At 36.8% G+C, this 144,179-nt stretch overlaps 3 protein-coding genes across 7 annotated transcripts; 2 read left to right on the top strand and 1 right to left on the bottom strand.

The window, feature by feature from the left end:
• The first annotated feature begins 25,838 nt into the window (after window positions 1–25,838).
• On the top strand, window positions 25,839–26,323 carry LOC129243151 (uncharacterized). The gene is made up of 3 exons (XM_054880319.1): window positions 25,839–25,872; window positions 25,934–26,149; window positions 26,217–26,323. The coding sequence occupies exons 1-3, from the start codon at window positions 25,839–25,841 to the stop codon at window positions 26,288–26,290; spliced, it is 324 nt and encodes a 107-aa protein (XP_054736294.1). The 3' UTR covers window positions 26,291–26,323.
• A 50,642-nt stretch (window positions 26,324–76,965) lies between these two features.
• On the top strand, window positions 76,966–141,968 carry LOC129243150 (uncharacterized). 5 transcript variants are annotated; one of them, XM_054880313.1, is made up of 3 exons: window positions 76,966–77,133; window positions 93,960–94,537; window positions 141,178–141,968. In XM_054880313.1, exons 2-3 carry the CDS (start codon window positions 94,153–94,155, stop codon window positions 141,786–141,788), a joined length of 996 nt encoding a protein of 331 aa, XP_054736288.1. In that variant the 5' UTR covers window positions 76,966–77,133; window positions 93,960–94,152; the 3' UTR covers window positions 141,789–141,968. The 5 variants fall into 5 exon arrangements, with proteins under 5 accessions (XP_054736288.1, XP_054736290.1, XP_054736291.1 ...); XM_054880315.1 differs by having other exon boundaries at window positions 76,966–77,192; XM_054880316.1 differs by having other exon boundaries at window positions 77,132–77,188.
• On the bottom strand, window positions 120,114–125,507 carry LOC129243149 (zinc finger protein 37 homolog). Its single transcript, XM_054880311.1, has 3 exons — window positions 123,410–125,507; window positions 122,013–123,144; window positions 120,114–121,942 (listed from the first exon to the last, which is right to left on the bottom strand). The coding sequence occupies exons 1-3, from the start codon at window positions 125,120–125,122 to the stop codon at window positions 121,353–121,355; spliced, it is 3,435 nt and encodes a 1,144-aa protein (XP_054736286.1). The 5' UTR covers window positions 125,123–125,507; the 3' UTR covers window positions 120,114–121,352.
• Window positions 141,969–144,179: the final 2,211 nt, after the last annotated feature.

Below are 144,179 nucleotides of genomic sequence, written 5' to 3'. Positions count from 1 at the left end.
AAATTTATCAAGGTGAATACCGAGATATTTGACTCTCTCAGTGGTTTGAATAGGAATTCCGGTTTCGTTCGATATTATATTTAGAAATTTCCAGTTCTTTCTGATATTTGAGTTGCATTTTTTATGGGTGGGCGAAACAATATGCTTTGGCATTTCTTAGCATTTATTTTGAGATGCCAGTTTGCTGCAAAATCTTCTACAATATTGTATTTCAGTTGCAGATTTCTGTTAATGTACCCTATTGTTCTGTCTGGATAGTAAATGACAATATATTGTCTATTTTTTGAAGTAAGTCAAGTATAAAGAGATTCCCTTTACAAATTCGTGGTGCAATAATTCCAAAACTTAAATTCTCAAGGAGCTATAAGGCCGTATACTTACATTGCTGTTTGTGCCCTGGGCAAAACTAAAAATCTAAAAATCAATTCCTAAAATATTGATACCACTGAGAAGCGAACCTAAACCCTCTACCTTCAGGGAATACAAAATTTCAGTAGAGATTGCCTTCGAAGAAGAATATCTTTTAAGTAAGCTGCCAGCCAGGCAGCTTTTAAGTTAGAACTCCATATTTAGCGTCTTATTCGTTATGATATTCAGCGTTTTATTTATGCAGTGAAGCCATGCCTGAAATATCCTTGACTTTAAAACAGGTACGAGGCAATGCTAAAAGACGTATTCTCTCCCAGTGCGTGTTTTTTTTTTTTAGCCACATTACTGAGTTATCACTTTAGGGCTTTTTACGACGCGAAGCGATTCGCGTATCACAGCTCGTCGGTGCTTCAATCGGAAGCAGGAGACAATACATTAAAAATATTTATTTGCCTTTATCAGCAGAGTCTAATGCACTGCTCCTGGTCTTGCTCAAGTTTTCCCGGATTTACCTTTACTGCCCTGTATAATGACAAACAATTTTCAAAGCAATAAAGCGCTATCTAAATACTCGTACATCATTCAAGTCGCAATATGGCGTATTAATGTTATGTTTTTATTTTTGTGAAATAAAGCAATTGACTAGCAAAAAAAATTATTCGGGCTTCTGACTACCCCTAACCACTTAAGGAAAATTAGAATAACTCAGGCAAATTTTGAGCGATTTAGACTTCTAAGATATAATTGGAATTGTATTTCCAATTTGTTAGTAATTTTTTTTAATAACTTTTAATTAACTCATTTATGTAAACATTATGCAAATCTTTTAAGTATAAACTCTTCCATCATCTGAGTTGATTTTTTAGAAAAAATATTTATAAAACTTCTTTTACTTATAAAACAAACAGCTCACGTAAATCTTAATATTTCGTCGAAATATTTTGTCGAAAGTAAAATAAATTTTATAATTTCGATTGAAAAACAGTTCAATTTTTTATTTGAATTTGTTTTGAACGGAAAATGATGCACCCTACTAAAAGTAAATATAAATAGTACGTATATCCCAGGCTTCTTATCATTTGAATTGAAAATTTTTTTTTCGCAGCTTTTTAGCAATTTTTTTTTAACATAATTTTTCAAATGCAGCAAGAACAAGCTTGGCCGGAATCGACAGTTTATCGCTTCTATAAAATTATACAGTTCATGCAATATTCCCTTCGGTTTGCACAGAAATTGCGAGCTGTTGAATTCAGCTGATCTCAGCTGTAATGAAATTTTGCTTGAAAGGCATTAGATTGCAAAGCACAATAGATTTTGACAGTGAGCAGTTAAGCGAAATGCGACTTAAAATGTTTCGAATGCAATTTAAAAAACAAAAACATTTTAAGTCACAAAATATCGCAACCGTTAAATTAGTTTATTCAAAAGTTTTGAGTGGCACGCATAAATTTCTATCAAAATTTTGAAGCGATATTTTCAGGATAGCTCATAAGAGCGTTCGAAATGGAAAATTGGAAAATGGCATCAAGGGAAGGAGTGGCGGTTTAGCAAAGCAGACGCATAGCAGAAGTCCATTTCAGCAGATGGAGTGATGAAAAGTGCACTTAATCCTCCAAATGTTGCCAAACTTCAGTCTCTAGTTAAACACCCTTAACTGCCAAAACGTAGGTAGGCAGTTCAGCCTCACCAAAATCATAAACAATCGTTTCATTGTCGCTGTCCAATCATCAGGTGGGGGTGGCATAATGAAATAATGGATGACACCCCAAAAACTCGCAATAACCTTGAAAACTATTCACCAAAGGGACCGCAACCGAATGGCCTTCGAGCAAATGTTGGTGATGTGCCTGAAAGCAGAAAAATTATTGAAGAAAACTCACAAAAAAACGAAAGAGACAAACGTGCAACCGGCAAAGTGATGTACTTGTCTGTACAATGTCTTATACTTGCGCAAGTAGGCAATGAATTTTTATTTTACAACTAAAACTTTTTGTAATTCCTTAAACGGTTTTCTTTGACTGGGGAAAAATAAGAAACATTTTGGTATTCCTCTGGGGATTACGCGCAGCTTATGCATTTGTTCCTGATGGCGCTCATACCTCTCACACTACTCATACTGTGTCGTGCAACCCTCGGCTGAATTGCCTCAATTTATGCAACGCTTTCGCAGTTCACTGGCACTTACATACAACACAAGCGCAAAACGTCGCAGCAGCTGCATGCATTGGCGGCACGTACGGACTGTTGAAAAGCTAAAGCACACAAGTGAACAGTAACAGTGGCGGCATCAGTGCCGGCTTTGTGGGAATTTTGCATGGACATTTTTTACTTGCACTCGCATACCGGCGTCATACAGACAAATACACAGTCGTAAGCTTTTTTTTTTTGCATTTCTGCATGTTAAGGGCTGATTTCACTGTCAGCCCTCCCACACTGCTTAGCTGATGCTCGCCTGTAAAGGGTCGCAATCAGAATTTTGACTCCCTTTGGGTTTTCCCAAAAATGAAATTGCGCCCATAACGCCACATGTTCGCCTTCGACGGCCAATGCAAATGCACTCCCCCCACAAAGGAACAGCTTTCCGCATTTTCATTCACTTGGGGTTAGTTGTGTTAGAATCTCGACACGCGGTGTTCCCCCATCAAGACGTCCTCACTACTCATAGTCAAGGCATTCACTTCCACATAGATTTTTATCTATTCTATTGTACGGATGTATTAATCTCGTTTGATGAGGCGCAAAGTTGTGGAATTTATTGCGTTGCTTTTCGAAAAAGTTAAGTGGATTTGAACAAAATTAATGACTTCAAATGATTGCATTACATTTTGACTGCTGAAGGTGGGTAGTTTGTAATTATTGTAAACCTACTATGAGCTTTTTGAAAATGAAAAAAATTACATTATCTATAAAGATGGGATGTTGCAAAGGGCAACCAACAGCCATATAGTCATACTTTTAAGCTATTCAAGTTCTTAGCTACCGAAGCGAAGGGGTCTGACGATGAACGAGGATGAGGCGAGCGCATTTTCTCTTGAATGATGAGGCTCCGGCATAAATACGCAAAAGTTGGCCCGGAAAAGAAGATTTAGAAGGAAAAAAGAGTGTAAAGAGAGTAAAATTCTTATGGGTTCAATTTAGCAAATCCAAACAAAATTTAAAACAGAGCAGGCTCAGTGACCGTGAATTATGCGTTGGATATTGAGGTAGTAAAGAGCCAAAATACGACTTCTGTAGGCCGTATGTAATATCCTTGGACTAGCCAATCTTTTGTATATTTACATATATTATTTTTTACAAAATTATAATCTTCCTACATTCCGTTTTTTTGACCATTTAAGGTTTAAGACGAATCCAATAACAGAGCTGAAATTTAAATTTGAAAAAGTCAAGCCAAGAAGCACCGAGAGATCGAGTCCTCAACGATTCCAATGGGGGTCATATACTGACGGACGTTTGCTGTTCTCTACCGAGAGGTGATAGATTTTAGATAAAGCATTAGTTTCATAAGGCGTGAATTATCGTGCGAATCTTCCATCGCTCAAAAGAGACTTCTTCTGTCCGCTGCTTCAGACCGCTTGCCGCTTTTTTCTTGTATGTTCAACTGTATACGGAAGCAATGGCTCGATTTCTATTCAAACGTTCTTATACTAAATAAAAGGCATAAAAGTTGAAAGTTGCACTTTCGAACAAATTTCGGCGTAACCAAAGAAAGTTAAAACAACAAACACCTCGCTGGGCATAGTGTTTTGTATTTTAGAGATACAGAAAAACCATTTAGTGCCGATCACAGTTCATTAACGATCTGGCAAAATATTATCATCTCATTGATATCTTCCCATTATATGGACTGACTCACTTGACGATTCAGTGAAATGGAAATAGCATGAATACCATGATTCTTGGTCATTCCAAATTTTAACTGGGTCAAATAAAAATTTGGTCGAGACTGGCAGGAAAACGATCGGAAAGAATCAAAAATGAAATCATTGGGTGCCAAATCACTTCTGTGAGATGGATAACCCATTAGTTCAATCTTTTGAGTACTCAAAAACTCTCTTATGTGCGCAGATATGTGATATTGGTGAAGGATGGTTCGTCTTTGGTGTTTGGTTTTCCTTAATTCTTCGAACACTTCTGGCAAGCCAATGGTTGTGTACCTCCTCAAAATTGACTGTTTCAAGTTTCTCTAGTGGCACAATTGCAACAGGAACAGGTTTTCCGAAAAAACAGACGAACATATATTTTGAGATGTTTCTTCTGCGAACAACTTTTAGTAGATTAGGCACGTTTTGGAACACTCACACTGTCGATTGCTGTTTTGCTTCTGACTTATATGCATGAATCCAAGATTCATCAGCTATTTCAATGTCATATTTAATGTCATAGATGTGGTTTGAACCACCGCGGCTGAATTTCTTCAACATTTCTTTACATCAAACGTCACGTATCCTTTTTTGGGCAATTGTGAAATTATGCTATATCCAATAACAACAAATCTTCTTCTTCGACTAAAAGTTCATGCAACATTGAATGTATGCTAGTCGCACTAACGGCCTCGGATACCTCTATCTTGCGATATGTCACATGATGGTCTTGTCTTGTCAACCTACGCACAGCATCGATTGTTTCTGACACAACAATTGTTTTTTATCTTGTTCTTTCGTTCATCGTGCAAGGAACGACAGCCACGTTGAGACTCCTTGTTGTACCAGCATTTCACAGTGGCTCAGAGTGGTGCTTCAGCGCCAAAACTCGATGTTAGTTGATCAATGCACTCCTATCTCGATAATCCATCTCGAGAATCGTAATAATTCATCGTACGAAAATCTTCACGAGCTAATTCCCTTTTTTGGACGCGATAAATTTTTCAAATCACTGAAAAAAGAGCAAATAAAAATCGTTAATAAAAACGTTAAATGTAAGTTTATGCTAAAACATACCAAACTGTTCGATAAAAATTTCGAGTTACAGCTCATCATGCGGAGGCAACCTTCATAGGCACAGACTTCTTCTACTTCCAATGCCTTTGCATTGCAATTTGCACGTCCGCAATTCAATAATAAAAATACTACTTTGGTTCGCAATGGACTGAAGTCCTCATATATTTTAAATTTCTTTATCGTGAATTCTGCCACTGCTGCTTCTGAGCACAAATGATAAACACAACAAATCGTCTATCTGCAATTAATCAGCGCGCCTTCAACAACTTTTATGCCAGGAATGCGCCTATGAATGCCATAAATTAAGCCGACCAGACTAATTACGACAAATACTAGGCAGAGCACAAAAATGTGAATAGCTGCAAATTGCCACAGCCAACCTCCCACCGAGGGTAAGTAAACAGCACTAATTTGATAGTAGTCTGCAAAACATATTCGGCAAATTTGTCTATGCACTCAAGTAGGTAGGCACATTAATCATAGGGAATTTGCAGGTGAAAGTGACTATGAGACGATATTTGTTGGCAGGCCGACACTTGAAGACGACTGTCTGGCGCTGACTGCGCTGACTACGTCTGTGCATGTAGGTGCTGCCATTAGATAAGGCAAGGCAGGCTACTGGAAAGGTAAATTCATTAAGTTTTCTAGGCTATTTTTTTTTTCAGGCTAGACTTTGACTATGAAGGCATGACTCAGTGACAGATTTCACTGATGGAAAGTGTCATGCCGTTTTCAGCAATTCTACACTTTCTGTGTGCCACTCACTCAACGAACTGGTAAAAATTTTTATCAACATGTCTGAAATGCGCTTTTCTTCGGCCAATCAATCATATCATATATATGAGCTCAAATGCGTTGCACGTCCGCTTGACTGCAGATAAAATCATATTTTTCCAACCAACCATAACACCTTCCCGCATTTGATTACCTTCACTAATAAGCGAAAAAAATACCAACTCAAAAGTATGCAACAACATTGTTTCGAATTGACAAGCCAGCTGCTGCAATTTACTCGATTAACGTCACTCAGAAAGGCGCAGACACAAGCGCGGCCAAGTGTAAGCTGATCCTTTAGCCATCACTGATCCAAAATCGAGAACCAACAACGTTTGCCGCACATTGCCCAACCTGTCGTCATCAATTTTCGAATTTACAATTCAAAAACCCACCAAAAAAAAAACAAAAACAACTCGCCCGCCCATGAAAAGAAATGCAAAGAATAATAAAAGTAACAAAAATACTCAAAGAACGCACTGATCTTGTTGTGCGTGGCAGATGCGCCAATAATGAAGGCACACAAAAACGTTGGTAAAAAGTCAGCTGTCCCCTGCTGAGCTCAATTGCCGATTTCGAAGGCAGTTGAAGAGGAGTAAAAAATCACCAAAGAAATACTTAAAACATATTTGCCTAAATTCTGTACAATTTCTTTTATTTTTTATTATTTTTTTATTTTTTGTTTTTGTATGTAAAGCACACTGTGGGCGTAAGCCGGCGATTTATTTCGAAGCAAAAAACGTTGAAATAAAAGAAGGATCGCTTGAACGAAACAAAAGAAGGAAATGTGGCAGACAATGCACGACGTGCGCACGCGTAGCAACTGCTTCGCAGGTAGTTGGCGCAACCACCATTTGGATAACCACTTGAGGCTGTGTGATTGGGGCATTGGCAGCTTACTTGGCGATTGTTTCAGCCACTTTTACGATTTCAGCTGGGAGGACAGGTGATTTTTGTGGCTTTACTGCTTGGCTGTTTGTTTGTTTCTTTTTCTTTTTTAAATTATTTGCTCCTCTCTTGTGCTTTAACATAGCCAAAGGCCGTTTGAATGAGATCGAATTGCTCGTTTATCTGCTGTTGCAAGTGCAGCCTCCACTCATAATAATAATTATATTTATTGTTATGATTGTTGCGCTGCGTCGTGCGTCCGTGGTTCATAAAAGTCACTGCGTCCTTTACGATTTGCGGTTATTTATTATGCTCACAAACCTATGCCTGTACTCTTCCGTCCTTGACCACAGCGTATTTGTGTATTTGTGCCCTCAAGGGTTATGAACGTGTCAGCCGTACAAGATCTTTATCAGCTACTTAGTAACAAAACCACGCATAGACTGGTTCGCTTATTTTGTTCACTCATGTAAAATATGTATATTAATTAGATTGGAGGATCGTTATCGCGCGCTGCCTTCATTTAAAATATTCGATTTCCATCGATGTGTATGGATGCACCGATTTTTGGTTTTCACCAGAAATCCTTAGAAATTCCTTTATTTAATTTCGTTTAAACTCAGCATCTGTTGCCTTCTAACCGACTTCTATTCTGAGAAAGTAGCGCTGCTCCAAACTTCAAATGAACTTCATCGATAGGGAAGCCCGGCTTTGGCATCTTAACAAGCTGCTATTTAACTTTGAAATTTATTAGCTGTCATTTGGCGGTGTGCGGTGAGGAATGCAGTGGAGCGCTGGGTTATGTCAGTATCGATTTTTTTAGTTATCGTGTTTGTTATTGTATTCTGTATGTATGTATTCATGTAGTTTGTGGTGGCAATGTTAGCCATGCTTGATTAAATTACTGCTGCTGGAATTTGAAAAATATTTTAGTTTAATAGCTGTCGGAAATTTTACGATTTTGGAAACTACTTTAATTGTATTGTAGTCCCAAAATTGTTAATATTTCTTCTTCACAGATGCAGATGTACCTGAAATTAGAATTTACTCATTTTTTGTTTTAGACTAATACGCACATGGATATGTACAAGGTGTGTTCAAAAAGTATCGCGAATTTTGAATTTTCGCAGGTTACGTATATTCGAATTTCGATTTTTTTGCGGCGATGTATTGGTACTCATGTCTCTCACTCATGCCGACGAGTTCGACCATTTTGAATGTTCAGTTAATTGTTGACAACTGCTTTGCTCGATTTTTACCTATTCAAAAAGATGGATCAAAGAACCTGTATCAAATTTTGTGAGAAAAGCGAAATTAAGTGCGCGCATGCATTCCGAATGTTGTCTGTGTCATACGGAGAAGCTACTTTGGACCAAAGCAACGTCTATCGGTGGTAATATATAAAATGTTCTCAGAAGGCCGAGAAGATGTGAACGACGAAAAGAGTGCCGGACGCCCGAGCACTTCAACAACAGACGAAAAAATTGATGAAGTGAAGAAAATGGTATTGGCCAATCGTTGAATCAGCGTTAGAGAAGTTGCTGAGGACGTAGACATATCGATTGGCTCGTGCCATTCGATTTTTATCAATGATTTGGGCATCGCATGAACATTGCTAATGAGATGTTGGACTCTGTCCGCGACGACCCAAATTTGCTCCAGAGGGTCATAACTGGTGACGAATCGCAGGTTTATGGTTATGACGTGGAAACCAGAGCCCAATCATCTCAATGGAAGCTGCCGCACGAATCAAGACTGAAAAAAGCGCGCCAAGTTCGGTCGAATGTAATAGTTTTGCTTACCGTTTTCTTCGATTGCAGGGGCGTTGTGCATCATAAGTTCTTGCCACAGGGTAAAAGGGTCAATAAGGAATATTACCTGCAAGTTACATATGCGCAATTTGCGCGAAGCAATCCGCGAGGAACGCCCAGATTTGTGGAAGAACAAAAATTGGCTCTTGCATCACGATAACGCCCCTACTCACACATCGTTGCTTGTGCGCGACTTTTTGGCCAAAAACAACACCAACACCCTAATGATGCCACAGCCACCGTATTCCCCAGATCTGGCCCCCTATGAATTTTTCTTGTTCCTGAAACTGAGGAGCCCCATGAAAGGACGACGCTACGATTGACGAGATAAAGACGGCATTGAAGGAATAGCTGAACAGGATAAAAAAAATTATGTTTTGAAGTGCTTCGAAGATTGAAAAAAGCGTTGGCACAAGTCCATAATATCTCATGGAGATTCCTTTGAAGAGGACAAAATAGATATTAATGAATAAATAAATAATTTTTGAAAAAACACAAAATTCCCGATACTTTTTGAACACACCTCGTATATATGTGCTTCTTCGACAAAAAAAATTAAGTTTAAATTAGAATAAATATCCAAGTGTGGTCGCTATAAAGTGACTATAATTACTTTAAATATTTTTTACAAGGCAATTAATACTTACAGTGGACCACCGAAGGGGCTAGGTTGGGCTGTGGTGGTAGTCGGTATGTACGGCAAACTCACATAGACCTTATAGGTCTATTGTAATACCACAGCGCGACACGGGAATCGCATTTATTTTTCTTCGTGGTACCATTTTATGGCTCTTATGAAGCGCATGATTGGTTCTATCCCCACGCCAGACAGTTCCATAAGAGAATAGAAAAAGTATCTCACTAGAAAACCTGCGCTGATTTTAGCTAAGACTGGACAATTGCCAAGGAAGTGCTCAACTGTGTCTTCCTCATCCTCATCTCTACAACTTCTACTACAATTTTCATGGAAGAAAACTCGTAGTCTCAAGGAATGCCTGCCAAATAGCCAGTGACCGATTATAAAAGCCACGACCTCCGAGATATCCTCTCTTGAAAGACTAAGCAGTTCCTTTGTCTTTTCATTATTTATTTGCGGCCATAGTAGCCCACTGTTACGCATGTGCCTTCATCTCTCCATGTCCTAATGACCTGTGGGATAATGTTGCTTTTAATTATTAGTTTACTCGTGGCGATAGGTGTCTTAGTTGTACTTCTATGACCGAGCAATTGAAGAGTAGTACCTTTCCTGGCTAGCTCAGTGGCTTTACATTTTCCCTTAATACCTCTGTGTCCCATATCCCAAAAACGGCTGACTTTGAAATCGAAACTAATATCATTTAGGGCTGCCCGACATTCCTGAGCAACATTTGATCTTGAAAATAAGCTTCTGAAGAGACAGAAGGTGCTGATTGTTGTTTTGGATGACTTTAATTATAATTCTATTCACTTTAACCTAAAATGCCGAGGGGTTCACAAGAGGAGCGGGGAAAAATTTTGACCTACAAGGGTTCAGGCTTGGCAATCAAATTAATTGCAAAAAAAAAAACAGGCAGAAATCGTTGTGCTACCCGGAATTTTTTACGGAGTCCTGAGAATTAAAACATTTGGAAGCTCGTTGGTAGAAAATTATCACTATCAAGTAGAGAACACCGAGCAATCATAAGAAAAGCTTCTAACTCGACTAAGTCTTGCTCCAACTTGGCCGATGTTGTTCAAAATAAAGTTTCAAAAACAACAGTTTGGCGCATATTCCAGAGATGCAATCATTTAAAATGATCAAAAATAAGAAAAGGACCCCATCTTTTGCCACGGCACAAGCTGGCGCGTCTTCAGTTTGCAGAAAAACTCCTAGACAATGTTGCCCAATTTCATATTATTTTTTAAAAAGGTTATATTTTCGGGCGAAAAAAATGGAACCCTGATGGACCCGATAGTTTTTTAAATTATTTAAGAGATTAGCGCAAGAGTGGAGGTTCTGTTATGGTTTGAAGTGCATTTACATCGAAAGCAACAATGAATAGTATGGATTACAAAAACGTTTTGAAAAATAGTATCCTTCCTTTTATTCAGAATAATCGAGAAGTGCCCTTCGTTTTTCAGCAAGACAACGCCCGAATCCACGTAAGCAGGGAAACAAGGCCGATGACCGATTGTTCCATAAAAACTATGGACTGGCCGGCGTGTTCACCGGATCTAAACCCAATAGAAAATATTTGGGGTATATTAGTCAGAAGAGTTTACACCAACCATCGCCAATTTCACAACACCAACGAGCAGTTAAGGCAGAATGGGCTTCTCTAGATGTAAATTTACTTAAAAAGTTACCAGAATCGATGAAAAAAGGTTATTTTGTGTCGCTAAAGCAAATGCTGCTTCCATAGAATACTAAAATATTCTAGACGACAGAAAAAAAAATTAGAAAAAAGTATACTTTTGTTAAACGATAACTTTAATTAAACAGTGTCTTATCATTTTAAAACGCCCTCGAATACGTTTTTGCGAAAAATTTTCTTTATGTATTAAAAGAAGTTCTAAATTCTGTAATGAAACAAATAACTTTTTTCACTTTCATCGAAGTACAATATAAAATTATTATTTTCCTCTGAAATCTATAAATTAAAATGCTTTGAAAAATTAGGGGTGTCTTATGATTATGAAATGCTCCTTATAATATATTTATAATATTTTTTGTTGCGCGTACGGCATGCCACTTTACGATTCTGACACTTTAGATAGATAGATAGGCGCTACAGTAGTCTGGCGGTCGAACGGATAGTTCCCGTCTTAATTCTTTCGAAAATACTTCATCGCCAACTTGGAACCATCTGCGTAGAAATTTAATTTGTTTGTGACTATTCAGAGCTTTCATAATAGAGGCGCAGCCAAACCACCGGTCTTTCCATAGCGCCATTCTGTTAAGTCTAAGCGCCGAGGCGGGGCCACGTGCTTCCCTACAAGATATACTGCAGGCAAATTGTTTAGCACTTCTGGCGCTTTGTTTGAAGTAGTCCATAAAGCACCAGAGATGCATAAAAAAGCCATTTTTTAGACCTTACTCATGATTTTGGCGTAACTGGTCTTTTGAGCAAATGGCCACCATATAAATATTTCATATATTCAGATTGGCTAACTATAGAAGTATAGCGCTAATATGTAACCCCCATTTGATACCGACTGCTTTTTTTGCTTTTTCAATATTTCCTCAATATTAGGTTTCCACGTGAGTTTCCTATGAGTACCAAGTATCATACTTGACATTCTCTCTCAAGAGAATTTTCCACACCCTTAGAGGAAGCCTATATTTCTTTGTAAAGAGAATTATATTAGTTTATGCGTGGCTTATACTGAGTCCACTACTCTTAGTCCAACTTTTAAGTATGTCCATGTTGGAGCGCAAAATATCCACAAGGGTGTTAGGATATTTGCCTTCGCTACTTCTCTTCGATACACCACTTCGAAACTTGTTTGGGGAAGCAGGTTTGCCAAAGATTCCAGATCGAATCGAAGACAGCACTCATAAACTTTTACCAAAAATACTTTTCGCCCGCAATGTCAATCTTATTAAAAATTTCAGAAACGCATCTTCAAGAAAAAGGGAACCTAAAATTATGTCCGTTCTAGCCAAATGTCTGAACTTGCAAAGAAGACTTTAACTGCCGGGTACCATTCCCCACCGCACAGCTGAAATGCCATGGACGATACGTAATATTCCATTTGCTATCAACACGCTGCAGCGACCAAACGAACATACAGCGAAGGAGATTTACAAAGCACTGTTTAGATCCGAAAAAGAAAAGTACTCCAAACAGGGATGGAAGTTTATATTTACAGATGGATCGAAAACCCAAATCTCAACATATTTTGCTGTTACGGGGACACGATCAAACATGGTTTTTTGCACCCAATATGCTCTGCTTTTACAGCAGAAACAGTGGCATTGTTGGAATCCTCCATTTATACCAAACCAATTAAAGGCAAAATAATTATATGCACAGACAGTCACATGAATCAATGCCATCGGCTGTCCAACATACGATCAAACTCATATAAATACAATAAGAAATACACTCATAAGCTATCCAAACAAAATTAAGCTTGTGTGGGTTCCAGGACATTCTGGGATTACCGGCAATTACCGGCTGATGCCGCGGCAAGAAGCGTTTCTACTCTACCATCAATGCTTCATAAATGCTACTCTAAAAGTGACATCCTCCTAGAAATTACAAAACACCGGCGCATTTATCTGTTAGATAACTGGAAAAACTACCACCACCACTACGCTTTCTTAAATTCATCTAGATCAAAAATATCACTTCCTTTCGACCGTCCATTAAAAGTTCTCAAACCATACTCGCGCCTACGTCTGGGCCACACTATTCCCATACATGCACACCTCCTCCAACGTACGCTGCTAGCCAATTGCCCCTTTTATAGCGAAACCACAACCTTAGATCACATTCTACAATATTGTTGAAGTCTACACACCTCCAGACAACTATTCTTTGGATCCTCTCACGCACTTGATTTTCTTAAAGAGCCATCTGCAAGTAATATGCTGACTGTCTAAAAATGTCTAAAAGCCAACGACTTGTTAGGACGGATCTAAAATTTTAGCTTATATTTACCTCTGCTTATTTTAGTTATAAGCATTTAAATAATTACTTAACGTTAGATCTTACTTAAAGTACATTTACATTTTTTGTTATCAGACAGCCATGCTGCTAGTGTTGCCACCTACTTATATTTGTATAACTTGTTATTATACAAATTTAATAATAATAATAATAAATTGTTGCATAAAATTTCCAGGTATGTTACTCGTACTCACTCAAAGCTCAGCATCCCTTCCATACCTGCAATAGCAAATGAAAATAATAAAAATACAGAAAATCTAAATTTAAGGCATAAAAAATGTAAATTCAAGGCATACAATTTAAATTTTAAAAAGGCATATCTAATAGCACAAAACTCACGGATGGTATTACACACATTTGTACAAAAACAAAAAGGCATCAAGTGACCAAAAGTCTTTCCATGTGACCGCAAAATTAATGTTGTTAAGGCCGTAGCCGCCTACATTCCTATGTGCACTGCGCTTCTTAGGCGGAAAGGAGACAAGTGCAGAAGATCAACAGGTTCTTGTAGCGAATATTCTCAGAATCCCTATTCGCTGTGCGCACATGGACATGATGAGAAAAGTAAAAAAGGATCAGTTTAACATAGACGAGAAATTACTTACACGCAGCAGGATGCCATGCGACGGTACGCTTCAAGGATTGTAACATAAGCTGAGCCAACTTCACAAATACGAAATCACACACACACAGCCATCTAAATATGCGGCGGTACACCTTATCTTCAAAGAAACTGAAAATTGACATCGTTTGAGCGGGCAACAAAGAAAAACGATTGCTTGGAATCTATTTATGTATCATCGGTTTCACAGGAATTATCAAAAGAGGTGAGCAAAATGTTGCCGGACATGTGATAGGCGGAGGTGTTGCTGTTGGAAGGGCACTATCTGAAAAAAGGCGGCGAAGAATGAAAATATCAAGATTAGGTATTTGATGGTTACTGCCAAATTAACTACCTAAATGATAATTTGGTACACAAACAAAATATTAATGGCATTGTGGCTGCAGATAAGCTGAGTTGAGCGATAATGCAATCCAGCTACAAATATAATTAGAGTTTGACGATTGTGTGGGATTTCATCCCTATACGCGTACAATTTGCAAAGCAGTTTTATTTCTATTCATTTTCTGTTTAGATGGTTCCACAAACATTTGCAGGTTTTAGCCAACAACAAGAAAATTCACTAGTTGATTTTCTGCCCTGTGAAGTTGCGCCTGGTTGGTCAGTCTTTCGGAAGTTGGTCTCGTGGACTATCTCGCTATCTTTTTCCACACATGGATCGAAGAATCTTTCCAGAGCATCAACTTGTATAAGAAAAATAATTATTTATTTGCATTGCTATTTGCTTACAACTCGTTCAATTCTTCACTACATTTTCTATGTTAACTCTAAAGAAAATTCCTTGGATCTTCTATGGAATAGTTGATTCGAATGCTTAAATAATTGCTTTGAAAGTGGAGCATTAATCTTCTCAACATCATGACTTGCAGAGAGTTCTTTTTTCAACTATCTTGCACGCTATAAAGAAGTTGTCAAGTATTATATATCGCCAAATCTCGCCTCAATGAATGTCTCTAACTCTAACTCTAACTTAAGGACTAATCACCTCGCTGACTATTGTCCGCAATATTTTACATTACTACCAATAAAACCTTCTACACCAATACTAATAAGACTTATCACATGGAAATTGATCGACTTTGAACAGCTGGCCTAGCAGATTAGCGGCTCCTAGTGGTTTATTATTTTTAAGCCACATTATTGATGTTCACACTGCGTCTTAATGGGCTGGTGGAGCGAGAGCTTCATCACTCAAATGGCAAAGATAGAATTGAATATTTACTCAAGCAAATATTATTTCGGTCGGAGGATGGTTCTGTGTGGCCTGGGCGATCGGTTTGAGAGCGAGCTAATGTGATAAGGCGAAGCATCCCAGGATATCTGGTTGTACGCTGGGTTTGGGACCCGCCACGTAAAAATGCTTTCCCAATGAAAACGGCAACAAAGCCTTGGGTGAGAACTGCTTATTCTGATGACGGCCCATACAAACCAACTAAGAACTATGATTTGAGGGCATGCACGTGGAATGTCCGGTCCCTTAATGGGAAAACTGCCTCTGCCCGGCTGGTTGATGTCCTCGTGAGAGTAAAGGATGGCATCACTGCCAAAACGGCGCAAAATCTTAATGAACTGGTGGCTGCATATAACTTCTAATACGGGCCTATTGGAATTCGACCAAATGAATGCCGACGATTTAGTTGGATAGGCCATGCACTGCACAAAGATAACGGCGAAGTCTGCAGAGCTGTCGTTTCTTGTAATTCGCAAGGAGCAAGAAACTGTGGTAGAACAAAGGCCTCCTGGTGACGTATGACTCCAATACACACTGGAGTAATCTCAGACAACCTGTTAACAACATTAGCGACTTCAATAACGTTGTTTTGGCCCTACGCTCCAACCGGAGCTTAAGGATATTAACTTATTAAGTAGCTTCAAAAGCTTCAAAAGCTACAAAAGCTCAAGTTTACGATTTCAAATGAAATTAAATCTGAAAAAAATTATATCTACAAATATTTTACATGCAAATGAATACAAATTTCTTTTGTCCCAAATCATCTCAATCCTTTTCATTTTAATTCCCCAAGCTAATTTCATAAATTTCCACTTCAACGCTTCCCCTTCACATAAAAATGTTGTGTTACAAATTACTTTATTTGTCAGTTGATCGAAAATATGGTATCGGGCTCAAACCCTTTATGGACCACAAACAAAGCAGAGCGTTTTCTGCACTGCGTTTGTTGTTGGCAAGCAGTTTTTCATTTATTTCGACCCCAAAATAATAGCAACCTAAGCGAGCGCATGCAGAAACCAAGAGAAAATATTGTGGCAAGCAGGCACTTACAAAATTAAAAACAACTGCTACAGCCGTCGACACCGCACACTCACCACAAACTTCCAAATACATTCATATTGGCATAAGAGACTTGAAGCCGTCTCCCCATCCATAGACCCACTCAACCCACCGCCCTTCACTCGTGAGCAATACAAGAAATAAAATCTAATAATTCTACACAACTTGGCCACAGCTAAACCGGGAAAAATGCGTCAAATTTAATTCAAAGATATATTGCAACATTGCAACAAAATAAATGCAGAATAGCAACAAAAACAACAGCAACTCCTCTATTAATTCATTGTAACAGACTTCTCAGGCATCAGCGATTGGCAACACTTACGCTCGACATCCTTGCGCCAACCAACCACCCCCACAAACCGAGGATGGCATGTAAGTCACTGTGAGTTGGCGCGATTGTGTGTTCGTGCAACACTAGGAAGTAATTGCAATCAAAGGGAAATTATACGGAAGTTTCTCCCTCCCCCAAATATTGTTCCAGCTGCAAGTGCAAGTGTTAGATTTTTGGGGGTTAAAAGTGTTTTTAGTAACCTTATGAAGTGTGGCGAATGCCCACGTCGCTAGTAACAGCCCGAACGGGTGCGGCACAATATGCAACACTTCGCTTATGTGGGGCGCCATCGCACACATTGTGACTCGGCCGGCTTTAGGGCGTTCGAATGCATTGATATATGAGGCGTAATTAAACCCAAATAATCTGCGGCTTTAGTTATGGGGGAGGATACGACTGGCTAACCGCGTAACATTCTTCTTCATATTTTGCTTGATTTGATGTACCCTGACGTTGAAGTGTGTGCGTGTGTATGTGCCGGAGATCTACTTACATGTATTTGTATGCAGACATTGAAGAAGTGCTGGTATTTTTAATATAAATGTAAATTTTATATGCAGCTCATTATTAAACCAATAACCTGGCATTGCGTCTGTGGAACAATGCTATAAATTGCTAGATGAAAAACTACAGTGGTGGACGATGTGTATGTATGAGTATGTAACATACATACATGCACATTGCAAACAGTTGCTCTAAAGGCAAAATATTATTCTTTTCGGCTATCGATAAGAAGTAAATGAATAGAAGAATACGTAAATGGTGATAGATTACCAGGTTCAGCCTGTAACTTCGAGTAACTTTTTTATGAACCCGTTCTTGACGCTCACTGGCTATTTGTGGATTTTAAAAAAGCTTTTGTTAGCATCGATAGGAACAAACTGCCTTTAATACTTCACCGGCAAAGAGTGCCGAAGAAACACGCGTCTTTGGTATCAATGATCCTGCCGGGAACAATATCTAAGCTGGTGATACAAGGAAAAGCTTCAGACGCATTTGATGTTATCATAGGCGTGACTCTCTCTGTTATATTTAACCTAGTTTTAAATTTTGTAATCAGCGATATCGACCCTAGAGCTGCCTTTTTCACGAAAAGCATACAAATCTGCGGCTATGCTGACGGCCTCGCTATCGTTGCGAATAACCAATGCACACTTACTGACTGTACGCCAGAGCTGATAACTAAAGCAAAGCTAGTGGGATTCAAGTCGACCCTCCGTTGGACACCTAGCCTTTTTTCGTCCTGTTCGATTATCCTTTTTAAAAGGATATATTCATAAATCGATAAAAAATACAATTTTAGGAAGCTACCTGCAAGCTCAAGTCGTTAGTTATAACAGAAACGTGTTAAATTCAGGTTCAAAGTCGAAAAACCTGGAGGTCGGTTCATACATTTTTCACAAAAGTCAGCACTGCAGACCGCCTAATCGGCGTGAATCATAGACTACAAGCTGCTAATAGAAGTTACTAAATTACTATCGAGGTCGTGTAAGTTACAAATCTACAGGACGCTAATAAGACCAGTAGCAGCGTATGGCTTCTGAGCATGGGTACGCACATCTAAGATAAGGGACTACCTTCTCAGCCTTGAGCATAAAATGCTAAGACGTATATTTGGCCCAGTAAGGGAAGCTGTGGTATCTAATTAACAGAAGCAGATCCCATCAGAATCAGAATGAGGAGACCGAACAGCTGATGTCAGTTCAAAACATTGTGCGTTTCGCTAAAGCTCAGTGGCTGAGATGGTTTGGACACCTACTCAGGATGGACGACTCAACTCTCTTATTATGCGCTTTAAAAAGAAGACCGCCAAGAAGACACGCAGATGATGTTGTTGCAGATTGGAGATAAACGCTAGGAGAAGCGACGCAATCAACCGAGTCGTATGGAGCGCGATTTTGAAGGAAGCACTGGCGCACCCCGAGCTATAACTGCTATGAGATGATGATGATGAACTTCGGCTGAATTCTGCGCGCTCATTATTGTTTTTTTTTTTTTTTGCTTATATTCTCAATGAAATCTTGAAATTCAAAAAAAAATTGCAAAAACAAGATACTGTATCCAATCGTACAGCATGGCCTACCCCGGGAGGCCACTAGATCTTTACTCGCTGCATTATCCCTATGTAGCTACACTAAGTCGATGCCTTTTATCGTCGAAAAAGCTCAAATTTCAAGAAATCTTCTTTTCTCGAATACTCCAAGGGTGGCTAGAACGAAGCCAGGTTCACTTTCTTTCTCCTGATGGGTTTTTTGCTTACTCCGCTTCATAAATTCTTTGTTGGAGATCCAATTTTCCGGCCACCAGATTCCCAAGATTTTACGCAGGCATATGCTGACAAATGTCTGCAGTGTCCGATGTTTCTCGGGACGCTAACCATGTTTCACAGCCGTAGAGCAGCCTGCAGCAGAGTTGACATTGGAATTGAAGAATCATAATTTGGTTTTTGTACTCAATTGTTTCGAATACCAAATGCATTTTGGGCGGCCACAAAATGTACCCATTGCTTTCTGAATTCTTACGTTGATGTCATTCCTTGCTCCTCCATCTGGGGCTGTCAGGCTAACCAAATATGTACGTGAACTAGTGTAGTTTGTCGTAGACCTTGAAAGATGCAGAGGAAGTGTTTATGCTTAGAGCTCTATAAAATTGTAATTGTCAATTATAAATTCGAATTTTATCATTAAGAAAAATAATGCCATTTTAAAAATAAATTAATAATTGGCACGTACACTTTTGTTAGATGTTTGGCTGAGCTTCTTCTCCTATTTGTGGCGTACCATTTTAAAGCCGTAGCCGAATGGGTTGGTGCGTGATTACCATTCGGAATTCACAGAGAGGTCGTTGGTTCGAATCTCGGTGAAAGCAAAATTAATAAAAACATTTTTCTAATAACGGTCGCCCCTCGGCAGGCAATGGCAAACCTCTGAGTGTATTTCTGCCATGAAAAAGCTCCTCATAAAAATATCTGCCGTTCGGAGTCGGCTTGAAACTGTAGGTCCCTCCATTTGTGGAACAACATCAAGACGCACACCACAAAAAGGAGGAGGAGCTCGGCCAAACACCTACAGAAGTGTACGCGCCAATTATTTATTTTTTTTTTATTTTAAAGCTGGAAAAATTCAACTCCAATCACATGTATGAGAAAACATAAAAACCGAGCACTCACACCACAGTACGAGTACTCATAAATCAATCGATACATGAGGCACAATTTGCGTCAAAATTCGAAAAGCTATCAAAAGCATAGAGGAGTAGGTAAAATTTAATATTAAAAGCGTTACCACTTACTAAACTTACCAACAAACATCCCGATATACAAAAAAATTTCGTGGATTTGTTATATGGAGAAAATGCAAAACAGGGGAAACATTCAGGGAAAAAAATCAGCGAGATTTTTTAGCAGCTTCAAACTTGCATTTTATTGTACCAAAATTAATGCGCTAAAAAACTGCGTGCGAACAACTTTTCTAAGAATCTGATTAAAAGGTTGGAAATTTGGAAGAAATTCTTTCTAATTTGTTTATAAAGTTTGAAACTCAAATAATTTTGTTGAAAAATGAGCTATACTTTCATAAAACAGTGAACAGTAGAAAGCAAGAAAACTATAGGTCTATGAATAAGTTCGTGCGGTTTTTTTTTCGAAATTTGAATTTCGGATCATTCCCATGGCTTTTAAACGTTTGGAAATGGTTGATTGATCAACTCCCAAAGTTTTTGCAACCTCTTCTTGCGTTTGAGCCGGATCTTGATCGAGCAATTCCTCCAATTCGGTATCCATGAACTTTGGCGGCGCGGCCAAAATCACCACTTTTAAAGCGTGCAAACCACTTCTGGCACGTTCGCTCAGCTAGAGCATGCTCACCATAAACTTCCACCAAGATACGATGACTTTCGGCTGCTTTTTTCTTCATATTAAAGAATTCCCCGCAAAAACACATTATTTGGCACGAAATTCGACATTTTCAAGTGTGGTAAAAATATTGTTGTTTACGCTTCAAATAAAAAACTTATACTGACGTTTGTGCCTTACGACAGTAGCTCTCCAATGAATGTTTGGAAATGTGGATCGATGGAATAATAATCAAGTTACGCCATCTGTTGTAAAACCGCACGAACTTATCCATAGACCATTAGTTAAACGGGTCAAAATGTTGTGCTACTACATTTTTGCGCGGCTGTTTGCATATTTAAACGACCTCTAAACTTTTAGCTTTCAATCATCTTCGGATAATAAATAATTAATTTTATTTTCGATGATGACGTCAAAATCAGATAAACCGAAATAGTTAGTAGAAAGGTAGTAAATATCTTTCCCAAACAATCATAACCCAAGGCATCAAACCGCACTTCCACATTTCTCGCTCTTCGTGCAATAATAAGACACGTGCCAACAGGATAATAGAATTCTCCACCTCCACTTTTTGAAAGAGCGCACTCCTCATTGCCAACCGGAAGAGAATGGATTTCGGTAAAATTTTATATTCCCCAAAATGCATCCACTCTCATTACTTATGGCACTTGCTACTAACAGCTTTCGCTTCCGTTCTTGAATGATGGAATGATGATGGCAATGCCAGAGGCAACGTTGGGGTCGTTGAGAAACTGTGAGGATATGGAAACACGCGCACAAATCAACAACATTGACACATGTCAAAGATCTTGATAACCAAATAAACACATGACCGCAAGTACAATACAGGGAAAAAGAAGAATATCTTCTAGACAGAGGCAACCCTTATAGCAGCGAAACTGTCAAAAGTCAAACTGTCTTCTTTTGCAATATAAAACTTTAAATATGTGCTTAATAATGTGATGTTAATAAAGTTGCCGCTTCCTTTGCTTTTGCAATGCGCCTTTGACATATGAAAATGTCAACAGTTTTTGATTAGTTGCTTGGCAGTTTGTATTTGACAACAAAATGGGGGGTATCGCTCACCTTTTCCACAGCTTTGTTTGTATACCTTCACTCGAAAATGTTAAAGTGGCGTTAAGAAGAGAAAGAGGCATAAAACGACAGATAGTGTGACCTTTATCAATCAACTATTACGACGCAAAGTGGCAGAGTAGCAAATCTAAATGTGTGAAAAAGTAAAGCATAAAATGGCGTCAAAGTTTACCCTTTGCAATGGTATACAAATACAGAGAAAACTTTCACAGGTGTGAACGTGGGGAAGAAGGAGCAATTTTCATTTGACAGAGCTGTGTTTGCATAAAATGAACGCAAAAGACAAAATTGGAAGACAGGTTGCCAAAATAAATAAGGATGTGTGCAAAATAATTTAGAGAAAAGCTAAATTAACTACAGAGGTGCTTGGAAATTGAAAAGGTAAGGAAGATGTACTTGACATATGCAGGTAATGACAGAGGACTGACGGAAATGGTAAGTCACTCTTATTTCATGAAAAAAAATCTGCAGAGCTGGTAGAGCTCACATTAGAGGCAATTTAATATGCGGGCCTGATCTTAGCTTTTCAGATTATGCAATGTCTGTCGCAAAAGTTTCGGAATTTCGTCAACCGCTGTCTAAGGATTATATTCCGAGTTTTCTGGCCAAAAATAATGTCAAGCAAGGAATTGCTCGAAAAAGCAAGCATGGAGGCGCTAGGCATTAGGATTTGAAGACACATATTGAAGTGAATTGGTTGCTGTTGTTTTTGTTGTTGTTGTCGTTGTAGCAGCATAAACATTCCCCATACATATACGTGGAATACTGCTGAAGTGACAGTCCTTGGCCGGATATAAATTCAGGTCTTTTCGGTTACGTAGAACCGACTGTCGTGGGAACGGAATTGGATTGGTGACACTTTACGCAAGGAAGACAGTAACATAGCGCAGAAGACAATAGCTTGGAGCCCACTCGCAGAGAGAAAAAGAACGCCTGGCAGGCCAAGGGAAATCTGGAAAAAAAACTGTAGATCGCGAGACGGTTTAACTCGGAATAAGCTGGAAGCAAGTGAAGGCGGTATCTAGTAATCGGACGAGATGGTGCGTAGGTGTTGTTGGTGCCCTTTGTTTCGCTAGAGATTGAAGGAAACAATGCTGATGATGATGACACCGAAAGCACAGGAAGAACCGTGACAAGGACTTCTGCTGATTAATCGAAACCACAGAAGAAAAAGGTGGCTTTGAAGATCATGCTTAGGTGACATACATTCCGAAATATGTCCGAAACAAATCAGGATAAACTATTTTCTATTATATTTTTTAAAGGAAAAAAACACTTACATAATTCCTGCGTTTGAGTATTGGCGTGCCACTTAGTACAAACAACGAAATTTCAAATATTATGCACATAAAATACTTCAAGATTTGTTTAAAAGACAGCACGGAATCTCAAATAACAGAAATTTACAAAACAAATATTTTCAAATATTTTTTAAACCTAATTAATTATTTTCAGATATTAATAATTTTTTTTTTGTGTAAGCCAGAATAATGATAAGTAATAGCATGTGCTTCGCCTCTATCCACAACAATTTCAAAAATGCAGAAACCCCTATGTTTTATATTCAAAAAATATGTTCGCCCAATCTTAAATTTTGCTACCCTCAAAATCTTTAAAATTTACACAACGAATTCCAATAATTTCAAAGAACACAAAACAAACAACACCAGCGATTCAAAAATTCCATTTGAAAATTCGTTCCGAAATTTCACGCCACCGTCTGTGACAAAATTCTTAGTTTTCATAAAACCTCGAAATGAAATGAAAAATTCCCCAAACAACCCTTACCTTAGAGCAAAATTACTTTTATAAACATGAGCAATGAGCAGCATGAGGGGAAAGTATTTTGAGCGAGGAAGCTTGTGTGTGCACAATACGTGACAACAAAGCACAATACTAACAACAAAAATACGTGAACGACAAGTGTTGCAATTCACCAGCCAAACGCAGCCACCCACACGCCGGCACATTCATAGTCAATCGCTCTGCCGGGGCATTGTATTTACCAAAGCAATGGCAATTCTCATTGTTCTCCTGATTGGATAGCATTGCCATGCCCAGCTACTTTAAAATGCATACGCACATACTTATTTATTTATACATACATATGTATGTATGAGTACATTGGTATTTCGCTTTTGAAAAAATTTCATTAAAAGCAACGAAATTTCCACCACCAAGGGAACACTGCGTGACATAGTGGAAGTGCATTTTGTATTAAAATTCGAATTTTACATGAAACTTGGGAATGGTGAACTCCAAAAAAATGTACACTCTTTTTCGCTGACACTGAACTATGCGCCGCTGAGTCCACCAAAGCTGTGCGACGGTTGATGCAAGTAAAGCGCCGAGGGCATTTTTATGGATTTTTCGCACATTACACGCGGATTAGCATATTTGATAGATGACAAGTGGGTACGGAACAATAATGATGCTTAAGGGGTAGAGTGACATTCAGGGGTTAGTTGTAACGATGATTTTCTAGGTTGTTACCTCAGAGGGTAGTAATATTGTGAACGTGTTTCTTTTGCCAAAAACTTGAGGTGAAATATGTTCTTCAACTAATACATGCATATGTTGCAAAGTAAACTGTAATACTCGTAAGCATATGAATCCACGTGTGTATGTGCAAAATTCGTATATTTATGATATCCTTCTAAACTAGTACTCAGCAAGAATTCTAGTTCCTGACCTGATATTTGGTGGAACAAGTGATACTAGTTCGAAAGTGACTGGAATTGCACCAGTTTGAATGTGGCTAATGAGTATCAATAGTACCAAGACAAATATTCTGCTATTACATAAAAATGCTTCCAACATTAAGATTGAAGGTTAGAGGAATGTAAATGTTGATGGAGTCTAAGATAACAGAATAAATAAATAAAAGACAAAGTGTAATTGAACACCAAAATTTAGAATTCTATTTCATGAAATATGAATTTGAAATTAAATGAATCGTATTAAATGAAATAAAAATGTTAAAAATTGCAAAAAATTTAGTGTAATATTTTGTGCTATACTCTTAAAATATTTTGTCAATTTTTTGATTTTTTTTAACTTGTCAAAAACTGATCATTTTCACAACAAAGTGCGCTAGAATTGTTTGTGTCTATAACGAACTACTGAATTAACGTTTCTCCTCCAATTTTGGGAGACTAGTGTAGATACCTACAGTGTGACGCCACCTCCGAACGGCAGATGGTTTATTATGAGAGGCTTTTTCATAGCAATTTGAGGAAATAAAAAATCAGTTAATTTGGCGCGTTAACGCTCACTGTTGACTACAAGCCAAAATGATCTAATGATGCCGCCCCATCAAATTTTCCTGTAAGCATTTATTCGGAGTGGTTGCATAGGTTTTCCTTGATAAGATATAAACTTTCCGATTCCTCAAATGCGTTAATTATGTGTGCTACTGCAGCTGTTGAGGTAAAAATGAGTTCGTCTTCTCTTTTGAAAATATTAATTGTTTGTTTGAACTGAAATAGTCAAGTTAGGGAAGCTCTAACCAAGGAAAACTGTAAATGAGCTTTGTGGGTTTATTTTTAAATGTCGAATTTGAGTTTATTACTCTCTTCTAAAGCAAAATACTTCCTTAATTCTGTTCCTTATTTTCAGGAAAATCTGAGAAAAACTTACGGATATTCTTTGAAAATCGTTTCATCTTTCGCAACATTTGCTCTTTTTTGTATTCGGTCGCCGTTGCCGAATGGGTTGGTGCGTGACTACCATTCGGAATTCAGAGAGAGAACGTAGATTCGAATCTCGGTGAAACATCAAAATTAAGAAAAATATATTTCTAATAGCGATCGCCCCTCGGCAGGCAATGGCAAAAAGCTCCTTATAAAAATATCTGCCGTTCGGAGTCGGCTTGAAACTGTAAGTTCCTCCATTTGTGGCACAACATCAAGACGCACGCCACAAATAGGAGGAGCAGCTCGGCCAAACACCCTTATTAAATTGTTTCCGTTGTACAATTAACCTTTTGTAAACACCATTATAATTGTACTGTGCTGATATATTTATGTAATTTTGAATAACATTTTAATACAAAAGAAAAACTTCATTTCATTTCATTTAGTTGAAGAAACATCTGTGACCCTATTTCATTGAAACATATGTATGTATGTATGTGTGCTTGTATTTTGAAGTTCTACAAAGGTGAAATAATTTCTTCATAAATACGAACGCAATCAATATTCGAATCATTGTAAAAGCAAAAGTCAAAATGAAGATACAGTTTTTAATTTTCTCTTTCTCCGGTAATTTTCTCCTTCTCAAGGGATATTTTAGACACCAATTCTTATCGTAATTTCCTTCCAGTATTGTTTGCCCTCTGCAACGCAGCGAGCGAGTGCAGAACTCCGCTGGATATACAAATTTGTGTGCAACTCAGTCGACGCTGTCGCGAAACTGCGCCCAAAAGGACTCCCGCTCTACCCACAGACAGCTTGGGAGTTTTCAACCAGGATTGCCGCAGGCGCGTCGAGGGCTGGCGCAATGTGGCGCTTTGTGATATGTTGTGGGCGGTCTGTGAACGTAAGTAGCCACATAAGATACGACCTGTGTACTCTCAAATCATTTAATTGTTTTACTTCCACTTTAGTTACAATCATAAAATGCGAAAAAATCTCTTGTTCCACTGTCGCAGGGGCGGTAAAGAGACTTAATTTAAATTAAATGCTTAGCTCAAATATCAAAATGCGGTTTACGAATATTGTATACGCATCTTGAATGTTGTCTCTTTTAATTTCATGTAATAAATGCATTCTTTTCTTCAATTTAAAATTGTTTTGTTGCCGTCTCCTTATTTGTATCTTAAGCAGAAAACAGCGCACTTTTCCACGTAATGTTTGCGTGTTGAATTTTAAAGAAATTACGAGCACTTTAAAGCCACAACGAAATGTACATAAAACAACAAACGAAACATAAGAAAATACAGAGAAGGTCAAACGTGATGTAATAAAATTTTATTTTACGATATTATTATTACAACATAACAATAATGGACACACGAACATAAATACACTTACAGCAAAAGGGCAACGTTCAAACTCTTGCACCAGCGCTTCGCCTATAGGTTATGGACATACATACATAAATATGGACCAGCGTGCGGGTCAAGTGGATGTTTCGCTGAAAGAGCGCACACATACATACATGTATACATATGCACTTGTAGGTATGTAATGACTTGTTGGTAAAACGCAAGAAGTGTTTGTTTGCTTGTGACTCGCTCGAAAGATTCTTAGAAACTCATCGTGCACCGATCGAGTTTGTTTTTTCGTAATGGGAAATAAATATACAATAATAATCTGCTACGTATGAACTTGAATTTTTTTTCGTCAATCTTCCCAAATCATTTAAAATCATGCACGCTGCGAAATATTTAGAAAGACAATCGGATTTTTCCTTGGAAATTGAAGTCTGCGGCTTTGAGAAATTTGTGTATTTGTGTATGAATTCGCTTATAGGCTGAATTTTCAATACGCCAAACTATAAGCAGTGTATTGCTATGCAAGATGACATTGCTCAACACCAGCAGCGCCGTCAGAATTGAGAAGGACCTCTCCGAGCCGTTCGATACCAAACGAGGTTTCAGACAGGGTGACTCGCTGTCGTGTGACTTCTGTAACCTGATGTTGGAGAGCACCGTACGAGCCGCAGAACTTAATCACTCAGGCACAATATTTTATAAGAGCGTACAGTTGTTGGCGTGTGCCGATGATATTGACATTATCGGCCTTAACAACCGCGCTGTTAGTTCTGCCTTCTCTAAACTGGATAACGAGGCAAAGCGAATGTGTCTGGTGGTGAACGAGGACAAAACGAAGTACCTACTGTCTTCAAACAAACAGTCGGCGCACTCGCGTATCGGCACCCACGTCACTGTTGACAGTTACAATTTCGAGGTTGTAAAAGACTTCGTTTATTTAGAAACCAGCATTAACACCGATAATAATGTCAGCCTTGAAATCCAACGTAGAATCTCTCTTGCCAACAAGTGCCACTTTGGACTAAGTAAGCAACTGAGCAGTAAAGTCCTCTCTCGACAAACAAAACTAACACTCTATAAGGCTCTCATCATGCCCGTCCTAACGTATGGCGCAGAAGCTTGGACGATGTAAGCGACGCATGGAGTGTTTGAGAGAAAGATTCAGTTCAGTTCAGTTTATTTGTTTATCTAAATAGTACACCACCAGTTCATTTACGAATCAATCCAATATATTTAACTTAACTACAATAATAAGAAGAAAAGAAGCAATAGGAAAAGAAAAGAAGGATTTAGAAAAGAAAGAACAAAAGAAGTAATTAGAGAATGTAGAGAGAAATTTAATGCCCTAATTTAATGCAATCAACCTGAAAAATAATCTAGATGATGGTAGGTAATTAAATTTTGGAACGATGAATTTGTTGTGCCTGCGAGACCTTACTGGTATCAACTTCTCTGTCAGATAGGGAGGAGACTTGAATAATGTAAGTTTGCACAAAAATATGCAAGTTCTAGCAGACAAATAACTATTAAGGCAACAGCCAAGTAACCTTGATCGCCATGCAGAGATATGGTCATATCTGCCAATCCCATATACATACCGCGTGGCGTTATTAAATGACACATTAAGTTTATGGCAAGATGTGGAGTCGAGTTTGCTGTATACCACCTCAGAGTACGTAATGAGAGGCATAATTAGCTGGAGAACTAGTTTACGCCTCGTTGCAGAGACTCTCAGCTTACGCAATGTAGCATAAATGTTCCCCACAACCCTATTTATATGGTCAGCACAGGTAAGTTTTGTGTTGAGAATAAACCCCAAATTTTGTACCTTATCCATAAAGGTAAGAGAACTTGTACCTATCCTCAATTTAGGGATTTTGTCAACATGACTTTGACGCGTTCAGACATAAAGAGTTTTCATTAGCCCATACAGAAATAGCAGACAAATCACTGTTTATTTTGAAACATAAATCTTCTGCGGAAGATTTTTGGACCTTTGCACGTTGGCAATGGCGAATATCGCAGACAATGGAACGATGAGCTCACACGACGACATAGCGCAGCGAATAAAGATCCAGCGGCTACGTTGCCTGGGTCTTGTCGTCCGAATGGATACAAACGCTCCGGCTTTGAAAGTATTCGATGCATTACCAGCTGGTGGTAGCAGAGGAAGAGGAAGGCCTCCTCTGCGTTGGAAAGATCAGGTGGAGAAGGACTTGGCTTCACTTGGTGTTTCCACCTGGCGCCGGTTAGCTTGAGATAGAATCGACTGGCGCGCTTTGTTAAATACGGCCAAAATCGCGTAAGCGGTTATCGCGTCAATTAAGAAGAAGAGAACATACATGTGTGGCGCAAAATTAATCACCCAATGAGAATATTTATAATTTTTGCAAATGGCATCGTACGTCAATCATTTCTTTGAGACTTGTGAACTGGACAGCTGCAGTATACGAGTATAAACAGGCAAGCAATGGAGCGTGTAAAAATCGAAATAAAAATTTCCATCCCTCAAGATTTGTTTTTTTTTTTTTCTTTCTATTTAATAATTTCTTCGAAGGCACATCACTGCAAAACTTCAGCTCCGTTGGTAACGTTTCTTACATACATACATCGTTGAAAAGCCTGTGCCTGGTCGTTGATGGCTTGAGTAACTCGCATTTTAGCTGGATGTTGCCACCGGTTATATTGAAAAAAGGTAATATATCAATTAACATAAGTACTACAACATGAGCATCATGGGCAACAATATTCATCACAATTTTTTTTTTTTCTGATAGCGTTGCCACCTCAATTTTATTGCAAAAATAGCAAGTCATCATAAATTTCACTACATATAAAAATAGTAAAATACAGATATCAAATGAAAGACACTTCAACAAGCTTTAATAAAAAAATATTTTTAGCTGGTGCTGCCGCCTGCTTGTTTTTTTGTACATTAAGAAATTGAATACAAAAATATAATAACTAAAGAAAATATATATGTATATACTTGGCTGTGAAATTGAGAACAGCTTTAATAAGAAATATGTTTAGCTGGTGTTGCCACCTGCTTGTTTTATGTAAATTAAGAAATTGATTATAAAATTAATATATAAAAGCTAAAAAAATATATATATGTACATAATTGGCTATAAAACTGAGAATAGCTTTAATACAAAATATTTTTAGCTAGTGCTGCCACCTGCTTGTTTTTTATAAATTAAGAATTTGATTAAAAATATATAATAACTAAAAAAATATGTATGTACATACTTGGCTGTAAAACTGAGGATAGCTTCAATCAAAAATATTTTTAGCTGCTGTTGCCACCTGCTTGCTTTTTGTAAATTAAAAAAGTATTACAAAAATATAATAACCAAAAAAATTTTTTTGTACATACTTGGCTGTAAAACTGAGGTCAGCTTTAATAAATAATGTTTTATATATTTAGCTGCTGTTGCCACCTGCTTGTTTTCTGTAAATTAAGAAATTGATTACAGAAATATAAATGAAGTCAAACAATTTTATAATATTCAGATTTTGCTTTTCAATATTTTTTAAATTTTTGTTTACTTAAAATTTTTTTTTGCTATTTTTTATTTGAGAAAAAAACAATTAAAATGTTTTGTTCAACATGTTTCGGAAAACTCTTTTTCTTGTCAGTTTTGAAAAACTAGACCCCTGCCAGATCTCATAATAGGAACTCATTAACTTTTCTAGTTATATTCAAACCCTGCTTTCCAGTTAAACCCAGTTTAAAAATCCAACATTTCAGGATTAAATTTAGTTTAAAATTCCACCACAATTAAACATTCAGGTCTTTGTGCTCGAAAGAATTCGTTATTAGATAAATTTGTACACACAAATGAGTCATGGATTTGTCATCTATAGGCCATGCATGAAATCTAATCATTACAATAAACTCTGCAAATAAATAGAAAATTCCATTACGAGTGCAATGGACGAATTCACTAAAACGTATAATTAAAATAGCCGCCAACACATACGCACACGCGCACATTAGCAAGTACATGATCATACGTCTAAGCAGCTAGAAGAAAAAGCTCGGAAGTTGTGCTGCTCTAGCCCACTGCCTTGCTCATTTACTTACATATATGTACTTCAGTTATCTCCCGCTCTCTTGACAAGCTATCGTCTCGGGTGTCAACAAATGTCAAAATATCAGTTTAAACACTTGATCGTAAAGATAGTCAGATGAAATAATAAGATCTCAGTGATCGCGTAAGCTAGAGGCCAAGACAATTGCTAGTGGCCAAATAGAAAAACTCGAGACAAATCCAAAGTGCAATTTCAATTTGTCAGGAATTTCATTGCACGCGTTTTCATTCACTTTTGGTTTGAAAGCCGTTGTGTGCTTGGCTTGTGTCGTTTGTTTACAACATTTTTTAGCGTTGTGAGTGTGACGATGAGCCACAGTTGTGAAAGTCAGAATGGCCAACAACACTAAACACATTTACGTGAGGTTTGCGCAGCTGCATCCGCTGTTTACTACAGCTTTGGCGAGCGCTTCAGCATTTGCTAATGCAAGGCATGGAAATGGCGAACGAAATATATCAACGTCCGTAACGCAACTAAGCAACGACACCGACAACGTTCTTTTGCTAATTAACGATGAGAACTACCTTAACTCGTATGGCCACCGGCCGAATTCCATGATCATTACTTGTATGATTTGTGCCTGGGTTTCATTAATAGTGAGCGTGACCATTTGTTGTTTTGCGCAATGTGACATTGTGAAGCGAATACAGCAAATTCTCCACGGCAGAAGGAGTGGTAGTGAGCACCAAAGGGGTGAGTACAGCAATAACGAAATCTGAGTATTTAAATGTTGCATTTATAATTTTTGGCGAGTGATCAGCAACTTGTACTTATGAGTGCTATTTGCATAGTTGCCAACTTACTTAAAGCGGCAGTAGATTTAGAGCTCTTTTTGAAAATTAAAACAACACAGCAAATGGTTTAGTGCCTAGTGCTCTTTTTAGTGTTTCTTTTCTTTTTTTTGTGTTTCAAATGCGATCTACATCTCACAAATAGTTCAAAGCATGAGATAATTTGAAATATTTAAAGCTGAAGAATCAGGAATCAGAATTTTAAAGATGAAGAATCTACAAATTTAAATGTACTATAATTATTGAGATTAAAACTTATAAACACCCGCTAGTCTCGATGCATTTGGAAATGTGGCAAATTTGACAATTCGGCTCTTATCAAAGCCAAACTCAAATGCAAAAGTTGGGCGAGCTTTCACAACTGTCCTCTATAGTGTCGCAGAGTCTGAGCGTGATCTGTCAATTAGCTTGTTTTTGGCATTTAATTATATCAGTCAACCACAGGTGTGCCCTACGATTTTCACTATGGGTAAAAATATCAAACAAACAATTTGTCTTTAATTTTGTGTTTTGAACGAGATTTCGTGTGCCGAATCGTTGAAAATGTTTCAGAATGCCTATGGCTAGTGCGCTTTATCAAAAACAGGCGTCTTCGAGTGGTACAAGGCTTTTGTAGAGGGCCGAGAAGTGGTGGGAGATTTGCCTCGATCTGGTCGCCCATCAACGTCTTCAATGGATGAAAACGTCGACAAAGTCAAGAAAATGGTGCTGGAAAACCATCATTTAAGTTTGAGGGAGGTAGCTCGTGACCTTAGCGTGTTTGACGAATCAATTAGCAACATTTTACACCATCAATTGGGTATGAAACTCGTGACTGCTCGACTCGTTTCAAGAGAGTTGGATTTATTTAAAAAAATTCATCGGAAGACGGTGGTTGAAAATATCGTCGACAAAGTCAAGAAAATGGTGCTGGAAAACCATCATTTAAGTTTGAGGGAGGTAGCTCGTGACCTTAGCGTGTCTGACGAATCAATTAGTAACATTTTACACCATCAATTGGGTATGAAACTCGTGACTGCTCGACTCGTTTCAAGAGAGTTGGATTTCTTTAAAAAAATTCATCGGAAGACGGTGGTTGAAAATATGCTTGAGCAAGTGAATTCGGACCCAACGTTTTTTCAGCGCATCATAACAGGTAATGAGACGAGGGTATATGAGTTTCGCATGCAAACCAGTCAACAGGCGGCTGATGTGGCTGAATGGCGCTATCAACATGAGCCGAAACCCAAAAAAACTACACCAAAGTCGGTCAAAAGTGAAAGTCATGCTACTCGTTTTCTTTGATTATCATGTTGTTCTGCACTCGGAATTCGTTCCGAATGGCTCTACGGTAAATAAAGAATATTATTTGGAAGATATGCGACGTTTGAAAGAGAATGTGCGTAGGAAACGGCCCAATTTATGGAAAGAAAACTCATGGATCTTGCACCATGATAACGCACCGTCTCACAGGGTGAGACATATTCTAAACACTTTTTTGACCAAAAACTCGACAAATATCATCGAACAACCACCGGATTCACCGGATTTAGCCCCTTTGACTTTTGCCTCTTCCCAAAACTTAAATTGCCATTCCGCGAACGCCGCCTTGAATCGATAGGGGTCATTAACGAAAATTCGCTGAAGAAGCTGAAGATGATCTCTTCAAATGCGTTTAAAAGGTGCTTTGATGACTGGACTATTTTGAAGGCGACAAAATAAACTTTGATGATTAAACAATTATTTTGCGTTTTATAGAACAATTCCCGGTAATTTTTGACAGAATGTATAATATACCAGTTGATGTAAATTGTGATACCGCTAGAAAACACGTTTATTAAAATTCAAAATATGAAGTCAATTTTATAAAAGTTGAAAATGATGATGAAATAGATTTTGAAAATAATTTGTGATATGACTTTTTATAAAATTTATATGTATGTGAACCTTTAACTTCTATTTAGAGCTGAGGGCGTCCGTTTATTAGTGTCAGCATCTCTTAAGATTTTTATGTTCCAGAATGCTATCTTAGTCCTAACACGATAGCCACAAGTCGTCAACGCTGGGTTTGATTTTGTTATCTGAGCCAGTGAATTTGATGCTCCGTTAGCGTGAGAATTTCATACAAAACAATATAAATAATAGAAATATATTTTAAAAAGGAGATTCCTTTCCATTTAAACAAAAAATTAGTGCTTTTAGTATGTTAAACCGCTCTTTTTCAAGTTTTGTTCTTTTTTGAAATTCAAAAGTTGGCAACTCTAATATTTTGTATGGTTATGTATGCGGTATGTAGAGCATTAAGCGCAAAACAAAAACAAGCTTTTGTGGAAATGAGTGTAAAGGATGTAAATCATTGCATAATTTGAGGCGCAATTAAAACCCGTGAAGCTATTTATATATTTTTAAAATTATGAATGCTTGCATATCCATATTTATCTGCATATTATCTATGTACTACGCAAGGAAAGCAACCCAAGGGTGATAGAATGCAAGATTGCATCGTTTGATGCGGGGGAAAATGGCACGACTTTGGCATAACGTAATTGTGGACGAGGCGGATAAGAGAACTAAAAGAAAAGTGTGAAAATAATTAACAAAAGTCAATAAAATTGTCATCACTTCACTCTTATAGTAATGCTCTTATGACTACAAGGTGGCGCAAAATTAATCACCTTCTCGGAAGGTTTGAAATTTTTGGAAATGGAAATTTTCTTTATTTGGCACTTGTGAACTAAAAAAGCTGCAGTATACAGACAGACAAGCAATGGGGCGCATAAAGGTGAAAATAAAGATTTTCAGCACTCGAAATTATTATTTTTTAATTTGGTAAAGTTATTTAAATAAAAAATTGGATGATTAATTTTACGCCACTGTGTATTATGTGCCTTAATTTTCGCGAGAGATGTACGTTGAGGGGCTCGCTTACGTTTTCATCATCTTCTATTCGTTTACCTCGCTATTTAGAGGTTCAATTCAGTTTTAGTGATTTTTGGGTCAAACCCATATCTTAAAGCCTTCCTTAGAATGACCTGCCCATGTCCACTTTTTATTACGGTGGAGTTTACTTGTCAGGCAAATTAGTACGCGCTTTGATATCGCTTCTCTATCTGCCTTTTTTAGCAGCTGGTAAATGGAAAATGGCGATTTAAAAAAATTTGATTTTCAGATTAGGCGCATTTCGATCTCGGCTGTTACCGTAGCAACCAAAATTGCCACATTTGGTGCTTGGGAAACAGAATTTTTTTCCCTTTGGCTTTTCCTCATATCTTTTGTTTAATTCTAAATAAATTTTGATTTTTACAATTTGCTATATTTTTCAATAATTTATACTCTCTAAAGAAGTTTTTAAGAGAACGAAATATGAAGTCTTAGACCCTAAGTGACGCTTTCAGGTCCTTTGAAATAGTTTTGAGATGCTAGTGAACAAATAAAAATATAAACTCAATGCAATTGAGCTCCAGTATCGCTCGAATATGAATTTTGTCACAGCTGAGAAGTGGTGTCGAAGAGTATGGCATCAGCTGCTGCTGTTGTTGTTGTTGTAGCAGTAATACAAGCCCTGTCAGTAATACAAGCCCACTGCGTGTCACTAGTAACGGGCGACCAGACAAGCGCTGCATAGTTTAGAACCGGCCCGCCAATTGCCTTAAATGTCGATAGCAAGGCAAGCAAATACTTTTGCCCCAAGTGCGATTTGAGGACCTTGTTGCGGTTTTGGACTTCAGTGGCAATTTCGATTGTGTGCGTAGAGAAGGAGAGAAGGAGAGCAAACTGTCAAAGGTTACACCCACAACTTTGGGATTGTTTACAGTCGGAATTGGTATATCGTCGACTTTTACCTTGAGTTGCAGTTTGACCTCCTTTGTCCAGTTGGTGAAGAGGGTCGCCGTGGTCTTTGTGGGGGGAAGTTGGAGATTCCTCGCAGTAAAAAAGCGAGGCCATCAACATCATTGCCCGACGCCATTATCGTGCAGTCATCAGCGTATGAGGCCGGCAAGCAGCTGCTAATCAATTTCAAAAATTTCAAACTTTTCGCTGAGATGTGGCAACAGAGAATAAATGACAACTCGCATTTTAAGCACTCAAGCGTTTTACACAAATCCCAGCAAATATCTGTAACATGCAAAGAATCACTGCTCACTGGATTTTCCACTCTTCCGCGGTAATATGAACTCTTAAACGCTTTCTAAGTATTTATTACATTTTTTACACACGGCAGATACTCGCCGCATCATTTCCTTACTCTATTCAAATTGTATTGAAAGTCCTTTCAAACTCTACTACTGCATAAAAGCGAACTTGTTTACATAAACATTCGAGCCACACAAGCGCTGGTACGCAAAGCTGCATCCTGCAAATAATGCCCAAAAAAATGCATTTAACGCAGTAATAATTCACCGCCAGACGCCATTCATCATAGTATCATGCCGTTCCGCTCCACTCAAGCCACCTCCCCTGTGGTCATAACCATATCATTGTTAGCCATCTGGTCTATCCATTTACACAGGCTGCAGATGTACTGCTCGTACACAAAGCCAGCTTAAACTCTCAGCTTAGATAAATTGAATGGCGCAACTTCAATGCGTTCGCCATTTTGTGGGAAATCAACTACAAGCAATACTGCAGTAAAATACGTACAGAGGGAAAGACATTGCAGGCAGGCAAAAGTTGAAAATCACGAAGAGCGAACATACAGCAACATCCAGCACCAACAGCAACAGCCAGTGTTAAGAAATTAATCTAATTTTCGAATAACCAGAATACTCGCATTTGACATGAAAGTAGGTCAGGCGGTTGCTATAGTAATAAGGATATTTGAACAAGACGTGGTGTATGTATTGATTTTTCCCCCTTATTCAAGCACGGAGTCCGCCTGGTATGTTACACTTTTCCTTGACTTCATATAACCAACTGAGAGTCAACTATGTAGAATTTTCTACAATTCTGATGTCAGGTATCGAGCCAGCGACTTGCTGATTAATAGTCAATTTGCTGCGCTGTTGGATTCAGTTGTTTAAACACTGAGTAATAAATTTCTGAGTATTGGTTGCTTGTTGAATATATATAGAAGTTTGAAGGTAATTTGAATTACATGTACGCGTCCTAGCTTCGACTGAGCTGAGTGCTTTTATGCATGGCTATTATTAAAGTTTTTGAAGTAAAAACTTCTTTAAGCGCTTTTCAAATTTTTGCAGGTGTAAATTTTTAGTGTTCGTTAACAGCATGTCGAGAGAATGAGAATGTTACAGTACCAGTAGGAGTAGCTGTAAAAGTAGGAGTAGCTGTAAGAGTAGCTTCTCTGTTCCGTAGTAACGAACAGAACTGACAAGTATTATATACATAGACAAAGAACTGTTAAAAATGTCAACCTATATAATTTGCCGAAGCATCGAGTGCTGAACGAAATCAAATATGTGATTAGCTAGCGGTTCCGTAAGAGAGGGAAGCTTGAGTATTTTTTTTTTTTTGTAATCTTGGTACACTCTTCATATGAACCATTCTGAAGTTTCATTTCAGCCTATCAATTCATTCTTTGCTTACAAGCCATTTAGTATTGACGTGTCACAGTATTTTCTACAATGGAAAACATCAAGTGATTGAGGTTTTATTTTTGGAAGGTTTAAACCCAAACGTAATTTATGAACGAATGTTGAAAGTGCATTCCGACTTTTCGCCATCAATTCATACTGTAGAAAGATGGGTTACTGAACTTAAACGTGGTCGTACAAGCCTTGAAGAAGATCATCGCCAAAGCACCTACTCGCCCTTCCTAAATCCTCTTACTCAAAGTTCTATAACTCCTTCAGTTTTCGTCTGATTTGCTTGAAATTTTTACACAAATCTAGGGAAACGTGAACCTTTGCAAATATGTTAAGAACACAACAATCGGGCTGAAAACAAAAAGCGATGAAATTAGTCTACAGCCATCCAAAAAGAGTAACAACACCAGAAATCGGAGATATAATACAGGATATCGAATTGGAAAATCGTCGACTAACTGAAAACGATTTCGTAGAAGCCCTGAGCATCTCATTGGGCACTGTAAGCAATATTTTCACTGAAGTATTGGGTTTCTGAAAGCTGTGTTCGCAATGGGTAGCGCATTCGCTAAGAATGGAACGAAAACACATTCGAATGCGACTTTCTCAGCAACATTTAAAGCGTTTTCGAAAGGACAGAGTGGATTTTGTGTACCGATTCGTTACTATGGATGAGACGTGGGTCTATCACATCGATGCTTAATCAAAACAAGAGGCTAAAGAGTGGTGTGGAACTGGTTCTTCGGTTCGAGTCCAGAAATCGGCCAACAAGTTGTTAGCATCAGTTTTTTTGGGATACGAAAGCAATTTTGTTTGTTACAATCTGGTAAAACGTTTTTCATCAAGTGATGAGGTCACAATTGGTGTGGAAGCGTATTTTGCAGCCCTTCCAGATCCTCACTTCAGGGATAAAATTCATATTCAGGGAGAAATAAAATTTTGTTTTTCTTATCGAACCGCAAAACTTATTGAACAACCTAGTAAATGTACCCATGACCAAATTTTTCCCCTGAAGGTGTTGGGCGTTTTGCCCATATAACGACATTATTTATGTGGAAAAACTGCGCAATACCTTTAGGAAAGCAAAATATCAAAAATTAGCAAGAATTTCGAAACACATGCAATTAGCACTTTTTCACATACAGTGCTCGCTCGATAAGGAGAACTAATTTACAATTATAAAGTCAGTACAATTTTACGCAATTAAATTCACAATTTATTATTGTGCGATATGAAATTTCAATTTAAAAAATAATTTTTATTTTAAAAATCTGGCATTTTTTATGTCTTCGGTTTTTCTAGTGCCTGAAGCGCAGCTTTCTCTCTTTGACGTTTCAATACATTCATATCATTTTGAGCGACGCTTTCATAGCTAGCCCACTGTACCGCTTTGTTGAAAATCTCAATTGCTTCACTTGGTTGAATTTTCTCCAGTGCCGCTGCTTCTTCGGTAAAGCGCTTTCTCCATTTTGGGCAGCTCTGAAATACGTAGGCCCAGAATATGTGCCATTTACGCATTTTAAAATCATTTCCTTTTTTATTTTAATGCCACAAGTTGTTGACTTAGCAACATTATATTTCTTCGCACATTCGATCTGTTCTGTAAAAACCCAGAAATTGTAAGTTTTGCTAATGACAACTAATGTGTTCATTCACTGTTATTTAGTCGATAGTTTAAGTTCTCTCTTCTGTCGGCGGCTCTCATAACTATCTACTCTGTTTTTCTTTTTCTTTCAAAGAGAGGTTGTCCCTCTGCCGGCCATGCCAAGCCATGTGTGCATTCCTGCTCTAAAAAACCTTCTACAGTTCGTAGTCTGCCTAAAACTGTACGCTTCTCCGCATATAGAACAACAAGAAGGCACATACACCGCAATTTGGAGGGGAAACCCGGTCAGCCATCTAAACAAGCACATGCGCGCCTATCTTATACAAGTATTATTATAAAAGCAAATTTCAAGCATTTAACGATAATTCTAAAGCCCAAAGTAAACAATTTCGCATTGCATTAAAATATTCCAATTTTCCACAGAAAAGACTTTACGATGACAATAAAGCATCAGCCCTCTATAAAAAAAACAAAAACAATGACAACATGGCCAATAAAAGGTTAGAGCTATCTCTGTCACTTACTTACACTCAAGCCATCAGATATGCACGCACACACATGTCTTCGTTCGTGTAGAATTGACACTTTGATTGCTCATTTAGCGCGTTATATTATATTATATGTACCTTTCGTTCCTCTCGAGTCCGCACGTGTGCAGTTCGTCTATATTTCGTTTTTTCTTCGTTTACAACCATCTTAAAATGTCATCTAAAATATTCATAGGACGTACGTGCGTGTGGTCGCACAGGACACAAACTGATATATACCTAATATGTAAATATATACATAAATGTACTTAAGCGCTTGTTTTAAGTAACATTTAAAAATTCATAGGCTCAAGCGATGCGCAACATTGCAAACATTGTGCCCGACAATAGCCTGTGCTCGAATGCTTCGCTCCTGTCTCCTCATTTCTCCTCTACCATGTCCATGAAATTCGTAGCAAACCGTTAAGCATGTAAACGCTGAATATACCACAGAGAAAAGTCAATGAGTGGATAACCAATACACACGCCGTGTGCTACATAAAATCATAGGAGATTTTACCTCTTGTCTATGTATTATATACTTGCAACACATGCAAACGAATTTGAGACGACTGCTTTTAAAGCATATAATCATCGCCATCCGCTTCTCATTATCGTGATATTTGTCTTTGCTTTTCTCCATCAGTTCTTTCGCACTCTCTCGAGTAATTCAACTCGAAAATATTGGTCTATTGGGTCGTATTTTGCATTACCTAAACCTAAAAGATTAACACTTAATGTACATTTGACCTACAAACCCCACTTGTACACGTGTAACTACGTCAAGGCATATGGTATAATAGGTGCTCTTTTTGGACGAATAGAACTTACAAGTAGATCTATAAATATATCATATATCTATTAACCCCTTGTCTTATAAATAGAGCAACAATTGTGTGTGTCACTTTCGATGAAAGCTGTTTTTCAGTCATTCAAATATTTGCTCTGTACAATTTATTGCGAGACATCACACGTCTGATTCCTGCTTTTCACTTTTGGCCAGACAAAGACATCACGTGTTTGTTACGGGTTTCTCATTTAAGACGCGGTAGTAGGATCACGTCTCCCTCACGTTGTTTTAAGATAAAGGGTTAATAAAATCGTCCAAGTAAACATACGACTTGTGGCGATTAAGTTACGGGAATTTGCCAATAAAAGACTAGGAAATTAAACTACAAGCAAAATTTTACTATCGACCTTCAAAAATTTAAATTTATTAAAAAGTGGAAGCACCCTTCGTAAGCCTCCGAAGTTAACCAGTTCAGCATCAGTCTTTCAGCTTGACTTCTCTTCTTCTTCTTTCTTTTTTCTCTCTCTTTTAGTTTTTCTTCTTTCTTTTGACTTCCTGTACACCATCAAAATGAGTTCCCTTGAGTTGCGTTTTCATTATGGGATCAATAAAAAGTCACTAGAGGCGATATCGGAGCTATAGGCTGTGTGCGGTAATATGTGGGTACCTTTTTTGGCCTAAAACTCTTGAGCTCCAGTGTGTTGTCTTGTTGTAAGATCCAGCTCTTCGGACCACACACAAAAAATGCGTACCTGCAATCGCTTCATGACGCCAACATGGAGTGTCCCACATTGAAATATTTCTGATCAATGATGCCGTGAATATCGCATCGAAATCTCAATTTCATTGGCCGTTGATTCCCTTTACGGATGTCGGGGTCATACTCATATATCCAGGTTTCATCTCAAATGCAATTTACATAAAATTTCCATGGTACTGTCGTTAGATTTCACTGAGAATTGGATCGTTAGTTACTGACCTAAAACTAAATTCTTACTGAGCTATAACTTAATTGCCACTCCGCGCGTACATTTTTTTCAAAGTGTTTGGTCGAGTTCTGACTCCATGTGTATGTAATAAGCAAAGTTACCATATATGTAGTGATAACAATCCTCACGAGACTCTAGCAACCATACATTCCTCCTCAGTGACTATTCAGTACGGGTTGTATGCTTTAGTAATCACTGGCTAATCCTTTTCAAAATAAAATAATCGGTCCAACGCTACCCTCAACATCAATGGTGACTGCTACAAGCGAATTATTCTCAAGTTCTTAGTACCCCACATCAATGCTAATAATTGAAGTGCGTAATAGATTCAGTAAAACAGCAACGCGTTACATCATCATTTTCCTGGTGGACTGAATTTTTTGGATCGCTATGAGGGACTTGGTTATTCGGCGCGTTATTAGTCGTTATAAAATCGGATGTGCTGATAAAAGTGGAGCGATCGGTTGGTTTCACAAGACACAGTCGAGTTAAGGGGCTATATACCATACAGTAGAATGCCAAATTTATTGTATTAGTAAGTAATTTATAGTAGTTAGTAAAACTATTTATTTGGAAAGAAGCTACAGTTGATCTCCGGGAGCTCCTCTCAAAAAAGACGTTTTGCGGTGACCACTGTATCTCTGAACTGGATCCTCTGAAACTAAAAAACCAAATAGATTTCGTTGAAGTAATGTTAAAGCTAGTAATTAATCGAAAGAATAAGCAAAATAAATTTTTTTAACAATTTGCTATTTCTCAAAAAAAGTTGATTTTTGACCAAAATTTCGGCTTTAATTTGTTTATAAAAAAAACAATATTTATAGGTGAGAAGAAATCTTCGATTAATTACTAAAAAATATATTTAAGAAGCTCGTTTTAAAATTTGAGACTAATCGGTGTAGCCGTTTTGGAGTAATGCTAGTCACCGACTTTGAAAACACCATTTTGGGAAAAACGCGTTTAAAATTTGAAAAAAACTTTACATAGGATATATATTTTTTTTAAATTACTTGGCGTTGTCTATCCGTTTCATCGGCTTCTAATAACTCAAGCTGATGATGTCGGCGGGCCATTCTTCCACCTCGGGTGCTTTCGTTGTGGTTTGGTTAAAACCACCTACACATCTTTCTAATAAATTTTCACTGCTGAGGTCTGTATAAATCGGAAGTATAGCCTCAGCAACAACTTCTGCTAATGGTTCATAATCATGTTCGAAAGTGGATAATTGTTTACAGCTGCAGCCCTCTGCCAGCTGCACCAGGAGTCTGATCCGTCCGGGCACTTATAGCGTTGGGGTTTTTCCTCAGTTGAACAATAATGATAAACCTCTATGTGCCCCAGATAGCATTATACATTCTTTAAACGGAATCACAATTTCTCCTATTGCTAAGCCATAATAAACTGTCAACTTATCGATCATCTTTCCAGTAAGTTTGCCTTTTCCACCGTTTCATATATTCTTACCATTCATTATATTCTTCGGTATCGAGTTTCTTCCTCCAAGTTTCACACTGTTTGCAGTAGGCACTTTTTACAATAATATCAATGATTTTACCAGAATAGTATCCGATCAATGATGTCACAGCATACAAGGAAGTAAACCCTCGCCTTTTCCCATCGCCAGATACAATTAATTCTGTCGAATGTTCATCAGAGATTTCCTCTTGTTCTTTACATTTTTTCGCCAAAGCACTGAAACTACTTTCATCCGTTACAGCTGTTTTTGGATTAAAGACATTTTTGAGCTTTTTTATTCGCGACTTACATATGTTAAGAGATTTTCTCATTTCTCTTGAAGACTTCATTTTCACGAAAAAAAGTACAGAAAAAAATATGAACGAACTCACAAGTTTACTGCTTGGCTAAGCCACTTATACTCACTACCACTTTAAGCAGACGCCCGAAATCATTTCGAGCCACTAAATACCATGAAATTTACAAGCCAAGAAATAGTATTTTTTTAATTTGATTTTTTGCAAAAAAATAAAAAATCCATGAATCTAAAAGAAGCATCTGCTACATTTACGCTTATCGATATTTCCTTCTTCAAATAGGCTTAGTAAGTAGTCGATGCCCCAGGCTACCAGTGCACTCGTATTGTGAATAATTTATGATGTTATTCAAGTTGTAGGTAGGTATTTTGCAATTAGTTTCCAACCATTTGAATGTCGAATGATTGCTTCGAGTTATTTTAATCAGGTATGACTTATGTAGCACATTTTTTATTTCTGTTTTTTCCCCCTGCCCATTAGTTAGTAATTTGTTTTACATTTTTTACTGAAATGGAAAGCAGTGGCTTATAATCAATCGATTGTTATTATAGATTTGGGTGTGCAATATAATTCTTACATAATTCATTCTTGTCAGTAGCTTTCAATTTTGTAAAGCTGACTTTGGCGCACAGTAATAAAATATCATAAAATCTTCTCGCTCTCACAAATTCCATTAAATGCACCTGAGGTAAGGCGAAGGTGAAGTATTCTAAATGTTTTTTTTTTCATACGAAATTTTGTAATATTTTGTAAAATGTTGTAATTGAATACAGATTTTTTTCTGACAAAAATATTTGCAAACTTGTTTAGAAGATGAAAGATAGATGGATCCAATTTGTTTTTGAACAACTTTTATACTAAAGTACAAAAAAAATTTTTGAGTGATAAAAATCTTTATTTTCACCTTTACGCGCTCCGCTGCTTGTTTGTTTCATACTGCAGCTGGATCATCCCCATGCTGCTGAATCATTGTACACCCAGCCTAGGTCGGAGCGGACCTTTTTCTACTCATATTCCCTCAAGGTATGAGTGGGCGAGGTGTCACATTTGGCGGCAAGGCATGGGAAACACGTTCACGGGGAGTATTCTGTAAGGAGCTCCCCATTAAGATCAAAATACAGGCTTCCGGACCACTGTAGTCTTTTCCAAGTGAAGATAGAAGCAATTAAGGAAGCAGTCGCTTACTTCGGTAATTACCGTTGAGGAAGTAAATATTTACTGCGATAGGAAAGCGGCAATTAGGGCCTTGGGCTCGTTGTTTGTGCGTTCGAGATTGGTCGGGGAATATCTGGCTTCTCTCTTTGCATTCGAATACTTCGATATTAGGCTCATTTGGGTTCCCGGTCACAGCGGCATAGAGGGAAACTGCTGGGCTAATGAGCTGGCAAACGGAAACTTTGGAGACGGTTTCATCGCGAAATGAGAGGATTAGGGTTCCCTTAAGAACCTGTGGTCGACTCCTGGAAAGATGGGTCTCGGGCCAACTCAGTGAGCGCTTTGCTAGTGCGCTAACGTGCAAGGTCGCGAGATCCTTCTGGCCACGGGTAGATAGGGGACGCTCGTGGGAACTCCTAAGGCCCCAGCCCTCGAATTTGGTGGGTATCCTTGCCGGACATTGCCCGTTAGATGTCCATGCGGTAAGATTTGGGATTGCCACAAGTCCATTCTGCAGAAGCTGTCTTAAGGACGACTGGAATCATCTCAACCCCTTCTTCTCAGCTGCCCTGCTCTCGTCTGGCAAAGATTTTGACATCTGGGCTCTCATTTTTTCGCTACGGCTGCGGATATCGCTGGTTTAAATATCACACATCTGCTGAAATTCATCAATACCTTGTTGCGGCTAAGTACGAACGTAAATAAGCCACCGTCAGCGTCGTCGTAAGTGCATGGTCATCATCCTCTAATCCCAAGGCTCCTTCTTCCTTCCCTTCTCCTTGCCCCTGCCAGAGCATACATCACAACGGACGAATTTTGAATATTTGTCCAAGTGGGCCCCAAGCTAGGGCAGCCATTTAACCTATCCTATCTAGTTCAGAAGTGTCAAACTTTACTGACGTATAGCGCCATTTATAAAGCGCCCAAAATTATAAATCTTAACAAAACAAAACAAAAATATCTGAAAAATGTTCAAATTTGTCGGCTCAAAAACTAGTTCCGATTTAACGAAAACTAATTGATGATTAAGTTTTTCCTTGATATCACCTTGCAGATTTTTTAGAATTTTTCGCAGATTTATCGAAGATATACAGATTGGTCGAAAAGTATCGGAAGCAAAACAAAAAGCGAGGATTTAGGTTAGGTTAGCCTGGTTGGCAATAAGCCGCGCATAGACCTTTTGGTCCCTAGCGATACCAGATGGAGACCGACCTCTATGAATACCTGAAGTAGACATCATGTAGGATGTCAGCGCTTTTAGCGAATCTAAGTAGGGCTGGGAGCTCCGCTTTAGAGACGTCTTCCAGACTCTCAAACAGTGGTGCTCCCAGGCATTTTAGTCGCGTTTTTAGTAATGCCGGACAAGCGCACAGAAGGTGTTCTAAAGTCTCCTCAACATCCTCTCTGCATTTCCTGCATTTGTCCGTGTTAGCAATCGCTATCTTGTACGCATATGCAGCCAGTAGATTGTGGCCTGTTAGCATACCTATGATAGTTCTGCATTCCTTTCGCGAGAGCGTAAGTACGAATGGAGTCAGTTTTTTGTCGTTAGTCCTACACATGACTTTTGCCGTTTTGCATGTGGTCAAGTTAGTCCACCTAGCTTCCACTTGCCTTTTCATGTGGTCGTCCATTTCGTTGTATATTGTGTTTAGCGGTTTTGGTATGTCGTTCTCTTGATCAAATGGTAGTCTCACAGCACTTTTTGCTATCTCATCTACTATTTCGTTCCCCATAATGCCTTTGTGACCAGGTACCCAGTAGATATGCAGCCTATTGTTTCCGGCTAGCCTTTCTATGGCCTCCCTGCTCCGTCGAACATTTTTGGACTTAATACAATATGAGCTTATTGCTCTTATTGCTGCTTGACTATCCACGTATATATTAATTGTTGAGTTCTTTCTTGTTCTAGAGTAGGCTAGCTCCGCGGCCTTCCCCACAGCAAAAACTTCCGCTTGGAAAATACTGCTGTGGTCTGGTAGCTTGATAGGCTGCCTTATTCCTAGTTTTGAGCAGTAAATACCTGCTCCCACTCCGTCTGGAGTTTTCGAGCCGTCTGTATAGATGTGAAAAGTTCTATGGCCAGGCTTCATGCCTTTGTGCCATCCCTCCTCTTCAATTGTAGTGCGAAACCTTCTCTCCCAATTAAAGTACGGAGTCATGTAGTCCGTGCCACCTGAGCTCCACTTTCCTATTGAGCTGTGACCGAAGGTTCTGCAGGTGAATACCCCCGCAGCCATTAGCCTCCTCGCGGATTTCGCTGCCAGGTTTTCCGCCATGAGGTCAATAGGTGGCATGCTGAGTATCTTCTCCAGTGCCGCCGTTGGAGTGGTTTTCATCGCTCCTGTTATGCACAGAGCAGCGAGGCGTTGAATCCTTTCTAGCGGCATTAAGTATGTCAGTTTTTTTGTCGCAGTCCACCATACTAAGGTTCCATACAGCAATATCGGTCTGACTACTGCTGTGTAGCACCAATGCATCAGAGAGGGTGATAGACCCCAAGTAACACCCAGCATTCTTTTACATGCGTACAAAGCATTACTGGCCTTCTTCACCCTCTCCTCGACGTTGTGCTTCCACAGCAATTTGCTGTCCAGTATTACTCCGAGGTACCTCGCATAGTCTTTGAGAAGTAGTTCGTTATTGCCCAGCTTCGGTAGGTTCCACGCCGGAACTTTGTACTTCCTGGTAAAAAGTACCATGTCCGTTTTTCCGGCGTTTATCCCTAGCCCTGCGCGGGATGTCCATTGGTGTATCGTTTTGAGAGTGTTGTTCATCACATTACTGATGGTGTCCAGGTACTTTCCCGTAACTATTATAGCTATGTCATCGGCATAAGCCACTAGTTTAGGTGCCCCTCCGTCAAGTTTCTTAAGAATTTCATTTGCTACAAGTAACCATAATAGCGGTGATAGTACCCCACCTTGCGGAGTACCTCTACATGCATATTTGGTGACGCTCGCATCGTTCCACTCCGCTTTTATCTTTCTGCTAGCTAATAGCTGCCTTATCCATAGATAAACCGCGGGTTGCACGTTAAGTGACTCAATGCTGTTTAGAATAGCATCTTTTGTCACGTTGTTAAAGGCTCCTGATATATCTAGAAATACTCCTAGAGCATACTCCTTATATTCTAACGCCTTTTCTATGTTTAGTATAAGTGAGTGAAGTGCAGTTTCAGTGGATCTGCCTTTAGTGTAGGCATGCTGCGCCTTGGATAATTCGTCCGGCGCAATTGTGTCTCTAATGTATGTGTCTAAAATCTTCTCTAACGTTTTCAGGAGAAATGAGGTCAGACTAATGGGCCTGTACTCCTTTGAGTAAAGAGGGTTGCTTTTTCCCGCTTTTGGAATAAACACAACCCTCGCCTCTCTCCACAATACAGGAACGTAGCTGAACCTCAGGCATCCCCTGAATATCGTTTTTAACCATGGTACCACAAGATGGCTTACCTTTTGGAGCATGGCCGGAAAGATTCCATCCAGTCCTGGCGATTTGTATGGGTCGAAACTTTGTATAGCCCATTCTATTTTGTTGTTTGTAATTATGTTCGTCGGGATTTCGTGCACAATATCTCCTCTAGGTTCGAGATCTGCAGTGTCCGCACACCCTGGAAAGTGTGTACTGACTAGGTCTTCTAGAGAGTCCTCACAGCTGTCAGCCCACTCCCCGTTAGTTTTTCGTATTGTTCTTGGCATAGACGGATTCTTGGATAACAGTTTCCTAAGTCTAGCCACATCGTTAGTGCCTTCCATACTGCTACAGAAGTCTTTCCAAGATTCTCTCTTGGCTTTACGTATCTCTTTCTTGTATACTTTTAGCAGATCCTTATACTCTTTCCAACAGAACTCATCGTCAGCCACTTTTGCTAACCTATAGAATTCATGTACCCTACGCCTTTGTGCTCCTAATTCCCTGTTCCATCAAGGAGGCTTCACCTTGCGTCTATTACGTGTTGGAGGGCAGGATCTTTTAAAGGCTTTAACAAGCGTAGTTGTAAACAATTCAACCCCTTTCTCAAGCGCGATGTTTGTCTTGTATTTCCGGGGTATTATTGGTGTTTTTGATAGTATATCCCTATACAAGTCCCAGTTCGTATTCTTAGGATTTCTAAAGGATGTAAGCTTGTTTTTTGAGCGAAATATCACCTGAAAGCTTATGTATCTGTGATCAGAGAATGAGGGCCTACTCAATACTTCCCATTCCTGAACCATAACATGCCTGCTTGTGTAGAGTGTTAAATCGAGTACATTCTTCGAGGTTGGTCCCACACATGTTGGTTCCTCACCGAGGATTTGAATGCAGCTAATTTTTTTATTCAATATAAGCCCTTTGAATTTCCGTACTCTCAGTCATTACTTGTCATATACTATAGGCCTCTTCTATTCGCCACTTCCCCGCTCGCTATCTCTATGCTCGATTAACTTGACGAAAAATTTCCATGCGAAAGCAACAACAAAGTTATCGAATAAGATTCGCCGCTAACGAGTATGGCTACAGTTCATGAGGCCGCACTGCCTTACCGGCACATGTAATTTAAAGCAGGTCTCTTCCCGCGTTATCGACATATGTTCATTTGCTTCATCTATTCGCCACTTGCTAAACTTGTATCTTCTGCTCGCTAGAAAATTCCACTACTCGCCAAGCATAAATTTTGTATGTGAGAGCAGTTAAAGTTGGGTTTTGTTCAAGGAACTTTATTTTTAGCTCACAAGCAACATGTTTAGGCAAGTGCTTCCAAGTATAAGTCGGGATAATTCAATTATTATGTTATGCATACTTTGCTGTGAAAACCAATGGAGTTACATAATAGTTCGAATGCCTTATGGTAAGGTCGCAGGCAAGATAAAAAGGCAGAACGATTGTCTTTTGACCGTCCCACGACGGGATCCAACTATTTTGCATTTTATTAGACCAAGCGCCTTGTAAAGCAATGCCATTAATTTTTATTTTTTTGTAGGGGGAACTAGGAAGTACAGCATTCAGACAACATTAAGTCCATTGTACTGTACTCGGGTTCCCTTTTTAATTTTCTTAAAATCAAGGAACCAAGGTGGTCGCTTCTTAACACATCAGTGCCAGAGACCTCAAGCCTGATTCGAGCGAATTCCGGGCAGATGCACAGAAAGTTGTGCGCCGTCTTATCCTCCTCTCCGCAGGCTGGGATGTCTGAGATGCCTACCTTTTCCATATGCTTCGCCCATAGAAAATGGCCCTACTGGATCGAAAGCAGCTAATATCATATACTTGCTCAGTGATTTCTGGCGTTGTTCTAAATATTTCGAGACTGTTCTGGTCTACTCGGAAGTTATTTTTACTGCTAGGGTTAGTTAAACGCTCATAGCAAAATATTAAGGTAAGGTCAGACATGGCATGCAGAGTACTTTTCCAACTTATTTGGCTGTCAAAAATATTTATAAGCACGTGAAATGCAGGTAGTTTTGTGGAAATAAAAAATTACTTACAAGACGTAACTGCATAGTAGGTATAAGTGCTACTGAAAATACTTGCGGAAACCCCCAGTTTGACACTTTCCCTGCCACGCCTGACGGCTTCTTTCGCATTTTCAAGTATGAATATTGCATGCGTGTGCTGACACGAACAATAAAGAAGATGCACACTGATGAGCTTCCAACATGAAGCGCCAGGTATTTCCACATACTACGCTGCACAGAAGACATACTCCATCCAGCCATAATCGAATTCTTGTGATAAGGATAACAAATGCAAGGATAACAATATGTGAAAACATTATTTTGCCATTATGCTGGCGCATTGGGAATTTATCAATGAATCGAGAGAATTGTTGTAAGGAATTGAGAAAATGTTTTTTATTCTAGTTATTCTTGTTCTATGTTTATATGTATGTATGTTTATAAGTATCTGCATGAGCGAGCGTGCGAATTCATGAAAGGAAATTATCCAGAGGATGCTGCAGTGTAATGTAAAATTCCATTAAATAAGATAAGCTTTCGTAAAATACTGCGTATGTGCAGCTGTTGTGTGCAAGTTATTTAAACTGGAAAATTTGTAAATTTGCAAGAGCAAACGCATTCAACACTTCATGCTTTTGCAGCATCGAAATGAATCATAGAAAATCTCTCGAAGCAATCGCCAATAAAGGATTCACAGCACACATTCCATTGCCGCCGATTGCTCCAAAGGATTTTTCACCCATACGGCATTTAGTAATTTAAGCCAATTTGTAAACCATTAAATCGTGTTAAATGCCGTTTCCGCTGCTAGTTGTATGTGTGCGTCTGTGTATTAGTGATTTATTGATTTATCAAAAGGTTCAGATTCAGCAGGATGCAGCTAAGGGAATCCAATTGATTCCCCTTGCGATTACTAAACGGAAACTAAATGTTTAGGTAACACGGCGCGGAAATGGACAATTAAAGTGGAAACTGGGCAACAAAATCATTTCTACCTTTGATGCGTGAATTCTCACTGCACTTTTATGTGCATGCATCTGCGTACGTAGCTTTGTAAGGGCACAGCAACAAATAACAAGTAAGATATAATGGATATCACAGGTGTGTATGTAGAAGGCATAAAAACACACCGACGTCACCTCATGCGCCTCGTATTGCAGCAAAGCGGGTGAGCATCGACTCTGCCCGCCTTTTAATGCTGGTTTTACCAAAGGATTACCGTCCCCTGTGCGTTTTACCATTTCTCTTTTACTTTTCTTCATTTCACAACTGAGCCGGTCCAATGTTGTTTCTTGTTGTGTGTATGTATATGTGATTCTTATTCTTCCGCTGGGGCTATTGTATCTTTCTTTAATGAGGCCATTTCATCCATTCTTCGTTTGTGTGGCGACGGAAATCGATAAGTGGTGAACTTCTCCACTGAATCAAAATAAATTTAATTCCAGACTGTAAAATGGCCCAATATAAGATAAAGATGTGCACCTGTTGTGAAAGTTTCGATTTATTTCTTGATTGGATAAAAAAACAAAATTAAATTAAACAAATTTAAATTAAATCAAATAAAAATAGAAAAAGGAATAGAAATTAATAAATAAAAATAAAAAAAAGTTGAGCTAGGAGTACAATTAAGTAAATTAATAATACTAAACATAAAAAAGGAACAATAAGAATAGAAATACAACAAAATAAAATTAAAATTGAAAATAAAAGCGAAAAGAAAATCAAAACTAAAATTAAAATTAAAAATAGAAATAAGAGTGGAAAAAAATTAAAATACAATTAAAACTAGAAATAAAAAAAGCAAAAATAGGAATAAAAATAAAATAAATTTTGAATTGAAAGTAAAGCAAAATTAAAATCAAAACTAAGATTTAAATTAACAATAAAAATAAGAGTAAAAAAACAATTAAAATACAATTAAAACAAGAAATAAGAAAAGCACAAACGAAAGTAGAAATAAAAATAAAAGAAATTGTAAAATAAAAATAAGAATACAGTTTGAAAAAGAAATAAAAACAGGAACAAACATTCAAATAAAAATAAAAAAAAATGCAAATAAAAGGAGAAATATAAATAAAAAGTAAAACTAAATTAAAAATTAGAATTTACAACAAAACTTAAAATAAAAATATCAATAAAAATAAAAATAATATAAAATTGTTAAGAAGAACCAAAAATGAGAATAAAAAAAAGATAACTGAAAATAAGGTTAAAACTAAAACTAAGAATAAAAATACAATTTCTATAAATAAAATAAAATAAAATAGAAAATGCAAATAAATATTATATGAAAATAAAAATAAAATAAAAAGAAAGGTAAAATTGGAGTAAAAAAATTAAAAACATTTAAATATAAAATAAAAGTAAAGTAAAAATAAAAATATAAATAAAATAAATATAGAAATAAAAAATAACAATAAATATTTAAATGAAAATAAAAAAACTGAAAGTAAAAATAAAAATGTAAATTAAAATAAGTGTAATAAACATTAAATACATTTAAATACAAAACCAAAGTAACCGTAAAAAACAAAAATATAAATAAAATAAAGATAGAAATAAAAATAATAATTAAATATTTAAATGAAAATAAAAATAAAACTGAAAGTAAAATCAAAAATAAAAATATAAAATAAATGTAAAAATAAAAATAAAAATAAAAATATGAATAAAATAAAGCAAAATAAATACAAATAAAAATGAAAACAAAAATGAAACTGAAAGTAAAAATAAAAATTAAAATAAAAATAAAAATGGAGACTAAAATAAAAGTAAGAATAGAAATAGTGAAAATAATACAAAGTTAATATGAAAAAATAAAAATCATAATAAAAGGACCAGTAACAAAATCAAATTTAAAATGAGATCACATAAAATTAAAAAGGCCATTCAAACTAAACGGAAAAAGTTTGCGTTCACTTCAGTAATAATAAAATAAAAGGCTTAAGATCATAGAAATGTTTTAAAATTAATAGCTAGTTGGATATCCACGCCTTTTTATGACTTCTGGAAGGCGTCTTTTCATTGATCGAACCAGTTTGGCTGTTATTTCTGGACTTATGGCTTCCCATTTCTCTTTAAGCGCGTTCTTAAGCATGTTCTTGGTAGTTATTGTACGCTCTCGTATTTTTTTTCTAGAACGTCCCATAAGTGCTCAATGGGGTTAAGGTCAGGTGATTGTGGGGGTGTGCGAAGTTGTTTTGGAACATTATACAACAACCACAACCTAACAGTCTCTGCTGTGTGTTTCGGGTCGTTGTCCTGTTGGAAAACAAATCTTTCACATAGTCCCAGTTTGATTGCACTTTCTCTCAAATTCGTTTTTAAAATATCGAGATAATCATGTCTGTTCATTATCGACTCAATAAACTGTATATTTCCAACGCCCGAACTAGCCATACACCCCCATATCATGGCACCTCCTCCCCCATGCTTTACCGTAGGTACCAGATTTTGCTTTCCAAGTGCCGTTCCATTTTTCCTCCAAATAATTTTACGACCTTTTATCCCGAAAATGCAAAACTTGCTCTCATCTGAAAAATTCACACTATTCCAAAACTCAGGTGGCTTGTTTACGTATTCCTTGGCGAAAGCCATCCGCTTAAGTCGATTTACTCGCGATATGAAGGGTTTTTTTCGGGCCACTCTGCCGTGAAATTCGATTCTTTTTAGAATTTTTCTTACTCTATCTGATGTACTTTCTTTTGGTATTTTACTTCTATGTCTTTTGAAATTTGGCTTGCTGTTAGTCGTGGATTAGACTTCACAAGAATAGTTATGTTGCGTTCTTCTCTTTCCGTCAGTTTTTTTGGACGCCCAGAACGAGGCTTAGACTCCAAACAATTCGTTTGCTTGAAGTTGTTTATCACTCTTTGGACCGAGGAGTATTGCCTCCCAACAATTTTCGCGATTTCCCGATAGCTCTTACTATTTTGCCACAACTTACAATGATTTTCCTTTCACCAATATCTATTTCTTTTCGCCTTTGGTCCATAGTAACAAAAATGTATTTCTAATATCAATTTTCCCCTCTTTAGATTTGTTCTTAACCGCGTCAACTACATGAATGATTTAAAATTAAATTTAACGTAATTGCCATGCAAATAATCGTCACTATACGAAATGAACGCATACTGCTCAGCCTATTTAAGTAACTGTACTACAATCCCGTTATCTGAACGCGACGCAGCTCAAATTCCAAAAAATTTTGTTCATACCCTCTACGAATAATTTTCTTTGAAATAAGTGAAAAGAAATAACAGAGTTTTAAGATAAACACGTTAAATTATTTTAATACTTTATAACAGTGGGTGAACGTAGACTTTTTCTACCATGTGTATATTGAAAAATGTCTGCTAATTTTAGTTGATTCCTCGAAGTGGTAGTAGCGACACGTCCGTAGTGACCAAAAAACTAGTGAAATACCTGGGTATTCAACTTGACTGCAGGCTTACTTTCTAGGCCCAGGTACGGCATGCGGCTACTAAAACAACAAAGGTCACGGAAATGCTAAGCAGATTAATGGCAAACATCCTTGGGCCAACACAGAGCAAAGGGAGGCTAATCATGACATTTCTCCTATACGGCAGCGAAGTATGGGGAGATGCGCTAAACTGCAAAGCCAAGGAGGCAGTGCACGAACAGTTACACTCAGAGTCGCCTCAGCCTACCGCACTGTCTCTAGCGCTGCAGTCTTTATAGGCAGCGGAGAGATATCCGTCGACCTTAAGGCCCAGCAACGAATGAATGCGTGGGACTCCAAGTAGAAACACGTCATCACTAGCGTCGCGAAACGGAGATGCCAATCCAAGCTCTAGTGTCAAAGCCGATGGGAGATTGAACCGAGCGGCAGATGGACGGCAGATGACTTTCCAACAATAAGCACAATTTCCAACTGTGCACCCAGACGTGGGCGAATGGAACTGGTCCTTTATGGATGTTATTCTGGGCGCTCCCGAAGTAATACACAAAGTAGTCCCGGGTAGGGTATCTCCCCAGAAGGTGACGCTGTAAGTGCGAAGGCATTTTGAACCCTACCTCACCCCGAAAAAATTGTGGGAGCTATCAACCAAAATCAGCTTGATTTAACATGGTCTGCTGTTGTGATCCTTAATGTGATTTTTTTTTTTTTGTTTTTTCCGGTGGAGTTGAGTTATTTTATTTTTTATTTATTCGAAATGTATAAAAAATTCCAAGGATTTTCTACATGTTTCCTTTAAAGAAGTGACTTCTTCCTATAAGGCGTTGTGTGTCAAGGCTGTCTGCGTGTCTGGTGTGTCAGTGGCCCTAAATAGGGAAAACAGGAGGAGTTCTTTAAGTATTTAATTAAGAAAAGTTTCCAATTCTAATTCTTAAACTAAATATAAATTTCTTTTAACTTCTTCAGTTTTCGCTTAATGCTAAAGTGCAATTTGCAATTGGGTGCAAAAAACCTGACAGCAGGCAAAAAAACAAAAAACGGGAAATGGGATACAAATTTATTGAAAGAAAAATTAGCTTCGGTTGATTTCTTTACTGGTTGGATACATTTCCACGCATAAGTCCATTGTGATTTCAGTTGCACTACCGCTTCTTCATCAGTTTCTAGAAGCGCAGATGAATTGTGTGCATACATACATACATACATGAGGTGCACATGCATTTAATTGTCGAATGCAACAGTTGTTGCCTTAATATGCATTAAATTACCATTACATTTTCACATTTTGTAACGCCTTGCTTCCCTGCTCTTGACGTTTGAACTTCCGAGGCGGAAACTTGACAATACTTTTTTTTGCCCTATACCGAAAATGTAAACTTAAAAAACTACAAAAAAGTATTTTACTTGTATTAACACTAAGTAGCCATACATAATGGGATATCAACAGTAGCAGCGCGGAGGACAAAAACTAAAGCAACAATAGAAGTGACAAATGCCAACAATAATACCAACATAATTTACGGCCGTTATGCAATGGCACAAAGGGGACAACAAATGTGACAGAACACCAAAAAAACACGAACAAAAAATCGAGTTACAATTTTGATGAAGGAGAAATACGTTCGTGTGCGGGAGAGGAGTTTTGAGTAAATACGAGTTAAGCGTAAAAGGTTGAGAAAACTGAAATGAAGCTAGAGAAAACTAAAAATGATCAGCGGTACATCGTAATAAGGTGTGGCTTGGCGTAAAACATAGCACCGGTGAGTTCAGTCCAGGTCAGTAAAAATTGAGAAAATAATAGCGCAACTAATGATGCGTCACACATTTCCGCTTTGACCGGAATGGGGATGCGAGGGAATGTAATGTTATTAAGTTACAACAACTATAACAACATGCAGACATGAATGCCTATGTACGTATGTATGTATGTATACAGGTATTATTAAATAATTAATGCAGGCATCATTTTTTTACTATCATTCATACGAAAACACGGTGGGAAATTCAGTAGAATAAATGTGAGAAAAAAAGGAGATTGAAGTTCGAAAAATAAATTAGTTTGAAATATAATAAATAATTGTTGATTGGTATAAGCTCAGGTGAAGTTAAGTAAAGATATAAAAATACCTGCCGCATAAATTTGAAAATTCTTATGATATGAGAAAACATCAAATCGTTTGAGTGTGAAGCATAAAGATGACCAAAAAAATTTGATGGGTTTATGATTTTAAAGCTTTTGAAATTGTAGTTACACTGTGCAGCACAAAATACAATAATTGTTGTACCTAGTTTTAAAACAAAAAAAATATATAATTTTAACAGAAATATTAAAATTTAAAAAGAATTTAAGGTTTGAAACCTTTATAAAAAGGTTGAACCCAGTAGCTTAATTAGCTTATCGCTTTATTAAAAGAAATTTAATTAATATAATAATTATGATTAAAAAAGTATTTAATTAATGTATTCTGTTAGCACGCACAAAAAAAATATACGGGCCGCTTGCAAGTTAGTATCTGAATTTTATTTGAGAGTGAAACAAAAATTCAACTTAAGTGCCAAATAAAGGGTTTTCCAATAAGAGGTGTTATTCCCGTAAAAGATCAATGGTTTCGTTGCTTGTGTGGCACGTAGCGCCGTCTTGATGAAAGTAAACGTTGTCCAGATCAATACCATCCAATTCCGGCCATAAAAAATCGTTAGTCGTATCTCGATAGCGTAATCCATTCACCAGCTTCATAAACCGCACCAATTTTGCTGGTTGACGAAGCCAACGAGGTGGAAATGGGCCTCATCACTCAAGATGATTTTTTAATTGATTTCCGTATCATTTTTATGCATTTCAACGACCCAATCAGCAAAGACACGACTTTGTTGATGATCGGCCGGCTTGAGTTCTTGTGTTAACTGGACTTTATAAGCCTTAAGACCCAAATCTTTACGCAAAATACGGTATAATGACGTTTCTGAAATGCCTTATTCCAAAGAACGACAAGGAATGGACAAACCTGGGTTTTCTGTAACATTTTTGCCTACAACAGCAATATTTTCGGCTGTTCTTGAGCGACGTGCACGGGTTTTATTCTTCACGTCACTAACTTGTCCCAATAGCTCAAATTTTTTCATCAATTTTTGTATTGCGGTCCGGAAAACCCTTTATAAGCTAAAACGGATAATGTATTAAAAGGTTAATTTCATTAGTGTGTATTGAAAAGTTCTCATTCTTTTCATTGGTTAGTGTTTTTATGTGGCGGATTCCAAACCCAGCGCACAACCAAATATCATGAGTTGTTTCGCCTTCTCTCATTAGCTCGCTCTCAAACGGATGTTGCGATGTTTTTTTTTTAATCTTTTTTCTATAAAAATGTCCAGCTCCTTTCGTATGCTGATGACATCGACATCATCGGTCATACCAAGCGAGATAGCCGCCGCTTTTACGGCTAATGAAAAAGAGTCCGCACGATTGGATGTGGTGATAAATGAGGATAAAACCAAGTAAATGCTGGCCTCCTGCAGACAGTCGCGACGTCTCGAACCACAGATCAAAGTTAAAAACTATAAATTCGATGTGATCAAGCATTTCATATATCTTTGTTCAGTTATTACCAACAACAACGATGTCAGCCTTAAAATCAAGCGAAGGATAACTCTTGCCAACAGGTGCTACTTTGGGCTAAGTGCGCCATTGAGTAGTAAAGTCCTCCCGCGACGAACGAAAACAACACTCAACAAGACGCTGCTCATCATCCCGGCGCTCATTCTTAATGGCGCTGAAGCCTAGACAGTCAAACAATCAGATGCAGTGCTCTTGGAGTTTTTTGGAGAAAAGTACTTCGCAAGTTTGTTGGCCCTACTCGCTCAGATGACGATTACCGCATTCGGCTGAACCACAAGCTGTGTGAGCTGTACGGAGATATTGAGATAGTCAAACGAATAACCCTGCAACGACCAAACAGGCTGGGTCATGTCGTTCGTATAGAAAGAACTGCTTCGGAAGGTGTTTAACACGTTAATTGGTGGTCGACGGCGAAGAGGATGTTCTCGTGCCGGTGAAAGGACCAAACTGAAGATGGCCTAGGATTGGATCGAGGGAAAAATATGCACCGAAGCGTGCACCCTGTCTTAGCTGACGGTTCCAAGATGGAATCGGGAGTAGGAGCAGGGGTTTTCTCTAAATCAGCCAATTTATCTATCTCCTTTAAACTGCCGAACACTGCTAGAGTTTTTCAAGCTGAAGTCTTTACGATCCTGCAGGTATGCAAAATGCTTAGGGAACGCGGAAGCGAAGGAGATATTAACATTTTATCCGATAGTCAAGCCTTGGGTGTGCAGGTAACACTTCTCTGATCAGGGTTCCAGGGCATATGAACATAGAGGGAAATGAATTTGCTGATGAGCTTGCCAGGAAGGGGACTGAATTGACGGCAGAGTCCTCGTACCCGGTCATCGGCATCCCCCTGACAGTTGTTAAAGGGGAACTGAACATATTACTTCTCAGGAAAGCGCAGAAAAGATGGTGCTCCATTTCTTCATGTGCTATTTCGAAAACCCTTTGGCCCCAATACGATATACGAAGCACTCAATTTCCGAACTCGTAGCTGTGTTTACCGACGATCGGCGGCGATCGGCACACACGCGGAAAAGCTAGGGTTACCAGTTAACCCCCATTGCAGAAGCTATGGGGGCCTTTGAGAGAAAGAGACATCGTCCGCATATGCTTGGACATGAAAACCGAGTTCCTGCATCTCCGTTAGTAAAGAGTCTACGACCAAGCACCAGAGCAGCGGAGAAAGAACGCCCCCTTGGGGACATCCTTGCTTGGCCTGACGGTGATTAGTTCGTCACTGTTCTCACCAGCGGTTAACAGCCTCTTACAGAGCATGGAATATATCCATTTTATGTGTCGTTCGGCAAAAGAACATATTATGCCGAAAGTGGCATTATCAAAAGCCCCCTTATTTGTCAACGAACACGCCCATTGTGTATTCATCAGCTTCCAGCCCGGCTTCAATCTTGCTAACAAGATCGTGTAAGGCTGATTCACATGATTTTCCACTCTGGTAAGCGTGTTGATTTCTACTAAGTGGACTTCTTGGCAATACCCCCTCTCGAATATGTTTGTCCACCACTCGTTCTAGACTTTTCAATATGAACGATGTCAAACTGATTGGTCTAAAACTTTTTGCTAGGGAATAGTCGTCTTTTCCTGGTTTTGGAATAAATACTACTCTTACGCGTCGCCATTGGGATGCTATATACCCCAGTGCAAGACAGGCTGTGAAGATCCTTTTCAGGGGCCTCAATCAGCCTGTGTCCTCCTTTTTTAAGCATTGCTGGATATATTTATTTCGTCAGATCCAGGGGTCTTAAAGTTCTCAAAAGAAGACAAGGAAAACCTTATCGATTCTTTTGTCACTATCCGACTACCAATGTACCAGCTGTACCTAGAGGTTCCACCGTTGATACCGTTATGGTTCATGCCCCTCTCTACTTCAGAGAGAGTTCTACTACCCGGAAAATGGGTTTCGAGTAAAGCATTAAGCGTTTCCGATTTGGAAATGGTGAATGAACCATCAGGGGTTCGAATGGAATCCAGGCTTACTGAGCGGTCTAGATGATGGACCATACAAAGTCTGTTTCCCTAATTTCTTCGACGTTACTTCAGAAATTTCTATATGATTCAAGTTTGGCTTTCTGTACTTTTTCCTTATATTCTCTCTGTGTAAGTCGATGATTAGCCCCGTCCCCTTCTGTTTGCGTCTTTAAGACCTTATTAAGAAGTTTTCTGCACCGTACACGAAGTTTCGACAGTTCAGGATTCCACCAAGGAACCGCTTTCCCCTGTCTACTTTGCCTGAGTGGGCGCAGTTTCTCAAAGTAATTGATTAAAGTACCTTCTAATTTCTCAGTAGCATCTTCAATCAACCCTCTGGGGTTGCATTTGCTGCTACCCCATACAATGTGAATTCGCATCACAGCCCACTATTAGCCCCAGATTATTGGATTCTCACTCTTAGCTCCCTCGAAGGAGGTGGCTGTAAAGAGTCGTAGTTATATATTTTACTGCATTTTCTCTTTCTATAAGCAAATCGAGCTCTACGTTATATCTACGCACTCGATACACCCCATCTGGCATACAAAGACAAATTCCCGTCTTTTAGGCCTCTACATTTTTTTCAGACTCAGAATATCAATCATTCCAAAATACAAAATTTTGAACTTGAAAGTACAAATCTTCTGGGTAGTTGAAGTGATTCACTAACATGCATGGACTTATGATTTGTTCACCACGTCCCTTCTTTAAAAGTGATCGACGTCAGAATCATCAACCAGATACAAACAGGCGCCCACCAACCGTCAATCAACTCAGAAAACTTCAAAGAATGAACGTGTGACACATACTTAGGTATTTCACTGGCACAAATGAAATTACTGCTGCTAATTTTGAGGAATTTTCTGTTCTCTGGGCAATAAAAGCGAGCAATTAAATAACTTTACGCATAAAAAATATTTTGAAGTAGTCAAAAGAATACAAAGACTTCAATAGACTGCAATTAGCTTGGGAAAAACATGTAAGTGTCATCAGTAAAAGTACAAGGTGGTGCAAAATTAATCATCCCCTTTTTTACTACATAAAAAATTATTTTGAGTGCTGTAAATCTTCATTTTCACCTTTACGCCCTCCACTGCTTGTTTTTTTTTTCAATACCGCAGCTGTCTAGTTCACAAGTGTCAAATATGATCGGCGTACGACGCCCTTTGCAAAAATTATAAATCTTGTGCCACCTTGTATAAAAATCGCACTCTAGTGCATTGGTATGCAGCGCTCACGGACCAAACAAATTCATTCATAGTTAATTGTACGAATCACACAATTGAATATATTGTAGTTCGCTCCATTTGATGCTGGTATTTATATTTTCGTTCATGCCCATTTGCCAATTTACACCTGCATATTTAATCACATGGCATGCGAACAAATATGCAAAATACTGAATTAAAATAGATTTAGGTAGTCCGTTGCCATGGGCAGTGAAAATTTATCGCAATAAAAAGGCTCTAAATGCTCGAACTTCAAGAGTACAGTGAAACCTCGATAACTCTCGCAAATAAGAGAACTTGCAAAATTTTACCAATTATCGAAGTCTGCGATTTGGAAAGATAATGAACTATCAAGCGTGAAATAAAAAAATAGAAATCATTAAAAAAATTTCATTTGAATTTTAAGAATTTTTATTGTGGAAAAAAAATTCGTTTAATTCATAAAAGATAGTGATATTTTTAATCATTTTCCATTTTCTATGGCATTTACGATTTTTTTTAACTGTAGCTAAAATACAGATGAACAAGTGCCTGTACGAGTATATACATTAGGGAAGGTCAATTTGTTCGACAACCTTCCTAGATGTTTCGGATTCTGTACAAAAGTAAAAGAAAAATAGTCCACTAGAACGTAGCTCTAAAGTCATTTGTGATGTCAAATTTTAAAAAAAGCTATCTGTAATCAATTTAATACTTTTGCAATACGATTTTTGGTGGTGGTGGAGGGGTCAAGTAGGAAGTGGGTGAGTGACACAGCCCAAACCACCAATAAGCACGAAGATGCCATTTTGATATACCATTTGTAGAGCCACTGCTTCTTATTAGTCGAACCATCTTGATTTGACTATGAGTCTGTCATATATTTTCCTATGTCGTCGATATTGTCTTTCTTTGAAATTACCCATTGAGAATTCGCCCAACATTCCGTCATAGAGCACCCAGACTTGGGCACTTACACAGGTAGTGAAAGACTGTTTCTTTAGATTGTTCTTTATTGCAGCTTCTGCATCTTTCATTGCACGGCCACCCCATCTTCCTGGCATGGTCAGCCAAAGGCCAGTAGCCGGATGTTCTTGACATAATTCTGAATATGTCTGCTCGTGGCTTTCTCAACAACTCGTCAGTTCTGGATTTGTTGAAATTGGGCCACGTTTGTTTAGTTGTTTCGCAAGTGCTCGTGTTAGGGCATCTGTCTACCGCCCGCTTCTATAATAGCGTAAAGATCTCTCTTTTGCGCATTCCTTGGGGACAGCCTATTTCTACCGATTCGGATTCATTATATGTAGGATGCCTTGTGTCTCGCCAGTTCATCAGCTTTTTCATTTCCTTCTATGTGCCTATGGCCAGGTACCCAGATGAGGTGTGATGTCTGTCGTGTGCGCTAATGCATTAAATTCTTCTTTGCATTGACTGATGATTTTTGAATTGGTTATAGGTGACTTTAAAAGTGAGATAGCTGCCTCACTATCTGAAAAAATACATACTTCTGGTAGTTGAACTTCATTAAGGACTCACTTCTCGAGTAAGTGAGGTCTCACTGTACTCGTATTTTCAAGCAATATATTTTTCGTACAAATATTTCGCTTTTATTTGTTTAATCGTTTAGTAAAATAAAAAAGAAGTAGTCCAAATTAACAAAAACTGTTTACTCTGTTCAAAACGCATTGATTTGCATATGAAAAATGTACCTATATTTTTAGACAATTTTGATTGTGTCGAATTTAGCTAAGTACAAATTTATGTAAATTTTACCGAAATGCGTTGAAAATTTACCGACTTTTTTCACAAATATGTACATTAAGCCAAATCAAACGTTATTTCCCTTGTGATCGAGCTTTAATGCAGCTCTACGAATCTAAAAGACTTTGCCTTCAGCCCGATTTTTTATAGCAATTAATTCTTTTTAACAAAGCGCCCCAGTCACTTCTTTCTCATTCTAACAGGCGACAGTTGGACACACACCAAGTGAAGACAAGTCTTCCCCCACCTAATCTTTCCAACGCAGACGAGTCATTCCCCTTATTCGGAGCGTTTGTAGCCATTCGCACGATATGGCTCAGCCCACGAAGCGACTCGATCTTAATTCACTGCGCCATTTCTATGTTGCCCGCAAAGCTTTGTACTTCAGAAAATTTAAAAATAAACAGCTTAATTTACTTAACACCAATATTTCTGTCTATACTAATTAAATTTTTTGGCACACAAAAAAACTAAAAAAAGAAATTGACTTGATAAAATCAAGAAGACTTCAAAAAATTAAAAAGACTTCAAATCAAAGTTTGGCCGGAATTAATTGCATTAAAGTCCATTAGTTGTACATCCCATAATTTCGATCAAATTATTTGATAAATAGGGAAAGCACTAAAATTGGAATAGCGCATTTGTCAATAGAGTGGCTCTCGTTCACCTTTAAAAAATATTGTAGGCAAGTGGTGTGACATACTTCAATTTCTAATTAGGCTTAAAGTGTTAAAAGAGTCTTCGACATGCGCACAACACTTTTGCTCATGCGAAACAATGTTAATTTTTCGATTACCCTGCAGTAAATTGAACTGTAACCACACACCTCCGGTGTACTCTCTTACTACGCACCCAGTAACACTCCAACGACAGTCCGTTGTGCGTTACCAAAATGACTCGGATTGATATCAGGACAAGAGTTTGTCGCTCCAGCACCATTCCCCGTACATGTATGCGGAATGTTTATACTTCTACAACAATAACAACAACAACGAGCCGATCAACGATTTCTGATGTCTTCTCTTATGCCTTTAAGCGGTTTCTTTAGCCTTGTCCTTGGTGATGACCTTGGCGCAACGTTTGTTGGCAATTCTAGATTTCTGAATATTTCTTACAAATACTAAACTCTTCTCACATGCCAGCTAACGGACTGCCGACTTATGATGGAAAGAATAATGAGATGGCGCCTATCGTGGTACCGTTACTTTGCTCTCAGCAAGCTTGACAGTGGGTGACGTCGTATTAGCACCAGTATGGCCAGATTATCAAGGTTCGTAACTTGTTTTAGCATTTGTTTTGTTCTTTAGTCTCGGTGTTCTAGTTCTCTCTTCATGACATTTTTCTAGCCTGTTCTAATTAAAATGTAATGCTTATAATTTTTTAAAATATACATTTTTTTAAATTAGCTTTATTTAGCTTTCCTTTTTTTAACACCTGGTCGCATTGGACGCGATTGCAGTTGTTGTTGGTGTTCTTCTCCTTTCAGCAGTCAAATCTCTCTCTCGCTACTGCAGTGTTGCCTAGCTTTGGATATAAAAATGCACTAAAATGCCCATTTAAAGAAAATAAAATACCAAATTTTTATTGAATTTCTTAAAGAACTTTGTATGCGTTAACAAATTGTCTTTAAATGTGCGTTTTTTTAAATAAATGTGTAATGGTTATATATGTATAATTTAATTTATGAGTTTTTTTTTTAGGAGAAACGGAACGACTTTTTTGCTATATTGAAGTTATGTAAAAATGTCATTATGGTTTCTTTAGTACTTTCTGATATTTTTTTTTTGCTTATTTTTACTATGAATACACCTTTTGATGCCCAAGGATTGCGGACCGTAAGAAACGATTACACCTCTATGGTTTTAATTCGCATTCAGTAGATTCAAACGCTTTTTAAAATGTGTAAAAAGGTGTTCAATGTTAAGGAGAATTGAGAGAAGAAGATTTAATATTCTAACATAACCGTAAAAAAAGCAAAAAATTCAATTTTCACTTTCAAATTATCAAATTTTATAAGAACCAACAATTGTTTCGTTAACTGTAAAATCTTCTCATAGTGATCTTTTTTAACCTTCTTTTGTTTAATAAAACAGTTTTTTTTTAACTTACAGTTTCGGTAGCTATAAATTAAAAAAAAAGAAACAAGCCCCAAACTTAAAAATTTTCGCATTTTGGGTATAAAACTTTTTACGAAGAGCAAATGGTTGGCAACACTGCACAACTCAGCTTATGCGACGTCACGCACTCTCTGATGGGCGCTATCTTGTTTCTATCATTCTTGCTGCCGACTGAACTATTCAAACATCGCGGCGAGGAGCTGATAAGGCGCATGCATCAGCTGCTATGCAAAATATGGTCGGCTGAAGGCGGCCCCGCTGATTGGGATTTAAGTGTGCTCTACCCTATCCACAAGAAGGGTGATACTGCCGCGAGATAAGTCTTCTAAAAGGCCAAGTGTATGTCTCGAGAACCATTTCAAATAACAAACACAACAACTACTTATACCTAATGACATCATTTAAGTCTTTACCCTTCGAGTTTGGCAGTTCTCACACACTGCATGGCTGTCGCGTTATTGCGTATTTGCATTCACACCAACTTTTCTCTGTGGGGTTCGGCACGTCAGCGGCAAGTATACGTACGAGTATTCCCATTTGTAGGTTTTTTTTAAGTGTATAAGTTGTGAATTTTCGCAAACTTACTTTAATTTCGTTAATGACTAAATAGCAATATCAATTTAGTGTTTTCGATGGCGTTGTGTACAGATGTAGGTACGAGTAAACAAAAACAAAAACCTCTTAAAATACCACATGATGGCCTTGACTGCTGTTTTGGACACAAACACTTACACGATATTTATGGGCAAATTGAAGCATATTTATCATTAAAAATTTCAGCTTAAACGCCATTTACACTTATCAAAAACCCGAGAAAAAATATAAATATTATTTGTAATAGAAATTTCCTTTTTTTAACACCTGTGTATGGCTTATGTTGCGTGCAGCTTAGGTTACACCAAGAGTGTAATCTACTAAATAAATAAAGCCAAGGTGTGTTTTTAATGAGTTATAAGTGGAAATACAAAATTCAAAATTCAAAACACAAATGTTAGAGGAGAAATATTCATGCTCGTCAGCGTTGAAATCCAAACCATGTGTAACATAGAATTTCGCTACTCTTTCTCTATCTCTCTGTGATATAAATTTGCTTTAAAATAGCATCACATTAATTAAAAAGATAATTCAAACTTAACGAAAAAACTCTGCATTCACTTCAATAATAATGAAAGAAAAGCCAATCAGATTATTCGATAGTTCATCGGAAAGCCGCGTCTCTTTACGACCTCTGAAAGGTGATTTTTCATGCTGCCGGTTTTTCTTCTCGAGTAAGTCCCATAAGGATAAGGGATCCATGCGATTATGTGATCCTTGAGGTTAAGGTCTGGTGATTACAGGTGTTTATGCAATTGTATTGGAATATTATACAGCCATCACAGCTTAGAAATATCTCCGATGTGCTTCGCGTCGTTATCAATTAGGAAAATATATCCTTAAGCCAGTCCCAGCTTTGTTGCATTCTCCCTTAAATTGGTTTTCTAAAATATCCAGATAGTCATGTTTGCGCATTATCGGTAGAGAGATATTGTTGGCATGAACTTTTTTGAACTGATAAGTAATTTCGTGGCATTTTTTTTTTCTTTACATGATATCCGGTATATGTACGCCGCGGCTACGTATTATATGATCCATTCAATTAGTCTAATTTTGGTCAATTTTTTCCAATAAATCTGACTAATGAATCTAAATCAGCCCAATCAGCAAAAATGCGATTTAAGCATTCGTCATTTGGCTTCAATTCTTATACGAGCTGTATTTTATAGCCAAAAGTCTTGGCTTACTCTTAGAGAAGTATTGTCGAGGAAAAAAAGCCAAGATGCTTACGTAAAATTTTCCAGGTAGTTTAAAAATAGAGGCCAACAACGAATCCCTATTTCGGCGTCTTCTTCAACGCTTCGAACAGATTTGTTTATTTTTTTCCAGAGTAAATTTCCAAAATTCGGAAGTGTTGTTTGGGCGTTAAACGATTCATGCTGACTTACCAAACCTTGCTGAACAGAAATTTCAACACAGTTTGGCATTCTCAGTTGTCAAACCATAGTGATCTACATATATCAATAGTTATCATGCACCTAAAAAAACACCCTATATAAACTGCATTTAACCAATGCCCGCCCACACCACCACACTTCCACCAGGTGCGTTGCTGTAGGCGCCAGATTTTTCTTATTGTGCTGTTCGGCGTTTTCTTCAAACAATCTTCAGGCCTTTTTCTACCAAAATCATGAAGCATATTTTCACTTTCATCTCAGAAAATAATTACGTCCCAAAGCTCCGGAGACTTACTTGCATAAGTGCTCCTTTGCAAAGGCAATCCGCTTAAGTGGATTTACTTACCTTTTTGTATAGAAAATCCACTAGAGCGTCAGCAAAGATAACAGTCGTCAAAAATCTGATCTGGGCATAGCGCACTAAATAATTAATTTAATAAACGGGTAGTGAAGACACTTAAAAACTGAAGATTTAGTGATAAAAAAAAGTAGTAGTGCAAAATGCCTAACGCCTGTATAAAATGTTAATGAAAATCTGTTGAATTTTTATAAATTTGCACTTAATTGAAAGCTTGAATTTATATGATTTTGTGAGGAAATGAACTATATTTCAGAAGAAAACTATTCAAATTAAATGAGACATCAAAAAATTCTCAAAAAATCCCTCTATATTCATTGCGACCTGAGTTGCTGTCGGTCGTGACTTACTATAATTTTCGCAAGGATGATTACGTTGCGTTTTTTACTCTTTGTCAGTTTTGTTGACCATCATAAACGAGGCTTGGATTCGTAGGATTTTTTTAGAGTTGTTAATCATTATTTAGACTGACGAGGACTGTCTGCCAACAATTTGCGCGTATTTCGACACTGCTTTTCCATTTTTGAAGTGAAACTTCTTAAGGGTCGATGGACGAGTGAGAAGGGAAAGTAAAATTTCAAGGTCATGCAATGTTTTGGGCATTTTTGTTCCGTGAGAGAAAAAAAAAGATATAACGTAGAGGAAAAGGGGAGAGAGAGATATACCTTATATATATTAGGCTATTTTTCCAGAGTTTTTCCCTGTAGTTGCTAATTTCTGGTGAGAAATAACACTGCCTACCTTTTGGCGCTTATTTGTTGGTGCAAACTTGTTGGAAATATATTTTTGGTACCTACTTTTTGGCGTTATATTTCCTTGGTGCCTACTATTTGAGGCATTTTTTGTTCCCAATTTTTGGCGTTTTTTTTTTTGGTGCCTACTTTTTGGCGCTTATTTCCGTTTCCTGGCTAGTGCTTGTGCGTACTATAAAGTGCTATCCATTCCTGCGGAATTTATTCGTATTGCCTTGCGGTAATTTGTGCCGTTGCTACGGTCCTGGAATAGCTGCTTTTGTGCGGGTGATAAACACTCGGAGTAGTGCGCGCTGTTGCCACGGCTTGTGTCCGGCGTTTACCTACACTGTTTTTTGTAAATTTTATCTATTTGTATTCTCTGCAAATGTTGTGAATTTATTTAGATATATATTCTTTCTCTCTCTCTCTTCCTCATTCTCTCTCGGGTCTCTCCCTCTTTGTCTGCCTTGAAGGTTTCACTTCTGTTATGTTTACTACGCTACACGCACTTTTTTCTTTGTCTTTCAGTTTCGTACCATCTTCGGATGGTTTTTTATGTCGAACTTTTTCATGGTAGAAATAAGTATATACATTCGGAGGTGTCGCCATTGCCTACCGAGGAACGATCGTTTTTAGAAAAAAGTTTGGTGTTTCGTTCGCGAGGTTTCAAGAATTTGTGGGAAAGAAATTTTTTGGCGTGACTATACAAATACAATGGTCACCATTTTTGATAACAACTCAATTTTCGTCGGGTTTACGTGTACCCGCTGTCAAAATTAGAGGGCATTTAATAGCATGAAATCACACAGAATTGCGGCCGAAACGGATTTCTTACCGTCGGTTACTGCGGCAAAATAAATAGATTCATTTCTATTTTCTCCGAGTAGTTAAAGGCGGCCGCCGTAGCCGAATGGTTGGTGCGTGACTACCATTCGGAATTCACAGAGAGAACGTAGGTTCGAATCTCGGTGAAACACCAAAATTAAGAAAAACATTTTTCTTCATTTTCGACATGGAACAGCTCCTCATAAAAAATAGCTGCCGTTCGGAATCGGCTTAAAATTGTAGGTCCCTCCATTTGTGGAACAACATTAAGACGCACACCCCTAATAGGAGGAGGAGCTCGGCCAAACACCCAAAAAAGGTGTACGCGCCAATTATATATACATATATAATATATAGTTAAAGACTCAAAGTAGTTTTTCTGATTACTTGATGGCAATTTATTTGTTTACAAACAGCAGAAGGCAAATAAAAAGCAAATAATATTCGATTTGCACAAGAAACCCGGAAAATTATCAATAATTTAGAAAGAAGTTGTGTTTTTTTTTTTTTTTTTTGTTTGTAACACTGAGCTTCAACGAATTATTTCACAAATATAGCAAACGAAACGATTTCACTACGAAATTAATTTTACTGTAACCACAAAATGTCAGCTGAAAACTGGCCGGCCGCAATATTGCTTTGCGTCGCCGTCGCAATTCTGTTTAACCAAACAAATTTTCCGACGGAAGTGAATCAGCTGATCACCCCCCGTCAACCCATTTTCCCGCTGCAATTCTGTTACGGGCCTTAGTGATACATTTTGTAGAATGCAATCGGTAGTTGATGAGTCAGCAGTGAATTACTGGCGCTCCCACTTTCACAAAACCAATGAGCCAGAACGAACTGGGTATGGAAAATTGGGCATGCACATTTTTTTTTTTGCTAACTACATTCGATTCGTTGCTTGTTTTTGGCAAATAATAAATAAAGCTAACAGTAAAGGCATTTGTTCGCCCTTTAGACTTTGAGAAAAATAGGAAAATGCAAGCCGAATAACTTTGCTTTGAATGCATTCAATTGGCCGCCACTGTGCCACTTGGTATCTTGAGCTTTTATTTACACGTATATGGCATGGCCTAATTGCCAATCTGGTGCTTGATGCTTTTTATTTCATTTTTCAAACAACAGAAACAATTCCAGGAATCTCGCTTCGCAATATCTACTTTTAACTGTGCAATTCAAGAACTCAATTTGCATTGCTCTATTTGTGCAATCATACATACTTATTTATGTACGTGCACATGTAGCTGTTAAGAGGTCCCGATGGTCTAGAGCTCGAAAATTTAGGGTATTTTCAGAAATTTTTTTACAACAAAAAAATGAAAAACAATATTTAAATTTTGTTGGGCTTTTCATTTAACTTCTTTTACATACTAAAATGGATTTTTTTTTTTCAATTTTAAAAATTTTAAAAATGGCGCTTAAGTTGACCCTACCGAAAAATTGGATCTGGAAGGTGTTGTCCTGTAGCCATGTCCCGTACTAGAATAAAGAAAAAACAAGAAAATTTAACAAAATGGCGTGGTTTTGAATTTGACACTTTAAAAATCGGTTTTTTCAGTTTTTTAATCAAAAAAAATACGAAATAATTGAAATAATTATAAGATTCTAGTTTTGAACAACATATTAAAATTAAGATTAAAATTTCACACGATTCTATTGAATAGTTTTTTTTTTTTTGACAACACCAGGCCGAAAATGTCGAGAAAAATTAGTTTAAAGTTTGAGGTACAGTAGCGCGCGGACCACTCTCTACCTAGTTAATGGGCTGTAGAAGCTATAATATTGGAAATTTCCACATGAAAATTTCACAGAATATTCTGCAGATACTATACTTTCGAAATATTGAAAAAACAAAAAGTCGATTTTTTGAAATTTCTAATATAATATTCATAAGCGGATTATTTCGTAATCTTAGTCAGCGTTACTATATCATCATTCGTTGCTTTTCTCTTTATTGCTAATTCTGATTTTACGTTATCTCTGTCATCAGCGCAGAAATAACTCGTTAACACACTTCTTTGGCTACTGCACGCAGGCACATACATATGTACATACGTACGTACAGTCAGTGTGAAAAGAAAATGCACAGCATAATTGAGAAGTTTTGATTATTTCCATCTTGATTTTTTTAATTTCAATTAATTTTATACAAAAACATAGTTCATACTACTACATAAACCATATAATGCCTTCTACAAAATTTATAAAAATTCGACAAATTTTCATCAAAATTTCAAACTTCTTACCCAGAATTTCTAAAAAAAAGTTGAGTATGCATTTTTATAGGTCATTAAATTTTGGCATAAAAAGTGCAAGTTAGAGGTACGTCAAAAATCATACTGATTATGTTTTGCTCGCGGTCTTGTGCATTTTCTCCATTCAACGCCTATTCCGCATTTTCTTTATATGGAAGAAAATACCCAACACCGTCAGCAGAAAAAATTGGCAAAAATCAACGCGCTTTTTTAACCACTTGAAATTTCCTACTTATTATACCAAAATTTAATGATCTATCAAACTGCATACTCGAAATTTTTCTAAAAATGTTTAGTAAAAAAATTCTTAGTAAAAAAATTCAATGGTCCACAAAATTGCATATCTGACATTTTTCTAAAAATTCTGAGTAACAAGTTTGAAATTTGCCCAATTTTCGCAAATTTTACAAAAAGTTTGAGACTTTGCTTTATATGGTTCTTGCAGTATGAACTATATTTTTATAAAAAAAATAACTTAAATTATAAATCAAATAAATAAATAATCAAAATGTATCAATGTTTGGTGTGCACACTTTCTTTTGCCGCTGACAGTTCATTTGCTGGAAAGGAACCCGGAATTTGCCAATAAAATTAAAAGAATTTACCTATTCACTGATATTTGAAAGTATAACTTGAATGAATACCTTGAAGAGAATCTCTAAACAGTGTAACAGTTACATTTATTCGCCCTCTCTTCGCTCTTGATACAATACATTTATGCCTACAATTTTCCTAATCCGCAAAAACATTTGTAAAATCATTTTTCGAAATGTCCTTCAAATCTCCCAACAGCCTCATCGCGGACGCTGATTGCGTTCCCACGACAGTCGGTTCTACATAATCGGAACGACTCGCATTTATATCCAGTCCAGCACTGTCACTTCAACAGCATTCCTCGTATATGTATTTGGAATATTTGCGCTACAAAAATACTTGCCGATCTACAATTTTTGAGCAGCAAATCCAAAGATTTCACTGACGTATTATTCATCAGCTGGTGTGGCTGGTCGGTTGCGAATGCTTTCCCTGGCTTCTTTGAATTCTTTGTACCATTGGCAAATTTTAAATTTTTTTGTGGCATATTTTAGTCACCGCGGACCTTATGCAACATTTGCAATATTCTCGCAGCAAAAATGTCATTCCGCACACAAAATCGAACGCAACTGCACAAAACACGTCGCAACTTGGCACGAATGCAAATATTGACATGAAATTTGACACAGATGTCAATGACAGTTTTGTCAAAATAAAAAAGAAATATTTCCCGCGTATTGTAAATTAAATATCTCATCTTACTTTTTGATCAGCGTACACGGTCTAATACGAGGGTTGCTATTTATATTTCTGGCCTAAGAATGGAAAAATTAGCATTACTGGTGGAAACCTTTTTTTTTTTGAGATATTCTCCATATGATAATGAAGTTTCTTTTGCATTCGTTTTGACCTAATTTTTCAGGGCATTTTCTAAATTGTCATACAAATGCTGAAGAGGACCTCAATCCCCCGGTGACATGACGATCTCGCTTAATCATTTCGGGCACAGCAGCTCATTTTGGACGACTATCACGGAATTCGTCGGTGAGCGGGCAGAGGCCATGAGAAAGTTCATTGTACTAGTTTTTTACGTTACTAAAATATGGCGCTTACTCGCCGTATACTGATTTTGGTCCGTCGATGCATTCTTGCCTTATTAATTCCCATCGAAAATTGTGAAAAATAATCACACGAAAATCGCCATTATTTAATTCAATTTTTTTTTTGCCGAGATGAAGTTTTAAAGCCACTGTAAACACCACTAAGCTGCTAATCTGGCTCACACAGCAAAACGCTCTGAGTGCGTTTACGGTAAAATATGTCAAACTTTCCAATGGAAGCGTCAAGTAGCGCCTGACAACACTGGAGCCCAACCCAAAGCAAGTAATACAAATAGCAACCCTCGTATACATATTTACATGTACATAATTTATTAATTTAAATGAACTCATGATTTGTGTTCACATGGAATGGAATTTTTACGTTCATTTATTAACTCGAGTAAATAAATATGGGTATGCCTCAAAAAAATTCATACAAACAAAGAAGTTCGATAAAATTAACACAATAAATTTGCGTACACGTTGAAATGTATATATGCTATATCCGGAAGCATATAGACAAGGTGCTCCCATAGCACTTACCCACATACATATATTATACATTGGTGCATTTACATACATATGTTCTCATGCACACATACACATTTATGCATTTATGCAATTCTTTAACTTGGCTTGGTGTGGTAGTAAAAATGTAGGAATGGAACGCAATATATGTAGATGTGTTTGTAAAGGATGTTATTTTGATATTCAAAGAAAAATGCTATTTTTTAAAATAATATAAATGATCGGATGTTTATTTCATTATAAAGAGGAAGGTATGCCCTTAATAGTGGAAAATAACGTCATGCAAATGACCACCACGACCACGCTCACAAGACAATACCCTTTTCATGAAATTTTCCATAACCGAATTGCAAAGTGGCTGCCCTATGTCCTCGATAGCCTCAGGAATTCCCCCTTTGAGGTCTTGAATCGACCCTGGGCTGTTGGCGTAGATCTTCTCTTTCGCGTGGCCCCAAAGAAAGAAGTCACAGGGTGTTAAATCACAAGATCTCGGTGGCCAATTGTGATCACCTCTCCGAGAGATAACACGGTGCGGAAACTTTTCCCGTAAAAGATCAATGGTTTCGTTGCTTGTGCGGCACGTAGCGCCGTGTTGTTGAAAAGAATCGTTGTCGAGATCAATACCATCCAATTCCGGCCACAAAAAATCTTTAATCATCTCTCGATAGCGCAATCCATTCACACCTAACACCTGTTATTGGAAAATCCTATACTATGGACGTCCATATGTAGATATGCTATCCAAATACACGCCTGCTTCACAGCCTTTGCTTACCTGGTTTTGCTTTGATTTGCTTTGACAGCTCCCTTGGCGCAATGGTCGTTTGATTGTTGCCAGAATAAAAGCCAGAAAAACGCAGATTCCGTTGAAAGCAATGTAATTTTTTCTAATTTGACAAACACGCCGCCCTTAAGTCCTTGCAGTGCAATAATCTACGTCTACTAAGAATAAAATATAATAAAAATTTTTTTTTTTTTGGGAAAAGGGTAAATTTTTTTGTCCAAAATTTTTGAGAACTTTATGAGCAAAGAAGAATTTTTTTTTTTTTTTTTTTTTTTTAAATGGTAATTTGGGAATCCCACTATGAAATTTTCAGAGATTGCTGATTGTAGTTCCAGCTACTGAAAAAAAAATCAACAAAATTTGTTTTAAATGCTAAAAATGACCGATCGATAATTCTTCAGGAGTTCGCCTAGGGCAATAAACTTGTGCTGCATTCCATTTATAAACGATTTTTCTCGCTATCTATAAAAGATATTTCTGCTGCCATAAACATTCAATAACTGTGATGTGTGCTGATTATATAAAGTTATTTAAGTTTTACGCTTCGGTTGAAAAAATGTCTTATCTACGCACAAAATTTAAAAAGTTTGGTTAGTTGATGTAACCTCTATGAGATGCCATTAAATCTTAAGAAACGTAAAATTGTCTGATTTTCCTGAAGGTTTATTAAACTTGCGGCTTGTACAATGCAATAAGCCAGTAAAAATTGGAAAAAAAAGAATATGACTATGCGATTTTTGGTGTTATACTGGGCCCCAAATTTAAGTGTTCCATATCATCTTTTCAGGTACTTTCAGTACTGGAATTTGTTTAGATAGTCTGGAGCCCACCTTAAACAAGGCGGAGCAAAATGAACCAATTAAACTTAATAAAAAAAAATATTTTGAGAGATGAAAATCTTTACTTTGACCATTACGCGCTGCATTGCTTGTTTGTTTGTATTATCAGCTGTCTAGTTCGGAAGTGTAAAATACGATTGATAGGTTGATTTATTTTGCGCCACCTTGAAAATGTGGTTTGATAGCATAAAGCCCGCCTCACCAAGTACTACCTATGTAATCTAATGCAATTCTATCTATCAAAATCTATTCAAAAACGGTTTTTACTTGATTTTCAGAAGAATTCTCTATATAATCTTCCCCCTTGTAATAGCCGTTTGAAGTTCATAAGTCTAACTTATTTCCCTTATCTAGTCGCAGAAGGATGCTAGAATTAATATTTATAGTTAAACCAGAGAATGTTAATGCATCGTTGTTTACTGTGATTGATTTTATAACCGTTTTTAACTCTGGAGTCGTAAAAATCATCATAGCGCTTTGAATTATTGGTTCAACATGACACACAATGTATTGAAAAAACTACTACTATGGTACACTTTCTCAATAAATGATTGGCGTTCGTACATCTCTAATTTTTTACTCAACTGTTGAACTTTTTTTGTAGCTTGAACAGTTTTAAAACTCAATGCTTAAAAAATACCCGCCTTCTATCACTCGACGCCAAATCAAAAATGATTTGTATGAAAAGTGTTCTAAATGTTTCATGTTGGTAGAACGAGCAGCGGGTAACCGTTGGAATAAGCATTACAACAAATTATATTCGCCCAATGGCCACCCTCTTTACGTCATTTTTCACTAAGCCTGTGCCTATTTTTCAAGAATGACTATATGTGCGAGAAATATTTTTAGAACATTTTAAAAATATGAATTTAAATAAGTATTTCTCTGCTGAGAGAATAAAATTAATCTTAACATACCTACGCACATACATATACAAACGTGTACGTGTATTCATTAACATAAATGAATAGATATACGAGTGTACGCTGATATACATATACACACATTTATGCATACGTACATATGTATTTAAATATATATTAAAATTTTAGCAACTACAAGTTGTATGCCGTATGGCGTTACAATTACGTAGGCATTGTGTGACAGCCCGTCACGTAGTTGAACCTTCAGTCCAGCTGGCTGGCAAGCTGACTGTCGTACTGACTGTCTTAGTGACGTAATGCACAGAGTAACTTTTCTTAAGGGGGAAGTCTACTGTGAATTTTTCAAAAAATCGATTTTTTTTTATTAGCTTAAAAAATACTTTGAACCCTCTTAAATAAGGTACAATATGTGTTACAGCTGGCTAAATTTTTCTTCGCTGAAATTTCCACCTTTTCCCGAAGCGCTCCAAAGCGCGTACCTGCGGCACATGAAACTTTAAACGCATTTTTCTCGAAACTAAGTTTTTGTATACGGTGTACACGATATCTCGAGTTCTGATAAATGAATCAGCTTAAAAATTTAATTATATATTCTCTGTAATAGTGTCTCTCGTCTGACATAGGATTTTTTTGATATCGTTATTTGTTAAATTGTTATAAACAATAGTAACATCAATTTTAGGCAAAAAAAAAGAAAAAAATTTCAAGAATTTTTTTTTCAACGCCAAAATTTTTTATCGACATAATCCTACGTCAGACGAGAGTCAATACTATGTATATGATAACAATATTTTGTTTTTTTGTTTTAGATCACCGAAACGTAAGATTTCATGTACACCGTTTAGGCACCTAAGAAAAGCGGACCTGCGCTTGCAGAAGTGCCACAGCGGCCATTTTGAATATTTTGACTCAAAATTTTTTTTTCAAAAACTTAAATATATAATAAAGATAAGAGTTTAAATAGATTTTATGTACGAGCAATATTTTGTTAGAAATAAAATCCGGAAAATAAGCCTGTTTTTTCCCTTGTCACAGTATACTTCCCCCTTAAGAGCCTTATCGTAACAATGACGCATAATGGCAAATGCCACAGTGATAAGGAGAAAAACAAAGCCTTAGCATTACTTGGTAAAAAACAATAATTGAAAAAATTAATAATTAAGAAAATTAATAATAAAAAAAAATTATAAAAAAAATAATCAAAAAAAACTTTAAGGAAAAAAATAATAAAACAGCAATTTTAAAATAAAAACAATAAAGATATACTAAAACAAACAACGCGTGCTCCCAATAATGCCCTCCAATGCGGCATCCTTCCCCTGTGATCGCCATTGAATGGCACTCCATAGATTTGATCTGATTCCATTTTATTTTATTTTATTTGTGTTTTCTTGCGCTCTCCACCGTCAACCCACAAACAGCCCACCACCCACCCGCGTCCCCTTTTGTGATTCACTTGCTTCTTCCGCCGCGCGCACTCATTGCCGCTATCTGCACATGTTCGTCTTCGTTTATCTCACCACTTCAGTTCATTTCGCAATTCTCATTCCAGTATTTGCCTGTGTCTCTGATTGCGGCTCGTTTCTTTGCCTTCGGTGCGTCTGTTGTTCATCTTTGTTTGTTTTGATTGGAATTTTTTTATTTTATTTATTCTTTTTCTGTTTCTATGCGTTGTCGCTACACGTCTGTCGCCGCCACCATCTTTACCTTCGCTGACGCCGCCGATCACCATCTAAATAAAATAAAATAAGTTGGCTGAAATTGCCAGCGACACAGTTAATTGTTGCAAACATTATAAGCAAACGAGTGAACGAACGCGCTTCTCTTTCACGTTAGCCGCTCGATTTAATTTTTTGCTATACTTTGCATATTAACGCGCTGGTCATTGTAGTTTGATCTAGCTTCCGATCGGTAGGTTTTATTCGTGATATGCATCCTAAATATTTGTTGCTGCGAGTCAACAATAGTGCGTGAGGCCCAAAAATAATCCTACCGCACTGTTCGCCATCTCCGAATAAACTAAAAGTGTTTTTTGTGGTTGTTGCTGCTGCTGCTGCTGCTGCTGCTGTCTATTACCCCTACTTTGAACAAATAGTTGTTGGTGAAAACGATTCGCACACGAAACATGTTTGGACGTCTTTGAATGTGTTGACGTTGAGTGAAACACACCTGGCGCGGGTAAAAAGTGGTCAAAAGGGGGTCAAACCCCGCATTGTCAGTATTTTGTTTTGATTCTCGACATTTGTGTTTGTGTTGTATTTGTGAATTTTGTGTTATGATGGTTGTATTTGACTGTGAGACGCCGTTGGGTTGTTTACGAAAATCGACCACAAAACAAGTGAAAATCGTTGACACGTTTTTTTTTTTGTATACCAAAACCGGCAAATCACGCGGTAACCGCAAATTACCTATCGGTTGACAATATTGATGCGTAAAGACAAAAGGCAAAGACTAAAAGGTGATATTTTATGTTAAGTGATTACGAAGAAACCCAAATACTAAGTGGTTATTCGCACGTATTAATTATTTTAAAAGAAACCAAACTCACTGAAAGAAAATGGGATTAAAGCGTAAAAATTGCGTGTGACTCACGAAAAATTCATGGAAATCCCCAAAATTTTAATATAGTACAAATGGCACAATATATGTAACTGAAATCACTTCACATATTTACATGCATATGTATTTAAGTATACATAGGCATATCTTCGAGTATGTATACCCAGCAGGGAAACCAATTGGTAGCTAGTAGATGAGCTCTTTCTGAATTTTAGCCACAATAACCAAATTTTTGGCGAATAGTTTCCGGGAAGTTCCGAGTATGCGCAATACCTGCAAAGCTTTTACGTAATTATTTACTATCAAACCTTACATATAGCATATTCTACCAACACTCATTCTGCTTAAAAACGCTTTTAGAGAACAAAAGGAACTGCGCACATCCATTACATACATATGTATGTGTAACGAGAGTCTGGATAGGCTTAAGTGTGGTTACGGCACATTATGCCCTGCAAAATATTGACTTACCATTTCATTGAAAGTGTGAATATTTAATCAATATAAATATTTTTTCATATGTATCTAATAAACTCAATTTTTTTTATTTCCTTATTTATTTTTACTTTTCTATTGACGTCTCAAATGCTGTTAATTGGATTTTCCAGCAGAGTATTGTTTTTTTTTAATTTTCTTTCTACAAGTTTTTATTGGACTCACACACTATGAATCAACTTCCTTGTATTAGTAGGTCTGTTCATGAAGCAAATAATTTGTAGCAATTGTTACAAATTTTCAAGTTGTGGTGTTCATATATCCAATAAACTTGCAAAGTAGGGGAAAGTGAGAGAGCAAACTAACATTTCATTTTGAGGGGAAGCTGCACTCGATGAATTTTTATAATGAATTTGTAAGTGATAAAAACAGCTGATCGCAAAGTAAAAGTAAACACGAATTAAAATTTGCAAGTTGAGTGAAAGTTCTAAGCTCAAATAAAAATGCCGATTAAAATGGAGAATGTAATTAAATATATTTTAGATAAAACTTATAAAGCATTCAAGGTATCTTTTGTGTTTTATGCTTGCACTTCTTGGTTATTAACTAATTTGGAAATGTACACATATACACACATCTACACTTAGACGGAAGCAAGAAAAATTTGAAGAAAGCTGAGTTGCCCCAACAATACAAATCTAAAGGAATGTTATGCTTTGGAATGTTTTATATGCTTTACTTACTTATTTTTTTATTTTTTTTTTAAGCTCAGCTGAGAAAAAAATTTACTTTCTGTGGTTTTTCCGCCAACAATTAAATCAGCTGTTGGTAAAACTTGCAAATTATTACTCGATTTGCGTTCATGTACTTTTTTTTGATGTTTTTCTCTTTGAGAGCGAATTTTTGGAAATTAGGTGACTGGATAATTTTGACAGCCCTTGAATCTACCGCGGTTGAGAGAATACAGAAGACGCTCGACGCACAGTGAATTTGACAGAATCAGTTGTGGAGCCGGCATAATAACGTAATAAATGTTGCGTTTTTTTTTACATTTTTTGAGTACAAGTAACGTTTTTCTTGTTTGTTCTTTTTTGTAATAATATATCTTCTTAAGTCTTCCAAAACTTCACTACTTTGAAAGGCCCCCTTTGGTTCTCTCACACACTTCGTCTAGAACTACGTCATGGCGCAGTTACGCTCATTTTTTCCCCAGATAAAATCTGCGCCATCTTTTATTCCATTATATTTGAGCATCTACCACTTCCACAGGCATCGTCTGAATGCCCTAAGCAGGGAAATCCGACTTTTAAAAATATAGTAAAATTGAATTTTATTTTTAATTTATAATAAGTTAATGAAAATATTATTAATTAATAAAAACTAAAAATTTAACAAACAAAAAATAATTAATAAAAACTTTTGTAAAAAATTAATTTAATAAAAATATTTTAATAAAAAATATAACTAATAAAGAAAGTTTCTTTTATAATTATTTGTTTTCTATTAGAATTTTTTTATCAATTTAATTTTATATTAATTATTTTTTTATGAACATTTTTTTACCGATTTAAATTTTTATTTTTATATTAAACATTTTTTTATAGTTTTTTTTTATAAATTTTTGTATAACATTTTTTTTAAATAAATTTTTTTATAAAAGTTTTTTTATTAATTATTTGTTTTCTCTTACAATTTTTTTATCAAGTAAATTTTTAAAAAGAATTTATTAAAATCTTTTATCAATTTAATTTTTTTATTATATTTTTGTATTAAAAAATTTTTATAGATTTTTTTATAAATTTTGTTTTTATAAATTTTTTTATCAATTTAATTTTTTCTAATTTTTTATTAACCTTTTTTTAATTAAAACTTTCTTTATCAATTTAATTTTTTATTTTTGTATTAAACATATTTTTATAGATTTTTTTATAAATTTTTGTGTGTATTTTTTTTATAAATTTTTTTATACATTGTTTTTATTAATCATTTGTTTTTTTTTAATTATTTTTTTTTTTATCAATTAAATTTTTTATTTTTGTATTACACATTTTTTTCCATTGTTTTATACATTTTTTTTTATAAAAAAAATTTTTTTTTTTATTTATTTTGTTATATCATGATTTTATTAAAAACAAAAGCATTTCCACAATTTATGGAACACGGTTGCATTCATGTGGCTGCCTTGGTGGGCTTAGCACATCCTAGGACCTTGTTGACAGCTTTTGGCTCAATTTCATGAGCGGAACGATATTCTAAAAAAATATGTCTAACATAGTCAATTCCGAACTCCTGGGCGACGAATTGACTCACTGGTCCATTACTCCTAAAAGTTAATTCGTTTGTTGCGATATAAGACATTTTGAAGTCAAGGACCCTCCAACATTATAACTTTAATACCAACGCACAAAAAATCGGCATTTATTGATTTGTAGTCGAAATTGCTCTCTCAGTTAAATTTGCGAAAAAATGGGGCACGGAAGCATTTCGTTTTCTATTGTTTTCATGCATTCGCCTAATTGAAAATGCGTCTTTCCCAAATTAAATAATCGCCTAATTTTGGCAATACAACACTTACATATGTATTTCAGAATTAAGTTTTCAATATATATATTTTTTATTGTAGTAATAATTTTTTCGAAACGTTGCTCCAACTTTAATCAGCTAATTTCCTTACCTGTAAGTCATATATTGGCTGAATATTAAACAACTTACAAATTTTCCTTCCTATTTTTGTACAAATATATATGTATATATATATATACTTGTAGATATATAAACAAAACATACATACAGCAGATTTCCTAGTCGGAAATAGCGCTTAATTCCACAAATTAGTTCCAGTTCGCGCCAACTTCACTTAGTTGCTACCGGACTGAAATCACAAGACCTACTTGAAAGATAAGAAATTATAAAAAATATGAAGTGCGGTCGAGATAAAAAAAACCCAGCGCATGAAGTATATATTTAAATGGAATTACTAAAAATAAAATAATTTATAAAAAAAATAGAGTGAAGTGCGTTTTGACATTTCTATCTTCAAAGGGACGCTTATTGACAAGAAAAATTCCCTATCACAGTTCAAGACATATTACTGCAATGATAATGCAATTTCTGAAGTAAATCAAGACGTTAACTGCTGCAAAATTAGGTGCTTAATCATGAATAGGGACATGGTTCAACCAGTTCACTGCGGGCAGGCTTCACGCTTTCTCACATTACATCCGATATGGGTTAGGTTTGGCAGACGCATCGCACATATAGACAACGATGCCACTTAGAGACCACGAAATGGGTCCATTGTGAGGTGAGGTAGAGCACACGGAAAATCCATTATGCTAAGATGTATTCGCCCAAAAATAGCAAGTCGCCGTTGATTTTTTTACAAGAATTCATCAGAGGCTATAACCTTCTGTAAGCCGCGTAAATGAATGGCGCAATTTTACTGTGGGGCAACGTCTCAAGCTCTTCAAAGAGACATACATACATACATATGTATTCCGTTGTCGTTGTTGTTGTTGTTGTAGAGGCATAAACATTCACCATACATGTACGGCGAATGCTGCTGGAGTGACAGTCCATAGCCGAATATAAATCCGGGTCGTTCCGCTAACGTAGAACTGACTACCGTGGGAACGTACGTATTCCGTCGAATACAAAGTTTATCTATCATACTGATATTTTCTTCCTTTTTTATATTATTACTAGCTTTAACCTGCGGCCCCGCTCGCGTAGGAGTAGTTTTGAGGGACTTGTATATAAAAGAATTACAAAAAATAATTTCATAGAAAATAATTTTTTATTAATAACCATAATATTACAATATCCGGCAACCGTTGATATGCCTCGTTGAATAAAATTAAAACAACCAATCAGAAAAATATCAAGCAAAATTATTTTTATTAATTTTTTATCTCAACCCGTTTTTGAACTTTGCATTTGGGTCATAGTTGAACAGCTTATGCGGATTAGAAGTCTAGAGTGTGCTACAAAAAGTGGTAAATAGGAAAAACTAAGATTTTTTAGATTAAATTTAAGCAAATATTCGATTATTAGTGACGAATGAGAGTGGTGGCGCGGCCTGGGGGCTATGGGAAGGGAGTTCCATCATAAAAACATGCCTATAACCTTCATTGGGTGAAAATATGAATGTATAAAATTTTTACGTCATTTGGTGTTGTCGTTTCGTAGTGATGCGCGGACAACGTACAGACATTCAGCTTTATAGTATAGATAAAGGATGCACAAGTTTTTTATTCCGCGAGCAAGAAATAAGTCCCCTTTGCAAAAACATGTCGCCTCGTTGAGCAGTGTTCCTTGAGTGCAGGGATGAGCTTCGAATAGCGAAGAAGCCGGTTTCAGTCTATGAATGCTTAATTTTGGTACAGTTGGATCAAAACTCCATTCTCTGCAAGCCTACGCTTTCGTTGTAGTTGCCAAGCAAAATTTTTAAAGTGATAAAGTGATTGTTGATCCCTTTTCTCGTCCTTCGGAATGTCAAAGAAAATTAACAATATAGGTATTGAATTATTTCGCCTTGATGCGGATTGCGGTGAGATGTTCGTCAGACGAACGTGACGACGGGGTTTCTCTCCAACCATAAATCCAATAATACTTGGCATTTGTAGCAGACGTCATTAAGCCTAAGTACGTTCTTTTTTTACTTTTTTTTCTCTTTGTCGGAATAGACTAGCATTACAGCACTCACACACAATTAAGTCCATTGTTGTACTGCACTTGGGCTCCCTTCTGAATTTTCTTTAAATCTACTCGACCTCCGAAGAAATCTGAGTAGATCCTGTGGTGCCAAGGAGCCAAGGTGGTCGCTTCTTAGCACAGCAGTGCCAAAGACTTCAAGCGTGATTCGAGCCGAAGGCCGGGCAGATGCACAGAAAGTGCCTTCTTACATTAGCCCGTCAATTGCATTTCTCGAATGGTGGAGATAGCAGTTGATTATAAGGATATCAATCCGCTAGAGAGAAAGCCACCTTCCTCATTGAGAGACTGGATTATCTACTTTCAAGTCATATTCTTTAAAACACCATCAACGTGAAGGGGTTTGTTTTTCATATCCAAACCATATTTGGCCGAAATCGGCAAGTCTAACCTAATGGCGCCAAATACAAAAATCGTTTCCAACTACTTCCGTATGAAAAACTGTCGAAAATATCATCCACTCTTTAAAATACACGTTTAATATAAAAGGTGGCATCAAATTAATCACCCTATCGGAAAATATATATTTTTCGCAAATATATACACATATACGGGTGAACGATATGAAGTGTTACCAACTTCACACTGCTTGTATCTGTAAAACAGCTCATGACATCAACGTCAAAATTATTCTAATGACAGTTCAATATATTGTTTATAAGCCATCAAAAGCATTTGCGTCTCAGTTTTGTTGAATTTCTTTTTTCTGTGATGGAATTCAAACGTAAAAGTGTGATTGCGTTATACAATTCGCAAACAATTGGGTCGTAGACCATGAACGTTCCAACAGGACTCGGCACCGTCTCATAAAGGTCGTGTGAACCAAGAATGGTTAAAAAATCATGTTCCACACTTCATTTCGCCTACACAATGGCTTTCGAATTCGCCAGACGCAAATCCGACGCGATTATACGAGAATGGGCCAAAATACCTCAAGATAACATTCGTGCTGCATGCAACTCATTTTTTGACCGTTTAAAGGCTATAGTCAAGGCAAAAGGTGGTCATATCGAGCTAAAGTGAATATACTACGAGTATATGTTAAAATTGTAATCATTTTTGAACAATTATGTCTTTGAAATCAATAAAAACTAATTTCACACAAAAAAGTTGTGGTGTTTTGAATAGGTAACACTTCATATCGTTCACCCTGTACATATGTACCTGTATGCAGATAATAATTTAGGAAAATATTGGTTTAAGTATTAAAACAAAAACGCAATGGAAGCTAAATACAAAACTAGACATGTTTAGGCAAATTTGTCAAACGAGACAGTCGGGGCGATTAAAGCTAAATTCTCGTATGTCTAGATCCAATTAGCCAGTATACCTCAAATTTCCGGTGCACGTGTACACAAAAATGAATATGTAAACACAGCCTAAAGGGAGAACAAATGGTTGTTGCTGTTCACGCGAAAATTTTAAATTTACTCGAAATTTGAATTCATGCGAAACAATTAGAGCATGGGAAACATAAACAAGGAACACATCAAATAAATTATAACAACTGTTGCAATATTTATTATTGAATTCCAAATAAATGCATGCTAATGTAAATATTTGCGTAACTTAATGTACTTAACAATGGAAATATAGTTTCATATTCTAGCGCTGAACTTTCAATTTTGAGAGGATTAGGCCAAACAGCGGGATCGAGTTTGTAATGGGGCATAAAACATTCCGCATACAAGTGCTGCTACAGTGATAGGTCTTAGCACTCTAAATACTACCACATTTGACTGTTCAGAAATCAGCTCCAAGACCATCATCTGTGGCATGAATATCAAACTACTTGGGAACTGATATTAAGACCACTCTCATCGCCAACTTTGAAATGTAAAGAGAAATTCTTCAATTGCCGTATGCAGATTTGTGGGCAATTCTGCCTTTTGGATGAGAGGCAGTTGATGGAGCGAAATAACAAAATAAATAACGCAAAGATTTGTTGCTTATTTCTGTTTCACTGAATTATGTCGCTGGTTCAATCAATACATCTATGTCAATCCCGAAACCGCTAAAATTTCTAGCTTTATGAAGTCTCCTCTACATTTCACGTCCATCTGTATTGAGTTTGGGTAGCACTTTTTCTTTGCATTTTCACACCTCCCTCCAAGTCGCAATAAATATCGAAAATAAATAGAATTAAATGATTCTGATTGCCAGCAAAATTTAATTTGAATGCATGAATGCTATCATTAGGGCGTTCCAAAAACAAAATATACATGTGAGTAAAAAATTGCACGTCAAATGATGGATTTTATAAGAATAAAATTATATTGAAGTAAATACTTAAGGGGTTAGGGGCAGTCAGAAAATTGGATTCTTTTTATTTGCATTTCCTTAAAGTATAATATCTTAAAAATATTGTGTGAAAATTTGAAGTGAATCCGATAAATACTTTTTGCGTTATTCAACACATAACAAAGGGCGCTCGAACGCTCCGGAGCTCGAGAGCAAAATTTTAAATGCGTTTTTCTCAACGCTGCGTTTTTTGAACTGGTGATCACTGTAACATAAAAGCCGCTTAGTAGATTACAATAAAATTTATACTGCTTTTGAAAAACATACAAACTTGTGCCTGATCGATTTTTTTTTTTTTAATTTCTATTTTTTTTAGCAATTAATTGTCGGTTTTTTCTCGAAAATCTAAAACATATTTTCTGAGGCTGCCATATTGTTAATTTTGAAAAAAAAGCTTAGATGAGGCATAAGATTATCTATTAATAAAACTAATTTCTCTAGTCCGATTGATTTTAGATGAATATCCAAGGACTTGTGATGATCACCGCAAGGGGCTTCTGGAGAAACGGGCTCCACACAAACAGCGATAACTTTTACAATTAATATTTTTTTTTTTTTTTTGAAATTTTACTGAAGTCAAGTCAAAATATGATTTATTAATGCTAAGTTTTTATTTTTGTAGAATAAAGCAATTGACTAGCAAAATAAATTATTGAAAATCGTCATTTTTTCGGGCCTCTGACTACAGCTCACCCTTTAAATTATTTAAAAATGCAGTTTAAAAGATTTCATAAATATAAATTCTAAAATTTAAGTCTAATGCATAATTATCTTAAATCGGGTGTTTTTCTAGGAGTTTGAGAACTTCAAAACAGAAAAATTGTTGGAATGATTTTTTTCATAATTTTTAGTCATAATCTGCATTTAATTTTTTAATAATATATAAATTTTGAATATCCGTCATATGCCCGCCGGTGCTACGAGTTTGTCCATTCGATTAGTCCGCTTTTTGACTACTTTCTCCATTATATTTTAATCATTAATCTAAATGAGCGCAAGCAGCAAAAATACGACGTAAACGTGGGTCATTTGGCTTCAATTCTTGCACGAGCTGTATTTTATAGGCACACAATCCATAAGTTTTGGCTTACTCTTGGAAGAGTCTTGTCGAGGAAAAAACGTGAAATTTTCCGCGCAGTCGAGCGGCAAAGGCCAACAAGTCGAGAATGATGATGAATCAATATTTCGGCATCTTCTTCAATGCTTCGCTAACAGAGATTGTTTGTTTAGTTCAGAAGTGCTGTTCTGGCATTAAATGATTCATGATGGCTTGCCAAGCTTTACGGAATGGAAATGCCAACACAGTTTGCCATTCGCAGCTGTCATCGATATCGATAGTTCTCACATATTAAAAAAATACCCGATATTTCACTTAAGAAGCAATTAATACTTTAAAGCAAAAACTAAATTGAAAGAACTAAAAACTGAATAGAAATGTCAACACAGTTTGCCATTCTGCACTCTCAAACCATAGTTATCGATATCGATACCTCTCACGCAGCAAAAAAAAACACCCGATATTTCACTTAAAAAGCAATTTATAATAAAAAAATATTAAATTGCGCACATTTAATTTTGACAAGGTAGAAAAAAATATAGTTGTTGAAAAATATTAAGCGTAAGTCAGTTTTATAATTAAAAAATATTAAACGCAAGTCAGTAGTATAATTGAAAAATCAGACAACTTTTTATTAAAAATTAATTTATGATGCCTTAAGCTCGATGTGGCGGCCGCCGTAGCCGAATGGGTTGGTGCGTGATTACCATTCGGAATTCACAGAGAGGTCGTTAGTTCGAATCTCGGTGAAAGCAAAATTAATAAAAACATTTTTCTAATAGCGGTCGCCCCTCGGCAGGCAATGGCAAACCTCCGAGTGTATTTCTGCCATGAAAAAGCTCCTCATAAAAATATCTGCCGTTCGGAATCGGCTTGAAACTGTAGGTCCCTCCATTTGTGGAACAACATCAAGACGCACACCACAAATAGGAGGAGGAGCTCGGCCAAACACCTAACAGAAGTGTACGCGCCAATTATTTATTTATTTTTTTATAAGCTCGATGTGACTTTTAAACATACTTTTGGATATACTTTAAAGTTTTATAAAAAACTAGACCCACCTTAATGTGCATGTGTGATCGTAATTTAAAAACCAAGAAGTGATAAAATCAAATAACAATCACCATTTTACAAAAATATGCACATATGAAAATGCTCTCAACAAAGCAGCACTTTCATACCGCTAAAATCCAGATTATTTAAAACAAATAAACAGCTGTGAAATGTGCAGCGAAGGAAACTTACAAAAAAGAATGCTGCGCATTGTGCCGCTCATTCTACTCCATCAGAGATTCGCGCTTTTCCATCGTTCTTGACCCAGAATGAAAATAAAACAAAAATATGCACATTAGGGTGGCACTCACATTTGCGTAGGCTAAGCAAAATAAGCAGGTTGAGAGCTTCTTAACCCCTTTAAATTTAGCGCAATTCTTTGAGTGGAATTATCATGAAATAAAACTTAACTTGTTGTTATTTAATCTCTTTATATAAACGTAAAAACTATTTCATTTGTAATACAAAAGGTTTATTAAGTAATGATAATATTAAATAAAAATGGAAAAATAAAGACTTTAAGTAATAATGAAATTAAGATGAAACAAAAACATTCTTGATATACACAGAAAAAACCTAACAAAATATTTAAATTCATTAATATAATAATAAAATATTGCGTCTCTTTTATGGAAATTAACTACAACTAATAATCCTGAAGGGTGTGATACTTTTCGAAGCAATCTGGTGAATGTAAAGCCATTTTACATCGATCACTTCGATTTTTGTGTTTGGCGCAAACATGACAACTTTTTGAAGGATTTTGTTTGTTATTACTTAGAGGAACGCGTTCTGGAAAATGACCCCAATTCCTAACCTGTCCTCGTGTATTGTAATTTGGTAATGTTACCTTGGCGTTTACTCAAGGCAAAAAGTCGTAAATTGTTGCTTTCTGTCGTGGATTTTGGAATGCAAGACACGAGCATTATAAAATGCAACATCAATCATATAGAAAAAGATTTTTTTGTATCCTTTCATGAACTTTCGTGTAATAGAAAAACATGCTAACAACTGGCCCTGTTTATCAACTTCGCATCTTTTATAATATTTTACTCCAAATCGAGCTCTTTTAGAAGGACTTAACTGGATAAAACTCAAACGCCCCTTGTATTTCATAAGAGATTCATTAATAGTTATATCACATTTTGATGTATAAAGTTATCGAAATGTATTGTATCATTCAAATAAGTTACTACTGTTCGTACTTTTCTTATTCTATCATTGCCGCCTACCTCTCTATTATTAATAAAATGCAGAAAATGAGAAATAGCCAAATATTTTCCGAAAGGCATTGTTTTCCCAAATATCGGAGTGTGTATAATAGATCTTTTTGACCAGTTCCATTGCAGCCAAGGTTTTTTTACTTGTGACATAATGATAGTAAGCGCAAAAAACGCTCTCATCTCATCGGAAGTTACAGGAAACCATTCTTTGATCATTTTTTTTTATTATGGTGTTCACAGCTTTTGACCTGTTCATATACAAATTAGTTTATTTTACTAACATTTCCCAAAAATCATCTTTACTAGTTTACGTAAAAAGCAAAAATTTGTAGCTGGAACTTCTGTAAACTCAGTTATTTCGGGAATATTGTCTTTATCTTCCCAGGTCCATTCGTGCTATAAAGTGCTTGAATCATCATCAACTTCATCATAGTAGCTTCTTAGGCGTTTTGCACGTTTTCTAATTCTGGAACCTACACAACTATCTTCGCTATTCGCATCTCTTTCACTTTCACATGAATTATCCCTTTCATATTCCAATTGTTCTAATGTGTCTTCCGCATATATTTCACATTCAGAATTGTTACTTTCGTGTAATAAATTTTCAATTGTTTCAGACATTTTTAGGATTATTTTATACGAATTGGATTTAATAAAAAAAGTTAAAACTCCTTTTCAACTCCGAACAATTAGACAAACTAAGGGTTTATTAAAAAAAAAACTCTTAAAACCGTTATCTATATTAAGGTCAATTTAGCTAGATTATAAAAAAGACCATGTGCCATAATAATATTCTTATTTTTACAAGTTTAAAGAAATTCATATAGTTTTAAGCATTAAAATATATTGCGGGCGACGCCAGTCAAATTCGAGTTAAGTACAGAAAATCCTGACGGACGAGGCGTCATTTCCACTCAAGGGGTTAAAGGGGTATGCAACTAATGAGGTTACACCAGCAGGCACAAATTATTTAGTATTCGTCAAAAGTTTGCCGAACGATCCACTAATTCATGATTAACACAAATTTGGCGGTTCGGTGAGTGATTAACCGCAGATTTCAGAAAAACATTGAATGATTTAAGAATGATTGAAATAAAGTTATTCAGTATAAAATCAAGCTATGTAAATAAATTTTTTTGTTTTCCTTGTTCACTCCTCTCGGGAGCATAAGGTCTCGACAAGACACTCATTCTTGCGTTGGTTTCGTTAATCTATTTTGATTTCTGACAGGGTAGGTGATTAGTCTGCCGTTACCAGTCCTAAATAGTGGGAATGCCCACCTGTCGTTGTTTAGGAACAACGCCTTCTTACTGCTTAGAGCGCCATCTGTGTTTCACATTTTTCTGACAGAAGGATAGCACAGATGGTTGAGGACTTCGCTAAATTTTGGTGTGTCTACACTATTACCCCGGTTGCCCGCTTCCTCTTGCTGGCGCGACTGGTACAATGTGGAACTGTGTATTTTTCTTTGTTTTTGCTTGTTCTAGCAGCCACAATGAAACTAATGGCTGACTAATGTGCGGGAGTAAGGATGGAAGGGATACGTTTTTGGGGTTGAGGAATGAATTTTTTTTTTGGTTTTTTTTTTAGAAACAGGGAAAGTAAGTAAATTTGGTAAGGTGCGAGGACCGTGGTTTACGTGGGATTCGAATCCACAACCGAGGCCGCTGTAAATTAAATATTCATTTGGTATTGCATTGCATGAGTGCATTCAAATTTTATGAATATTTTCTTTACCGATGGGTTCATGAATTAAATAGGTGATACTTAAACGAATATCATTACGCCATGGAAGGAATAACAATTTTTTTCCAGACGGAAATTTTTACCATTCTAAAACTAGCCGAATGAATAATTGAGAGAAGATTGAGCAGGAAACTGATTGGAGCCTTTAGCGACAGTCAGGCTGCACTGAAGGCTCTGGAGAACGCAAAGAAAACCTCAAAGATTGTTCAAGAATGTAAGAAGAAGCTTAGTTCTGTTGCAAGACGAAATAAACTTGTACTTATATGGGTTCCAGAACACCGCGGTGTTCAAAGAATGAAATTTCCGATGAATCGACTAACTGTGGATCAGCGGTTACCCCACAGGAACTTGAGTCAAAAATCGGAATCAGTTCTGCAGGAATCATGAATTGGATCAGCGATTAGATTGTCTAGAAGGCTGCAGAACTGCAAAGTGTTTTGCGACAAGCCCGAATAGAAAATTGTTGAATTTTCTTCTAAAACTTGGTTAAAAAGACGTTCGGTTACTATTCATGAGATCAGCATATGGCCACCATTGGAATCATTGAGGATCCGATTTACCTGTCTTACTTAGAGGAAACGGATAGCACTGAGCATTTTCTCTGTGAGTGTCCTGCCTTTGCCAGAGTGAGGCTCCGAATTTTTATTTCCGATGTCATTAAAATGAGTAAAATTCGTTCTCTCAAACTGGCGGATATTTTCAGATTTACCAACGAATCTGGGGAAATTCTCACAGGTCTACCTACCTCTTTGTATCTATTCTATTCTATCTCTTTCTTTCTGTTACTTCTCTCCTCTCCTCTTTGCCTATCTACCCTTTTACTTTCCAGAGCTTTAAATATTATGAGATTTTTAGCCTGAGCGCTTTATGAGTTGCCAAAACTCTCGGTGCTTCTTGGCGTGACTTTCTCAAATTTCAAAGAGGTACATTTTAGCGCTTCCACTGAGCAGCTTGGCGCGATCTAAGCTTCCATCGCACAGCGTTAACAAATAGGCATTCATAAATATATGTTGTAGAATATTTATTTTTACTTTATATGGTTTTCACACAAATGAACTAATACATGCATATGATGCATAAATATATGTAAATACATAGTTGTACATACATATGTATGCGTATGTGTTGGTCATAAGGTTGCGCGCAAGTTGGTAGTGTATCCCTGCAGGAAAAAGTATCCGTATACTAGTATGAAACTACTGCACTTCTGTCGAATTTGGTCTGGTTGGTGACTAGTTCGTACTACTAATACTTTATATATAAATAACTGATGAATTACAATTAAACGTGTTAGGTAGCGCCAGATGTTCTGTTGTATCACTTTTTCGTTAGTTCGTAACTAGTACTAAATTCAACAAAGGCGAGTTGTTATTTCGAAGGTGGCATTAGCTCGCCATTTTAAACCCTTAAAGGGTGCCGCTGGTCTAGAGCTCGAAAATTTAGTTTACTTATTTATTTTGAGGATGCAATAAAAAAAATAAAAAGCGATATTTAAATTTTTTAATGAAAAAAAAATTTTTTTTCAATTTTAATAATTTTAAAAATGGCGCTGAAGATTGGACGGTGTTGTCCATTTTGGCTCTTCTGTTAATCTGAAACACAAAAACCAAAACCAAAAAAAATATTAATCAGAATACTAGAATAAAAAAAAAATCACAAAATGGCACGTTTGTTTTTTTTCGACAAATAGGGTTTTTTTCGCTTTTTAATCAAAAAATAGGAAATAATTATATGATTCTAGGACGGACGATAGCCATTGATGTGGGGAACAACATTTTAAAATTAATATTGTATTAAAATTTCAGACGATTGGGTTGAAAAGTTTTTTTTTTAACAACACCAGGCCCAAAAAAGTGGTTTTGAGATAATTGAGTGGAAAGTTTTTAGAGTGGCCGCGTGACGAATCTGACTCTACCTGCTAAAACGGGTATAGAATTAAAAATTCCGGGAATATCCTTCCAAAAATTAAACAGTATATTCTTAATAATATTAATATTCTATACTTTCGAAATATCAAAAACAAAATCGGTTTTATGAAAATTCTAGACCCCCAGGACCCCTTAATACTCGTACTACATATCGGATGTGTTTTTTAGCTGCATAATAATTATCGATGTCCATAACTATGGTTTGATGGCGGAGAATGTCAAACTGTGTTGACATTTCTCTTCAGTAAGGCTTGGCTAGTCATCATGAATCGTTTTACGTCGAACAAATCATCATCATATTGGCTTTGCAATCCCGCGTTGGCCATTGCCTCTTCCACAATACGCCTCCCTTTTTTTTTTTTTTTTTTTTTTTGACTGCCCGCTTTCGCACTATGTTCTCATTTTCGTATATCGTTTCTCCGTCTTACAACCAACGGCGCCTTGGCCAACCTCTCCTTCTCTCTGCTTCAGGATTTGCTTCAAAAACTTTTTAAGCTTGATATAGCCAAAGTATGCTCTGTTATCTGCCTGAATACGATCTTGTATTGATAAGGATGGGTCCTTATTTATGCTGAGTACTACGCCTAAGTATTTTAACTCTTGCATGCGCTCAAAAATATAACATCCGATACTGATGTGACTATCTTGAAAGGATCGTTTCATGTATTTCGCCTTTTCTTCATTTATTTTGTGGCCCGCTGATCTTGTAACTCGCACTAGTCGCATGAAAACGTTCTGAAGAGCCTCCCTACTGCTCACAAGAATCACAATATCGTCAGCGTATGCGCATATTTGAATCGATTTATGAAATAGTGTGCCACCTTGATTTCTTTCGTTTATTGCTGAATGCAGTGTAAAATTAAACAAAAGCGTTGACTTTGGCTGTCGCCGAATAACATTTCGAATTCGTCAGACATCTGTGTTCGATCAATTGCTTTTCCTACAGGAAAATAGCTGCTAATAAAAATTCTACCAGCAGAAACTATCAGCTTCCCCTCAAAATGAATGTCAATTTACTCTCTCAATTTCCCCTACTTTGCTCGAGTTTTATGCACGCGAACGCCAAAAGCTGTTAGTTTGTGCTAATCAAAAATTAACAGTTATTCGAAGCGACCTACTATCGCACACTGAAGACAGGTGTCGCTACTCGCAACACGTGGAACAAAATAGATGCCATTTAATGATATCGGACTAGTTCTCTACCAAAACTTTGTCTCTCAAGCTCAAATTCTCTCTGCAGGGTATATTAACAAATATTACACAAACACACAAGCACATAAGCATAAGTTGGTACGCGTAACCATAAGAGTAGGTTTGCAGGGCATATGGCACGACAATACATTGTCTCCGCTCAGCTTTTACTTACATACATACATATATACGTACTTCGTGCGCACATAAAGGTGGTGTAAATACACACATACATATGCAGCATGTTGCTAGGAAACCTCTTAGAATTGTTTTGATTTTAAATTATTAACCCAAATTATTAGCATCGGTGTGTTAATAAATATTTGAATTGAACGCTGGCAAACGCGCAATTGCGCACGCGTCCCGCACATCACTTGCCAAGCCGACTAGGTTGCCTCCCTGTCCCCCTGCCCCCTCCAACAAAAACACAAAACATACAAAGACAGCAGCAATAGGCACGTCAATGGCGGTGGAAAAAACTTTCAAAAATCTGCTAAAATTTTGTCATTTTACACCTTCGCGTATTTTCAGTTGCGACATGAAGCTGCGCGAATAAAGTCGACAAGTATTATTTCAGTGTCGATCCAAAAACAATTAATGGAATTCAGCGAGAATACAATAAGTAACGTTAACTTAAGAAACACACCATTTAGCTAAGTGCCCGCTAAGTAAACTGCGAATAGCACATAAAACATTACGAATAAGAACCCAAGAAAGCATTAACATGTCAGAGTTGCAAGTGTTTACCACCAATTATACAACCACGTCGTCGCAAGATAAGCTTGAGCTTTTTGAGCTGCCGCAGAACTATTCGATACTCATTAATAAGCTGGAGCGTCTGGCACTTGGCCTAGACACGACGTTCAGTAATCTCTCGTTGGATCGTAAGGACGTCGAAGTGGCGGTTAGCGGATCAAATGAGTTTCTGGACGCCTTTGGTGGTCGTGTGCCACCTTCCCGCGTCATACATACGCGCCTTGAGTCCGATATACCGGCCGTAGTCAGTGACATCTGGATTGGTGTTATACTGACGTTGCTCATAGTGTCGGTGATCTTCTTCATTTGTTCCTGCTTTCTGTACCACAAATTCCAGCAATGGAAGAACTCATGTAAGTAAAAAAAGGAAATAATTGCAGTTTACAGAATTAAGAAACTTTTATTTATGAAGCGCATAATTTTGCATCAACTCGATTTTTTTTCATTTATGAATAAGTAAGACAAATAACTATTTAAGATACTGTACGTCATATAAAATATGTTTTTCAAAACATTATGAACCTCAGGACTCAGAGCCTGAAAGCCTGCCACCGCCTTGAGTAGGCGTCGGTGATAGGGCAATCGCATTTTTTATAGGCAACTCTACCAAAATTGGTAACTTTTATCTTCACAAATTCGACTTGGTAAATTTCGTCAGCCGTAGCCGAATGGATTGGTTCGTGACTACCATTCGGAAGTGCACAGATTTGAATCTCTGAGCATGAAACATCAAACTACAGAAACACTTTTTTTTAATAACGGTCGCCCCTTAGCAAGCAATGCAAACCTCCGCGTATATTTCTGCCTTGAAAAAAACTCCTCATAAAAAACAAAGTTCCATTCGAAGGCGGAGTAAAACTGTAAGCCCCTCCATTTGTGGAAAAAATCAAGACGTATACCACAAATTATAGGAGGAGCTCGGCCGCACACCAAATAAAGTGCAATTACCTATACATATGTACACATATGTATGTATATACATGATTTTTTGGAGGGCTTTCTAGCTGCAGTCGAGCAGGCTCAAATATTTATAGCAAAATAATTCTCTGTTTACAAGATTCGATTTTAACAGTAAGACATTGAAGGTGTAAACCACAGTTACTCCACAAAAAATAATTCCAAGCTGGCGCAAAATTAATCATCCTTTTTGCTTTTGAATAACTATTATTAAATAAAAAAAATTATTTTGAGTGATGGAAATTTTTATGTTGACCTCTACGCGCTCCATTTCTTGCCTTTTTGTATAGCACAGCCGTCTCGTTTACAAGTGTCAAATATGATTGAGATGCGACGCCATAAATAAATTATAATTTTGTGAAACCCTTTTGTATTTCGCCACTTCTCCTAATATATCCAAATTTAGTTGCCTGTACTGCAATCTAAACATCTCCATCTGTCCGATAATTCGTCTTGTCAGCCGCGCTCAGGCCCAATAATTTTTTTTTGTTTTGTCAGAAATTCGCACTCAGTTCTTGACCGTTAAGATGAAGCGTTATCTTGCACAGGTGACCAGCTGTCGATTTCTCGATATTCACGATAAATACGACGTGCTGTCGGTCAAAATCTGATACACTGTTGTCTAAGGATCACCATTTAATGATTCCAATGATTATTTCAGATGGTTTCTTATTATTTAAAAAAAAATTACACACTATTTCGTTGATTTTTGGAGATAATCCTGGTTTTTCATTGCAACAAAGCGTTCACCTACCAGTTCTAAATACTTTGAACTCATAAATTATGGTACGAGATAAATATTAATCTGCTGTTTGAAGTATTTAATACTTTGAGATTGAAAATATTATTCAAATTTCATGCAAAATTCAATTTCAACTTTTGTTAAACTAATTTCCCGTGTAATTTTTGGCCGAGCTGCTCCTCCTATTTCTGATGTGCATCTTGATGTTGTTCCACAAATGGAGGAACTTACTGTTTCAAGCCGACTCCGAACGGCAGATATTTTTTATGAGGTGCTTTTTTGTGGCGCAATAAATAAAGTTATTTACATCCAAATATCATGGTAATGCTGGTCTATAGAGCATATGGAATTTCCCAAAAGTAGGCGTAATAAAATATTTTATTAAATTGTCTTGATGTTCTATGTGTTTTTAAAAATGGCTGACTCTGGGTGTTTATTGAAGTTTTTTTTTCAGTTCTTGGCAATAAATTCATTTACAATGAGAGTCCTGTGAGAGTTTGCGTTATCGTGACTGCCAAATTCTTATTTTTCCCCCAAAATTGTGGCCCTCTCTCCACAAATGTTTACTCTAAAATGCCACGTGAAACCCCATTAGTATTCTTTATTTTTTTTTTATTTTATTATATTTAATTATCATTATTTTATTTTAATTTCTTTTAAATCATAAACTCGTACTTGTTTGCTATGCTGTAAAAAAACGAGAATTCCAAAAGTTTTGCATTTACGTAATAAGCAATTAGACCTCCAAATTGCAGTAATATGCAAAGTAAGTCTCATTAGCGTCACGCTAATACCTATCGCACACTTCTACCATTTCATTGCTTTTAATATATGTATGTACGTACGCAAAACTACGCACCTATGCAATTTAAGCAAGGATAAACAATGATAATGAATGAAATGTGCTTACGAACACTGTCGCATCCTCAAATCCCCATTAAAGGGGCTGTGGGTGTTTTAAAATTTCCACCGATGCATGTAAAAATAAAACGGTACATTATTAGGTGTGTTGTTTATTCGTGTAATTTAAGCCGAATCACTTTTTTAAGCGCTCTTTGTTGTTTGCAAGTCCAGTTATTCGCTCCATAAATTCTCTCTTCTCACCATTGGCAATTTCTTAAATCGCCTGTGGATAGTTGACATAACATTTATGCTTAACAGCGCCATACAAAAAATAATCTATGTAATGCAGTCAAATTGCAGCTTCTAGTCGATCAATCAAGCAAGCATCACCGGTTGGCTATTCGGTTTTTGAAATTCGATTCGGATTTTCTTCTAGCCACAAAATAAATTTCTGACACATCGGGAATGTTATTTTAGCTGTGAAAGTCAAGAAAAATCGATACTTAAAATTTCAGACGCTAGATGAAGCACCCTGTGCATATGTATTTTCGGCCTAAGTAATACATTAAACCTCAATAACGATTTAATTTACTCAAACCCATTTTTATTCTCACAATGCAAAAATCTTTGTTCCTACAAATGCTGTACAGCAAGCCCGACTAAAACTACAACTTGGAGGGGAATGGAAACACTAATCAGTCAATAAGTTGCTCTTTTATTTTTCAATTTACTTTTATTGCAATAATAAATTACAAAATTTTAATATCTAGACGTAATAAATAAAAAGACGTAATAAATATTCCGAAACTCACTGTATAATTCTGTAAATGTACATATCTCAACCTGAGCTCCTAAAAAATGTTCCCTCCTTAAGTGCGCGCTTACTTACGTAGTTGTACAGTGCTTACGTACATGCAAATGTATGTGTGTGTCTATATTTATATTCATTCGGTGAGTTACGCGAATTGTCACGTTGTTGTTTATCGTTCATTAGACTAGTTGTTGGTGACCCATCTTAATTGCCATTTTAATTGCTCGATAAATAAACAGGCGTCGAACAGATCGTGATAGGGGTAATATTCGTATACGAGTAAGTAGTACGAGTATGTAGAATGAGCACTCATCGTACATTGTAGTATCATTTCATTTTATTTGCTAATGTCGTATAAGTAGTTGTTGTTTGTTGTTATAGGTATACTTGTTATTATCTGCATCGTAAAAGGTGTAAATTAAAATTGGAGCAACGATCGGTGGAGAGCTTTTCATAAATGGGAAGTTGAGATACTGGAGCGTAGCTCCATACATATATGTATATGTATGTAACATATGTAGATAATTAATTTTATAAGTGGAAAGATGTGTGTAAACAAGACAATATGTAAATGCAAACAGTAACAACTAGAATTTCAATATTATGTTTATAATATGAGTATAAGTAGTGCATGCACACAGACCAACAAATACATCATGCACACACGTAGGAATGCACCAACGCAAGGAAAAACTGTTCACATAAAGTGGGAGTTGTTTTCAATCTGACACTTAAAATTTCCCACCAACGCGAGGAGTGAGAAACTAAATTCGCATGAGTGCCTATAAGCGCAAACAGCTACAATTGTTTGAATAATATAGGTATGTACATACATACATATATACTATAATAACAACAAATATTTTTATCAGAGCAGTCACTTTACGTCAATATTGCAATAAAAGCATTAAACAGATCTGAAGTGGCAGTCCGTTTGTTGAGCTGTCTCACTTGACAAATTGTCACAAATGCGCGCCATTATCAGAATGATGTGAATTACTTAAATCAGTCAGCAGACCAACAAAACACGAGGCAGGTAGTGTGTCGAAATAAAGTAAAAAGAAGGGAAATACATATATTACATATGTTTATATATTTTATTTAAGTGTAGGGGAATGTGTGTGTGTGTATGTTACGTTCATGTATACTTATCCAGTATTTCGTAAAACTTTTAAATAAAAAATATATGATCCTCCTGCTCAGCTTTCTTGTGAAATATTCTTAGGCCCTTCTGCGTTATTTAAACTATCAAATATTGTGAGCAATTATTTCTTTGTCAAATACTACCACGTAGTTGGAAGAAAGTGCTTCCCCACATGCGAAAGTCTCTAAATAATATTTATATTTACTATTATATATATATATAATTGGCGCGTACACCCTTTTTGGGTGTTTGGCCGAGCTCCTCCTTGATGTTGTTCCACAAAATGGAGGGACCTACAGTTTTAAGCCGACTCCGAACGGCAGACATTTTTATGATGAGCTTTTTCATGGCAGAAATGGAGGTTTGCCATTGCCTGCCGAGAGGTGACCGCTATTAGAAAAATGTTTTCTTAATTTTGGTGTTTCACCGAGATTCGAACCGACGTTCTCTCTGTGAATTGCGAATGGTAATCACGCACCAACCCATTCGGCTGCGGCGGCCGCAATTTACTATTATAGCAAGTATTTTTTGTCAATTTATACTCTTCCTTCTGCTATTTATTTCGTACTATTTTTCATAGTCATTTTATGATAATCTTCCCAGTATTTCTGAATATTTTGTATGGCATATTTATGTATGTCATATATGTATGTATATGTACTTGTATGTATATTAGGATGGTTCAGAAATTTTTTTTTTTTTCAATGCTACCGTCTACAATTTACGAAGAAAATGAGACATTTATTTTTTTTTTTACTTTTTTTATTGTATATTTATTCTCGTCGCCAACGCTTTGAAATTTTTTTTCAAAGAAAATGAGACATTTTTGTATGAAATTTACCCTGGCCGCTAGCGTTTCGAAAAATACCACTGAAAATACACCTATTCATATTTCTCCTTCAAAAATATGCAAAAAATTATGCCAAGATATATTTATTAAAAAAAATAATAATAATTTAAATTATTTTTTCTAGGAATCCTAAGAACTTCCCAAATTAAAAAAAGAAATTAGACATTTATTTATTTCTTAACTTTTTTATGCAATATTTATGCTGGCCGCCAAGCTTTGTAAATTACCATTGAGTTCTCATGGGAGAAAATCACCTTTTCGTATTTCCTCTTCAGAAATATCCAAAAAATTACGCCATATGATATATTAAAGCAAAATATATTAATAATTTAAATTATTTTTATAAGAATACTGAAAACTCCCAAAATTTTATATATAAAAACAATTATTTATTTGTTTTTAATTGCTAACGTAAAAAAATTGAAATAAAACTATAATGTTTTATTAAATTGTTTCAAAGTGCTTCTTTAAATTATTTAAAAAAATCGTTTTTGATATTTAATAACTTTTTCTATCTTACCTAGAAAGTTGTAGTTTTTTCTTTATTTTGTAATTTAGTATATTTGTATATTACAACTAGAAACTAGATTTATTAGTATGCTGTTACATTAAAAATTGTTTAACTACTACTACGACTGCTGTCAGTTTTCCCTCCTGGGGCATAGGGCCTCGTCTGTATTCAACTCTGTTCGGCAACTCTCTGCATATGTCGTTCCATGTGTCTCCTTTTCGCTTGTTCTTCGCCTCGATATTGCTGGTGCTTCGGCTATCCTCTGTTACGCTGCAGGTTCCATGTATTCAAGAATGATTATTCTCACCATCGCCTTGTCTTTCTTTATACCTACTGGTCTCTCTTAAGGTATATCCTATCCATTTCCATTTTCTGGTTTTGATTTCTTTAGCTACAACTTTTTGCTGAGTCCGAATGTATAACAACTCGTTCGAAATGTGGTTTGGTCACCAGATTTGCGGTATTCCGCGCAAGCATATCTTAACGAAGACTTGCATTTTGTTTTCAATCGTCCATTAGCCATCACTTTCGTTTTTTCGATGCTGATTTCAAGACCAGCTCGTTTGTATGCTTGTTTAAAAAACCGTGCTTGGTTGAACATCTAATAACATAATTGTATAACAAATTATTGTTATTGCCATAGAACCTATTTAAGGGGTAGCTCCAAGCAAGTCAATTTTTTGGGCTATCCTAATATATACGAATATATAAAATATTTACAATATATGTATAATCTTATTTCAAACAATACTAAAGTTATAAATGTGATGCTCACATGACTGTGAAATTTCTCAAAAAAAAACATGTGCCGGATATAGATATACATACATATGTATGTGTTATAAATTTCCATTACGCCGTACACTTCTTTACCTGTTTTGAATATAAATATTTATTTTACTAACATTAAATTTCTTCATGATAAATAAAAACAATAAAAAACGGGTTAGAATTAAGTGCAAATAGTCTGGCATTATCGCATTTGAAAATTCTCATGTCAATACAACAAAAAAATATGTACAGCGTAACTCGTAGCAAAGTTCGGTCCCTTCGATAATTCGTAAAACGTATACCATTTGGTCTCCATGGTAACTCGTATTTTTTCCCCCCAGCCAAACGACGTCGTGAATTTTTTACTAATCGTTCATTAGCCGACAATAAGTCTCTATAACTTGTATTCGTTACACAAATTAACATGAATTTTGAGTCCGAGTAGTGTACGTCTGATTTTGATTACTTTTGCCTAACTAATGAAAGAAACAAAATTTTTATCTAATGAAGTTGGATCTCGTAGCTACCAGAACAAAATTCCAAATTTGAAAGAACATCTCTATATTTTAATTACAATTCTATATATATTAAAAGGGAAACAAACTTTGAATTATTTATTTTTTTTTTTAAATTCTAATTATGGAAAACGAGACGCAAAGATTTTTGGATAGCCCACTTCAGAAATTTTCACCCATACATTACTTAGTATTTAGGGCGCATGCTTTGAGGCTTCTGTTATGTTTTCTTGTCAAATATTGATTAGCACACAATCAAGCGATAATTTCAAAATAAGCTTCTTAAAATTTGTGGTTTTAATAAATTGCTCAATTACCGCACTTTAAATACTTTTATGTGCGCAATTAATGACAAATACGTCAATGGCATACATGATTTTTTTATTATTATTTAATTTGAAATGTATGTAAGTTCAATTTGATTTATGTATATCTCCTATACAAAAATAGTATGCGAGCTGTGTTAAAAAAAACTAACTTAAAATTTCGCATATCTCCAGCATATCATATATTGACATTATCAGCCATTTTTTTGCATTTTTAGTTTTATGTTTTGTTTCTGACAGATATAAAAGTTAGACATGCTTGGTAATTTTTTGCATCAGGTCATACGTCATTCCTTATTCGTGATTTTTCGACCTTAAACAAGACCATAGTAATGCCTCTCAGCCACCGTACTCACCAGTCTTGGCCCCCAGCGACATTTTCTGTTCCTAAAATTAAAATGAGCCATAGAAGAACGAAGATTTGCAGTTCTCACGATAGTCGGTTCTCTGTTACCGGAACTACCTGAATTTTTAACCGCCAAGGACTGTCACTTCAGCAGCATTCCACGTATATGTATGGGGAATGTTTATGATGCTACAACAACGACAACGGAAATTTTTTATAATGGAGGAGAAAAATCCCACATTGTTGAGAGAGCTCAAACGCATAGAATGGAGGTTGGAAAAAAGCGCTGGCACGGGTATAGCTGAAGAGAGGATTACCTTGAAGGGAACAAAGTAAATGATGAATAAGGAAAAATACATTTTCTTACTGACTTTTTCCATCCGAATTTTAAATTTTATTATACTCGCATTTAAAAATTCTGAAAAAATATTTCGCAGAATTAAAATATACGCGAACTGGACCGATTTGAAGGTACCTCTGTTCGGAGCCGCTCAACATATCCAAATCAATCTGACTTTCTGACTATGCCAGCGTGTTCCAGGCAGAACTGCTAGCAATCAGAGAAGAATGCAATTCACTAAACTACTACAAAGAAATAGGTGCAAGAGTAGCTATCTTTTCAGATAGTCAAGCAGCTATTAAGGCCTTAGACTCCAATTCCATTTCATCCCAGTTAGTTTTACAGTGCAGACTCGAACTACAGCTGCTTGGTCATTGGCTTCAAATTACTCTGATATGGGTTCCCGGTCATAGGAACTTAGAGGGTAATGAGATGGCAGATGAACTAACAAGAAAAGGATCGGCACTAAACATAACAGAGATGGCAGTGGCGGTTTATACCTCTTTTCGCACTACTATGCTTTAGCCGAAAGAAGGTGGAAGCAGATAAATACAAGAAAAACACGGCCGTCGTACAACATCCAGAGAACAAACATTTCACGCATCACTGCAACCCTTACAGGTCACTGGAAAGTGGGAGATCACGCAGCCACACTTAACCTCTCTCTCAATCCCATCTGCAGAAGCTGTGGAGGGGAAGGGGTGAAAGAAAGTATCTTCCATTATCTAAGCGAATGTCCAAGTCTAGCTAGAGCAAGACTTCGCTCTTTCGGCAAGCCCTTCTTACAGCAAATCTATGAAATCTCAGACGAAGAGATAAAAAGTTTGATGTTATACTTAGATCTCACTAAATAGATCTGACTTGAAAAAAAGACATCATCACACGAGTACAGTGGTAGTAAAACAGCGTTAGTCGCTAATTACGAATATTTCAGTAGGAATACTATACCACTACAACAACAACAACAAAATGTATTATTTTGACTACGTTAATAAAAAAAAATTAAAAATTTGTTGCTTAAAAAAATTGTTTCAGCTTAAACTCTTCGTTCTTGGGAGGTTACTTTTTGGTAAAAATATCACCAAAATCTCATTTTTTATGTACAATAAAACCTAAATTTTTGTAGCTACTTTCAAATCGATTCAGTTCACGTAAATCTTAAAATATCTAAAAATCCGAAATATTATATTTTGACGTAATTCTTAAAAATAGTAAAATTTTAACTCCGATGCAAACCGCAACTTTTTTAGGGCGAAGTGGCCTAACGCACATATTTATATATTTAAATTTGAGTCCACAATCGTTGGTAATTGGTAGCTCTATCCATAAATTGTAGAATACTAAAGAAATTAATCATTTTAAGTATTAACCGACCATTCAAAAGCGTATCAAAAATGTGTGTATAGTTTTATTATCGTTTTATTTATCAACAAATGTGGAAAATAAAGGCTTGCATGGCCTGCAAAACTTTGTCTAGCCTCGTTTAATTAAACAACGCGACGATCAGCAGTTTGTGAAACAACTCATTTTTACGCCCAGTCTAACAACAAACAACTAACTTTTATACAGTGCACTACCTACAATGTACACTATGCGCTCATATGTATTGGTGTGTATAATAACATACTTTTTTGAATTGCTATATTATTTAGCTTGACATTTTTGTGGTCAGCCTCATTTGCTAATTAAAATTCCTAGAGGCATTTTTGTATTTTTTGTGTTTTTTTGAAATGCCAGTGAATTTTGTATTTTTGTAAAAGTGGATTAAGCTACATTAACAGGTAATTGAGTACAATTTTGCATAATTTCTACTCAAAATATTTCAAAAGCATCAACGCAACAACGGCCAACTATCCGATGGGCTAATTATTTAATTGGAATTTCTCATTTGCCATTTTCGTTAATGCCCGCATCTATTTTATTTGCTAAATTTCACTTTAGCTCGTGGTTCGCTTGCCATTTTAGTGGTGTGTGTTTAATAGTTTAATGGCGTTTTTCAATTGCATTTGTGAGCGCTAAAGGGGTATGTTACGTATACGCCATGCATGCACAGTTGAAACTAAATAAATGCGAATATGTACTATACTATATTTGAGTTTAAGCAGAGCAACTTTTACATTCAAAACTAGTATGCACTAAATGCGTTACTTACGTACGTGTGTACATGTATACATACATACATATTTAGATATGTATATGAATATTCAATAACCATATTGTTAATGCGCTCCTCCTAAGCTTGTTACAATTTTAGATAATTTAATTTAGTCGAAAAGCTGAAAGTGAATACGAAAACGAACGACTTAGAATGCTATAATATGAGTACTGAAAATAGTGGCGCATACAATGGTGGCTTGTTTGGGCATAGCTGTTTCTTTTTTATTTAATTTTTTTTTATTCATTTATTTTTTATTTATATTTTTTATTCACTTATTTATTCTTTCTCTATTTTTTTATTTATTATTTATTATTGTATATTTATTTTTCTTTTTTGTATTTATTTCATTATTTATTTATATTTTACTCATTTATTTTTATTTACTTATTTTTTATTTATGTTTTTTATTCACTTATTTTTTTTATTTACTTTTTTCCTATTTCTTATTTATTATTTAGATTTTTTTGTTTTTAATTTTTCTGATTTATTTATTTACTTATTTTTCATTTATCTTTTTTATTCACTTATTCACTTATTTATTTATTTATAATTTATTCATTTATTTTTTATATACTTGGTTGGTTGGTTGGTTTAAGGGTGACCCCGCATCGGAGTGCCACATAGACCGCAAGTTGGGTCCGTTGTGTTGCCCTGGAGCTCATTATGTTACATGATTTCCCCACCTAACCGAGATTTTTATTGTGGATTTTGGTCAAAGATATTAATTCGTTTCGAGAATTTGATGAGAGATTCGATTTTCAGGTTCGAGAGTACTGAAAGATTGTCAATTGTTGGAGAGCCAAGAAGAGCGAGGCGACTTCTGGCTAGACCGGGACAACTGCACAGCAAATGTCTGCTCGATACTTCCTCATCTTCGTCCTCACAGTATCTGCACAGGTCGTTTTGAGGAACCCCGAGCCGACGTGCGTGAGTGCCCAACAGGCAGTGGCCGGTGATAAGAGATATTATATGCCTTAGTTCGTGTTTCGAAAGACTTATAAGGGTTTTTGTCTGTTTCAGATTGTAGGATGGCCAGATTTGTCTGGTCGTAACGCAAGTAGTTTCCACTCGCCACCTCCGATCAGCAATGCTGTGAAATTCTCGATCAATGAGTAATTTACATGTTGAGAGCGGAATGTGGATTGTGGGTAAGTTACTAACATTTGATTGCGCAGCTCCAGCTCTTGCGAGCTCATCAGCTTTGCAGTTACCTTCGAATCCACTGTGACCCGGTATCCAGATAACTTGGACAGAATTCTGAACACTTATCTCGTTAAGAGATAAGAGACAGGATCGAACCACATCTGAGTGGGTATAAGAGGAGCTGAGTGCTCGAACGGCCGCTTGACTGTCGGTGAAAAAGCGGATATCCTCTAGTGATATTCTATTTTCTAAGAGAGTTTTCGCAGCATACCAGATAGCGCATACTTCCGCTTGGAATACGCTACAGTAGTCGGGTAATCTAAATGATAGATTGATGTGAGGGGATTTGGAAAAGATTCCAAATCCCACTTTACCGTCTTGTTTTGAACCATCTGTATATATAATCAGTGGGCCATCGATTTCGGTTAGATTTGTCTTCCATTCTTCCCTAGTTGGGAGTGAACAGGAGAATAGCAAGGGTGGTGATGGAAGACTTACATGATAGTCTATGTCGGAAGAGATAACAGTGTTCCTGTTCAGTATGGCCGAATGGCCAAGATACTTATTCCATTTCGATATAGCATTCATGCGTGTCGCTGCTTTCGCTGCAATCGCTTTGCCAGCCAGATCGATAGGGAACAAGTGAAGCAACGTATTTAAAGCCTTAGTAGGTGTTGTACTTAAGCATCCTGTTATCAGGAGGCAGGCTGTTCTTTGAACTCGATCAATTGTGGCTACTCTGCACCGTTTTTCGAGTGCTGTCCACCATACAACCACACCGTAGAAGAGTATCGGTTTGATGATCGAGGTATATATCCAATAAATGATCCGAGGTGAAAAACCCCAGGTTTTGCCTATAGCTTTCTTACAAGTATAGAGAGCTATGAAAGCTTTTTTACATCTGTTTTCGATGTTCAATTTCCAACTCAACTTCCTATCTAGAATAACTCCTAGATATTTAGCTGAGTCAGATAGGAGTAATGATTCCCCTTTTAAAGTTATTGTTTGCAGTGGAGGAGATTGTTGTTTCCTATTGAAGAGAACAAGATCTGTCTTTGCTGGATTCGCATTTAGTCCGCATTCGGTGCACCATTTTGACAGAATATTGATTGAGCGTTGCATGAGCTCAGTGAGGGTATTCAGGTGTTTGCCTGACACGCAGAGAGCAATATCATCTGCATAGGCTACAACCTTGCAGCCTGCTTTTTCGAGATTTCGAAGCAAACTGTTTACAGCGAGATTCCAGAGAAGGGGTGAAAGTACTCCGCCTTGGGGAGTGCCTTTGACGGCGTACATTCTCATGCGGCTTAGCCCAAGCTCTGAAGTGATTATTCTATTTTGGAGCATTTGTTCGATCATCTTTCGGATGGAGTAATTAATACCCAATTTGGCAATTTCAGATAAAATAGCGTTGGGTTCAATATTATTAAAAGCACCTTCTATGTCCATAAATGCGACAAGAGAGTACTCCTTATTGTGAAGGGAAGTTTCCACTGTTTGCACCAGTGAATGAAGTGCCGTTTCAGTCGATTTCCCTTTAGTGTAGGCATGTTGTGCCTCAGAGATCAACTTAGTATCAAGTTGGGTTTTGATTTGCTCATCTAAGACTTTTTCAAAAGCCTTTAAGCAAAAAGAGGTTAGGCTAATGGGCCTGAAGTCGTTTGCTTTGCAGTGTGAAGGTTTCCCCGTTTTCGGAATGAATACTACCTTCGATTTCTTCCAAGTTGTCGGAAGGTAAGAGAGATTTAAACACTTGTTAAAGATCCTTGTTAACCAAGGCAGTAGAATTTCCAGTCCTTCTTGAAGTTCTGCTGGAATGATGTTGTCAGGACCTGGTGATTTAAATTTTTTAAAGCTTAGTATTGCTGTAGAGATGCTATTAGAGCTGATTAGATCTGATCTATTCCCATAATTACTCTGAGGAGTGCTGGGAAGTGCAGGTAGGTTGGCAACACAGCCTGGAAAGTGAGATTCTAGAAGTATTCTAAGAGTGTGGTCAGTTGAAGTAGTCCAAGTTCCATCTTGAGTCATGATAAAACTGGGAGAGACTGGGTTTGATGCAAGAATCTTGCGTAGTCTGCTTACTTCTGAGGTGTTCTCTAATTCTTGAGTGTATGATCGCCAGGATGTGCGTTTTGCACTTCTGACAGCTTTCTTAAAGTCTTTGAGACATTGTCGATATTCTTCCCATTCGTCTGTAATTTTAGATTGGTTAAAGAGTTTCCGAGTTCGATTGCGAAGTTCTGAGATTTCTGGAGTCCACCAAAAAGGTTTATGCTTACCTCCTGTTTTTGTCAGGGGACAAGATTGTCGTGCTGCGCTTTGACACGTCTTCGTTATCATGTTGACAGCGTTTTCGATATCGTTTTTATTTGCCATTTCAAACTGCCTGATATCAGGAAGTCCATTGGCAAGATGTTCTTTATATTTGATCCAATTCATACGTTTTTTGTTAAGGTACTTCATGGGTTTTGCCGTTTCGGCTTTTAAGGTGAATGTTATATATTGGTGGTCGGAAAAAGAGTGCTGTTTATCAACGCTCCAGTCCTGCACCAGTTGTGTACATGATTCGCTAGCAAGAGTAATATCGAGTACCTCTCTTCTAGACGAGTTAAGAAACGTAGGGACATCACCTCTATTACATATATCAAGCTTATTCGCTAGAATATAATCAAAAAGTTGCTCACCTCGTGTGTTGTTGTTTGTACTGCCCCAAACAATGTGATGTGCATTAGCGTCTGCTCCAATGATGATGCGTTTCTGGTTCAGATGCGCCGTATTGACGAGCCTCCTCACTGCTTCAGGAGGAGGCGCCTCCGCTGCGTCGTAAGGCATGTAAGCCGCCACAATCCAAATCGGGCCGTGGACTGCTTCAACCTCTATGGCAGTGGTGTCAGCATTGCTAAAGGGAAGAAGAAAAGCATTAATATGTTTTCGAATGAGAATACAAGAGCGCGATCTGACGTTAGCCTCACCTTGAAACAAGGTGTAGTGCCTATCTTTCAGGCCGCATATCTTGTTGTTTGATATCCAAGGTTCTTGGATGAGAATGATGTCTTCTCTGAGGTCAGAGAGACGAAGAATGAGGGCTGCCGAGGCAGCCTTAGAGTGGTGCAGATTAATCTGTAGCACTTTTAGACGGACATTTGATGACTGTGGCGTTCGCGTCATCACCGCTATCTAAGAGACTATCCTCGTCCTCGAGTTGAATGTTGAATAAGTTTCCCACAAGTTCGCTGTTTGATTCCGAATCGGACTCAATCGTCGAAACTTGTGAGAGAGGCTTATCGACATCCATCTCGGGGGCCGCCGTACTCTCTTCGCTGGGTGCGAGGAGATTTTTCGGCTGATAGGTCCAAATGGTAGTGGTAGTGAACCCGAATGCCACAATCCCCTTGCGGTCGTCCAGTGCTTGAACGCTTTCCTGGTCCAGGAGCAGCGTGACATGTCTGGAGTTTCCTGAAGGCTCTTCCACCTTAACTACCCTCCAGTTTTCGGTGGGTAGGTTCGGGTTTCCGATCTTCAGTAGCTCCAGGATGGTTTCCGGATCGGATGGCTCTACAGGAATTCTTGCTCTGCCGCGGGGTTTGTTGGGAATATCGCTCTTTTTGATAAGTTGGAGATTCGCTCCGGGCCATACCTCGCCGAGTCGGTCGAGGGCCTTGCCGTACAGGCTGACCGAACGTTGATCCGAGCACGCGATCAACTTGACCCTTGCCTGGAACCATCCCGCGTCAGAGCAGAAAGGAGGAGGCCCTGGGTTCTGCTTCAGAACGTCCAGGTATCCCAACTGGAGTTTTCTCTCCACAATCTTCCAGTTTGATGGAGAGATGAAACCGTCAGGGTGGCTCTTATCCACCACCGCCATGACCAGACTATCTCTGGCAACTTCGCAGAACTTGCGTAATTTGACCTCAGAGGAAGCTTTATGCTTCTTGGGGTCGTTGGAGCTAGAAGGATCCTCTGAAGACCGCTGCCGCTTAGCTGCACTCGGTTTCTCTTTGGATGCCTCATACTTCCGAAGGACTTCCCGGGCCCAACCGAGAGTTGACTTTTGTTGGTCGGACAGCTCCTCCTCAGGGGTTTTGCCGAACTTTTCCATAAGGAATGTGGCGCGTCTTCGATCTCTGTATCGACGGAGATGAGGAGGGATGGGTTTTTTGGAGACTTCTGTCCGACTTGTTTTCCCAGTTTCTGGCAAAACAGATTTGGTGATCAATGGGTTCTCCGCAGCCGAGTCGGTTTTGGAGGAAGTAGAAGCCACCTGGGAGTGCGGTGGTGTCTCCCTGACGGTCTTGCTCTTAGTGAGCACTTTAGCCACCGAAGGGGTGGTTTTTGACTCCGCCATTAGTTTGGTGGAGCCAACAGGTCTTCCGCGTCGGGAAGGAATTTTTTGTTGTGTTGTTTGTTTTATGTTAGTTTTGTTCATTTTTGCGGGGCGGTCACTCAGCTGACGAGTCAGCAGTCGTAACCAGAGATTTTAGTAGGGAAATAATGGGGTTCGCCACGCCAGAGCCCTATGCCGTGGTAAGTCTAATTTAAACTGGGGTGCGACAGGTGCCCCAGAGTCCGCATACTAGCGACTTAGCTCACCCTAAGCCATGCATCCCTCGGCGTATGCTGTTCCACCTTGGATTGGTAGCCTTTGATATAAGGAAGTGGCCTTCTCCCCGTGAGTCCATGTTTACTCCATTCGTATTAGCAGAGACATGACCTACTAATACGAGTGGCTTCTCGCCTTCCACCGAAGTGGATATGGGTCACTGCCAGCAATTATGGCAGTTACGGCACGCGTGCAGTAACACTGCACTACATGTTGTTCCCCCTACCATAGTTGTTGGTTGACAAGAACTAGGCTGGTTCGCGAGTAGGCTTTTACCAAGGCTATGACCTACTTAACCACAGAAGATAACTGTGGCGTACCCTATCCACCACCTGGGACGCGCCGCAATAGGTGCCCAACCAAAGGGCACTTTTTATTTATATTATTTATTAATTTTTTTATATATTTTTTTTTATTTTTAATTTTTCTTTTTTATTTATTTTTCTTTTTATATTAATTAATTAATTTATTTATTTATGTATTTATTTATTTGTATTTAATTCATTTATTTTTTATTTATAATACTTATTTTTCATTTATATTTTTTATTCACCTATTTATTTTTTTGTTTTTTGTATCTACTTTTTTCTATTTTGTATTTATTTATTTATTTATATTTTATTCATTTATGTTTTATTCACTTATTTTTTTATTTTTTTACTTTTTTTCTATTTTATTTATTGTTTTTTTACATATATTATATTATTTTTAATTCTTTTTTTTATTTATTAATTTAATATTTATTATTTAATTCAAATAAATAAATTGACGCTTCCTGATCATCACCATATAAATTTTACCAATTGTTTATACGGCAAAGAGAAGGAATAAAGAAAAAACGAGTATAGGTTCCAATTGCTCCAGAAGCATTTACTAAATATATACTAAATTTCCCTGCTGTGTGCATGTGTGTGCACACATGCATATATATATCAATGGCGCTACTAGTGAATAGCCAGTTTTATCTTGCAGTGTATACATTTAATTTAATTGACTGTCATCGACAAAGCGATGAAACGATGCTAAAACGGCAGCAGCCGCTCAGCTATCCATTGGCTTGACTGATTAAATCAGTGAGCATTCATGATTGGAACATTGGTCACGTATGTGTGGCATAAGTATGAATGTATGCGTACGAACACATTTATTATTAACATTTATATTGGTTTTCGGCTTGGTAACAACTCTGTAGCTGTTTAATAAATTGAAAATAATTTGCCATGATTCCCAGTTGGATTTTTTTTTTTAAATTGTATCCAATGTGCATACGTTGCATGCAACACATCACACTTTGCCTCATTTGTATATAGCTCATACCGCTCTTTTCTACCACCGCTCGCTCTCCCGCTCCTACTTTTCCAATTATTTTTTTCTTATTTAACAATCAAATGCCATTGTAATTTACCTCGTTGAATTTCGATTCATGTATTTATTCATAATTTTCACTGAGTATTTCCTCAGTAAGCCATTCATTACATTTGTGCATTCGTTTTGTATGGTTGCATTGCACGCTAAATTAATCTTAATGTTTCACAAATATGACTGAATATATGGATGTGCGTATCTATTTATGTATGTATGCATGCACGTTGGCGAGGATGGATATAAATTTGTTAATCTGCCAATATACTTCGGCGATAATAGGGCCTCCCAGTGGCCGCACAGCTTTCTTATTCTTCTAAATAAAAATATTTTCGAACGAAATACCTTAGTTAAAAAGTTAATTTCGCATTCTCCATAAAGGGTGATCCAATAAGAGTTTACAGAGTGCATACGGTATTTGAGGACAACTTGAGATTAAAACTAGGTTATGATGGCAGTCGATCTGTACGACCAACTCACTCAGTGCGACTCGAGAGCCTCTTTTATTTTTCCTCGTGGAACCATTTTGTGGCTCTTATGAAGCGCAGGATTGGTGTCATCCTCACGCCAGACAGTCCCGCAAGAGAATTGAAAAAATATTTATCTAGAAAGCCTGCTCTGATTTTAGCTGAGGCTGGACAATTGCAAAGGGAGGGCTCAACTCTTTCTTCCTCTTCCTCACCTCTATCACTTCTACAACAATTTTCATGGAAGAAAACTCCTAGTCTCAACGAATACCTGCAAAATAGCCAATGAACGGTGATACAAGCCACGACCTCCGAGATATCCTCTCTTGAAAGACTAAGCAGTGCCTTTGTATTTTTCTTATTTCTTTGCGGTCACAGTAACCTAGCTATTACACGAGCGCTTTGATTTACATAAATTTATTATTTATCTATAAAATCATTTAATGGCATTTCCATAAACTGCAATAATCTCCTCGATCGCGGTTCGGAAACGATTGCTTGCCCGCATCGAATGCTCCTTGTTCACATTGGCCATACCGGTATTAATTGCAGCCTTCAGAGAAGAAATGGAGTTATGAGGTTGCTTGCCTTCAACTACGCCCCATACGTAGTTATTCATAGGACTAAAGTCTTAGTAGTTAGGGGCCATAAGTTCGGTTTTATGTGGTCATGGAAATTTTCAGCCATTCAATCTTGTGTCGCAATCGTTTTGTTTGAAGGAGCAGAGTCTTGCTGAAAGATGTATGGGCTGTCATCGCGTACGGCTATCACAATTCAGGGTTTCACTACTGTCTCAGGAACCATGATATATGCAGCAGAATTCACCCGAAATGCTTGGAAGAAAGAAGTTTGGTGACATGACAGGTCGTTTTTGCTCACGCTCACAACACTTAAAATCATAACAGCAGCAGGAAACTTCGTGCGCATGATAACAGGAACCTCTGTACTATTGAAACTTAGCCATCTGTCATTTTGACCATTTCTGAAATTAATTTTGTGGTCTTTGTCAACATTTTTTTTCGTCAGATAAAAACCATAACATCTCAGGCGCTTAGGGATGTTTAATTCTGTTTAGAAGGCGTTTTGATCAGATAACTCGCTGTTCTCTTGGTTCCTCTGACATAAGAGAAAGAAGACCTGCTCTTAACATAGGATTTATATCAGAGATGTTCATGGAAAACTCAACGGATAAGATCCTCAGAAACACTAAGTTTCCTCGCAAGGGCCCTCATTGATTTTAAAAGATCTTCGTCAATGATCGCTTGCGCTTGTTGAATAAATTTTGCAGATCGGACAGTGTCAGTACGTAACAGATTGTAACAGATTGTTGTTGTTGTAACAGCATAAACATTCCACATACTCATATATACGGTCAATGCTGCTGGAGTGACAGTCCTTGGCCGGATATAAATCCGGGTCGTTTCGGTAACGTAGAACCGACTGTCGTGGAAACGTTTTGTGACAGATTCTGCAGCGCCGGTTGATGCTTCCTATTCACGCCGAACCTTATGAATTAATGAACAGAGCCACTTAAGAAAATTAGACATTTCTAAATCGGTTCGATTTGCACATAGGGCGACGATAAAAACTGGATGTCACTTCATTACTTGAGTTAAGTTGCCGTCCTCCATGTCTTATCTGAAAAAGAGCAAAAGAAAAATAATGATTTCAGGAAGTTACAGGTATAACCACATATATGCATGCCCTCAACTACCGTATGCACCCTGTATTTTTGAAAATTAACCAAACTTGACAAAATTTAATTGGTTCGATATTTTCCCATTAGAATTTTCATTGCATAAGTACACTATGGAATAATTTTGGGATTTTTTTTTTGTCTAAAGCCAAGTGGAAATGGTATTATTATTATATAAAACTCCAAGAGCATTCAGCTCTTTAGCATCTCATCACAATTTTTCTTACAGTGGATGAAAGTTTAGTCAAAACCGTCTTTCGTTTATTTGACCCTCAGTTAATTTGATAGAATCGGCTGCTGAACTGAAATAATTCCAGTTTTTTCAGAAATGCTAGAATATAAGACTTGGCCATCCGAAGCAAAATTGTGAGAGTAACTTAGGCCACTACATCATAAGAACCTTGACAGCAGATTTGTCCCCGCTCATTTCATACGTTCTTCCTATCAGTCATTGTTCAGATTTTATTACAATTTTTTCACCACAGATTTTTCAAAAATCAGCTTCTTTTTGCCTATCTCATGAGCAGATGCTTGTGAACAGCTGTTTTTCTTACTGATGAATTTTTTCAAGTAAAATTTAATTCAGTGAAAATTTATTTAAGAATGTACAACTTTCCGCTTTACGCTCTCAATTTCACCTTCCTTGAAAGAGTTATACAAGAGGATACAAGAGGATACCAGAACGCAAAGAATAGTAGAATTCAATACGGCGCTTTCCGGTTTGCCGTAACGTCAGTGCAGCGAACAAATAGACAAAAAAGGAGAAGAGTAATTGAAAGCAATAGAAACTGCCAAACCCAAGAAATTATGCATGCACGCACATTCTCTTACTGCGGCGTAATCCCAAAACAAAGCAAAGAAACTGCATTTGGAGGTTTTGTTATTATTGTCGCTTTTACAATTTAATACGGGGCACTTCATTTTTATTTTGTTTAATTCACAAATCTCAAATCTTAAAATTCAAGGCATTCACTGAATATTTACAAATAATTAAGTTGTGAGCAAAGGTTCGTTTATTTGCTAAACTGACATCAGCGGACTGACAAAATTAGGAAAATTATTGTAACGGTTTTTAGAAGGCGCCACCTTCTGTCATAGATAATAAGATGCGAAGCTCTCATTTATGTGAGAGCGCGCCCAGGAAATCGTTTGCGTGCTTGGCAGCACTGCCAATTCCAGGGCTGATGAACAGCTGATAGACGAAATGGCGGCCTACCAGAAATAAGGGGTTAGGGGTAGTCAGAATTAAAAAAAAAATGGATTTTTTTTGCATTTTCTTAAAGTATAATAACTTAAAAATATTGTGTGGAAATTTGAAGTAAATCGAAAAAATACTTTGTGCGTTATTCAAAGCTTAACATAGGACGCTCGGGCGCTCCGGAATCGATAGCAAAACCTTAAATGCGTTTGTCTCAAAACTATGTTTTTTGAACTGGTGATCAATGTAACTTAGAAACCGCTCGGTAGATTTCAATAAAATGTATACTGCTTTTGAAAAACATAAAAACTCGTGCCTGGTCGAAGGACTTTTTTTCAAAAATTTCGATTTTTTTTTAATTATATTAGTTGTCGGTTTTTTTTCGAAAATCTGAAAAATATTTCCTGAGGCCGCCATATTGTTAACACATTAAAGGCGGGGGATCTTGACGAAAGTATATTAAAATTAGATTAGAATTAAATAGGAGTACTACGACTCCCGCCTTTAATGTGTTAATTTTGAAAAAAAAAGGGTTCGATCAGGCACAATATTGTCTATTAATAAAACTAATTTCTCTTGTCCGACTGATTTTAGTTGAATCTTCAAGGACTTGTGATGATCATCGCAAGGACTTCTGGAGGAGCGGGCTCCACACCAACAGCGATAACTTTTACAATTATTAATTTTTATTTTTGAAAATTAGCTCGAGTCAAGTCGAAACATGATGTATTAATGCTATGTTTTTATTTTTGTAAAATAAAGCAACTAACTAGCAAAAAAAATTATTGAAAATCATCATTTTTTCGGGCCTCTGACTACCCCTAACCCCATAAGACACCACAAAAAACAGACGAAAATGGTGCGTTTTACTTTAATGGAAAAATGAAAAAGTGTCGCGATTAACTAATTTATAATTTTTCGTTTTAAAATAAATTCAATTAAAACTAAATAATTTAAATAAAATAAATATGTAAAGGTTATCCTCCTTAATCGTCAAGTGTTATTTTTTATTTTCATTTTTCCCTAACTGATTTTGTTTGCTGGTTTATAAATTGGTTTTTGTTGTGCACTCCTTATTTTACCTATATTCAAAAATTGCAAAATTTTATGACATTCTTTATAATTATGTTTTTCGTGATCACTGATTCTCTGTTTCAATTTTGGATTAAATTTAGATTTGTGAGGTGTTGGACAAGTCCAAGCACTCAGTCAGGAGGCCATTGTAGAACAGGCAACAATTAAATCTTTATTTTTGAATTTTTGCTTATTTATGTATATATTTTATACTGATTCTGTGGAAACGGAAAATTCCCAATTTCTATACAACGTAAATTAGACAAAAAACAAAAACTGCTGAAGGAAAGGCCTCAATTTTGAATGATAATAATTTCTACTAACAATCGCCGGCTTTCCAACCCTAAACTGGCATAATATAAACTTAACCCCAATTCAAGTTTCACAGCAAAAAAAAAATCCCATCTGAATAGTCACTTGAATCTATTTTGAATTCCCTCTTTAAATGAAACCAAATACCCGCCAAATTGATACCACATAACGCCAGTAGTTGTCAATGAAAGCAGCAAAAAACACGAACAAAAACAATCGCACTACCTGCCAACGTATATGCGAAAAAGAGCGCAAGCGAGTGCTTAGCATATTTGAATTTTCAAAAGAATGAATGAGCGCGCAAATACGTTCCACAAGCGAAGTGATAAATGAACAGCAACATAAATGGTAAAACGAAGAAGAGACGCTAAAGTAGATGAAAAAAAACCATTGGTTAAAGTTAACGACCGCAAAGAATGTAGATAAAAAAACAATAAGAGAATGAATATTGAAAGGCAAGGCAAAATGAAAACTAAAGCCGAAGACGCACATATCTGCATACATACACACATGCATACAAAACTGTGCGTGTGCATGTGTATAGAAGAAAGAACTCGGCTTAGGGCAATGGCTCAATGCTGCTTTGGCAAGAACAATTTTGCGATTTCATGGAAATGTGCAAATTGTGACATTAAGAAGGTATGTATGTATGTATGTATATCTGTATGTGCATAGCTTTGGGTAAGTAGGCACAGATACATACGTACACACTTCTTATATGTACACAATAGTAACCTGCTTTTTATGCGCACCTGATCGTAAGCACATTTAACTAATGCGAATGTGCAAATATTGAAAAAATGTGCGCATATTCACCGCCACGACTCATCACAGACGTCGAGTAATGCCGTTGTCAGGGCGTATACGCGATGTGTTTTCGAATACATTCATGCGTTCATATGTATATATGCGCGAATATATGTATGTATATAATATATCAATGCATATGAATCTATTCGCTCGTTCCACGTCATTTCACATTTGTTTGCAATTTGCGGTTTCTCCTCGTATTTACTTTCAACTAGTCTACTGAGTTTCTTTTTCCACACACTTTATAAGCTCGTTTGCATTAATTGCGTTTTAGTTTCACAACACACTCACACTCGCACTCACACACGCGCGACCAATAGTATCCATATAAAATGCTCGAAGCTACAAGTGAACAAGACACCTTGGACTAGGTGCCATTGGCAGCCGCACAACGCGACGTATGCGCAACTTGAAATACTCGAGAGCGACAAGCTTTGCGTAGCCAACAAAAGAGCCTAACCGTAGGCGGCGACCGCATGAAAGCGTTGAATACGGTGATCGGATGATTTTGACAACGGCACTCTAGTGGAGATTTTGATTGTTTGCTCTTTGCTGCTTTCTCTTATTGGCACTTTTATTTATATACATTTTTGGTATTTGTTAAAAAATAAGACGTTAATATATGAAATTTTTTACGCTCGGATATATGGAAATGATGTCATTTAGAGTCTAAGTGACGCCCAAGCGATCCATTTGTCATACTATTTACCTAATAAATGGATGTACATATATGTATGTATGTACATACCTTCTGCCTGTTTTTTTATTTATACTTAATTATATATATATAAATATATATGCATACCCACACACACACATGTGCCCACATGTCTAGCTTATTGGTACGAAAGAATGTAGGTATGAACGTTTTGTTAACCTACGAAATGCTGACCTCAAAATTTGTTTATATGAGCCAAGCTTGCATAATACCGCAAAAAAAGTATTCTTCATGTTCTGATTTCTTTTCACAACAACTACATGAAGCAAAGGTCAAGCAATTGAAGTGAAGAAAAACTTTGCATACCTAATTCTGTTTTACTGAATTAGAGTAAACGTGCAAAGCAAAAGAACTGTTGACTCACTTCAAGCACTTCGAAGACTCCAGGCAATGATGCTAGTTTCATTTCAATATTTTCCCTAAATAAAGTCTGAAATTTGTTAATCTTTACATTTTCAGTAAAATAAAAAAGTGATAAGTATTATTCGACCTTTTAGTAAGAGAAAACGACATTTTTTATTCACTCCACATCTTCACATAATCTCAAAACTTCTAATTCTCCTGCTTAATTGGCCGATTAACCGCTTAAGCGATTTCGGCCGAGTTGAACAAAGCGTGCCAGTCGTTTCTTACTTGTGCTAACCGGCACCAGTTGCACCCACCAAATAAAGCCAAGTCCTTCTCCACCTGATCTTTCCAACGCAGCGAAGGCCTTCCTCTGCTACCACCAGCTGGTACCACATCGAAGACTTTCAGAGCCGGAGCATTTTTTTTTTGTTTTGGAGGCTGAGGTAGAGCTCAAATGCCTTCGCACTTACAGCGACCGTCGTCTACTGTCTACGTCGAGTGGACAAACCCTCCTCTACTTCTGAGAAAATACCCTTCCCGGAACTAGTTTCTGTATTACTTCGGGAGTGCCCAGAACGGCATCCATAAAGGACCAATTCTATTCACACACGTCAAGGTTCACCATATTTGTAGCAAGTTTTCAGGTTATAGGCTCGTTGTTGTTGTTATTGTTGTTGTAGCAGTAATACAAGCCCTGTCAGTGTAGTGTATATCACCGGTCGTCTTCGTCTAGCTCATCTAAAGGTAGGCCCAAGAAACTTGCTGTTTCGATAGGTTGGGTACAGAGGGAGAGGGGTGTTAGATGAGTGGGTTTTGAGGGGCATGTGAAAAGATGGTTAGTGTCGTGCGGGGTGCCTTCACATACAAGACATATGTTTGGTATGTCGGGGTCAATTCTGGATAAGTAGGAGTTTAACCTGCTACAATATCCAGAACGTAATTGTGCCAGTAAACTAGCCCCGTCTAGTGAACATATACGAGGAATGCTACTGTAGTGACAGTCCTTGGCCGGATATATATCCGGGTCGTTCCAGTTACGTAGAACCGACTGTCGTAGGAACGCTATAGGCTCGTCTTCTTGGCCACTGCATCTTGAAACACTTTATCGGATGTTGTCATCGTACAAGCTTCTGGGCCCTACGTTAGGACGAGCATGATGAGAGTCTTATAAAGTGTTAGTTTTGTTCGTCGAGAGAGTACTTTACTACTCAATTGCCTACTTAGTGCAAAAGTTCTAATTAACGTCTAATTTTACATCAACTATTTGCCTAATTAAAATTTCATTTTTTGGTGAAATAAATAAGTTCTAAATAATATTCGGAGTCGAAGGTGTTTACACTAGTGCTCCATTTAAATGGAAAATAGTGGATCTCCACTACTTTTCTTATATATAATAATAATAATAATAAATAATATTCGATTATTTAGTAAGAAAAAATATTTGCTCATTCCACGTCCTCACATAATCCCAATTTTTACTTAACGTCTAATTTCGAATCAACAATTTGCTTAGCTAAAATTTTATTTTTAGGTAAAATAAAAACGTTCTACGTAATACTGGATCTTTTAATAAGAAACAACTTTTGTTCAGTCCACATCTTCACATAATAGCAAAGGTTCTTGTTATTGTTGCAGAAGCATAAGTATTCCCCACACATATACGGAGAATGCTGCTGAAGTGACAGTCCTTGGGCGGATACGATAATTTCATTTGAATATCATCCCTAACTGCTTTGTAATGATTGATATGATTTTAAACAACATAAAAATCTCCCTACAACCCTTGACTCTAAGTGAAATCAATTGCTTATACAAAGCATGCACCTTTGAGTAGTACCAATTCAATAAAAGCATAGCTTTCACGGCCAAAAGAAATGTGAAAAATCAGTTCTGCAGTTATATGATTTTATTAAATTTTAATTAATTAAAAAAAATAAAGTATTGAAAAAAATTGTGTAATCAAACACTTAATCGTCTACACGCACTATTTTCACAAGTACGGCAAAGCGTGTATTTCAAACATATGCATACATACACACATATATGCCGGGGGTTGAAGCGAACGCTTCCTTTCAAACAACAGCACATTGAAGCGGACAAAGTATCCCGGCCACCCCTGTGCTGTGCACACACCCCAAGCGCTCAGGCAGCAGCTCTCATATTTCTGCTGCAGCTGAAGACATGGGATGGTAGCTGGCGTTTTCAAACACCCAACTCCCAAGCATATATGCATATTCGGACGCGGCAACTAGATAATTCATTTCACGTGACATTGACATCACATCGGTGTGTTTTTGCGTTTCCTTTGTCTTTTAAGTATTTTCTGTTCGTTCACCCAGCGGCGAACTTAAATTAATTCTGGAAAGAATGTATTGAAATCATTTACGAATATAAGTTTTTAAGCAAATAAATCCATAAAAAATAATTAAACCTAGGTATGCATTAGAATTAAACCGTGCAACGCTACAACAGTTCGTGCATAGTTATAAAGTATGCTAAAATTAAAACGAACTTATGAATGTATTTTTAATTTAATGAGTATAATATAAAGTAAATGGTATGCATTGTAAGTGTGTGTGTGTGTTATGAGTATGTGTTGAAACACACTTTGTTGACTTTTTTGTTTTCAGTAACTCAAAAGAAGCGAGTTGGTATAGCAGCTAGGCTAAATAAAATAGTTGTTGCATATTTTGTTCATGGAATATTAGTTGGCACTGAAGCAACTATGTGTAATATCAGGAAATAAGTAAAAGTAATGATAAATTTAGCAAAACCACAAGCAAGTGGTCATATTCGTTTTCCAAATTGAATTTTCGTATAAGTTCAACAACAAACTCAACATCTCAAAATAGATGGAATGAGTTTTTAACAGTTTAGAGGCGAGGTCTTTTACATGAATTCGTTTTGTGTTTCTTTGACAGTGCTGCATTTGCATATATATATATATTTTTTTTAATGCGGTGACTTATATGAAAATATATCTATTTCTGTATAATATATGATTTGAGAATTCTATATATGTAACGTTGTCTTAGATAAATCTATGTATTCCTTATCTTACGTAACCGCTATGAATTGTAAAATAATATTCTGCGTTTTATTCCATTTGAAATGTGCAAGTCTTTAAATTTCTGTTTTTTGTCCCAACACAGTGAAATAGCTCGTGATTTTACGCTCATTCTTCGCGTTTTTGTTCAAAGGTGCTGCGACACCGCCCACGATTTTGGCGGCATTCTCTTTCTCCGGCATGGGCTCATCGCCTATACTCACATCCTTTTGCACTTGCATTGACACAGTTACGGATACCTGTTGCACCCCAATCGATGGGGAGTTTTGTGCTTGTTGTCGTGGTGAAGGTGTCGACAAATTGACATCCACTGCTTTCTTTAGTGCTGGCGAAGATCTTGGAGTTGATTTTTGACGTTTCTGCTTTTTTATTTCAGTGGGTTTTTCATTCTTCGTCGCTGGCAAAACATCTTCCTCTTCCAAATCATCAGTTTTCAAACATTGCAGTATTTGCTCTTGTAATTCATCAATGAGTTGTTGCTGTTTCACAAGTTCATCCTCGGGTGGTTTCGTTTTACGTTCCGACTTCTTGCGCTCACTCTTCGCCTCACCTGCATTCTCCACATGTTCTCGTTGTATGTGTGAACGTACATGAGCGCGTGATGAATAGCAACGTCCACAAATTTCACATTTGAATGGTCTCTCACCTGAAAGGAATGCAAAACATTGCACAAGTATGAGTTGAAAAGTCTGATTTGAGGATTGCAAAAGACATACCTGTATGTGTACGATGATGCACCTTACGGTCTATATTTCGCATGAAGCGTTTGTCACAATAATCACATTTATAATTCTTTTCACCCATGTGCGAGCGCCGATGCACGTGCAGATTCTGGTTGGCTCGAAATGTTTTCTGACAAATCTCGCATACGAATGGCTTCTCGCCCGTATGAACTCTTTTGTGTATTTTCAAATCAGAGCTACGCACAAAGGCTTTGGAACATTCGGTGCAAGTGTATCGACGATCATTGGTGTGATGGCGTTGATGAAGTCTGAGGTCCTGCTTGGTGGCCACCGGTAAACCACAAGTTTCACACTTGTACGCTTTCACTTTGAGATGGCGCATTTTATGCTCACTGAGACGCCTTTTGATGCGGAACGTTTTGCCGCACTCGTCGCAACTGAACGGTTTCTCGCCCGTATGCAGACGCTTGTGCTCAGCTAAACGCGGTGACTTGCTGAATGATTTTGGGCACTGGTTACAGGCGTAACGTAACTTATGAGTCTCTGAGTAGGAGGTGGTTCGCATCGGCCCTGAAACAGATTTCTTAGACACCACGGACGTATCAGTTTTTGCCTCAGCAACATCAGTCGATGAATTCGTAGAAGAAACTGGCGACGAAGTCTTTGATGACGGGCCGGCCTTAGTAGGTAAAGGTGATTGTTTGGGCTCGTCGTCAGATTTTTTGCATTTACGTGTCCTCTTTGCTGTGGACTTTGGACGAATCTGAGTTTTAGCAGCGGCCTTACCTTTAGTTTTCTTGACGTCTTCAGAGTTTACAATAGCAATACTTTCACCTGGAACTTCTATAGTCGTATGAGTGAGCGCATTGCTCGCAGCTTCTATAGGTTCTTCGTGAGACATACGGATTTCTATAGGCTTTCTAGTTTCGTCAGCCGATACGGAAACAGCTTCTTCAGGTATTTGAGAATCTACTTCGACCATATTTTCCATATTTGCATCAGCATCAGCATCAGCATCAACATTTTTCACCGGTAAAGAACAAACTTCGCTGGTTGTTTGAACAGCGACATTGACAACGTCTTCATCGTTTGGTAACAAGTTTGCTGAGTTAAGCTTGTTCGTTGCAGCGGCACGTCTCTTTGGGGGTGAACGCCTTGAAAATACCTGAAATAGTATAACGAAATTTCTTGCGGTTCATATATTTTCAACTATAAAATTAAATCAATATCTATCCGCTTCATACTAATTACTTTGGCACTAAAAATGTTTTTTACATAAAGAAAAACAAAAACATTTTGTTATTAAGTATTAACATTACAATTTTGTATCGAAACAATATACATACACACATATGTATAAACCGCGTATTTTATATATTTAGATATTGCGAGAGTGGACACTTGAGTAAGGTCAGTTTTTGGTTTCTTACCGCTTTGCGTTTTCTTTTACGTTTTGTCGTAGATTTTTCTTCGCCAACTTCTTTCTCTTCCTCCACTACTAACTTTTCCTCCTCTGGTCTTTCTGGACTTGCCGTTGTAGGCTGCTCATTTACTTCCACCTGTTGTTCGATTGGCAATTGCGCATGCTCCTCAGCCGATGGAGGTATTTCACTTGTTGACAACTGTTCACAAACTTCTTCCCCTACTTTTTCACTTTCCATGATTGTTTGCTGTTGTTGTTCCATAACAGTACCTTCAACAACCATTGCTACCACCTCGTCATTTACCGTATTTTCTTTAGATTTCTCCAATAATTTTTCTTCGTCTGGAGGTGGCGTTTCTGGTATCTGCACTCCTACCGTCGTGGCTAAAATATCATTGTTATCTAAGTTCTGCGCCATTGGCACCACTACCATCACTGGCGAATCAGTCATGGCTTCCACACTTGCTTTACGCTGCTTTTCGCTTTCAATGGCCGTTGCACTGACTCGGCTTAACTGCACCATTTCGTCAGCCGCTTCGACCTTAATCTCCTGCTTGGGCAAAACATTAATTTCTTTGACTGGCCCAGTAAACAACTTATGTTGTTGCCGCAAATGTTTATGAAACAGCTCCAATGTCGCATATTTGCATTCACAGTGACCACAAATTAGGAAAAGTTTTTTGTCATTTAAAATAAAGACATTTCCGCATGATTCAAGTGTCGCATCCGCAGGAACTGGAGACATTGAATGCGTACTTGAGGCGTCATCGCACACTTTGTCCTGGCAAGCATTGAATTCCGTTTTTACTCTCACAATGTTTGGGTTGTCCTGCGCTTGCGCCTTATTTTCTGCCTGTTGATTCGACAGGTTGCGTGCACTTTTACGCGCCGGCATTGGTATTGTCGCATCTTCTTCTTCATGGAAGAGTTTGTGTGCATCGTGTAAATGCCTTGCGAATGTTAACATGTCGCCGTAAGGTAAATCGCAAAAACTGCAATTAAAAATGAGTTTTTGTTGTTCTTCGTACACATAAATGTTGCCACAGGATTCCGTTTGGCACGAGGGTGTGACTAGCGATGATGCCACGGAACAAGTTGATGATGCACGCGTTCGTGGTGAACCCTTAGCACTATCCTCTTGTTCCGATTCCGATTCGGCGTTCTTTGCATTTCCACAAATCCTGCTTGTTACATGTTGTTTAATTGGGGGATCTTGCTTTTGCTTTGGTACCGCTGCGCCTTTTGAATGCTTGCTTTCATTGGTTGAGGCAGAAGAGCAGGAAACAATTGAAGTCTTGCTACTAACGCTGGCACAACTCGAAACACTACGTTCACGAATTATTTTTGATGCATTTACTTTTTTACCACTTCCTGCTGAGCTGTTAGCTGCAACCGTTGGCAATTGCAAACTCTTTTGGATCAGTTCGTGGAATATTATACGTTGTGCCTCCAATTCAGCTTCTTCATCGCTACTTATGGGCACCAGTGTCTCTTCATCATCTTCCTCAAGCAGATCCGTTTCCGAGTCATCCTCGTCAGAATCTTCATCGTCATCGTCCTCATCACCACCACTGTCCTCTTCCTCAATTACTGCATTATTTCCATTCGTTTTCAAATTTTTGTTTTTCTCTTTGCCATTGTTTTCTGCGTCTCTGTCGTCGCCATTATCCGGCACTTCCAGTTTTATGGGAACATGCTCTAGCAGTGTGTTGATCATCATTCTGGTGCTTATTTAACACACTCTTCCACAATTTTTCTGCTACACTATTGTTTAGCTATTCTATTCTCATTAATAATTAAGTTATTATATTTTCGATTAATTCTATATAATTTGTTCAAACTTTATTCAACACTCTCAACACTGCACGCAAATTTGTCGCACACAGCAATAAATTCTACTGACGCCGCTTCTTTTCCACAAAGCTGTCAACTTTTATGCCATCGCTTGCTCTTTTGTTGTTGGTTGTTGCTTCTTTTATCCACTTTGCTTTGCTCACTGCTCGCTGGCGCGCAGCTCATTTGTGCGAACAGAACAACACTGCTATTGAAAAATAAATTTGCAAACCTTTGTTTTCGCCTTTGGGCAGCGCAAGCGTGAGCGAGATAGCCGCTGTGTCTACACACAGCCGTTAAATTATTGAATGAATTTGTGGAACTTAATTGCTGTCAAAAATTCAGAAGAGTTTGTCTATTTCAAATAAATGATCTTAATGGAATAAATAAGGGTTGCATTCGGCATTCAAAGGAAACGTGAATATGTAAATAAAGAAGGGATTATGCTAGTAGAACTTGCATATAGATATAATTAGTTAAAAAATTAGGTATTTATAACTGAGATTTACTTTTAGCTGGAAACTGAGACATATAAAGGCATGTGCAAGTATTCATTTTTGGTCTCGAAATAAAATTAAATGCAACTTTGCTTGTTGTGGAAGTGGATTTCATATTTATTGTTACCTACTTCCTCCTTGTTTATTTCTTATGTTGCGCGAAGGTTTTACCTGGCAAAGGTTCATCAAGCAGTGAGGATAAATTCCAAAGTAAACCGGTTCATATGTTCATAGTGCGTATGTATGTAAATCTGCAGGTGCGGTTGAAAACGTGTACGAGGTTTTAATCATATGCCTGGCATACGTATGGATGTATGTATGTTTACTTGTGCGTATGTGTATTGGGTAGAATGCGTATACGATCCAGGTAGACGTTTAGTGCTGAGCTCATTGTATACGCAGATCTTTAGTAGAGTTTATGAGCTCTTACAACGGTTAGTAATCCATGAACGTGAACGATTTTCGATATTGTGTATATGTATATACAAAATGTATGTACTACACACTATGTGTTATTTATATGTTCATAAGATAAATTGCGTATACGCCCAGCAAGACACTATATATTTTTTATGCACTCAATAGTTGATATTGCGTAAGGGTAGGTTCTATGTTCAGAAATTGAATTATACCCATATGTAATTATATATCTACTTGTTTTTATACTACATTCATGACTTCCTTCCCCTTTTATTTAGCGCACTTTTACATTACTTCAATTTTTTGTAGAATCAGCTCGTCTGTGCGAAGCATACTATGCTACAAAAGTAGCATTGCAAATTTGGCAAATCTAACCAGGATAACCAATAATTTGATACATTACGTTCATACCCGATTGCGCATATATTTAATGTGTTTTCCAAAAAATTATAGATATAGAAAATGCATACATATATCATTTGAAAACAACAATTTCCGGAAATGCGTACTTGAACACCCATAGCATTCAGCTGTGCCCCTGTGCCCAAAGAGTGGAGAACTTTAGTCACATTTGTTATATTATCACACAGGCACTTAGCCAAATATAATGAATTATACACATACATATGAACGTACACATGTATGTTTCTAGTCGGCATAGCTAAGAAATTGATAACAAGTGGAAGGAGACAAACGGAAAAGGAAGATGGTACATGGAAATGAAAAATGTGCTAACGTAATACATACATATAGCCGTTAAAAATTACTAAAGAACGTTACCCAGTTCTCAACATTTCAGACTTTTTCTAATAAAATAACTTAAGTATTTCGATATTAGGTTTTATTTTATAAATTTAAAATGTTTGCAATTTATACCAGCCTCTTTATTTAAGCAAAACAGAAACTTCAGAACTCCTTTGAAAATATACTTAAGAACGAAGCAAAATAATCGTCAAGTCATAAAAATTGCAGGCGAAAGGTATAAATTACAATAATATTTTGTGGAAATTCCTGTTTGCTTTATTACTGCTGCAAAGCGCCTTTGCATTGGCGTTAGGTCTGTTCATGAGGCAAATAACTTACAACAAATGTTACAAATTATCAAGTTTTGGTGCTTATGTATCCAAAAAACTTGCAAAGTAGAGGAAACTGAGAGAGCGAAATACATTTCATTTTGAGGGGAAGTTGCATGGTTTTACTCGAAAAATTTTACTTGTAAGAATTTGCAAGTGAGAAAACAGCTGATCGCAAAGAAAAATAAACACGAATTAAAATTTACGGACTGAGTGAAAGTTCTAAATTCAAATGAAAGTGATTAAAATGGAAAATATATTTTAGATAAAACTTATAAAATTTATTTGAAGCCATATAATAAATAGGAATCGGCCAACGATAAAGAGGTATGTACGAGTACTTCTGAACCACAGTCTCCAGTCGCCGTTGTGGCAGTTACCGAAATACAAATCGGAAGCAGTGAAGGTATCTTTTGTAATTTATGCTTGCACTTCTTGGTTATTAAATAATTTTGAAATGTACACATTAGGCCGGGTCGATTTGTGGGGAGGCAAAAAAAAAATACCAGTCTAACGGTTAGACGCGATAGAAGTGAATCCTTCCGTAAAACAAACTGAGAGAGAATGAGACGAAGGCAGCATTAGGAGCGGGATAATTATAGGTTCATTATAATATTGCTATAAAGTTCATATTTTATTCATCCTCAATGTTTTCAATTTCAACAAATGATATGAGTGGCTTATGATAGCTAAAATATGATACAAATGCTTTGGTTTCGATGTTGTCAACATATCTTTGAAATACCGTGTCAATTGTTGTTTTTTTCTGTCGATATTCACGACACTTTTCTGCATTATTTTTCGGCATAATTGCGGTAAACATTTAAAAATGAAAATATTTACGAATATAAAAATACGGACGCAATACAGCACACGCGGTTGCTATTATGAGCGTCGTAGCGCGTATATTACACAGGCGTACTAACATACACACAAACATTCGTAGGACGCTTGGTTTGAATTTTTTATACATATGTATGTATGCTATACTATGGCCTAGCCTATGTACGTACATACATATTTGTGTTCTGAACTTCCAGCAAAACAATGCTTATTAATATACACATATGCATCTACATACAACCGCATACACAGGCCACTCACTTTATTCCTGTAAATGCGTATGTCGTCCAAAGCTAAAATTCTATGTCTAGCGACTACAAGAACAAAATGCATTAATAGGCGCAGGCGTAGCGGCCATCATCCTAGTTGCCATAGCGCTGAACAGTCGCGGCGGCGCCGAACAGTTTCAACTATTGTACTGTGCAACAAAAACTCATCATCAAAAAATTGATTTATAAATTCGAGCTCATAGTTCTAAGAGCAAGTACTTTCATTCATAAAACGAGCAGCCCATATGCTAATTTTCTCGACAATTCGAAAATAGTCAATATTGGAATATTTCGCGTAGAATTATTTGCCAATATTCAATTTTTGTCAAGTCGAGTGCCCGCGGCTCGGTAAATATGTTTGCACCCATATATGTATGTAAATATATGTTTCTAAATGCTCGACAACCGCAGCTGCCTGTTCAAGGTTACTGTACATTAGGCCGGGTCGATTTGTGGGAAGGCAAAAAAATCGCCCATTGCTCTGTGAAAATCATATTCTAGGGATCAGAATAAGAAATTTTGCCGAAGAAACCATACCTCTAAAACGATTTCTGATGTCCCCCAATATGGGTCAAACTTTTTAGTTTCTTTTCTATAACTCACATTCATTCATTTACATATGTTCTGACTAAATAAATTTCTTAAGAGAAAAAATAGATAATATTATAAATAAATAAAAATAAAGAAAAAACATAGCCATTTAGCTGATTTTTTCGTGTAAAGGCCAAAAATGGTGATACAGTGCACTCGCGATAACTCGAACTAATTAAAACAGGCGCTGTTCGATTTATCGAATTTGTTCGACTTATCAATTGAGTGTGCTATGTTAAAAAAACAGTCATCGATATCGATTTTTCGATCGATTGTTGAAAATGGAAGCCAGTAGAAAATTTCTGTAGTATAGTTTCGTTATACGAATTACATTTTGGTCCATTGGCTGGATCAATGGTGTCGCATTCGGCGGCAAAAACATAGTTAAAATTAAACCATCCTCGGACTTTAATTCGATTTCGTTGGGATGTGATCGGGCATTATCAATTAGAAGAAGAGCCTTCTCAGGTAGTCCCCCATCTTTCAAATATTTTCTTACCTAAATATTAAAGTCATTTAACTTGGTTAAAAAAATTGTTTTAATGAATCTGGATTTTACCTGCGGCACGAACGAATTATGAAACCAGTCTTTGAAAATCGCCGAAGTCATCCAGGCTGATTTGGAATTTTTGTACTCCACCGGACAGTTAAAATTTTTGAAAACACGAGGATTTCTTGCTTTGTCAATAACGAGAAGTTTAAGCTTATGGTTGCCGGTAGCGTTAGTGCAAGCCATAAATTGCCTTATCTTTCTTTTTTATAAGACTTATGGTGGACTTGGCTACCCCATATTCCTTCGCTAGAGAAGTAACACTACGTCCACGTTTAATTTTGTTAAGGACTTCAGCCCTCTCTTTTAATGTTAAACACTTCAACCTTTTACGATCCATTACTTACGTGCACTGATACACCACAAATGACAAATTTAAAGCAATTTGGTCAATGCAAGATGTTGTTTCCAGAAAACTAACTAAACTAACTATACATATACTATTACATATGTATCTATGTACAAAATGTACATGTTTGAAAAGAATGTGTGTACAAATAAATTTGTTTTTTTGTTCGAGTTATAGCGCTTTTTTATTGTTCGAGTTACAAAGAAGTCAATAGGGGAAAAAATGTGTTCGAGTTAGCACGTCGTTCGACTTAGCGGCTATTCGAGTTACCGCGAGTGCACTGTATTTTGAAATTGGGGGACATCAGAATTCGTTTTAGAGGTATGGTTCCTTCGGCAAAGTTTCTTATTTTGATCCCTAGAATACGATTTTCATAGAGCAATGAGCGATTTTTAAATCGACCCGCCCTACTGTACATGCAATGCTGTGCCGTATGTTTTGTTGTGGCGAGGCACATATGTACATACACACAACATATATACATATATCCGCATATATATATTACATACATATATAAATTCACAAATTTAAATTTGCTTATGCCATCCTTCTGTGTGCCTGGTAATGAAGCATTTTCTATACATACATATATATACGTATATCTTTTTTCTTCTTCTTTTTGGTGTCGCTTTTTCGTTTCACTTTTTCTCAAATCACTCCCAACGATTCTAAAGAAGTTTTCACTTCAAAAATCTCCCATTGCTCTGTGAAAATCATATTCTAGGGATCAAAATAAGAAACTTTGCCGAAGGAACCATACCTCTAAAACGAATTCTGATGTCCCCCAATTTGGATCGAACTTTTTAGTTTCTTTTCTCATGTAAAGGCCAAAAAGGTGATATTTTGAAATGATTGTATGGGGAACCCCCCAGGGGAGTTCCAGGGGATGTGCCACTAGCATGGGCCGTCCAAAGTTAGTGGGGGTCGGTCATACATTTGGACTCGATTGGAGCACTCTAAATGGGTCAAAGTGGGATTTTTCGTTCGACCCAAATTGGGGGACATCAGAATTCGTTTTATAGGTATGGTTCCTTCGGCAAAGTTTCTTATTATTGATCCCTAGAATACGATTTTCACAGAGCAATGAGCGATTTTTAAATCGGCCCGCCCTAGTACACATATATAATTCATACATGCATACATAGACGGAAGCAACGAAAATATAAAGAAAGCTGTGATTGCCACAACAATACAGTCGCTAATGGAACGTTCCTCACCTGATAGAGATAATGAAATCGAATTTATCATTGTGGACAAAATAAAATCATGTGAAGCTCGTTATTTTGCATTTGATTTGCTTTATTTTTTTTTTTTTAATTTAATATGAGGTAGCTCAACTGAATTTTTTTTAATTTTTGTGATTTTTCTCGCCAGAAATTTAGTCAACTGTTCGTAAAACTTCATTTATTTTTTTATTTTTTCTTTTTTACATATGTTTAGTATGTCGGGGTCAATTCTGGATAAGTAGGAGTTTAACCTGCTACAATATCCAGAACGTAATTGTGTCAAGGTTACGTGGGACTCTCGGGGAAGTTGGCGATCTTCGTCTATCTCTATTTTTTTTTTTTTCGTTTCATCGCTGAATAAAATATAACGTTATTGATTTTGAGTCCAGATTAAGCGCTTTCGAACAAACTCAATTTGTTGTTGTCGTTGCGCTGCTGTTTCCAATGGCTTCTTCCGTGTCAGTCGACAGTAAACTTCTGCTTTTGTCCTTTTCGTTATTGGCTTTTCCAGTTGAACAAAAATGTCTCGATCGATGTCAGCGGCACTCGTCCATCGTGTTTTGACAATCTAACGATCATCCTATCAATCTGGCTAGTAGTCATTCGCGCTTTGTTTTTTCTATCAATGTTTTCTGTTGTCTTATACTCGGAAAAATATTTCAAAGCATTAAAAACCGTCGTTTTTCAAACGTTTGATTTTTTTGAAATACCACTGCAACTCTATGATTACTTTTCGAAGAGCTGGGATGCAATTTTCCCTTTCGGCATTACTGAATCGTTTCAATTAAAGTCAAGTGCTGCAGGTATACTCCACAAATTTTATTTTTTAATGTAAAGCAGAAAACAATTCATAAAAATTTGAACAAAGACGCGACTCGTTTATTTCTCACAAAAATATCAGTGCTCTCACTAAAACGCAGAAATCCATCCAAACTCTTGAAGAGAAATATGTAAATGAACGCATTTCAATGAATGTAATCACAGGAAACATATTCAAGCGCAAATAGTACCGTTACGGCATCTACAATATAAAATATGTATATACATATATGGTTGCCAAGGAAGGTTTTTAAGATAAATTTTTTCCAACAGAGCATGTAAAACCAAACATTTATTGGTGTATAATTTAAGAAACTGCTTTCTTCTAAACATTAAATTAAATTAACTGACGAGAGGACATCAACATTGCCAGCCAATTTACTTAAATCTACTTTCTTCGCCACTAAGCATTGCTGGGGAGTATCAAAAGGAGGACTAAAATTGCCGATGTGCTCGTTGACAGCTCGAACAGAAGAAACTGCAACATTAAAACGAAATAGTAAAAGCTTAACCTTCACTTAAGGCAAGTTCATCCCACTCAATCTGCTAAAGTCAACACAAAATTTGTGCACCAAAACAAAGAACACATACAAACTTATACATATCCAGTTTCCAAATAAACACAAGGAAAAATCTATCTATGGATAAGTATGTGTGCATGTATATTTAAGCATGGGATAGACTTCCATTTCACAACAGTCGTTGCTTGTATATGCTACGCATGTATGTATGTATATGTTGGGGAGCACTGCTGGGGTCGAATTTTAAAAGCACGTTTGGGGCTAATTTTCACTGCATATACGCCCTATGTAAGTAAGATAGTGTAATGTATGTATGTGCATATGTATATATACAAATACGCATGCCTAGGAGTTTAAATGCGATAGAGAGTGTGTTCACTCTACCAAGGTCGTTTGGTGTGTGGTTATTTTTCTTTTAGTTTGCAATTGTCAAAGCTCCTTCGGTACTTCTGAAACACCCATTTCCTGTCCCATCGAGAAGAAACCATACGTAGTAAATATTATATGTATGTATGCATATAGAAGCTGCTTAGAGGGTGTTGATATGGCAACATTCAATATCCTCCTTTTCCATTTTTCCCCTCTTGCCTTTGCGTACACAACAACTTTATGCTCCCTCTCACAGTTAATCCCCAAAACAAAAGCAACAGCAATGGTGGCTTCAAATAAGGTTTCTCATCCGCAAAATAAATAAAAACTAAGGCGGCCTTCACGTTGGGTTCGTGTTTCTCTTTTTGTTGTTATATTTTATTATTTGTATTTATTTTACTATCACGTGGCATTTTAGGCGCTTTCCTAAGTTTATTCTTGTTGATGTAGCTTCAAAATATTGATGTGTAGCTAAGCTGATCAGCTTATCGTATACCCGTTGTATGTATGTATGTAACATATGATAAATATATGCATGTTAGTGTGTATTTTTTTTCTACTATTAATGAACAAATGTTGCAGCATTAATAGTGTTCCTATGACTGCAATATACATACATATGTAGGTAGCTGGTTAAAATTAAGAAATTGTTTCGGTTTTATTATAATTTATGGGCGAACGCCCATAGACTCCCGGTGCTTTACTTTTTACTTAATTTTATTTATTTGCAAAACTCAAAAATTCCCGTAGCACTACTTCCAAACTGGTCCATCATAGTCATACTCACGTACAGAAGTTTATTATACTCATACACACTTATATGTTTATCTACGTAAGTTTGAAATTTTTTATGCTGTGTTAAAAGTAAGCATGCCCCTTGTGTTTCAAATCGTTATTTTCGAGAAAATAAAAAGAGAAAATGCCTTTATGTGCTGAAAATTTGCACGACTTACGCCGTTTGAATCCGTAATACTATTTTTCATGTCGCTTTTCTCTCTTGGTTCATTCTTTTTAAGATTTACATATACTATTTTAACAGTTATATCGTATAACAATTTTCTAATAAGTACCTGCTGTATATAAAAAAATTCTTTTATTTTTTCCGAAACACTATAATTTGTCAATCAAAATTTAACCGATTTTAATGAATTAATGAGTATTCCTTTATAAAGTCTACAAAATTCATAAATTTTTTTGTTTTTGATATCATAATTTGTGCGCAGAGCTTACCCGTGACGTCATAATTTTGAGAAAAATTGGGGTAGAAAACCATACAAAATTATTTGAAAAAAAATGTAATTAGACTCATCAAGTATACATTTTTTTACTTTCAGTTTTATTTTAATTTTTAATATATTTTTTTTAATTCTATGCATTGTAGATTTAATGGCTTTTACACATCACCATTCTCCAATAAACCCAAATTAAATTCTTATATTAAATAAAGAAAAAATGGCGACAATAAAAAACCAAACATTCTCTTCCAACAATTGCCCCATCCAACCAAAAACAAAACGTTTTGCTCGTAAAAACCAGCAACCTTCCCAGCATAAAACGCCACACAACCCACACCATTTTATGTGCACTTTTTTCGATTAAAACGCTTTCACTTAAACTGGTAGCGGAAATCATCCCCATGATTGCATTGTAGTAACACTTGAGCTCTCTGCTCAACTGCTCTTTTCTTGCATACTAATTTAAATACTTACATGTTTTGCTCGGTAATCCAAAAGGTTATTGTTGGGAAATCCCCGTTAATGGGGAATTCCCCAGCGCTGCCAACGATGACTCACACAACTGGCAAAGGGGAATGAGTAAGAAAGCTATAATAAAAAACTTGGAAGGGTCACTAAAGCAAGTCATTTGGTCTATGCTATGAATCTAAGCTATGTGCCCGCCCACCTTCAAAGATGTCTTGCCTCGTTTTCGAATATTTGTTGCATGCTGAGTTTGGCATCTTGCATATTTCGAAGCGTAAAAGCATTTCACAATATTTTTGGGGAGTGTGTTTGTAGGGCAGGTGTTAGATGTGGTGGGCAGCAGGGTGTAAAGGTTGAATGTTAAAAATGAGAAACTCTAAAACTCATTGTGTCTGCATCGCTTCACACCCTTTTGTTTGTTTTACGCATTCAATTGAGTGGGTACAACATTGTCGTTGTCGTGTCGGAAAGCACCCCGTTTTTTAAGTCCAACATTTGGCCCCTCCCCCCCCCCCACTGCCAAACATACACGAATAATGGAGGAACACTGGAATACTCACATACGGGCATACAGCGATGTGCGATGAAATAGACTGATGTGCTTACGTTAATTGTTTTATAAATTCTAAGAATAAAAAGTGATTTCAAATTGCATGTCATATAAGTTTTTTTCCTTATTTTTGGAATGAATTGACTTTATGAGGGAAAAAATTGGTTGCTAAATGAAAGTGGTCGAAAATTCCGGTAAATTTATGATATGAATGACCAGAAAATAAACGAAAAGATCTAAAACGTCTTTTTGTAAAAGCCTGATTCACCGTTATGCCAAAAAGATACCTTCAGCTTCCAAAAAGCAGTGTGCAGTACGAAAAATGTAATTAAAGTAAACTCTTGGGGGAAGTGTTTCTCGGAAAGTGTCATTCTCCTCTAAAGATAATATAAAAAATATCTCAACTACCATAGGAGCGCGTGGGATGAAACGAAGTTAAAATTTATTTCATTTCATCTAAAGCTGTTTTACTATGTGTATTTTTTTTTTATTTTTGCGATGTGGCGGTGAGGTTGGGTTAAAAATGCCTTCGCACCATATAGTAACCGCCGTTACTACGTGTGTGGTGATTCCACTAAAAATATCCCTCCTCTTCTCTTGGATTTTTCCCTCCACCCCGGGACTGCTTACGCATTTCTTGCGTCCAGCGTCGCCTGTTTTGAGAAACCTATGCTCAATGCTCTTCAGCATAAGTGTCCATTGCACGCCTCTTTTTTCGGATAATACCCTTCACGAAATTTGTGACGGCATTCCATTTTCCCTTGTCTATCATCATTTTCTCCATTATTTCTTCAGGTAGAAATGCACCAACAGCTCGTTGCTGAGCTGTTCTCTCTATGTTCTACCTCTCACATTTAAAGAAGCTATGCTCTGCATCATCATACTCAGTATTTCCATAATATGCAGTTTAGTAGGCTCACTTTTCCCGTTCGCACAAATACTTGCGAAAGGACCCATGTTCGGACAAAAACTGTGTGAGGTATTTGTTAACCGTGCTTTCTTTCTATCCACTGTTTTAGATCGGATATTAGTCTCGCAGTCCATCTACCGTGCCGTTCAGAGTTTCAACTTGCCTGCCAAAGTGTGAGCGTTTGAATTCTAATATCGGGGACGCGTAGTACTGGGATTCCTGAAATGTTTCCCTCCCATCTCCGTTTGCGCTCTTGTGCTAGAATATCTATAGGGATGGTTCCGCTGATAACTAAAACCGCTGCTTCAGTTATTGCTCTGTATGAAGAAGCCACTCTGAGAGCGCAGATGCGTTGCATAGATTGCAAAGTTTTTCGCCGACATTGCACCATTAGCGAATCTGCCCATATTTCGCATCCGTATAAAAGAATCGAGTTCGTCGTGTCCATTAAAAGTTTTCGCTTGTTAAGCGTTGGACCTTCAAGGTTTGCCATGAGCTTACTTAATATGCCGCTTACTTTGGCAGCTCTTGCGGTTTTACTGTATGGAACTGTACGGATGCCACCTAATACCAGATTTTTGTATTTCTTCTTAAGTACACTACTTATTAAATCTGTAAAATATAGGGATAAGAATACCTGAATATGAGGATGTTTCTCATACACGAAGATGCCGTACACTAAATTCAGTTTGTCGCTTCGATAGTTGTAGGCTTCAAATGCTTTATTTTAAGATTTTATTCTGCAAAAAAATTGTCTTTATAAATGCAACACTGCATCGTTTGACAATTTTCATGAATTTGCTAGAAAAAAAAACTCCACCAACTTCTTACTGCGAGAGAGCTTAGCCACCCTTAAGAAAACGTTTTTAATTACAAGATTTTTGTCCGCTGGAACGCACCTCTTAGTGCTACATAAAAACAAAAAACTGAAATCCATAATACCTTGAACCCTTGTTAAAACTACTTGCTTTGAAAACTTTGCTTAAGCGCGGCTCTATTTCATTGCACACCACCGTACGTACGTATGTTTTTATTACAGACGTCACATAGCAATGCGTAGCGTTTTTGTCAACCCTCCGTTGAGATCTCTTTGCGGCGTGGGAGGATGGAAATTGATGATATTCTAAAATGTACATTTATTACTATTTTTTATTGTGACGTGTGCGTTATGCTACAACGTTGCCATAGCCTATTTTACGCAACATGTGAGTAGCAAAAGGTGGATCGAATGAGCCAAGTCCCTTCCCATACCAATGGCGTACATAGTAAATGCGGTGGTCTTAGACATGTTGTTGGATGGCAATAGCCATCTGACAAGCTGGGAAATAATTTGAAATGGTTCCTTAAATTTTTGTGTGATTGAGATGCATTTGAAAGTTATAGAAAGCTTTAATTACTCAATACTAATAACGGCACATTTATGCAGTAAATTCAACTGCAATGAAAATAATATTTTTATTTGGCACATGCGACCATTCCGCGCACAAGGAATTATGCCGTAAATTTGTGGCGTAACTCGGAGATTTCAGCTGCAATATTTTACCAAGTGAAACGCGGTGTGGATGGCAGCACAACTTTGCATCAAAAAGACAAGTTCGATAAAATATATGCGATAAATTATTTTGCAAAAATAAAAATTATTACAAAGGATTTTAAGCCTTATATCCCACATGAAAACTATGAGTAGAATATATATATATTCATATGTTTGTATTCTAACCTAATATCTTAATCTCCAAGCTAAGCTGTTCACCCAAGGTCGGCAAAATTTATATAAAAAAGTTTTATATAGATAAATATTTTTTTTAATAAATAAATAATGAAAAATCAAAATACAAAACCTCAAATAAATTGTATTTCTTCATTTCAAATAAAATTATTTTTTTGAATTTACAATATATAAAAAAATTTATTTACATAAAAATTATTTATTTACTTATTTATATAAAAAATGTAACTCATTAATAAAAAAAAATATTTATTTAAAAAAATGAATTCATTTATAAAACAATTATTTATATAAAAAACAATTGTATGTATATAAAATTTCATATAATGTAAATGTTATTCATTTATAAAAAAAAAATATTTATATAAAAAAAGTTAATTCATTTATAAAAAAAATATTTATATAATAAAATGCAATTCATTTATAAACAAAATTATTCATATAAAAAAATTGTATGTATGTATGAAATTTTATAATTTATACAAATTTTATTAAAAAAATTATTTATATAAAAAAAATTGTATGTTTGTATGTATAAAATTTTATATTCATACAATTTGTTTTTATATAAATAGCTTTTGTTTTATAAATGAATTATATTTTTTTATATTTATAAATAATTTTTTTTTTATAAATGAATTATATTTTTTTTATATAAATAAGTAAATTTTTTAAGATACCTAAAGAAAGTAGTTTTTTTAATTTCAACTAATTTTTATGTAAATAAAATTTTTTTTATATAAATTTAATTTTTTTTTTATTTGAAATGAAGAAATATAATTTATTTTTGTTTTTGTATTTTTATTTTTCAGCTTAAATCCGTTTTAACAATTAAACAACAAATAAGATTATTTCTATTATTTTTTCGTCAACGTTTCAACCTCAAGTAAAAGTCATCTCAGAAATGAAAAATATTCATATTTATGAAGTTTGCTTCTAATTGAGGTCAAACTATCGGCGAATAAATAAAATCAACAACCTAATACGAAAACTGAATATTTAAGGCCATTAAAACAGTTTAAATCAAAATTTTTTTTTTATAAAAACGGTTTTCCATTTTTCAATATCCTTTTTCCCCCAGTTATGAAAATCAGCTACTTCTCATGTAAACAGAATTGACAGATTTCATGTTGCATATTTAAAGGCCTAAAAATTATTCATTTCGGAGCTAAAGAGTTCATATAAAATTTCTTGAACATTGAATCGCTTTATAACTCAATGAGCTTCATCTCACTTGATGAGCATTATGGCCCGATGATAGAGAGAAGACCACGAGGATTTTCTTTGCTTCGTGGTGAGCTCGTTGACTGTTTCATTTATTTGACCATTAAAATTCTAACAACAATGCTATTCGTCTCATAATTATATCTTAAATTTATTGAGACTTGTGATGTTTTCTAATATTTACTTGAGAACGCAGCCAGAAACTTGGGCCTCCACATAAACGAATCAAGACAAAATTTTGGTGCACTGGAAAAGTTCCAAATGTACGTAAATCTGCCTTATTGATCGATAGCTACACTTTTCAGCAGATGGCATCGTTCAAATATCTTGGAACTATCATCTCTGCGGACGCAACAACGTAAACAGTATACAAGGCTCTATGTTCCTCGTTTCTTTCTAAGCGAACGAAGCTGGAACTGTAAAAAACAATAATTAGGATTTGCGTTACTTATGCTTCTGAAACCTGGGCGATGAGCGAAAAATCCTACGCCGCATCCTTGAACCGGTACGGATAGATCACATCAACTAGCTGAACTAAACTACTTCCAAATCGCCGACTACCTCAAGTTTTAACATCTTAAGTGGGTCAAACATGTTCTGAGGATGCACTCAAATGAAATTGCAAAAAAGATCTACAATAGTAAACTTTATGTGCCTTATAAAAGAAACCCTATATTGGCACAGTTAATTACGACGCCAAGATCTTTGGAGGATGTCTGCAAAGCATCGATATTCTTGGTCGAAGTTATTGAGGACGGCAAAGGTTCAACCTAGACCGTCACTTCAACAATGATGATGATGTAATTTGGGACTCTCGTAAAGAATTTTGCTCTCTTCGGGAAAAGTCTGATGCAGTTTACATGTTATAAAGTTTTTGAGAAATATAGACAAACACTTAAACGATTTATTTAGTAGAAAGTAGTTAGTAGAGAAACGTTTCCGTAGTAGTAGTAGAGAAACGTTTCCTCAAGGCGCGGCCTGCCTAAGTACTCCGAAGCCGGATTAAAATGCCCACCATATTCTGAACTCACTTAATCCTTTAATCTTCAAGTCTCTCATTGACTTTTGTTAATTATAGGGTTGGTTTAAATCACTTACCTATTGTCCGTACATGGATAGGCAGACAACATTTCACCCTTTCTATGCAGTTGATGACATGCGGGATGGTGGTTAATTCCTGTCATTACACTTAATTGGGAGTAAACTTATTTATTTACCTTTCATTAAGGGAGGATCATTACACTTACTTACATAGTAAATGAACTTATGAAAGTGGAAGAGCTGTAGAATATTGGGCCACATTTGAAAGTAAACACCAGGAGTATACCCTGCTCTGCTACACAGCTGGCTCGACGACACCAGAAGACATAGGCGCTGTGCCATCTGTACCGTTGGATAGTTTTCCAAGCATTTTCCAAGAGCAGATGTATGCAATCTGTCTATGTGCAGACATAAATTAAGACAGAGATTTCCGACAGTTAGGCGGCACTCAAGTTCTATCATCCTGTGAGATTAAGTCCTGGTGAGAAATTGAATCTACATATTGAGAAATTGAATCTACTAGAAACACACAATCGCATCCAGCTAATTTGAGTCCCAGGACACAGGGTATAACTGCGAACGAAATAGCGGACGCATTGACGAGAGAGGCTGCGGCCTCGCTATTAATAGGACTCGAGCCCTTCCTTTCTATGGGAGAACGCACCATCAAGGAGAAGCTTAGAAGTGAAAAGCTTGGGCTAAGGCAGGTTAGCTAGCTGGCTGGGACTACGCCGGGCGAAATCCTTTTTGGGAAGGTACAACCAAAAAGGTTTAAAGTATTCATAACCCTCCCCTCCAGGGTCGATTCAAGACCTCAAAGATGGAATTCGTGAGGCTATCGAGGACATAGAGCAGCCACTTTGCAATTCGGTTATGGAAAATTTCATGAAAAGGATATTGTCCTGTAAGCGTGGTCGTGGTGGTCATTTGCCTGATGTTATTTTCCACTATTAACGGCATACCTTCATCAGAATTTCAGTAGGATGGCAAATAAAATAAAATTAAATGAATATAAAAAAATAAAAAAATAAAGAAATAAAATTATAAAAATACACTTATTTTTTTCTAACACATTTTAGTTATTATTTATTTTATATATTTATTTTAATTATATAATTATTTAACATTTATTTATATTATTACTCTTCCTTTTTCACAAATGCTTTACCGCATTTTTGTCTTGTTTCCTTCCCCATTTTGTCACCCAGTGCTTTTATTATTATTCTTTAGATTAATATTGTTTTTCTGGTTTTTCTTGCAGATCGCACCAATCCAGAACCAGTTGAAATTTGTCGACATTTTCCACCGGACTATGAGGTGGAGTCGCTTCCATCGTATACCATCGTATCCGGGCTGCCTACCTATGATGATGCCTTGGAGGAATTCCGAAAAGCTGGCATACTTCTTTCTCCTCACATGCCAGTGGTGAAGATATTTGAGAAGGATGCCTCAGCTGCTGGCAACACAACTAAAGAAGAGCAAATATTCAATATGGAAAACGGTGCGAACGCCGATAGTGACAACAGTTCTCATAATGCGAACACATTGTACAGCATACCCTCCTCGCTTGCCCCGCAAGTGATCGAGCTATCGCCTGAACAATTGGCAACCTTGTCACAAAAGCGTCTATCCTTACAAATAACCTTCAACAACTCGCTGCGTCGCAATTCGCGGCCACGCGGTGTCGACCTCTATCGTCAGGTGAATCGCAATAATTTGCTACGATCGCAAGCTGTTGCCGCCGCTGCAGCTGCTCGAGAAGGTTTTCCACAAATTCATCGCTCATCGTCGACACTGACTTTGCCAAATGAGCCGCATATGTTAGATCCACGGCTTATGCAGCACCTGCAGCACCGAGGATCTCTGTATTGACGGTGATGCTGGTTCGATTGATAAGAGTATACTTTTATGGAATATTTTTATGCATTAATATAAAATTTATGTACTTACCATATAAATGTAAAGCTATGCTGAATTAATGAAAATGTGTACTTTTAAGTGTAAAAAATTATCTTTGCTATTAGTATTTTTAAATATACGTAGTATGTGTATGTAGGCTTAATAAATAAATAATGAATAAAAATATATAAATATTAAAAGTAAAAAGAGAAAAAATAAAAATATATGTGAAAAGCCTTTAAATGCGCATTAATAAATATATGAATGCTTAACTTTGTTAAAAGTGTATTTTTCATATGCTTCTCATATTTATATTCACTTCGCTGCATTACTCTGCCAATGCGAACAAATAAATGCGTTATTGACTCAGTTGTCAACAATGTTGCCATAGCTACATTGGAAACATGAATCTATGTGCTTGCCCGAGCAGCAAATGTTGCTGAAACACGGAAAGGTTTATGTCTTTGGTGCACATCCTTTCCTACATCTAAGTATTTCCTTTGTAGACAAGGAATTTTTGTAAATGGGAAGTCGGTTTGGCTGCACTGAAAATTCTTGAGGGAAATTTTAGCGGTAAATTAAAAAAACAAAAACAAAAAAAAACTGTTTAGCGTGCAAAACAACTTAAGATTACAAATAATTCATAATATTAAAAATTAAGGGTGATCAATTTAGAGGTATCAAATTTTAAATTGAAATAAAACAAAGAAAATTCAAATTGATTGGGCAATCGCTGTAGTTTTTGTGTAGAACCATTGTTGATATTTATTTTTTAAAGATATACTCTTTGAAATGTTGGCCGCAACTGGCCGTAAACATCAAATTGGAATAATTCGCTAGAGGGCTTCGATCGGTATCCTGTGAATAATATTAGTAATGTTGGCTTTCTGTGCCTCAATCGTAGCTGGTGTCTCCACAAAGCATTTAGACTTTACATATCCCACAAATAAAAGACCAAAGGTGCGATAGCACACAATGTTGGTGGTCAATCCACTCGTCCGAGGCGAGAGATAAATTGTTAACTGAAACGACACAGTATTCGCAGATGATTCCTCGAGCCCATAGCTGTTCTTGAGTGGCTTCGGGTTGCTCTTCAACGAAACGAAGCGAATTGGAACTCCATTTCCATTAATTTTGCGACCAAAACTGCTGAGGCGTGAGCTGCAGCGTTATTGTGATGGAAAAGGAAAATCACTCGACTTCCTCGATTCAAATGAATGCCAAACTCAAAGATATTTCTGCGATGTTCTTTCAAGAGATGCTACTAATTAAACATACAATAGAAAACAAACACGCATCAAAATATTATTCCATCTAACAGTACTTCCATTGCCTCTAATCGAGTGAAACGGATTGTAACCTCGATACGCGCCAGTATTCCCATCTCTCTGACTTTGCACAACTTTTCAAACCACTCTCGTATGAATACGTGCGAAATGAGCGGACAGAATTCTGCTGCCGCGCACTCGATGACGCAGCACTCGAAGTCAATCGCACAATTTTGTTTTTTTACCATAGCGCTTTGTAGCAAGGATGATAGATTACTAGATTTAGCTAATAACTAATCAAAACTGAGAGGGGAACTTCGGCTGCCACGTCACTTGAGAGAATCAGCCGAATTTTGCACTATCAATTCACATGCATTCACACACTCGTCCAATCAGCCGTTTTGCGACAAGAATGATAGATGCCAGGTTTGCTCGTTAGGTATGGTGAAAAAAAAATTTTTTTGAGAGGAACTTTGTATTTTACGCCATTCGTTTTGTGTTTCACAAAATTTAGATTTAGCTTATTGAAACACAAAACGAATGACGTTAGCATATCGTTCAAATTCGCGCAGAGCCGAATAACGGTCTGCTAGGTAGTACACCTCTAAAAATCTTTTCACCATGAATCACAGGAAGGATTCTAAAGGAGCTACCTGACAAAGCCACTCTCTACTTAAGAAATATATTTAACTCAGCATTACTTATGAAGCATTTTCCACTGCCTTGGAAAGTTGCTGATCATTGCAATCAATACAATACCCAAACCTAATAAAGCTTCTTCATACAGACCGATTAGTTTATTATGATCATTATCCAAAATTTTTTAGAAGCATTTATTTGACCCCCTTGACCCCATACTACAGGCGCTCATTTCCCTCACACCCTTCGGCTGCCGTAGCCGAATGTGTTGGTGCGTGACTACCATTCGGAATTCACAGAGAGAACGTCGGTTCGAATCTCGATGAAACACCAAAATTAGGAAAAACATTTTTCTAATAGCGGTCGCCCCTCGGCAGGCAATGGCAAACCTCCGAGGGTGTTTCTGCCATGAAAAAGCTCCTCATAAAAAATATCTGCTGTTTGGAGTCGGCTTGAA

The sequence above is a fragment of the Anastrepha obliqua genome, chromosome 3 (genome assembly GCF_027943255.1).
Source record: "Anastrepha obliqua isolate idAnaObli1 chromosome 3, idAnaObli1_1.0, whole genome shotgun sequence".
NCBI lineage: Eukaryota > Metazoa > Arthropoda > Insecta > Diptera > Tephritidae > Anastrepha > Anastrepha obliqua.
Note: the sequence above shows the minus strand (reverse complement) of the source record. Positions and strands in the feature narration are given on the sequence as shown.

Coding starts and splice junctions, on each gene's coding strand:
- LOC129243149 (XM_054880311.1), bottom strand. CDS start 125,122: ATGATGATCAACACACTGCTAGAGCATGTTCCCATAAAACTGGAAGTG. Junction 123,145..123,409: donor GTAAAAGAAAACGCAAAGCG/GTAAGAAACCAA, acceptor ATACTATTTCAG/GTATTTTCAAGGCGTTCACC. Junction 121,943..122,012: donor GCATCATCGTACACATACAG/GTATGTCTTTTG, acceptor CATTCCTTTCAG/GTGAGAGACCATTCAAATGT.
- LOC129243150 (XM_054880313.1), top strand. CDS start 94,153: ATGTCAGAGTTGCAAGTGTTTACCACCAATTATACAACCACGTCGTCG. Junction 94,538..141,177: donor CCAGCAATGGAAGAACTCAT/GTAAGTAAAAAA, acceptor TTTTTCTTGCAG/ATCGCACCAATCCAGAACCA.
- LOC129243151 (XM_054880319.1), top strand. CDS start 25,839: ATGAAGATACAGTTTTTAATTTTCTCTTTCTCCG. Junction 25,873..25,933: donor TTTAATTTTCTCTTTCTCCG/GTAATTTTCTCC, acceptor ATTTCCTTCCAG/TATTGTTTGCCCTCTGCAAC. Junction 26,150..26,216: donor GTTGTGGGCGGTCTGTGAAC/GTAAGTAGCCAC, acceptor CTTCCACTTTAG/TTACAATCATAAAATGCGAA.